Below are 140137 nucleotides of genomic sequence, written 5' to 3'. Positions count from 1 at the left end.
GGGTTGAGAATATCCCCTGGAGGAGGGCAGGGCAACCTGCTTAAGTATTCTTGCCTGGAATCCCCGTGGAGGAGCCTGGAGGGCTACAGTCCATGGGATCACAGAGTTGGACACAACTAAGCGACTAAGCACAGCACAGCACATCAGTCCTTCCAATGAATATTAAAGATTGATTTCCTTTAGGATTTACTGGTTTGGATCTCCGTGTAGTCCAGGGGACTCTCAAGAGTCTTCTCCAGCACCACAATTCAAAAGCACCTATTCTTTGATGCTCGGGCTTTTTTATGGTCCAATTCTCACATCCATAGATGATTACTGGAAAAATCATAACTTTGAATATATAAACCTTGCCATACCCAAAATATGTCCTACATCTTCTCTCTTCATGCCTTTGCCCTCCTCCGTTCCCTCTGCCTGTGATAATGTTCTTACATTGACCATTTTACCAAATTCTGGCCATCTGATCAGTTTCATCTGTTCACTCAGCAAGCATTTGCTTAGTGCCTATTATATGTCAGTAGGAATACAAAGGTGAGTGTGTCATGGATTATTCCATCACGATCCTCTACTGGGGTCCAGCCCCGGTAGGATACAGGGATTCCCTGGGGAGGACGACATTGGCGATTAAAAGAATAGATAAAGAGATAAGGAAAGAATTTTGCAGTTAAGAAAATAGAGGAGAGAAAAGAGGCTGATATTCCTTGGTTTACACAGGATTCAAATTGGAGAATCTGCGTCCTGTAGAAAAATACAAATATACCCTCTCCCACCAGTTAGCAACACATCTGGCTGGGATATGAAATTTATACCTTAAACCAGCTGCATTTTGATGGTGAATTTTGTGAGAATTTTTGGCCTTATCAATCTTTTTATGTAAGTTTAAAGCAATTACTTTAGTCAGTGCATCTGCCAAAGCATTCGGGCAAGCCAGAATGGGCTCTAATATGTCCCACAAAATATTTTTTATCTCTGTGTTTAATCTCTTTTTTGTAAATCAGATAACAAGAAGATAGTAATTTTATTTTCTGGAATATTAGCAGTCTCTATAAGAGGAAACAACCCTATAGTATATTGGGAGTCAGTCAAAAGATTGAAGGTGTGGTCTTTTAAATGTTGAAAAGCCTAAATAACTGCTCGTAACCCAGTCCTGACATTTTATTCTCTTGAATTAAAAGATCTTTTAAAGGCCTTGGAGCTGTAATTTCCTGCACCCAAAAGGCTAGATCACTAGATCCAAATGCTCTGTGGCCCCTAGCTTGAGAAGTCGTTTTTTTTTGTCTGATAATAAGGTAAAAGCAAAAGCTGTATTACTCTTTGACCTTTATTAATTTGCACAGTTTTTGGTAGGCGGAGAGATCAAACACTTTAATTTTTCAATATAATCAGAATCTACTACACCAGGCACCACCGAATTTTTTTTTTTTTTTTTTGGGAAAAGAAAGCGGGCTACGCCCCAGCACAAATCCTACAATGCCCTCAGGTAGGGGGCCAGCCACTCCCATTGGAATAGGAGTAACCCGGCACGTCAGGGGTTAATATTGTTGCTAAATGCCCTTACCGGTTCCGCTTGATTTTCTCCTAGCCTGGGTGAGACCCCCCCTGAGGGGGTTTTTTCCAAGGAGCATGCTCTGCATCTTGTGTAAGCGTCTGCTTTAAAAGCTCCTTTGTTCAAAAAACTTTTTATCTTCCTCAGGCTTAGGCTACGCTTTGGAAGGCTTTGGGGGCAAAGTGGGGAATTCCTGGGCCCTGGGAGGCGCAAACGGAGGCAGCGATCGCCTTAAATCAGAAAGTGGTGGTAAGTTTTTAAAGGTTTGCGCAGAGCGGGAGGGGGCTTGCCAGGGCGCCCGGCGGCAGCGTCCTGTAAGTCCTCTCCTGTCTACTCTGTTTATTTTTTTCTTCCTTCTCTTTCAATCTTTCTCAAATTTTCTTTCCCTCACTCTATCTTCTTTCCTTCCTCTTCTCTTTCACTTTCTATCATTTCCTTCCTGTTTCCCTCTTTCATTCTCCCTTCTTACTGTCTCTCTCTCTCCCTGCCTTTCTCACTTTTCTCTCCCCCTTCTTTCTCGCTACCCTTCTCTTTCTTTCGTTTCTTTCCCTTTACCCTCTTTCTCTTTCCCTAACTTTTTCTTCCCTCTTCCCTATCTTTCTCTCTGTATCTTTTTCTAACTTCCTTTCTTCTTTTCTCTATCTTGCTGCATTCCCTGATTTCTTTCTCCTCCATTCCTCGCTCCTTTTCACTCTTTAGCTCTTTTTCTATCTTTAGATCTTTCTCTATCCTCTGGAGGTAGAGCACAGTCTCCCTCCTTTTTTTTTTTTTTTTTTTGAGAATATTTTTATTTATTTTGTACCCTCTTTAACAGTTTCAAGATTACTTGTATAAAGAGTTGCCGTTCTTTAGTTTCAGTGTTACCCATGTCAGAAAATCTACTATCTTTTCTACTTTTCTCTTCGAAAAGATTTCACTACTTCACACCCTTCTTTACCCTACCTATCTTATAGGGGTCCTGGGCACTCTTGAGTGGGGTCCTAGCTGTCCGAAAACTGCACAATTGAGGGCTGACCTTACTGGGAGCCTGGTTCAGGCACCACTTACCGGGGTCCAGCCCCGGTAGGACCCAGGGATTCCCTCTGGAGGACGGCGTCAGCGATTAAAAGAATAGATAAAGAGACAAGGAAAGAATTTTGCAGTTAAGAAAATAGAGGAGAGAAAAGAGGCTGATATTCCTTGGTTTATGCAGAAAGCCAATAAAGCCCCAGCACGGGACTTGCTCTGTTCACGTAGGCCACAGGCGCCCTCTTGAATCACGGAATGTGCCCCACCTTAGGCACCTTCTCGAGTGGGTCTTAGAAGCCCAGGCAGGAAAGTGAACGCAGAGAGCCCCTGCGCTCCAGGGAGACCAGCCTGAAAAGGAAAAGGAAAGAGAACAACACGGGAAGACCGAGCTTTGGTGAGCAAGGCCCGCACTTTATTTTCCAAAGTAGTTTTTATACATTAAGTTGTGCATAAAGGATAATGGGGGAAGTGGGTAGAGTCATGCAAGGTCAGCAGTCCTTGATCCTTATCGAAGCCAGGCTTTCTTTCTGCAAACTTATCATATGCCAAAGTTTAGATGATTTACATCATCTTCTGGCCAGGAGGCCTGTTAACATTTTATGACCCTTTCTTCAGAAAACTTATTTTTCTCTAAAGGTGATTATTCTAAAATCAGGCGTCACCCTCCAAAAGCATTAGATAAAGTTGCCTTCCTAGAGGGCAAAAGTGTGGTGGGCTATAACAAGAAAAGAATTAACTCAAGGGTCCAAGGTTACAAACATTAAAGCTATTACTTACATTTCTATATACCAACTATATTAAACAATACACTCCCAGGGACACAGTAGGTAAGGGATATGGAAACTTGGCAGCAAGCATTAGCTCAACAAAGAAATCCTCTACTAGTTCTATTCTCTGAGAAGCTCTGCATTGTTAGAATATCTTAAGCTTCTCGTGCCTCTTGTGGTTGGGAGGCTGTGAATCTAAATAAACCTGTCAGGCAAGCTAGAAAGTCATCAGAGGGGTTTGAATTGAAACACTCCTATTACATCCAGGAGACTTATTAACTAGAGTTTTAAGTTGATTTTCTTACAGAGAAAGTTGGTCGGGGATAGCCCCCCGTTAATGTCAGAAGAGTTGGTCAAAGTCGTAAAATAGTAAAACAGATTCTGGTTTTGGGGTAGACGTTCAGGCAGGCCCAGAGGGGCACCCCTCGAGTTCTGGCTCGCCTTGCCCACCAGAACCCTCCCACATGACCTTGTCATGGGTAGGGACGCCCGTGCTGGCTCCCGGCAATCAATCCTCAAAGTCTAGTACGACAGTTTTTGTACACTTTGCCTGTGTAATTCACATGATGTTCATCATGGATGCACCAATATGCCTGCCCACTCTTGGGTATTTTCTGCTTTTCTGCAGACTCTGATGTAGAGCTTATGACTTAAGTTCATTGCAATTCTTATTTTACAGGCTGTGGTTCCCTTTTTCTCATGCAGTTTATTGATTTCAAATTCCACTTTTTGTTTGAAGTATTTCCTAATCTCTTCATATCCAGTGAATCAGTTTCTCCTTCATTCTCCTACGAGGGTCTCTTGTTTCTCTACTGGATTCTTTACGTTGCTCTGTCTTGCGTTACAGCTGGGATGTGACCACTGTACACCCAGTTCCTTCCTGTGTTTCCTAGCGCACCACACACAACTCTTCCTTCTCCAGTTAATACTGAATTGCAATTAAGTGGTTCTTTGACCAAATCAGGAAGTAAATATGGGTGTGGAAGCTGAGCTCTGCGTAACTGGTAACCAAGTCTGTATCTGGGAGGACAGCAAAGTGGACTTTGGATCTTTTTAAACACATCCCCAAACCCAACCCAGTGTGTTCACTCTCTAAGGAAAAACAAGCTACCTACAGCAAAGAACTGGGAATAGACAGAAGGAAGTGAGAGAGACTTCGCCGCTGGCAGAGCAAAGTGAGTACCCTTGATCTAATAGTTTCTATGGATAACTGAGGGGCAGTGATAAGGTTTGCTGCCAAATGAGATTTGAATGAACCTGGGTGTGGGGTGGAGCATGTGGCAGGGTTTATTGACCAGCTTTGGGGGGTCTGCTCCAAAAAAAGTAGAAAAAGAAAAGAAAATTTTAAACCAGACCAGAATTCACCAGTAACCTGTGTGTGTGTATACTTTTTCAGATTCTTTTTCATTATAGGTTATTACAAGACTCTGAGTACAGTTCCCTGTGCTATACAGTAGGCCCTTGTTACTTATTTTATTGTGCTTGTTTCTCAGCAGCATGAATCCAACAACTTCAGCAGGCCCCATGGCCAACTCTGTGCTTGTGGTGACTCCCCCAAATGGGTATACAGTGTTCCCTGGGGGTGTGTCTCAGGTGCCCATATATCCAAACCAGTCCCAAGTCCATGTAATTCACGGGAACCCACCATCTGTGAGTCAGCAACCCATCGAGAGAACCCTAAAAGAAGGCAAAGCCTTAGGGGTAAGTGAAACTTCACTCTGCAGGAAGGGGGTCACATGCCTGGAGCTGGAGGAGGGGGGAGTTTTGGAAATACAGACACTCCAAATCTAGTAAGTGGGGTTGGAGCCGACCCGGCCTCACCAAACTCAGATCTATAAGAAAGCTCAGCTGTGCAGCATCACTAGGGCCTCTGTGCAGGGCCTTGTATTTTTTGACTCAGACATTTTAAGAAAGAGGAAGAAAAGCAAGGGGGAAAAAAGGCAGTAAGTTGACACCTGTGTTGATCCATGTAGTCTCTGGAAGAAAGTGGGTTCAGCAGACCATGAGGTGAAATCTAAAAGAGCTTGAATGGAATATCTGCCCAAGAAGAAAAAAATCACATTAGAGAACTAACAAAATAAGAGATCCCAACAACTTTCCCCCTAAGAGGTTGTCCTGGGTAGTTCAAGGAGAGGCCCATTTCACTGCAGCATCTGGATTCTGATCCAGACTGTCTGGAGCTCAAATCCTAGCCCCACCCCCCATTCACATTCATGGGAATGTCAATAAACACAATCTGTAGGCCAATTTGTATCTGCCACATTTACAAAATACCCAATCATTCCATTTCTGAGACTTTGTCCTGCAGCTATACCTGCACATGCAAGAAATGTGACAGGTATGAGCTTACCCATGGCAGCACAGCCGGTGATCACAAAAGAATGGAAACAACCAAAATATCCATCAACAAAATCCTGGTTAAAGCCATGTATCATACCTCCAAAGAATGAAATGTAGTGAAGCTTTAAAAAGAACAGGTAAGCTCTCTGGGCAACAATGTGGATATAACCCCAAGATGTGACATTAATGGAAAAAAAAACAAAAACAAAACAGAGACAGACATTGCATATAATTTGTTATTGTGCAAATTTAAGAAAATAATATATTCATATCTGCTGCCATGTTTGTCATCTATATACCATTAGTATGTATAGTATTTGTGTGAGAACATACCTGCATGAGTTTCCAAGGGCTGCCATCACAAAGTGCCATAAACTGGGTGGCTTCAAACAACAGAATTTTATTCTCACAGTTTGGAGGCCAAACACAATCAAATTGTCCACAGGGCCATGCTTTCTCTGAAGGTTAGGTCCTTCAGAGGAGGAGCCACTAGGGAAGGGTCTGTTCCAGGCCTCTCTCCTAGTAATAGTTCCTTGGCTTGTGGCAGCATAACTTCAATCCTGACACCCATGGCGTTTTCTTGTGTTCATGAATGTGTCTCTCCACATGGCGTTCTCTTTCAAAGGACAGCAGTCAGGAACGTCCCTGGTGATCCAGTGGTTAGTGCTCAGCACTTCCACTGCAAGGGGTATGGGTTTGATAGCCGAGGAACTAAGATCCTGCGCGTCATGTGGCATGGCCAAAAAATTTAAAAAGGACAGCAGTCATATAAGATTAAGGGTTTCCTAGGTGGCGCCATGGTAAAGAATCTGCCTGCCAATGCAGAAAATGCAGGAGATGCAACTTTGATCCATGGATCAGGAAGATCCCCTGGAGAAGTAAATGTAAACCCATTCCAGTATTCTTGCCTGGAGAAGCCCATGGGCAGAGGAGCCTGGTGGGCTACAGGCTACAGGGTCATAAAGAGTCAGACACGACTAAGCTCGCAGGCACATACAGGATTAGGGGTTCAGCCTATTCCAGTACACCTTATATGACCTAGTTTTATCTGCAGTGACAGTATTTCCAAACAAAGCTATAATATGAGGTGCTGGGGATCAGAATGTCAGCACACAAATTTGATGAGGGAGAGGTAGTCACAATTCAATCTATAACAATATCCTAAAGACATAAGTGATGAGCATGAAGATTTATCTACAAAGATGTTCATCACAGTGTTATTTATGAAAAAAATAGAAACAGTCTTACCTGTACAAGCTCTCTGCTCCAATGACTCCAAGGAACATCCACATGACAGAATCTGGGCAGCCCTTAAAAAAATACAAGTTTGAAGGATATTTAATTCTACAGGGACATGTTCATGATGAAATGTTAAATCTATACAGACATTGTGAATTATCCATGTATATATCTGAAAAGAATAATGGAAGTTTATCCAACAAAATGTAAACCATTGTTTTCTCTGAGTGAGGGGGAATGGTGGGCAGTTTTTATTTCAATTTTATATTTTTCCATATCATGTTTTAGACCAGGGAAACAAAAGATTTATTAAAATAAAAAGGGGGCAGAATCCAGACTCAGAAACAAAGGCTTCCATTTGTGGCTCTCCTGACAGGCCATCCAGATCCTGATCGGCCTGATTCACCTCGGCCTCGGTTCCGTCATGGGGACTGTCCTCGTGGGGAACTATACTGCTCTTTCATTCTACGGAGGCTTTCCCTTCTGGGGAGGCATCTGGGTGAGTAATACGAGTCACCTCGCAACCAAGTTCTCAGAAAGTGCCAGCACACTCTGGGCCACCTTGTCAAGTTGTGCCCTGCAGGTTCCCGGCCAAAGGGGCAGGCTGGATGGAAACCCAGCTCAGGTCTTGTTCACCAAACGAACTACTTTGCTTGGGCTGCCCTGACGAGTACCACTGACTGGGTAACTTACACAACAGAAATGTGGTATCTCACAGTTCTAGAGGGCAGAGATCTGAGATCAAAGTGCCAGCAGGTTTGGTTTCTGCTGAGGCCTCTCACCTTGGCTAGTAAACATCTATCTCTTCCCCTGAGTCTTTGCATGGGGGTGTGTGTGTGTGTGTGTGTGCGTACCCTAATGAAAATGTGTGTTTGTGTGTGTGTGTGGATATGCTAATGAAAGGTTGCTGCTACAAGCCGAGCTGTGAACAATGCTGGGATTTTTGGCCTCCGAAGAACAGGAATTTGATATGGGGTGAGTGACAAGGCTTGATCGCTCAGAGCTTTTTGTGTAATAAAGTTTTATTAAAGTATAAAAGAGATAGAGAAAGCTTCTGACATAGACATCAGAAGGGGACAGAAAGAGTGCCCCCTTGTTAGTTTTTAGCAAGGAATTATATACCTATTAGCAAGCTACTAATTAGAGAAAGGGAACACCTCAAAACTGAGAGTTGCACCAGGCCCCTCACCCACAACATGTATATTGAGATAGCATTAGCACAAGGTGAGTCATCCCCAGCCATAAAACAATTGACATGAATCGTGAAGAAAGGCAGACTTCTAAGCAAATACATAGTTCATTAGCATAGCTTAAGGAAGAGATTTCCATGAGAAAAACACATTGGTTAGCCCAAGGTTTGAGATAAAGTTAAGTTCAGACAGAACCAGATATCACCATGACAACACACGATTAGAAGAGAAAAGAATAAAAATGTCTGCCACTTGTAATTTTATTTCCTCCTGCTCCTTGGGGACCTCTGGCCTCCCTACCAAGGCCATTAACACTCTCACTAACCTCCTCGTTTCATAAGAACATAAGTCATATTGGTTTAGGTCCAAGTCCAACCCTGATGATCCCCTTTAACCTTAGTCAGCTCTTTTTTAAGTCAAATTTTTTGGTTGTTGTTTGGTTGATTTTTCATTTATTTATTTGGCTGTGCTGCAACTTAGTGTCAGTATGCAGGCTCAGTAGTTGTGTGCATGGGCTTAGTTGCCCTGTGGCAGATGGGATCTTAGTTCCCTGACCACGTATTGAACCCACATCCTTTGCATTGCAAGGCAGATTCCTAACCACTGGGGACCATGAAAATCCCCCTTAATCATCTATTTAAAGGCCCTGTCTCCAAAGACAGTCACATTCAGAGGTACTGTACGTTAGGGCTTCAAAAGATATATTTTGAGGGGACATAATTCATCCATAACACCAAGGGTTACAAGATAATGCAAGACAGCATTCACCCAGAAAGGCCACTTTCCTAATCCACCCACCCCAGAGGGCAGGGAATATTTTTCTAGTTTATCAACCCAGAGGAGCTACCATTTTCTAATACCCACAAAAGCACCATGTATAAAAAAATATATTGGGAACAGCCCTCAAGTGTTATTCAATGTAGACCCACAGCCTGAACTCCAGGAGAAAAGTATTCCCACCCATGCTTAAGGGTCAATAAGCCATTAAAAAAATGGGGACTCAGCTTAGAGTCCACTGAAGGGTTTCTGAGTCCCCATTCTGGTAAAATACTTGGGGGGTGTTTTCTGTCAAAGTCCATAGCTTTCATCAGATTCTCAGAATGATTTGTGACTCCCTTGAAGGTTATTTTGGAGAAGGAAATGGCAACCCACTCCAGTGTTCTTGCCTGGAGAATCCCAGGGACAGGGGAGCCTGGTGGGCTGCCATCTTTGGGGTCGCACAGAGTCGGACACGACTGAAGCGACTTAGCAGCAGTAGCAGAAGGTTATTTAACTTATATGCAGAGTATATCAGTTTTGTAGACATGTGACACTTTTCTGAGTCGCTAAAAGTTACTCACCTAGGTGTGCAGACAGGCAAGGACTGAGGTTGGGTTAAAACATCTCAAAGCAGTACAGCTGGTAGCCTTTCCTTCTCCCCATCCCAAGCCCCCGTGCCCAAATGAATCCTGAGATATGGGTAGGAAACCAACAAGATATTGCATGTGGAAAGGTAAAAGAAAAAGAAATAAACAACATTGACTCTGTATAGGATCTACTATGTGCAAGATACACTAAATGCCAGATGAGGGGCATAAATTTTCTAGTGACAATGATACTTAGGAAGACATGTCCTTTTCCCCCTTTTCAAATGAAGAAATAAATATTTGAGAAATGAGTAACTTACCCAAGATCACATGAGTTTCAAGCCAGAATTTACAACTAATCTGCTGGATCCCACTTCACTGCCCTGTGATGTGGTGCAAAACAGGCACTCATTCATCCATTCATTCATTCTTTCCCCTCATGTTGAGCTAGGGTCTCAGCAGAGGAACATAGTGTGTATGAGAGAATATGTGTGTAAACAGAATAATGGAATCCTGAAGACAGGGACCCTAACCCCTGACCTCTTTCTAAACCACCTCTCTTCTGTGCCAGTTCATCATTTCAGGATCCCTCTCAGTGTTGGCAGAAAAGCACTCACGATCTTGTCTGGTAAGTCACATCCTGGGACTGACTCTCCCAGCTGGGGACCTATAGGAAAGACACACCAGGGGGAAAAGATTACTCCTTCCCTCATCCACGCACCTACTCATAACCAGACATGGGGCTCTGACACGTTGTTGTTCAGTCACTCAGTTGTGTCCAACTCTTTGTGATCCCCATGGACTGCAGCATGCCAGGCTTCCCTATCCTTCACTATCTCCCGGAGTTTGCTCAGACTCATGTCCCTTGAGTTGATGATGCCATCCAACCATCTCATCCTCTGCTGCCCCTTCTCCTGCCCTCAGTCTTTCTCAGCATCAGGGTTTTTTTTCCAATTAGTTGGCTTTTTGGCCAAAGTATTGGAGTTTCAGCTTCAGTATCAGTCCTTCCAATGACTATTCAGAGTTGATTTTCTTTAGGATTGATGGGTTTGATCTCCTTGCAGTCCAAGGGACTCTCAAGAGTCTTCTCCAGCACCACAGTTCAAAAGCATCAATTCTTCTGACACTTGCTCACACATAATCACAGGGCCACATGAACCTGGCCAGAATTCCAAAAAGGAAAATGTCTAGAGGACTTAGGGGAGGGGAGGGCAACACAGCCACATTAGTTAGGGCATCAGAGAGTGGAGAGAAAGAATAGCTTCCCAAGGACGTTCTTACAGGAGGAGGCACAGAGCTCTCAGGAGCTCAGGGCTCCCCCACAGCTGAGCAGCATACAGAGCGGGCCCCCGTTTCTTCAGGACAGCCAAGGAGGATCAGGCACCTGCCTCTCTAAGGAATCCAGCCAAAGGAGCTCTGTAAATCAGCATGGACAAGGCTTCATGGTCCCCTAGCAGTATGCCCAGAAAGTACCGTGGTTCCTCGTACAAGCAGGTTATCTAGCCTAAGAGGCTTCACAATAGCCAGGTCCCTACATGAGAGGAAATCTATTTGAAAATCTCCAAAGGAAAGCTCAAAATTATGGGCATGTCTATTTGCACCTGGGCTTCCCTAAGTGGCTCAACAGTAAAGAATTTGCCTATCAAAGCAGAAGACATGGGTTCGATTCCTGGGTCAGAAAGATTCCCTGGAGAAGGAAAGGGCAACTCACTCCAGTATTCTTGCCTGGGAATTCCCATGGACAGAGGACCCTGGGGGGCTACAGTCCATGGAGTCACAAAGAGTCAGACATGACTGAAGCGACTAGACAACAACAACTTTCTGCATGTGGCCCAGAATCATGGGCCACCAGAGCCTGTCACATTCCAAGACACCAGAGGTTGATCTTCCTGCCCATCTCCTATGGGATAAAAGGATGAGTGTTTCCCAAAGATTATTCTTGGGGACACTTGTCCAATGACATACTCTGTGAAGATGGGTAGGTAAACTTGGAGAGACTTCCATGTATTCGCACCACCAGCCCCTCGCCCCTGCCCCGGAAGATCCATAATCCTTGTTAAAGGCTCTGCAGCAAAGACCTGTTTAATTTTGTTTGACTTAACTTTGTTTCAAAGTTAATTTAGCCCCAGAACTTTCTGTTAAAAACATTAAATTAAAAAACTTTTAAAATATTTATTTACTTTCGGTTTCCCTGGGTCTTTGTTACCTGACAAGGGCTTTTCCCCTAGTTGCAGCGGGAGGGCTTCTCACTGCAGTGGGTTCTCTTGTTGCAGAGCACCAGGCTCGAGGCTCACAGGCTTCAGTAGTTGTGGTGCATGGGCTTAGTTGCTCTGTGACATGTGGGATCTTCCCAGACCAGGGATGGAACCCATATCTCTTGCATTGGCAGGTGGACTCTTTTACCACTGAGCCACCAGGGAAACCCCAGCCACACTCCTTTCTGCACAAAACACTGCCTTGTTTGCGGCAGAACTAAGATTCTGGGAAATCCTGTTAGGAAATATTTGTTGAGTTGCTGCTCCTCTCAGTTACAATGGTTTTCCTCTCCCACTCTGACCTTTTGTATCTTTTTCAGCTGAATAGCAGCGTGGGCTTTAACATCGTCAGTGCAGTCTTCTCCTTGGTTGGAATCACACTCTTCATCGTAGAGTTAATTATCAACACTCCCTACATCTACCCTGTGTATGATCCTCACTTTCCCACCTGGGGCAAGGTGAGTATCCCTCCTGACCATTGCCCCCCTCGGTTCCACCTTAGTTCGGTTTAGAAATTGTTGGAAAGGGCCTGACATGTATGTTTTTGAAATATGGTTTTCCCAGGATATATGCCCAATGGTGGGATTGCTGGGTCATATGGTTGTTCTATTTTTAGTTTTTTAAGGACCTTCCGTACCTATTTATATTCCTACCAACAGTGCAAAAGGATTCCCTTTTCTCCATACCCTCTCTAGCATTTATTTGTAGATTTTTTGATGATGGTCATTCTGAATGGTGGGAGGTGATACCTGATGGTAGTTTCGATTTGCATTTCTCTAATAATTAATGATGTTGAACATCTTTTCAAGTGCCTCTTGACCATCTGTGAGTCTTCTTTGGAGAAATATCTATTTAGGTCTTCTACCATTTTTTGATTGGGTTGTTCATTTTTTTTTTTCATTAAGCTGCATGAGCTGTTTGTATATTTTTGAGATTAATCCTTTGACCATTACTTCACTTGCAAATATTTTCTCCCATTCTGAAGGTTGTCTTTTTGGCTTATTTACAGTTTCCTTTGCGATGCAAACTTTTAAAGTTTAATTAGGTCCCATTTGCTTATTTTTGTTTTTATTTTCATTCCTCTAGGAGGTGTGTCAAAAAAGATCTTGCTGTAATTTACGTCAAAGAGTGTTTTTCCTATGCTTTCCTCTAAAAGCTTTATAGTGTCCAGCCTTACGTTTAGGCCTTTAATCCATTTTGAGTTGATTTTTGTGTATGGTGTTAGGTAGTGTTCTAATTTCATTCTTTTATATACTGCTATCCGGTTTTCCAAGCACCACTTATTGAAGAGACTCTCTTGTCTCCATTGTATGTTCTTGCTTCTTTTGTAATAGAATAGGTGACCATAGGTATGTAGGTTTATCTCTGGGCTTTCTGTCCTATACCATTGATCTATATTTCTGTTTTTTGTGCCAGTGCCATACTGTCTTGATTACTGTAGCTTTGCAGTATAGTCTGAAGTCAAGAAGCCTGATTCCTCCAGCTCTGTTTAAAAAGACACATGTATCCCAATGTTCATTGTAGCACTGTTTACAATAACCAGGACATGAAAACAACCTAAGCGTCCACTGACAGATGGATGAATAAAGAAGACACGGTGCGTTTACACAGAATATTACTCAGCGGTGAAAAAGAATGAAATTGAGTCATTTGTAGAGATATGGATGGACCTAGAGTCTGTCTTACAGAGTAAAGTAAATCAGAAAGAGAAAAATGCATATCATATATTAACACATATATGTGGAATCTAGAAAAATGGTACATATCAATCTAGTTCCCAGGGCAGGCATACAGAAGCAGATGTAGAGAATGGATGTGTGGGCACTGGGCAGGAAAGGGAGGGTGAAATGAATTAGGAGACCAGTTTGCTATAAATACACTGGACTTCCCGATAGCAATACACTACCGTGTATAAAATAGTTAGCTAGTGGAAACCTGTGGTATAGCAGAGAGCTCAGTTCAGTGCTCTGTGATGAGCTAGAAGGCTGAGGTGTCGGGGGAGGGATGCCCAAGAAGGAGGGGATATGTGTATGTTTACAGCTGATTCACTTTGTTGTACAGCAGAAACTAACATAGCATTGTAAAGCAATTATATTCCAATAACAAAAAGAAGAAAGGGCCCAGCAATCAACCCTCTCCTCCAAGTGCAGTAAGAATTGAAACAGAGTTTAAAGTCTCTGATCATTCTTAGTTTCTACTTTTGTAAAACAGTATCTACCATATGACACTGTTAGGAAATTTTTTAATTTATAATTTAATTTATGTAATTATACATTTAATGCATATGTACCTGCCAACCTGCCTCTACTCACTTTTTTGCCTTCCTCCCCATCACTAGGGACAAGGAGTCAGTAAAGATTTTCTGTAAAGGGTGAGAGAGTAAATATCTAAGTCTTTGTAGGCCATCTGGTCTTTATTGCAACTACTCCACCCTATCTTGTAGTGGGAGCGCAGCCATAGAAAATACAGAAACAAATGAGCTTGATTATGTGCTGATAAAACTTTATTGACAAAAATAGGCAACAGGCAGGATGCAGCCATAATTTGCCAACCTGTGCGCTACACCAGTGCCATCCAATAGAAATAGGACATGAGCCATGAATATGATTTTGAATTTTCTAGTCATCATCCTGAAAGGGGGGAATAAATGAAATTAATTTTAATGATATGTTTTATTTAATCCAATAGATTAAAATGTCATTTCAACATGTAATTCATGTAAAAAATTATCTTTATATTTCATATTTGAGATATGAAGTGTTTGAAATCCATGGTGTATTTTGCACTTGCAGCCTAGCCACATCTGAAGTGTTCAACAGCCACACAGGGCTCATGGTTGCTGTATACAAGAAACCAGCTATAGATGAGTCTCGTGTAAATTCAACCTCTCCATCTGTACCTCAGAGTTCATCTCCTCCCCCTCCTCATGGCCTGTCTTCTATATCAGCCATTCTCCCCTTTGACTGGAGCTTTCCCATCAGCATATGAAGATGCTTTTGTTCCCTCCATTGTAAAAAACCAACCAACCTTCTCTCGGGCCAGATACCACTCTATCTCTCCGGTCCTCGTTGCAGAAAAATCCTAAAAAGATTTGTTTGCCCTCACTGTCTCCAACTCTCTCTCCACTTACATTTGCTCTGGAGCCGATTCTAATCAGACTTTCTGCTTCACTTCTCCAAAAACTTCCTATGCTCTAAGTCCCCAGTCAGGACTCCTCTGTGATGGATGTCTCACGGTGTCCAGGCTGCACCCTGCAGCTGGTCCTCCTCTACTCTCTCCTCCCTCTCCTTTGCTGGTTCTGCTTTTTCCCAGTCTCCTAGGCTGTCCTTGGTCCTCTTTTTTCCTCCTGCTTGCACTACCTTGGCAATCTCATCTGATGTTAACCACAAATACCTTCTACAGAGTAAAGAGCACCAACCCAAATCTCTCTCCCATACTCCAGTCTCTTGTGATCAACTGTCCACACAACATTTTGAAATGAATGTATCCAACTCTCTTCTCCAGATTTTACTTCCCAGGCCTTCCCTTGGATTTCCTTATCCCGGTTGATGACAACTGCATCTTTCCAGTCACTCAGGATAAACCTTGGAGTAATCATTGACCCTCTCTTTCTCTCACGCCTCCCTGCCAGTTCCTCAGGGAATCCTGTTGGCTCTACCTTTAAAATGCATCCAGCATCCAACCATTTTCACCAGTTCCTCCAGTTCCTCTCTGGCCAGAGTCACCATCACCTCTCAGCTTCCTAATGATAACACCTCGGGCTCTTGGCCTTCCCAAATCAATCGAAATTGACTAGAGGTCAGACAAGAAATTCAAGCAAGGCTTTATAGGGGCCCCTGTTGCAGCAGAGGGTGAGCGAGGACAAACAACAGGTTACCCTGCTTGCTCACTACCTGGGAGGGCGGGATGGTTGGGGTGGGGGGGGTGGTGGGCAGGGTGAGCTTGTTCTTGCATAAGGTGAGCATAGGACTTCCCAAGTGGCTCAGGGGTAAAGAACCCACCTGCCAGTGCAGGAGATATGGGTTCCATCCCTGGTTTGGGAAAATGCCCTGGAGAAGGAAATGCAACCCACTCCAGTACTTTTGGCTGGAAAATCTCATGAACAGAGAAGCTTAGTGGGCTACAGTCCATGGGATCGCAAAAGAGTCAGACATGACTTAGCGACTAAACAACAACAGGAGTGTGTCCAGGGGTTGGGCCAGAGGGGTGGCTTTGGTGTTTTGCCCACCCCCCAGGTGATGTGTGTGCCTTGAACATGCGCAGTATGCTGCTTTTGCTCCTAACACCCTGGTTTTGCTCCAGGCTCTCCAGAAGTGGCAGTTGGGATTTTTGGTTTGTATCTTTTGTCCATAATTTTGCCCCAACTGAATATGCACACAGTTATTTTTAGTCCCATGTAGTTTCTTTGTTGGAGAAGGCAATGGCAACCCATTCCAGTACTCTTGCCAGGAAAATCCCATGGACAGAGGAGCCTGATAGGCTGCAGTCCATGGGGTCGCTAAGAGTCAGGCACAACTGAGTGACTTCACTTTCACTTTTCACTTTCATGCATTGGAGAAGAAAATGGTAACCCACTCCAGTATTCTTGCCTGGAGAATCCCAGGGACAGAGGAGCCTAGCAGGCTGCTGTCTATGGGGTCGCACAGAGTCGGACACGACTGAAGCGACTTAGCAGCAGCAGCAGTTTCTTTGTATTTTGTTGTTCAAGAAGAGGTGCGTCCAGGTACAAGCATTGCAGCATTGCTTCAGAGGGTCCCAGATCTCAGCCTGTTTCACTAACTGCTCTCCCTGCTCCTCCCTTGTCTCCTTACAGCTGTAAGGACAGCAACTAGAGTGAGAGTGAGCCTTTCTGAGATGTATACTTCTCTGCTCAAAACCTGCCACTGCTCCCATTTTACTCACACACACCAAAAAAAAGGCCAACGTCCTTATAGGAGCCTAAAGATGCTGGCCTCTGTGGCCCCTGACCGCACCCTCTGGCTCTCCCCACTTGAACCACACTGACCTCCTTGATGTTTCCACAAACACACCAGGCATGTTTCCATCTTCAAGCTTGGAGAGTTCCCTCGGCTATTCCCCCAGCCCCCTTGGTCCTTCAGGCTGTTTCTTAGTAACCACTTTCTCAAAGAGACCCACCTGAATGACAGAACCACTGCACTTAAAAGCATCACCTACACTATCCCAGGATCCTTCTCCCCCACATCCCCAATTTACTTCCCAGTAGCCCTAACCATCATCTGACGAACTCTGCAATTTACTTGTCTGTTATATTTCATGCTTTGGAGAAGGCAATGGCACCCCACTCCAGTACTCTTGCCTGGAAAATCCCATGGACGGAGGAGCCTGGTAGGCTGCAGTCCATGGGGTCGCTAAGAGTCGGACAGGACTGAGCAACTTCACTTTCACTTTTCACTTTCATGCATTGGAGAAGGAAATGGCAACCCACTCCAGTGTTCTTGCCTGGAGAATCCCAGAGATGGGGTAGCCTGGTGGGCTGCCGTCTATGGGGTCGCACAGAGTCAGACACGACTGAAGCGACTTAGCAGCAGTAGCAGCAGCATATTTCATGCTTACTGTCTCCTCCCACTAGAATATAAGCTTCATAAGGGCAGGGACATTTTTCTGTTTCATTCACTGTCCTGTCTCAAATACCCAGGCCCATGTCTGGAACATGATTGACAGTTCATAACCATTTGTCAAATGAAGTAAATGTGCCTGGCATGGCCTATACTCGGTAAATAGAAACCATTGTTATTTGTTTTGATCAGAAGTCCTTCCCAAGACTTTTGTCTCCAAGATTTGTGAGAAAAGCCTCTCCCCAGATAACCTATCGACCATGCCCATGTCTTTTATCAAAAGTATCCTGAGTTTCTCCCCTTCTGGAAACACTTTATGGCTCCCAGTTGCTTTAGGATTAAAGTCTAAATTCCTCGGCCAGGTATTTATTGCTGCCCAGAGACCTGGTTCCAACTCTGTGTGCCCTGCTGCTCACTTCCCTTCCAATCCCTTGCTCCCCCGGACCTCTTGCTCCTCCCCCCCGCCACCCCCCACCCATCACCCTGAGAGGCAGGCACTGAAGAATGCTTGTGTCTTTTCTTCTGGGAAATAGGAGGCATGGAGTGCTCATTGTAAGAAATGAGGCAGGTGCAGGTAGAAGAGCTAAGGGAGTGGGGATGGGTGGGAGGGGAAGAGTCTCAGGAAAGACTAAACCACGCAGCACTGCCAATGCCCTGGAGTGGAGGCTGCAGGAACTTCAAGTCAGAAAACTTGGCTTCTAATCTTGGTTCTGCCCATGTCTGATCTCAGAAGGAGAACTCCTCCCACCCCAGTTGCCCATCCTACCCTCAGACCTCAGGCCTGGCATCTGAACAAGAAGAGCTGGACTTCATCTTATCTTTGGAAATGATGACCCAAGGGATGGGGTGCTCCAGGAGCTCGACAAGCATTAATTAATGCCCATCAAATGATACATGTCTAAACTCTCTGTGTGTGTGCTCAGTAGTTCAGTCCTGTCCGACTCTTTGTGACTCCATGAACTATAGCCCACCAGGCTCCTGTCTCCATGGGATTTCCCAGGCAAGAATACTGGAGTGGATTGCCATTTCCTTCCCCTGGAGAATCTTCCCAACCCAGGGATCAAACTCATGTCTCTTGCGTCTCCTTCATTGGCAGGCTCTGGCAGATTCTTTACCACTGAACCACCACCTGGGAAATCCATCTAAGCTGCTTGAAGGACCCCTTTTCCATGAAGGGTTTTCTTTGTAAAAGAATTGTTTTTAAAACAACTTTAGAAAGGACCAGAAACATTTGAAAACACTTCCTTCCTGAAACTGTGATTCTTTGACTAAGATCTCATCATCCCATCTTTCCAGTTGCTTGGACCACCCTTTTCTGCCCCCACCCTCTCTAACTCACATAGGGTGAATTCCATCTCTCACTCTCCTCAGTACCCTCGAGGCACCTTTTCCCCCACTCTTTCATAGCTCTTACTCTGTCTGATGTGGATTGTAATTATCCACATCCGTATCTGTCTCCCTTATTCAACTGTGCCTCTTGGGATGCTTCTCTGAGCCCTTTGTACCAAACAGATGTTTAGTAAATACTTGCTCAATTGAGAGGGAGGCAAAGGAAAGAAGGAAAGACGGGGCCTCTACAAAAGGGAGAATTCTCTGAGCAGCTGACTCTCACCTGTGTCATTTTAAAATTATAATCAATAACATATATTTGATACCTACTACCATGTACTGTGCACTTATTTTCATATTTAGTATTTCGTGTGATTGGAATCCATATGGCAGTTGGGGTCATTCAGCCCTGTTCTTTGAGATGAAAATAGATTCTACTCAAACTCTCTCCCCAGGCACAGTGGGAGACCCCATTCTCCTGGGTAATCTTGGAGAATAGCAAGGAGGGGGCTTGGATTTCCCCAGGTCCTTAGGTGAAATCTATTTTTGCTGAACTAGTTCAAATTTGGGGGCCTTTCACTCACTCTTTTTTCCCAAGCCTAAGACAGCCCCAATTACTTCCCTCTACAAAATGGCACTATCACAGCCAAGAGAATGACCTCAGTAGCTGACTTTCTCTAAAAGTTCAGAGAAATGGTAGAGGTTTACATCAGAACCTAGGAAACCTGAGGTTTCCATCAGAACCTACTGATTCCTGAAGATTAGATATTCCTGTTTTGTGAAGTGTCATCTTTTCATGAGATGCCTTTTTCTGCAGCTGCCACCTTCCCACCACCTTGCTCAGTCCCATCTTTCTCCTCTACCCATATTGCTTCTCTCTGTGGCTTGTCCATACTCCCAAATTTCTATTCACTTCCTACACAGAACAGTTCCACTGTTTCACTGTCTGACTCCAGACCATACCCTCAGGTCCCTGACAGCTGAAGCAAGGTGTCAAGGGGTTTCCCTAGACAGTGACTATCCTCTCTTTTAGGGCAGCATTGCTAGTAAGTGTTAAGATAAAATTTGTTTCACAAACACACTTGGCCTTCACAAAAACCCAGTGAGGTATTTTCCCCATGAAGCTGAGATGAGGTTAGGGGACTTCATCAAAGCCATAGAGATGGCCACTGCAGAGTCAGAGCTCAGACTCCCAGATGTGCACTCAGGTCCCCTGGTCCATTCTGGTTCCAGGTCCCTGGAATGGCCATTTCTGGTTTGCTGCTCATCTTCTGCCTCCTGGAGGTGTTCATTGCAAGTCTATCTGCCCACTTTGGCTGCCAGCTGAACTGCTACCAAACCAACAATGTAAGTCCCAGAGGCTCCTCGGAGGATGGGAAGAGATCCCAAAGAGGGTGGAGACTAGAGGGTTCATCCTACTCCCCTTCCTGCCCAGGAACAGGAGGGCTCCCTTGGTACCTAAAGGCATGCCCAGTCCTTCTTGCTTCATCACTGGTACACTTCCTGTTTGCCTGTGTTTTCCAGGTGGGCGTGGTCATCCCAAATGTCTATGTGACAAACCCAGCGATCATCCCAGAACCAGAGAACTCGCCACCAAATTATTCTGAGGTCCCGGGTGACAAATAAGCAAACCCAAATGTTCTAGAAGCATTTTTCACTGGAACCAAAAAGAATACCTCCCCTGTTTGGGCTTCTGAAACCAGATTCTTCCTTCCCTGACAATCTAAAGGAAATATCTCTCCAATGGTGTGCATTCCTGGACTTCATTCCATTCAGCCTGGTAGTTGTTCTGTTCTTTCAAAGAGTAGACAGGAATTTAAAATGGATTTTAACAAGAAAAGGTCCTCCCTAGGGCATGCATGCATGGGTGCCTTTGTGCCACACCTGTCTAGACAACCCTACCTTCATTCTTTCAATTATTCATTCATTTAATAAAAATGCACTGAGGATTTGATATGTTTAAGGCTCTAGTCAAAGCAAAAGGAGGGTGAACACTGCGGAACACAACTGCCCTTGACCTCAAGGAAATTCTGGCCTCAGGAGAGAGGACAATATACAAGCAATTTTCTCTGACTTGGAGAAGAAATGTGGGGATAAGAAGCAAGAGAACAGACAGGGATCTGATTTAGTCTGGCAGTGAATCAAAAAGGAATGTGGAAAGCATTGATTGCAGCAACATGTATGGACCTAAAAATGATCATACTAAGTGAAGAAGTCAGAGAAATTGATACAAATGAATTTATTTACAAAACAGAAACAGACTTACAGATATGAAAAACAAACTTTTGGTAGCCAAAGGAGAAAGGTGGCAGGGAGAGATAAATCAGGAGCTTGGGATGAATATTCACACATTGCTACATATAAATAGATAGATAACCAGCAAGGACCTGCTGTATAGCACAGGGAGCTCTACTCAATACTCTCAATAACCTATCTGAGAAAAGAATCTGTAAAAAGAATGAATATGTGTGTATGTATAACTGATTTACTTTGCTGTATACCTGAAACTAACACAACATTGTACATCAACTATACTCCAATTTTTTTTTAATTAAAAATAATAAAAGGAATGAGGAAAGCAGAGAACAAGGCAAGTTGAGGAAGCAAAATTTTTAGTGCAATAAGAAAGCCTACTGTGTGGGGAAGATCTTTGGAAAGAGTGAGTTATCCACTAAAATGATCAATCCCTTTTCTTTGCTGTTATAACCGATGCAATAGAGCTCAATAATCAACCTTGTCTTATGATAGCTTAAAAAGTTATGAGGCTAGTACATCTTTATGTATAAAAGGACAGGGACAAATTCCTGTATGAAATGGCTGTACATTCATAACTTCTAGATGCACACATTAATTTAAATACTGTTATCCACAATGGCCACTGGCTTCCAAAAGTTTCCATGCCAATGGGTTAGAACAGTTGTTCCTAAAGATCAGGTGTTCTCAAACATCTCCCTGCTGTCAGGGAGCAGAGGAAGAAGGGGAAATTAAGGACAATACCAAGGTTTCTGCCTCAAGTAACTGGGTGAACAGCCATTTACTCAAATGGAAAAGGCTAGAGTAATAAAAGGTTTCAGGAGAAAAACTAAGATTTCAGTAATATGACACTCAAGAATTTATAGGAACATCGCATTTCAGGAAGTGAAAGTGTTAGTCGTTGAATCATGTCTTGACTCTTTTCGACCCCATAGACTAACCCACCAGGCTCCTCTGTCCATGAAATTCTCCAGGGAAGAATACTGGGGTGGGTAGCCATTCCCTTCTCCCAGGGATCTTCCCAACCCAGCATTTCAGAAGCGGCCCCAAATTTAAAGATAACTTTTATCTGATGCTTGAATAGCCCCTATAATTACCCCCATATTTACAGCATCACCCAGGAGCCTGTTAGACATGCAAATTCTTTGGCCCCACCCCAGACTTACTTAATTAGAAATACAGCAATCTGTGTTTTAACAAGCCTGCCAGGCAATTCTGATGCCCACTCAAAATTTGAGAACCTCTTTTCAACAATATCTTCAAATATTCCTTCTAATCTTGAGCACCTTGTATAGTGGTATATATTATGATGGTGTCTCCAAAGGCAGCCAGCACCATTCTGAGACACCTCTTCTGAGAAGCTCTTCTAAAGAGTGAACTATGTCTAAGTGGAAACCCAGATAAGACATTCCCCAAGCACTTACCTGGGAGACAAAATGATGACCCTTCCCCTTTAGGGCTGAACAATCAGAGACTAAATGAGATTCAGTCCCACCTATCTATTTCCCATCTAAGCTGTTGAAAAGCCCAGGTCCCTTACCTTCCCCTCGATACTTCTGCTCTCTTTCTAGCCAGGCTACACATAAGTACATTTTCACATGTTGTAAAGTTAACTCAGGAAACAGGAGTCATCAGAAAGAGGCTGGACAGATGCAGAGGACAATTAAGGCAGGAACAGCAAGATCAGACTTTGCCCAGGAAAAAGGCTAATAAAACCCTGTAAAGGACTAATCCCTGGGCCAGTCCAATGGCTGCCAGAAGTCATTTTGCCGTCAGAGAATACCCCCCAACTTCCACTGTTGAATAGCACACAGGGATATAGATACTCACTAATATCCATTGAATGGACTCAATCTTCTGGAAAAAAAATGTTTATTGAGTCAATATCTACTAAGTTATTCTCAATACCTTTTCACCTTTATTATTTCATTTCCTAATCAAACGATACAGAGTGGCATTATCTACATTTTAAGAAAAAGAAATATGAAAATCTGGGGCTCAGAAAGTATAATTTGCTCAAGTCTATTGCTCAAAATTCTCTAAGCCAGGCTTCAGCAATACATGAACTGTGAACTTCCAGATGTTCAAGCTGATTTTAGAAAAGGCAGAGGAACCAGAGATCAAATTGCCAGCATCCACTGGATCATAAAAAAAGCTAGAAAGTTCCAGCAAAACATCTATTTTGCTTTATTGACTATGCCAAAGCTTTTGACTGTGTGGATCACAATAAATTGGAAAATTCTGAAAGAGATGGGAATACCAAACCACCTGATCTGCCTCTTGAGAAATCTGTATGCAGGTCAGGAAGCAACAGTTAGAACTGGACATGGAACAACAGACTGGGTCCAAATAGGAAAAGGAGTACGTCAAGGCTGTATATTGTCACCCTGCTTATTTAACTTATATGCAGAGTACATCATGAGAAACGTTGGGCTGGAAGAAGCACGTGCTGGAATCAAGATTGCTGGGAGAAATATCAATAACCTCAGATATGGCAGAAAGTGAAGAGGAACTAAAAAGCCTCTAGATGAAAGTGAAAGAGGAGAGTGAAAAAGTTGGCTTAAAGCTCAACATTCAGAAAACGAAGATCATGGCATTGGGTCCCATCACTTCATGGGAAATAGATGGGGAAACAGTGGAAACAGAGTCAGACTTTATTTTTTGGGGCTTCAAAATCACTGCAGATGGTGATTGCAGCCATGAAATTAAAAGACGCTTACTCCTTGGAAGGAAAGTTATGACCAACCTAGATAGCATATTCAAAAGCAGAGACATTACTTTGCCAACAAAGGTCTGTCTAGTCAAGGCTATGGTTTTTCCTGTGGTCATGTATGGATGTGAGAGTTGGACTGTGAAGAAGGCTGAGCGCCGAAGAAGTGATGCTTTTGAATTGTGGTGTTGGAGAAGACTCTTGAGAGTCCCTTGGACTGCAAGGAGATCCAACCAGTCCATCCTAAAGGCAATCAGTCCTGGGTGTTCTTTGGAAGGAATGATGCTAAAGCTGAAACTCCAGTACTTTGGCCACCTCATGCAAAGAGTTGACTCATTGAAAAAGACTCTGATGCTGAGAGGGATTGGGGGCAGGAGGAGAAGGGGACGACAGAAAATGAGATGACTGGATGGCATCACTGACTCAAAGGACGTGAGTGAACTCCGGGAGTTGATGATGGATGGGGAAGCCTGGCATGCTGCAATTCATGGGGTCACAAAGAGTCGGACAGGACTGAGCAGCTGAACTCTACTGAACTAAACCAGGAAATAAACCAGATTGGTAAACAAATGGCAAGACAATAAAGGGAGTTTCCTCCACCAACCATCAGCCCCACACAAAGAAGGGCAAAATATCAGTAGGGCAGAGAAAGGTGCAGGAAAGCAGAACAGAAATATGCCTATGAGAGTCACTTCTTTCTGCCTCTTTTTTCACCAAATATAAAGAAACTAGTCCTTTCCCTCAGTAATCCCTGCTTCCACCCCACTTCAATCACTCACTGTCAAGGTCACAACTCAACCTTGGCATTTCCATAGCTGCACCTCCTCCATAACCTGGGTTTCCCCAGCCTCCACATATCCTACTTCTCCTCCTAAGTCCTACAGTTCTCAACTCCAACTGGACCTACAATCCATCAATCTCCCATCTCTTCACTGCCCCCCGACTCCCTGCCTCCATGACTCTTACACTCCACGGTAAAATCACCAAATTCACTATCAACAAAATCACTATCAACTCCCTGGTTCGGCTCTCACCTCAGTGTGCTATCTTACAAAATCTCAACCCTGATTTAACCCAACCAGCTGTCTATTTCCTTCCTAAATAGCCATCTAGCAGTTCTGTTTCATTTCACTAATCTATACTGTTTCTCAATTTCTATGTAACTATATCATGTTTTTTTCTTTTTGACCACACAGTCTGGCGTGTGGGATCTTAGTTCCCTGACCAGGGATCAGACCTGTGGCCCCTGCATTGGAAGCATGGAGTCTTAACTACTGGACCACCAGGGAAGTCCCAACTATGTTTTATCTTTTCTTCTCTCTGCAAACCCACGTACCTCCCTCCCCAATTCTCACCTAAGGAGCTTGCTTCCTGTTTTCCTGAGAAATCAAATGTAGTCAGAAGAGAATTACAAGCTCTGACCAAACACTAGACCTTTCTGTCACCATAGACTGCCTTCTGTCCAGTTACTATAGAGGAAATATCCAGGCTCCTTCTACCTGGCACCTGATTCCACCCCCTCATCTACACTTTCCCATTTCCTAGTTTTTCACAATCTACTGAATTATCCCCAAGAGCACCCAAACATATTATACTTTCTTCCCACTGCAAAATGAAACCCTCTTCTGACCCCAGAACCACCTGGAGATGCTGCCCTGTTCCTCTACTCCTCTTTACAGAGATGATCTCCTCAAACTAATTTCTGCTTGTTGTCTCAAATTACTCTCCCATTGCCTTTTTTTTTTTTTTTTTTTTTTTTTGCTACCCCTCAAGGCATGCAGGATCTTAGTTCCCTGACCAGGGATCAAACTCATGCCTCTTGCAATGGAAGTACAGTCTTGACCACTGGACCATCAGGGAAGTCCCTCCCATCGATTCTGAACTCATTGTAATCATGTTTTTACACCTCACTAGAATCATTCTTATCAAAGTCCCAATGACTCCACATGGCTAAATCTGAAACCAAAAGCTTGGCCTCTGTGCACTGATGCCAAATTGAATCTTGGAGACAGAGTTTTGGTTGAAGTAAAAAAGAATAGCTTTATTGCTTTGCCAGGCAAAACGGGACACAGTGGGCTCATGTCCCTCAAACACTATGTGTTCCCACCAGGGAGGTTTTATAGCAATAGTTCAAGGGTGGGGTTGCTGATAAGATTAGCGTGTGTTCAGGGCTTGCACTTCCTTGGTCTCAGGTAATCTCTCAAGTCCTGCTCAGTTTCAATAGCTCCAAAAGTCTTAACACATTCCACCATCAATTTAAAAGTCTAAGTCCAAAGTCTCATCTAAATCAGCCATGGATGAGATTCCAGATGTGAGCCTGTAAAATCACCTGTGTTATTTGCTTCCAAATTGCAATGGTAACACCGGCTTAGGATAAGCCTTTAAAATTGTCCTGCCGTATTGCACTCAGGGCCTTTGCAGTTGGGGCAGAGGGGGAGGCAGCAGATCTCCAAAATGCCTTCCGGATCATTCTTCCATTGATGTTTTGTCATGGACAACAGATCTTGGCTCTTCTGTTTGGACATCTGACTATTGTCTTGATGAATAGCACCTAATTTCCATTGAGATTGTCCATCTAAACTAATCTCCTTACAATTGGTTTGGAAATTTCCTCAACCAAACCAAATCTAGTTTCATTGCTTTCAAGTTCTGCCTTCCACAAAACACCAGGTCAGGAACATAATTCAGCCAAGTTCTTTGCCAGCACCTCCAGGATAAGATTAGACTTCTGACAGCGGCATTCAAGGCCCTGATCAAAGGCTTGCTTTTTAAGATGTTCGATCTCAATCCTCCAGCATGTCTGGACTCCTGCCTTTGATTTGCCACCTTCAGGCATATATGCACTCATTCATCAGACACCAAGCCGCAGCCTCTGCAGATAAGAATCAGATCCAACCCCTTAGGAACTCGGAGCCTCATCAGGAAGGGTAGACCTATATAGAGATAACAGTAACACAGGGATAACTAAGACCAAGGCCACTGCTGCTGCTAAGTCGCGTCAGTCGTGTCCGACTCTGTGTGACCCCATAGACGGAAGCCCACCTGGCTCCTCTGTCCCTGGGATTCTCCAGGCAAGAACACTGGAATGGGTTGCCATTTCCTTCTCCAATGCATGAAAGTGAAAAGTGAAAGTGAAGTCGCTCAGTCGTGTCCGACTCTTAGCGACCCCATGGGCTGTAGCCTACCAGGCTCCTCCATCCATGGGATTTCCCAGGCAACAGTACTGGAGTGGGTTGCCATTGCCTTCTCCGAAGACCAAGGCCACAGAGAGGTTCAAATAAAATGATGCTGTGGAATTATGATGTTACGGGAGTTTGGTACAGAACAGTGTCGAGAAAGCAAACATTTCTTTTTGTTCAGTGACAGCAAATTTTCTTAAGGAGCAACTCAACTATCTTTGGATCTTCAGAGGTATGAGAAGTGAGTCCCTCCTTCCACTCAAGGGCCTGGCCAAGCTGGGGAGGCTGAAACAGGCTGCCTCATCATGTGGGAAGAATCTATTCTGGGGGCAACACAAAGGGGCCATGAGGAAGCCCAGGAACAGACAGAAAAGAAAAGTGAGAGAAGAAGGGAGGGGGTCCTGGAAATGTGGAGCATGTCCAGGGTGCTAGAGAAAACCTGCTTTGAATTCTCTGTGCTGGGAAAGGGTTAGGGACTAAGATCAGAGACACCTACTACCCAAGGTTAAATTAGTTGCTCTGCTTTGCTGCACTGCCCCTGCTACCAAGCTCTATTCCCTACCCCCAATTTTGGTACATTTCTGCCACATGGAACTTTTTCCTGCAACTAAAGATTAAAGAAAATCACGGTCCATTTGTTTTCCAAACTGCTTGTAACAAAGTATCACAAACTGGGTGGCTTAAACAGAAGTGTATCACCTGCAATTAGGTTAGTTCTTTCTGAGGATATGATAGATGGCCAGGTCCATGCTTCTTGCCTAGCTTCTGGTGGTTTGCTGGCAATCTATAGGATTCCTGGCTTGTAGATGTATCACCCTAGTCTCTGCTTTCATGTTCCCATCATGTTCTCCCTGTGTGTACATATGCCTCTGTCCAAATTTGCTCTTTTTATGAGGATACCAGTCCTACTGGATTAAAGACCATCTCAAAGACCTAATTCTAACTTGATTACTTTCGTAATGAAAGTGAAAATGAAGTCACTCAGTTGTGTCTGACTCTTTGCGACCCCATGGACTGCAGCCCACCAGGCTCCTCCATCCATGAGATTTTCCAGGCAAGAATACTGGAGTGGGTTGCCATTTTCTTTTCCAGGAGATCTTCCCCACCCAGGGATCGAACCCGGGTCTCCCGCATTGTAGACAGACACTTTATCATCTGAGCCACCAGGAAAGTCAAAGTGAAAGTGAAAGTCACCAAGTCGTGTCTGACTCTTTGAGACCCCATGGACTATACAGTCCATGGAATTCTTCAGCCAGAATACTGGAGTGGGTAGCCTTTCCCTTCTCCAAGGGATCTTCCCGACCCAGGGATCGAACCCAGGTCTCCCGCATTGCAGGCGGATTCTTTACCAGCTGAGCCACAAGGGAAGCCCATCTGTAATGAACCTGCCTCCAAATAAGGTTGCATTATGAGGTACTGAGCGATTGAACTGACTGGTGAGGTATTGGAGGTTGTTGTCGTTGTTCAGTTGCTAAGTTGTGTCCAACTCTTTGTGGCCCCGTGGACTGCAGCATGCGAGGTTCCCTTGTCCTTCACTATCTCCTGGAGTTGGTTCAAAGTCATGTCCATTGAGTCAATGATGCCATCTAACCATCTCATCTGCTGTCACCCCCTTCTCCTTTTGCCTTCAATCTTTTCCAGCCTCAGGGGCTTTTCCAAAGAGTCGGCTCTTTGTGTCAGGTGGCTGACGTATTGGCGCTTCAGTATCAGTGCTTCCAATGAGTATTCAGGATTGATTTCCTTATGGATTGACTGGTTTGATCTTCTTCATGTCCAAGTGACTCTAACATATTTGGGCAGGGGGATGTTGCAGAAAGAGATCTAGTTCAACCTATAACAAAGAGCTGTGTTTCATGACTGAATTCTTTCAGGTTGGAGAAACAGCTGGAAAAGGGATGTATGACCTAGATCAGAAATGTATAAAGCATGAAGTTGAGGCAAGAGGTGACTAAGAAAAGCATAATCCACAACCCAAATCCTCCAAGTTTTTGGGAGTGAGACCACAATATGTATAATGGGGCTTTAGCTAGTCCGTAGTCTTGTAGAATCCAGAATCACAAAACACACCTCAGAGGACACTCAAGACAGTGGAGCACAGTTTATTACACCAGTGGGTCCAAGGGGAATTGGTTCCCAACAAGGACCCCGATGATTTCGGAGGACTCGGTTTTATACCCTCTGCTACATTACTCGGAGAAGGCAATGGCACCCCACTCCAGTACTCTTGCCTGGAAAATCCCATGGATGGAGGAGCCTGGTGGGCTGCAGTCCATGGGGTCGCTACGAGTTGGACACGACTGAGCAGCTTCACTTTCACTTTTCACTTTCCTGCATTGGAGAAGGAAATGGCAACCCACTCCAGTGTTCTTGCCTGGAGAATCTCAGGGATGGGGGCACCTGGTGGGCTGCCATCTGTGGGGTTGCACAGAGTTGGACATGACTGAAGCAACGTAGCAGCAGCAGGAGCAGCTACATGACTGGTTACAGGTTAGTAATTAGTTTTACAATGTACAGAGGTGGAAGAATTAACAATTACAACACACAGGTGCAGGCACTGTTGTTAATCTAACTGAGATAACCTGACTTTTACTTCCACTCTTTGTTTGCCATCTGTTAGGAGGGGGTTTCCTGTTTTTTCTTTAATGATGGTTAACAGGGTTCAGGCCCAGTTCTCATCCTGCCTTAAGATGGGTGACAGTCTTTAAGATGGAATTCCTCTTACCCTCCTCCCAGCAGCCCCAACGATAGGAACCTAAAGGAAAAGTTGATCCTACAAGGCTGCAATAATCAGAACCCATCCCCAGGCAGTTGACATTTGAGACATTTGAGTCTCAAGGAGATTTATTTTCACTGGAAAGTGTAAGGAAGTCTTCATGGAAGACAGGTTTCAGGATGGGTCTTGAAGAGTTTGCTGTTGTTCAGTTGTTCAGTTATGTCTGACTCTTTAGGACCCCATGGACTGCAGCATGCCACGCTTCCCTGTCTTTCATCATCTCCCAGTCCTTCACCACCTCCCATCTCCCATCTTCACCATGTCCATTGATTCGGTGATGCCATCCAACCATCTCATCCTCTGTCATCCCCTTCTCCTCCTGCCTTCAATCTTTCCCAGCATCAGGGTCTCTTCCAGTGAGTCAGCTCTTCACATCAGGTGGCCTAAGTATTGGACCTTCAGCATCAGTCTTCCAATGAATCACCAGGGTGGATATTTTAGAGGAGAAAAAAAATAATTTTCCTTTTCTACTCTTCTAAATTCTCAGCTGGGGCCCCTGAAATAAAAGACAGATTAACAAGAGAAAAACAGAAGTTTATCACATAAACTGGCTCATCACTTCATGGCAAATAGATGGGGAAACAATGGAAACAGTGGCTGACTTTATTTTTTGGGGCTCCAAAATCACTGCAGATGGTGATTGAAGCCATGAAATTAAAAGATGCTTACTCCTTGGAAGGAAAGTTATGACCAACCTAGACAGCATATTAAAAGGCAGAGACATTACTTTGCCAACAAAGGTCCGTCTAGTCAAGGCTATGTTTTTTCCAGTGGTCATGTATGGATGTGAGAGTTGGACTATAAAGAAAGCTGAACGCCGAAGAATTGATGCTTCTGAACTGTGGTGTTGGAGAAGACTCTTGAGAGTCCCTTGGACTGCAAGGAGATCCAACCAGTCCACTCTAAAGGAGATCAGTCCTGGGTGTTCATTGGAAGGACTCATGTTGAAGCTGAAACTCCAATACTTTGGCCACCTCATGCGAAGAGCTGACTCATTTGAAAAGACCCTGATGCTGGGAAAGATTGAGGGCAGGAGGAGAAGGGGACGACAGAGGACTAGATGGTTGGATGGCATCAGCAACTCAATGGGCATGAGTTTGGGTAAACTCCGGGAGTTGGTGATGGACAGGGAGGCCTGGCGTGCTGCGGTTCATGGGGTCACAAAGAGTCGGACACAACTGAGCAACTGAACTGAACTAAACTGTGTACATAGAAGATATGTAGTGGAAAATGAGTAACACTCAGAGTTGACTCAAAATTCAGGCTTAAATCCCATCTTCTGCTCCAGAGAAAAGAGAGGAAGATGTGAGGAGGCTGATTATGGGAGGTAAACAAGAGGATGCTTTGTCACACAGATTTAAGGCATGCCTTCTCTGCAGGAAAGAGTTTCTTGTGATTTTGTCATCCTTTCCTTCCTGGGACAGTGAGGAAGGCATCCTTACAAATGAAGTCTTCCTTTATAAAGGTATGTTTCTCTTACAAAAAGGTAACTTCTGTTTTCAGAGATTTTCCTATGTCTGCTCTTCCTCAAAATAATCAGTCCAAAACACAGTTGACCCTTGAACAACATGGGTTTGAACTGCACAGGTCCACTTATCTGCTGACCTATTTCATTGTAGTACTGCACAACCCAAGGTTGGTTAAATCCACAGATGTGGAACCTCAGATACAGAGGGTTTACTCTAAATTATATCCAATTTTCAATTACGTGGAGTGTTGGTTCTTCTAGGCCCTGTGTTGTTCAAGGTTCAACCAACTGTAATTATTATGCCAAAGAGGCATATTTTGGAGTAGAATTTTCTGCTACAGTGAGTGGGTTGCTCACATCAGGTGGCCAAAGTATTGGAGCTTCAGCTTCAACATCAGTCCTTCCAATGAATGTTCAGGACTGATTTCCTTTAGGATTGACTTGTTTGATCTCCATAGGATCAAAGGTATATATGTATCAATCCCAGTCTCCCAATTCCTCCCATCCCTCCCCCTTCCCCTTGGTGTCCATACATTTGTTCTCTACATCTATGTCTCTATTTCTGCTTTGCAAATGAGATCACCTATACCACTTTTCTAAATTTTACATATATGTGTTAATACCGGATATTTGCTTTACTCTTTCTGATTTACTTCACTCTGTATGACTCTTCACTCTGTGTGGATTCTCCAGGTCCATCTATGTCTCTACAAATGACTTCATTTCATGCTTTTTTATGGCTGAGTAATATTCCATTGTGTATATGTACTGCATCTTCTTTATCCATTCTTCTGTTGGTGGATGTTTAGGTTGCTTTCCTGGCTAATTATATAGTGCTGCTATGAACACTGGGGTATGCCCAGCAGTGGGATTGCTGGGTCACAAGGTAGTTCTGTTTTTAGAACTGCCATGCTGTTTTAAGGAGCCTCCATACTGTTCTTCATAGTGGTTATATCAATCTGCATTCCCACCAACTGTGAATGAGGGTTTCCTTTTCTCTACACCCACTCCAGCATTTATTGTTTGTAGATTTTTTGATGATGGCCATTATGACCAGTGTGAGGTGGTACCTCACTGTAGTTTTGATTTTCCTGACACCTTTTAATATGCACCTGTGCCTCTGGTTCACACTCTTCTGGAATAGACTGTGCCTTTTGTGCAGCTTTAACCTGACCCTCCTTTCAAAGTCCACTCTTGGTTGGATGTCCTATTCAATGTCCAGCCACTCACAAACCTCCAGAGACCAGCCCAAATCTTTGACATGTCTTCCACCTACTTTATCACTGATGGCCTGGTTCTTTGTTTGTTTCCAGCCATAACTTGTACAGGCACAACTCAGAGATGTTGTGGGTTCAGTTCCAGACCCCTTCCAAAAAGTAAATATCCTACTGAATTTTTTGATTTCCCAGTGCAACTAAAAGTTGTGTTTATGCTGCACCATAGTCTATTAAGTGTGCAATACCATTATGTCTAAAGGAATATACCATAATTTTAAAATAATGCTGCTGAGAAAATAGTGCTACAGACTTGCTCAATGTAGGGTTACCACAAACCTTCAATTGATTAAAAAAAAAAAGCAACATCTGGCAATCACAATGAAACAAGGTATGCCTGTACTATGATTATCTGACAATGGTTAGATTCTATCTTGCCAAGTCATAAACTTCTAGAAATCTATGTACCTCAGCATGTAACATGCCATCTGACACACAGAAGACACTCAGTAAATACTTGTTAATTACTTCCTCAATTGCTTATAAATCTATTGGCTTATGAGATCTTAGCGGCCCACTTCTCAAAGGCCCATGGAACCCCATTCCTACACAATCAAGGCCATAAATATTCTGAAGGTCAAATGAGCTGAACTTGGAAGCCAGAGAATGGATTCATTGTTTGACTCAAAGTGAAATTGCAAACAAGACTTTGGAGCTTCAAAGAGAAACCAAATGTTCTTTTATCAGAAATTTCTAGGCCAGGTTTCAGAGGCCCACAGGATCAGAAGAAGGAATATTGAAAGGCTCGCCGGGTCGACCAGGTAAGACATCTATGACTTCCTCTCCTTGGTCCTCACAGAAACTGGACCATACTAGGGGAGACATGGGGCCTAGACGGGCCCTGAGTAGGGTCTCTGGGGAAACGCCATAAGTCAGGGATCTGTATATAATGCATATACCTTTTTATAAAAGCATTTAAGATAAGCCAGCACAGTCCATAGAGACAGAATTTGCAACCACCTAACCTTGGAGATGCAGAGTCTGGCCAGCTAAGGAGGTAAGTGAAGAAACAGAACAGGTTTCAGAGATAGTTCATATCTCTGTGTGAACCCAGATATCTTAAGATAGAAGGTGGGAAATCCCACAGGACATCTCCATTTCTCCCCTCCCTGAGTCCAGCTGTAATTAAAGTGTGATCAGGTATAGGACGGATCTAGAACTGATGGAAAGGCTCCTAGAGAACCCCCTCCTTTGTTCCTGACAGCAGGGGGAATAAAGGGGTCTCAGGAGAGTCTATCACAGGATCCAGCTGCCTCTGCCAGTCGCCAGGTTTGTAGTTGTATTATTTATCATGCATGTAAGAAGAAAGTCTGTTCTGAAAAAGGGAGAGAAATATAATCCATTCTCTCATATCATGTAGCAGACTGTAGCATTCTGTATGGTATCCATTATGAAAATTGAAGGCAGACAGACCAGAGTTTAAATCTCAGCTTTGGCATTTCCTAGCTGTGTGTTCATGACCTGAGTTACTTAACCTCAGTTACTTTGTCTGCAAAATGCTCACAGCAGTGATATATAGCTAGAGGAATTGCCTGATGCCTACAGGGCTGTGGAGTCTAAACACTGATGCTTGTTGGAGTTGTTATTATAAACCACCCTTACGGGAAACCTGAAGTTCCTCCGAGAAAGCAAGGGGTAAATCAAGGTCAAGGCAGAAGTTGCACATGCTGCATATGTCCATCTCAGTTGACACTGCCAAATATTCTGCCACTCCTATGTCACCTGGCAGAGAGAGCATTCTTTTTGAAAAATTTAAAAATAAATAGTGAAAAGAAGATAGCAGTCAGAAAGAATAAATTCAAGTCTCAAATTCATTTATCCACAAGCAAATTATTTCACTTTCAAAGACTCCATCTCCCTGTTTGCAGGGATGCAGGTAGGATCAAGAATAGTGGGAGAAAAAAGAAAAAGAACAAATACTTTTTAAAAGGAAAAAAAAAAATGAGGAGACACAGCGAGTAACTGAACTGTCAGTTGACAGACCAGTGAAAGCTGTTGCTTTTATGGGAGAACTGGAGAGACCAGCTAGATTTTTTAAATTAGTTATTATTATTTTTTTAATATTAACTTGGCTGCATCAGACAGCCCACTGTCTTAGCTGCTCGAGGACATATGAGATCTTAGTTCCCCAACCAGGACTCAAACCCTCGTCCTTGCATTGCAAGGTGGATTCTTAACCACTGGACCACCAGGGAAGTCCCTAGATTTTAAAATAAGAAAAATTTGGGGAATTTCTTGGAGTTCTATATAGTTTATATTTTTACCTGTTAGGGTCCAAGAGAAAGGAATTAAACCAAGAACCATGATGCATATACCACCATGGTTCTCAAACTTCACCAGCCTCAGAGTCACCTGGAGAGTAAGTTAAAACAGATGGCTGCAAATGGCACAATTTCATTCTTTTTATGGCTGAGTAATATTCAATTGTATATATGTACTACATCTGCTTTATCCATTCAGCTGTTGATGGACATTTAGGTTGCTTCCATGTCCTGGCTACTGTAATAAGTGCTGCAATGAATATTGGGGTGTATGTACACCCCAATGTGAATGTACTTAGTGCCACTGAACTGTACAATTAAATATGCTTAAAATGGTTAAAATAGTATGTTTTATATTATATATCTTTTACCACAATTAAAAAAAAAATTTTTTTAAACAGACAGCTGGTCCCCACACTTGGGGGGTTCTTATTTAGTGAAAGTGAAATTGCTCAGTCGTGTCTGACTCTTTGCGAACCCATAAACTGTAGCCTACCAGGCTCCTCCATCCATGGAATTTTCCAGGCAAGAGTACTGGAGTGGGTTGCCATTTTCTTCTCCAGAGGATCTTCCTGACCCAGGGATTCAACCCGGGTCTCCCAAATTGCAGGCAGACGCTTTACCATCTGAGTCACCAGGGAAGCCCTTCTTATTTAGTAGGTCTAGGCAGAGGATCAGTAGTCATGTATGGATGTGAGAGTTGGACCATAAAGAAAGCTGAGCACCGAAGAACTGATGCTTTTTGAACTGTGGTGTTGAAGAAGACTCTTGAGAGTCCCTTGGACTGCAAGATCAAACCAGTCAATCCTAAAGGAAATCAGTCTTGAATATTCATTGGAAGGACTGATGCTGAAGCTGAAGCTCCAATGCTTTGGCCACCTGATGTGAGGAGCTGACTCACTGGAAAAGACCCTGATGCTGGGAAAGATTGAAGGCAGGAAGAGAAGGGGATGACAGAAAATGAGATGGTTGGATGGCTTCAATAACTCAATGGACATGAGTTTGAGCAGGCTCTGGGAGTTGGTGATGGACAGGGAAGCCTAGAGTGCTGCAGTCCATGGGAGTCACAAAGAGTTGGACATGACTGAGTGACTGAACTGACTGAACTGAACTGAGGCAGAGGACCGAGAATCTACATTTCTAATAAGTTCCCAAGTGAAACAGTCTCACCTGTCCAGAGACCACACTTTAGATCCATGGCTGTAGGTACTGGAAATGAGTTTGAGATCAATTAAGAAAAATGTTCAAAACAAAGGCCCTTCTCCAAGAATGGTCTCTGGTGGTGGTATGGTGGTTTAAATCACTAAGTCATGTCTGACTCTTACAAGCCCTGTCAGGCTCCTCTGTCTATGGGATTTTCCAGACAAGAATGGAGTGGGTTGCCATTTCCTCCTCCAGGGGATCTTCCCAACCCAAGAATCAAATCTGAGTCTCCTGCATTGTAGGTGTATTCTTTATTGCTGAACCATCAGGGAAGACCGAGGATGGTGTCTACTCATAACACACAGATGCTAAGTATGTCCTCTGTGCCAGGCTCTGTGCGGGAAAGTTTCTCACTTAACCCTGACAACACCCTCTGAGAAAGATGTTATTATGATCTACCTGTCAGAGATAAGGAAACTGAAGCCTAAAGAACTCATGCAACTTGATCAAGGTCATGTAACTAGTAAATGAAGGGACTGGGAAAAGGACCCAAGGATGTCTGAATTCTTAGCCCTGATGCTGTCTTGCCTTTGAGTTTATTTTTTAGCTTATTAATATTAAATAGTGCCAATTAATTAGCCAGCCAAACCCAGGTTGGTCATTGATAGTTTGGAGTGTTTCTCTCCCTCTGGAAGCAATTAGGATCATGGTGGGGTGGGATGTGATGGAATTCATTTTGTAAGTGCGACTTAGAGGCACTTTCTATTGGGCAGAAAACTCCCTGATAGCAGACTTCTGGAATCTGTTGTTTTTGTTCAGTCGTGTGTGACTCATTGCAATCCTAGTACGCTAGGCTCCTCTGTCCTCCCCTGTCTCCCAGTTTGCTCAATTTATGCCCATTGAGTCGGTGATGCTATCTGGAATCTAGGAACTGTAGAATTCAGTTTCCTGCCAGCAGGGAGTGTATCATTTAGGGGGAGAGACAAAATCAGCAGCTGCAGCACTTAACAGTTAATATCAACATTAATGATACAAGGGACCTTTTCTCTCACCTGAATGGGAAACCTTTCCAGCTGTGTCTTCAGAGTCTGAAGCTACTTATCCGCCGCCACCCATGGCGTACTTGCTCATGAGCACAGATAATGAAGAAATTCTCCAAGCCTCTCAGCTTATCGGGGCTTCCCAGGTGGCGCTAGTGGTAAAGAACCTGCCTCCCAATGCAGGAGACATAAGAGACATGGGTTTGATCCTTGGGTCAGGAAGATTCCCTTGGAGGAGAGCATGGCAACCCACTCCAGTATTCTTGCCTAGAGAATCCTATGGACAGAGGAGCCTGACAGGCTACAGTCCATAGAGTCGCAAAGAGTCAGAAATGACTGAAGAGACTCAGCACGCACTCAGCTTATCAGGGGTCAAATCATGATGAGATCCAAGTTTCACTTCAAGCCCTTCCCTTCACAACTGTTGCTAATGCTCAGGACTCAGTTGTAACTACATGCTGTTAAGGGTGTGGCCACTATCATAATACCCAGTACCTTGGCCCATAATGGTTTAAACCCAGATAAATAAAAATAAGCAAAACTCCTACATGGTCCTAACCACAACACCAACTGGGACATGACTCATGAGATGTAAAGGATGACTGTCCATGGTCCCTCCTGGGAAGACAGGTAGCAAGAGATAGTCCGGTTTTCCGCTCCAAAACCAATTAATGTTGAAAAATGAAGTGAAAGTGTTAGTTGCTCAGTCATATCTGACTCTTTGCAACCCCAAGGACTATAGCCCACCAGGCTCCTCTGTCTATGGAATTCTCCAGATAAGAATACTGGAGTGGGTAAGCCATTCCCTTCCTCAGGGGATCTTCCCAACCCAGGAACTGAACCGGGTCTCCTGCATTGCAGGCAGATTCTTTACTGTCTAAGCCACTAGGGAAAAGTCATACACAAATTAGCTTCATTAGATTAAACCCATAACTAGTTATAAATTAGCTACAGATTTTAAAGGGCTGAGAGTACAGCTGGGGATAATGAGAACCTGGATAAAAAGTAAAAAATCATCAGGATCCAAGGTATTTCCTTCTCTTTGTCTCTCTATTTCTGTCCCTCTCCCACCACCTGCTTCTTCATCTATTTCTCCCCACCCCTCAGCCCTGCTATATCAGCTTCATTCTTTTCATTCTAACTGACTTTCTCTACTACCCCTACACATGACACAATTGTGACCCTCTCCAGCTCTGTATAACCCCCTCAATCCGAAATGGTTCTTGGGTCCAATTCCACATTCCCAAGATTGGAAAGTTCTAGGCCCAGCTGGGGTCCCTTGTCCACCCCTAGGCCGTCAGCTGTGGCCAGGGCAGGGGAGAGGATGGCAATCCAATCACTCAGATACTTAAGGCAGGCAGATTGAAACATTGACCTCAGGATTCTAAACAAAGCCACTGCCTCAGCTGAAAACAAGAGTCTACAGGGATAAGGGGGCCCCAGGTAACCTAGTCTTGCAAATCCAAACCCCCCCAAAAAACAAAAACCAACATGTCCCAAAGAACACAGACTACAAGGAAGGGAAGAAGATCATTCTGTATAATATCATGCTAGATGATTTCGATGTTTTTATTTTTGGTGATTTTTATTTTAATGAAGATGAAGCTAAAGATAAGGATGGGGTCAGATGCAGCACACATTAATTTTCTCAGAGGAGGGAAAATGCACCTTCTTACCTGTTTTGCAGCACTTGAGCATCATGATGGAGCAGGGAGTTGGAGCCAACACTGTGTCTGGTGTTATGGCACCAGGTAATGTGTACATGATCCAAGCCAGGAATCCTGTGGCTCCTGGGAGCAAGGGGCAGCCTGTGGGCATGGCCACTTACTTAACATCCAGAGCGACCGAGAGTGATGCAGGAAGAGCAAACTTACAGACGCCACGCGTGGTGATCCAGAATCCAGCGGAAGTGAACGCCACACAGGATCCGCCCACTGTGCTTCAGCATCGGACAGCAGTGGCCGGTTTGCAGACCCCACCTGGGGAGATCCAGTACTCACTGGGAACCACAGACCTCCAAACCCAGCCTGGAGGCCCTCAGAATCCCCCCACATGTGCCCCTGGGCCGATGTATACCTCCAACCAGTTCCAATGGAACATGCCATTTGGATCATTTTTTACGTTCGATCCCAAGAAATTCATAAAGGACGAGGTCAGGACACTGGGGGTGAGTGTGATCTCTCTTTCTCTCCAGTGTGGGTCCCTTCATGAGCCCGGCTGTAGTGAGTGCACTTGGATAAGGAAGGGAATGGATTTAGAGGGCAGAGGACACAAAGGTAGGCGGCAGCTTCTGGAGGTTGGGTCAGGACGACTCCACAGAGGCCAGTCTCTCCCTTGTTTTTGTCCAGAAACCATCCTTGATGACCTAAGAGGGGCTGTTGTAACGACAGTACCTTCTGGTAATTGCCACAGGACATGCATAAATTGCCCTGGTTCTCGAAGAGTACAAACTGGCCGGATCTCCTGAGAGGACCCAACCACCTGCTGGGGGCAGAATAGGACAGGCTCACACACACCCCAGCCTACCTCTGTCTGTCGATCCTTCAGGGACAGACAAACCAGTGTACTGTACCAAGAGCAAGGGATTGTTTGCCTCCAAAACTTATCCAAATCAAATCTTGGATTAACTTCTATAAAACACTGCCAGTAAAAACAAGCAATCTATAATAGGAATAGAAAAAGGTTTTATTTGAGCCAAACTGAAGTGTGTAGCCCAGAAGACAGCCTCTCAGATAACTCTGAGAAACTGCTCTGGAGAAGTAGGGTGGTCAGCACAGTTTTATATCTCATTGGATCAAGTGTAAAATTCTTTAAGGTTTCAAAAAACAAAAAACAGATCAACATGTACACAGGGAGTCAGTGTGGCCTTCGCACCTGGGGGTAAGTGTTAGCTTCTCAGTCGTGTCTGACTCTTTACAACCTTATGGACTGTAGCCTGCCAGGCTCCTCTGTCCATGGAATTCTCCAGGCAAGAATACTGGCATGGGTTGCCATTCCTTTTTCTAGCAGATCTTCTGGACCCAGGGATCTAACCCACATGTCCTGCATTGGCAGGCAGATTCTTTACCATCTGAGCCAATGCACCTGGGAAGGGAGGCTTATCATTGAAGGAGCACCAGCGTTGGCATCCCAGGAAGGGAGGCATTTCATGTCTCTTTGTCTTTTTTTTTGGGCTGTGCCAGGTCTTAGTTGCAGCTTGTTAGATCTTTTTTTAGTTGTGGCATGTGGTATCTAGTTCCCTGACGAGGGATCAGATGGCTCCTTGCATTGGGAGCACAGAGTCTTAGCTACTAGACCACCACAGAAGTCCCAAAATTTCCCAGGTGAATTTTTTTTAGGGGGGATCAAGGTGCATAGCTTTCAGGGTCTTAGTCCCTGACCAGGGATTGAACTCACCCTCATCAATGAAAGCGTAGAGCCGTAACCACTGGACCAGCAGAGAAATTCCTAATATTTATTTAACATAGACATTCTTTACTTCTGGTCAATGTGCCCTTTTCTTTAATAATTAAAGCAAATGTACAGTGGAGGTTTGATAGGCCACAAATAGGCTGTTTTAGTTAGCATAATGTGTATAAACCAGAATGACTTCCCCAAACCTCAGTATGGGAAGTTTTCTTTGAACAACAGTATCAGGAATAGAAATCCTGGTCACAGGCAGGAAGTGAGATTATAAATGTGTGCGCAAAACCTTCAATAGGTGAAGATATTATATGATATTACATAGTAGTTATAAGTTCATGTTATGATTATTTTCATTATTAATTAATACTGGACAAATGCTTGTTAACTTTGGGTTCCAATTACTTTAAAGTCTTTTGAAAGAATTATTTTAAGTTAGAGCAAATGCCTGGGGAACCTGATCAAACATAGAGAAAGGTCAAAAACATGGACTCCCTTTAGTGAACTACAGTTCATTTGGGAGAAGCTATGCCTTTATCTTAAGATAAAGTGGGCACACAGATGAGATCAAGCATGTTATTTGATGAAGCAGTTGACATGAAACCCAGATCTGTACACTAAGCTCTAGATTCATTGAGCATGAGAGCTGACGCATCTGTTCAACACTGATCACTTGACCCCTGAGCAACCTGAGGCCTGAAGAAGTCAAATGTCACACTAAATCTTCAGGTATAGCAAGTGCTGCAGGATCCCCAAACAGGAGGTATTTTGTCCTGAATGTGGGGATGTCAGTAAAAGGATGTATTTGGTCGTTGAAAGAAAGATGGGATTTCAGTAGGATGAGGGTGAAGCCAGTACCTTTCAGACAGAAGTGGAAGAAAAGCAGGTGGGAAGGAGGAACAGCACAGGCTTGCAGGCACTGAGGATCCCACAGCAGGGAATACACAGGGGTGGGGCCTAGGAAAGGTGTGGGTGGAGGGCTTGCAAACACCTCCCAAGTGTCAGGACCTATCTATAAGCTTTATGGGCACTTAAAAAAAAAAAAAAGAAAAAAATGTGGCCATGCCTTGTGACACATGGGATCTTAGTTCCCTAACTAGGGATTGAACCCGTGCCTCCTGCATTGAAAGGCAGAGTCTTAACCACTCTATTGCCAGAGAAGTCTCCATAGGGCCCTCTTTCTAATCTCTGCAACCAGTGGTTCCTAACCTTTTTTGGCACCAGGGACCGGTTTCCTGAAAGACAATTTTTCCACAGGCGGGGTGGGGGGAATGTAGAAAGCAATGGCAGCCCACTCCAGTACTCTTACCTGGAAAATCCCATGGACAGAGGAACCTGGTGGGCTGCCCTCTATGGGGTCGCACAGAGTCGGACACGACTGAAGCGACTTAGCAGCAGCAGCAGCAGCAGGGTAGGGGGAATGGTTTCAGGATGAGCATTATATTTCAAGAGCATTATGTTTATTGTACTCTTGATTTCTGTTATTGTTACATCAGCTCCACCTCAGATCATTAGGCATTAGATTCTGGAGGTTGGGGACCCCTGTCTACAGCAACCCCGCAAGCCAGATACGTCTTAGGGAGAGACACAGGGAGAGTGCTTGCCTGAGGCCATGCCAGAGCCAGGATTCAAGCCCGTCTGGTATGCTGCCAAAGCCCCCGCCCAGGCAACTTCTCGGCAAGCCTGCAGGTGCAGAGTCCAAAGGGAAAGCCATCCTGATCTGTTCTATCCCCTACCCCTCCATCTTCCGTTTATGTCCATGGCTCGCAATTCTGAGTGTACATTGCCATCATCTGTGGAGCTTCAAAACACCACCTTGACATGGACCCCACCCCGAGAGATTTTGGCCCCAACAGCAGTCATGCTCAGGGATTCTGGGGTACAGTCTGGGCTACTGAGGGAGCTACAGTCCCCCAGGCCCCCAGCTCTGCTCTTTCTCACGATGCCTTGTCCTCCCTGCAGGCCATCCAGATTCTCATCGGCCTGACTCACATCTTCACTGCCATCAATCCTTCACTGTATGATGAAAAATCTTATTCCGCAATATCAGGGTACCTGGTCTGGGGAGGAATATTCGTGAGTACAAGGCCCTGTGGCTTCCATCTGGGTTCTGAGTTACCAGACCGGGATGGGGGAGTGAAGGAAGAAAGAGCCTGGAATGCACTCCCAATATTAGGGCTCTGGGAGCCCAGAGTCAGCCACCTAAGACTGTAGGTGCAGGACAGGATTAAGGACCCGGCCCGGACCCCGTGCTCCAGCAACTCGCCCCCTGCCTCTAAGGAACTTTCAGCTACTCACAAACTAATCACGTGCTTTAATTATTCCACCCTCTTGGGGTTCTCATTTGGTGTAAATGTAAATATGTAAATCATTTATAACTCCACCCTTATTCTCCCATGCCCTGTTGCTGGGAAAGATTGAAGGCAAATGGAGAAGGGGGCAGCAGAGGATGAGATGGTTAGACAGCATCATCGACTCAATGGATATGGAACTTGAGCAAACTCCAGGAGAGAGTGAAGGACAGGGGAGTCACGCTGCAGTCTATGGGGTCGCAAAGAATCAGACACTACTTAGCAACCAAACAACTACAGAATCACATGACCCTCTTGTAGATAGAAGGAGCAGGGTTTGTTTGTTCATGTCCATTTGCCAGATGAGAAGACGGGGGCTCAGAGAGGTTAGGCAAGATGACTACAGGCTCACAGCCAGGAAAGGTTGGAAGAAAGTCCTGATGGAGCCCAGGCCCCCTCAGTTCAGGGCTCTCATAACTGGACCAAATTCTTCCTGCCTCTGGGTTCACACATCCGTCACCTGCCTCGCAGCATCTAGGGCCAGTTAGGACCCCCGGGCTGGAGCAGCAACTTGCCTAGGGTCACAGCAAGGTGAGTTAGGAGCAAGAGTGGAGCAGAAGCCTAGGTCTCCCGTCTCCCAGCCCCAAGGCTCTGCTCACCCTACTACCCTGTCCCTGCTTTTCCAAGATCACAGTCGAGAATAGGGTGGCGGGAGGCCAGATGATCCATGAGTTTGGGCGATGCCTGTGCCCAGGCAGTGGGCCCAATGGGGACCAGACACAAAAATAAGATGTCTAGTATCCTGAAACAAAATTTAGGCTTTTAGGGGAAAAGATTTTAACCTAGACACAGAGAGTTCGGGTATTGTGGCATCTAACCATTGGGATAGTGAAAATGTTGAGAGGAGGTAAACAGACATGCCCATCTTAAGAAACAAGGCATGTAGGCCTTAAAGACTCAGAGCTACACCTCTGAATGGACTGTGGTCTTTTCAACACACTGTACAACTGCTCTTACTCCTTTTTGTCTGCGTAGTTTATCATCTCTGGATCGCTCTCAGTGGAGGCTGAAAAGGACCACAGTTCTTGCATGGTGAGTTGTAATTCCATCTTTCATCATCCTTCAATGTTAGAATGTTAGAATGTGACTCTCCAGGGGCCTCCAAGTAGCCTCCCAGAGTGGCCTGGTCCTGGCCCCAGGGTTCAGCGCTCTTACATACCTTACTTCATTCAGTCCCCACAGGCCTACAAAGTTCTGTGATCCTCATTCTGTAGAAGAGGAAACCGAGTCACAGAAAGGTCGGGTGACTGGACTTAAGATCACACAGCGGGAATGTGGCCAAGCTGGGGTTTAAACCCAGAGCCCTCTGATCCCACCGCTGTGCCTTCACCTATTGCATTTAACTACTCAAACACTTGGCATTTTGGCAAATGGCCAAGTAGTCACAGCACCACGACCTTGGGGTGCTCTGAATTAAGCAGAAGGTCAGGTAGAGGCCAAGTGGAAATGTGTGCACATTTCAGCCACCTCTGTAAGGCACCCCCTGCCCTCCCCTTTGGCTAGACCTAGAAAAATGAGGGGAGTGTGTGCCTTGAACAGGTCAGAGTTCAAACCATAGGACACAGGACCCCTTGCACCATCAGAATGTCATCCTTTGTCTCAACAGCCAGAGATACACCTATGAATGTTTTGTTTTTGTTGCGGCCTCTAAGAAGCTTAGGGATAAATGTAGAGCTTCTAAGGGCCCTCCTCTCATCCCTGGCTCCAGGTCCTTCCTGCCCCTCTCCATGTACTCCACAGGGCTTCTTGTCTCTTCTGCCTTTTCAATGGGAAAGCCATGGGTTAGCTAGGGGGCTGGGTTGTCCCGTGGAGGGTTTCCAATGGTCAGTCCTTTGTCTGCAAGGTGAATGTCTGCTGCCCCTCAGTCTGCCTTACTCCATCCCCTTCAATGGGATTAAGAGCCCCTTCCCCAGGGCCCCCAACTTCAGCCAAGCTCACAGTGCTCCTTAATCGATGAACAAAAGTGGATTGAACTCTTGTCCTACATCTTCTGGGAAATCTAATGACCTCTCCAAGATGCCTACCAATTCCTCTGGGGCTCCCAGTCCCCCCTGGTTCTGATGATTGACTTCCAGATGAAGTGTCTACTTCCATCTCTACTCTGCTTGCCAGCCTTCCCAGCCTCCGCCCACAGGTGGACACAGTCTTTCCCTCCCCATCTCCATCCCCATGAGCCATCCTCCAGGGGAGGCAGTTGAGCAGGGGGCATCATGAGTGATTGGAGGATTTCAGCATCCTGACACTGGGCAGAAGATCCCTTAAAATGGAGTACTAGACTTTCTGGTTCTGAAAACCCTCCCTAGCCAATCCTGCCAGCCCAGACTCCAGCTCCCTCCAGCAGGACTGGAACTTTCCTCTCCCTTCTCTCAAGGCAATCCTCTAATCCCAATTCATGGCCCCTGCCACCATCACCCCCATCCCTGCTCATTTCTTCCACAGAGCAGCTCCGCACTCCGCATCCTTGCCACCTCTCCTCCCAATCTGGCTTTTGAATCTCATTTCCTGCACCAGCAGCTACTTATGGAGGTATTTCCCCAAACAAATACAGCCCCTGGCCCAGATGGACTCTGCCTATTGAATAAAGAATAATCTCACCTCAGTGAGCTTAGGATAAGCTGGTTTCTCCACAACCTACCTCTTTCCTGCCCAGGATCCCCTTTCATCCTGCTCCCTGAGAGTCCCCACAAGCCCGGCTTCAGACTCAACTCACCGGTGCCTCTCCCCCTGCTCCTTCCAGGTGCATGGCAGCATTGGCATGAACGTGGTCAGCGCTATCGTTTCCCTGGCTGGGGTCTTGCTTCTCATCATGGATCTGTGCTTTAGCCTGACGGTGAGGATCCAGACTATCAGCATCCCAGGCTTCCGAAAGATCGGGGAGGCTTGTTTACGAGGCTGTTCCAGAGCAGGAAGGAATCACAGCCAAATTCCACCCTAGTATGACAGCCCTACCTAGGTCCTAAAATGTGTTATTTGTTGTTGTTCAGTCGCTCAGACATATCCTACTCTTTGCAACCCCATGGACTGCAGCACGCCAGGCTTTCCCATCCTTCACTATCTCCTGGAGCTTGTTCAGACTCATGTCCATTGAGTTGGTGATGCCATCCAACCAGCTCACCCTCTGTCGTCCCCTTCTCCTCCTGCCCTCAATCCTTCGCAGGATCATGGTCTTTTCCAATGAGTCAGCTCTTTGCATCGGGTCGCTAAAGTATTGGAGCTTCAGCTTCAGCATCAGTCCTTCCAATGAATATTCAGGGTTGACTTCCTTTAGGATTAATGGGTTTGATCTCCTTGCTACCCAAGGGACCCTCAAGAGTCTTCTCCAGCACACAGTTTGAAAGCATCCCAAAATGTGTAACCCTCACCAAAACCCCTGACTTCTGAGGCAGGTGAGATAGATCCCATTTTATCTGAGACTCAGATAGCTGGAGCCAGGTGGCCCCTCCTTGAACCTGTTCTGTTCCTGCTTGGAGGCAGCAAACGCCAAGGCAAGCAGGTGGGGCAGTAGCCACAGTCAGACCTCAAGGCCACCTGCCCCCAGGAAGCTGTTGAGGGAGGGACAGCTGGTGGCAAGAACAGAAGGTGCTGTCCCCAGGTTCTCCTCTTATCTGGGGCCCCCAGAAGCAGATGCTGAATCAGGGATTCAGGAGCAAGTCATTTATTTCAGAAGTTCCCTTAGGAAATACTGGTAGGGGAGAGAATAAGATGAACAAGGAAAGGAAGGCACAGATAAAGGGTGTCACCAAGCAAGTCACTGCCGGAGCTTAATCCTGCTGGGACTCTAGCAGACAGAGAGGACACTGCCTCAGAGTTACATCCTGTCCTGGGTGAGGGGCCTGGGGTACTCGCCCACCAATTCCCACCATCACTGATTGAAAACTACTCCTGGGGGCATCAAATGCCACACATGTGCCAGGGTGCTTGTGAGGTGGGTCTCACTTTGGGTTCCTCCCATAGCTGACTTTTTTTTTTTTTAATTGGCTGCACTGGGTCTCATTGCTCTGTGCAGGTTTTCTCTAATTGCAGTCAGCAGGGGCTACTCTCTAGTTGCAGAGCGTGGACTTCTCATTGCAGTGACTTCTCTTGCTGCAGAACACAGGTTCTAGGGCTCAAGGGCTTTGATAGTTGTGGCATGTGGGCTCCAGAGGGCAAGCTCGGTAGTTGTGGCACACGGGCTTAGTTACCCCAAAGCATGTGGAATCTTCCCAGACCTGGGATCAAACCCATGTCCCCTGCATTGGCAGGCAGATTCTTTACCACTGGAACACCAGGGAAGTCCCAGAACTGACTCTGAGACAAGTAGCTTATTTGGGGGAGGAAGCAAGTGCCAGCAGGGTGATGAGAAATGGGGTGGGGAAGAGAAGGGACCAGTAAAGATATGATGTAATCAAGCCACTTACCCTGAGTGTTGGTTCCTAAACCAGTCCCCACCCCTGGAGGGCAGGGGGAGACTGACCAAAGAGGCAGCCATGCCAGACTGGCAGGTGGCAGGTCTAATAAGACAAGGAACTGATGTATGAGGCTTGTCTTGGGCCACTGCAAGATGAGTTGACCTCTGCACTGCCCATCAGAATCCTACAAACGCAATTGCATCCAGTCCAGATGGTCTTAACACCACCTACTCTCAAGGCTGCATCCTCAAAAATGACTCCCACTGCAGAAGTGCATTCCAAGGGGAGGGGTGAAGACCTCCAATTGCCTGGGTCCACCTGTCAGAGGACTTCCCCCAGGTGACCTCATCCAACACTGAGAACTCACCTGGGAAAGCAGTGCAGACACATGCTTCAGTCACGCCCTCCCAGCCCAGGGGTGAGAATCTAGTGTATTTATCCACTAGCCCCTGTCAGTCATTGATAGACCGCTGATCTGAAATCCTCCCGGAATTTTAAACTTGTTGTATGAAGAGCAAAGTGGGCACCAAGGGCCAGAGAAAGCCCCAAGGCAAAGAAACGCAGGTGCCAGTAGTTGGAAGTCTGGCTGTCATGCCCTCAAAGGTACCATGGGGGCATGTGAGAGGGGCACCCATAGCAACTGCTCATGGAGTACATGCCAGAGGGTCTGGGCCTCTCCAGCTGAGGCATGTGGTGCTTGCCTAAGATGAGCCCTACAGGCATGGATGGTCACAGGACAGTCACCTCTGTGACAAAACCCTTCCCATTCCTCTCTGCCCCTAGATTAACGTGAAGACAATTTCCGGTGGTCTCCTCCCCTTCGTCCTGCTGGAGTTCTGCCTCACTTGTGTGGTCTCGCATTTTGGGTGCCAGGCTACATGTTGGAACCAGTTTGTGGTGAGTGTTGGGCCCTGCTCCAGGAATTAGAGAGTGTTCTGGGGGTAGCAGAGGTGACCGGACATTGGGAGAAGTGGGGCCTGAGAGGACATCTTAGTTGGTTGAGAATGTTATAACAAATATACCACAGGCTGCATGGCTTATAATTATTTCTCACAGTCTAGGAGTCTCAGATCGGGGTACCTGGATGGTCAGGTTGTGGTGAGAACTCTCTTCCTAGCTTTCGGATGGCTGTCTTCTTATTATAGCTTCCCTATTTTACAGAAAGACAGGGAGAGCTCTCTGGCATCTGTCTCTCTAAGGGCACTAAACCCATTCATGACCGCTCCCCTCTCATGACCTGCGAGCATGCTAAGTTGCTTCAGTTGTGTCTGACTCTTTGCAACTCCATTGATAGTAGCTCGCCAAGCTCCTCTGTCCGTGGGATTCTCCAGGCAGGAAAACTGGAGTGGGTTGCCATGCCCTCCTCCAGGGGATCTTCCAGACCCAGGGATTGAACCCACGTCTCCTGTGTCTCCTGCATTGGCTGGTGGGCTCTTTACCACCAGTGCCACCTGGGAAGCCCCCTTATGACCTAATTACCTCCCAAAGGCCCCACCTTTGGATACCATCAGATTGAGGGTTAAGATTCCAACGTACAAATATTCAGTCCATCACAAAGAGGGTGTATCTGTGGAGTTTTGCTGCAAAAGAAACTGCTGGAAAACTCAGCAGCTTAAAACAGCAACCATTTCTTTAGCTCATAATTCTGAGTCTCTGTGTGACCAGTGGGTCTTCTGCTGGCCTCAGATGGACCCACTTGATACCAAAAGCTCAGCTTCTCTATACACTGGTGCTGAATTGAATCTCAGAGACAGAGTTGTGGGTGAAGTAGAAAAGAATAGCTTTATTATTGTGCCAGGCAAAGGGTTGGCGGGGGGTGATGGTCACATTGGCCTAATGCCCTCATCAAAACTGTTGTGTCCCAACTTGGGGAAGATAGTGGGAAGTTTTATCATAATTGATGAAAGAGGATGTGATCGGCTTGTGGACGTTCTTCTGATGGGTTGGTGGTCAGGTAAGTAGAAGCCAGCACCATCAACCTTCAGGTCCAACTGGTCTGGGGTCTACATGCTTGTGGACGGTACATTACTGTTAATCATTAACTTCTCTCACCTGGTGGGGGTTTCAGTATCTGTAAAATAGCTCAAAGATATTGTGCGTATCCACTGATGGGGAAATAGGACCCTGCCCAAGGCTGCTCTTGACTGTTTTATTTCTCCCTGGTCTTGCATCTCCTCCTGTCCCCTCCCTAATTAACAACTGTTTGAATCTGCCCATTGGAACTCAGGAAAGGTCAGGGGACCTGAATGAAGGCTGTTTCCTATAATCAAAGAGATGAGGGACACAGAAAGGCCTTGTGCCCAGGAGCCCCATAGAGCCCTGCATGGTATCACATTCAGACAGGTGTAGCAGCTGCCAGGTTGGCACCAGCTGACCAACCAGAATCTTCGAGGAAAAGTCCATCTCTGCTCCAAGTGGTGTCACTTCCTCTAGGAGGTTAGCCTGAGCTTCTTAGGGTAGCTGGATTCCAAGAGCAGTGAGACGCAGCCAGCCCCACAGGCACAGACTTTTAAGTGCCTGCCCATGTCATATTCTTTAATGTCTCTTTGGCCAAAGTAAGTCACCTGGCCAACCCCAGATTCAGGGATTCAATGTGCCCTCCCGTTTGATAAGAGGAAGACAGGGCAGTCACGGCTCCATAACAATCCTGACACCCTAGGGCCAGCTGGCTATTAGCCCATCCCAGGGCCGGGGAGTGTGCCTTGATGAGAGGCCAATTCTACTCCCCGGGAGAGTCTGCCCAGATCACGGTTCTCTAGTGCTTCCATCTAGGCTCTCTGCAACCTTGACTCCATCCTCTGAACTCTTGGCTCCACGCTTGAAAACATTTTTTCTTTTCCATAAGAAGTGACCCATTTTCCATATGAAATGGTCCACCTTTTTCATCTTGAGGAAGAAGAATAGCTCTCTCAGACTGCCTCCTGTATGAAGAAAGTAGGACCCAAAGGCCCTTTTGCAGTTTGAGCAGCTCCAAGTTAATCCAAGACGATGGTCTGTTTGCTGACACAGTTTCCTTTAAAACAGTGAGAATGTTTTATCAGATTATGGTTCTTACTGTTTGACAAAAATCACACCTGAGATTATGTTCCAGACATTCCTCTCTCTTTTAGAGTATCTATTTTGGGATTAAGTTTCTGTGGGACCATGCCCTTAAAATTCTTAGAAGCTTCTCTGTCTAGCTGAAAGGGTCTGCTAGTCACTGCCTTAAACCTTTTGTAGATCTTAACAAAGAGTTGTATAGAGACATCTTGGTTTGATCTTTGTTCTCAGGCCTACTTTTACTTCAAATGTCATTTATCTGTGAGGAACCTGGAAATAAGACACAATTTTATTTTCTAATTTTTCAGGTCCCAGGCCCTCTTTTTTTCCCCTCTAAATATTACTTGTGAAATGAATCAGTCTTTATATGATCTCTTCCTTATGGTACTTTACCATATGCAGCTAGGAGCAAGCAACTGACATTCCCATATAATGCCCGGTGATCTCCTTTATCAGGGCTTCCCTAGTGGCTCAGAAGGTAAAGAATCTGCCTGCAATGCAGGAAACCCTGGTCTCCGTAGCAAGAGGCAAAAGTTTTCAGGTGCATTTTCTGTCTTCCAAAATGCGACAGTCCTTCACCACTACATACCGTGGGTAATTATACATCTAGCCTGTTATGCCAGTTTCCTGGCTACTTCTCCAGCCTCACTGGCCATCCAGTCCCAAATCCAAGGCACATGTTAGATTTTGTTATCCTGCTTCTAGCTACCGATTTCTCTGTACATCAGCTTTTGCTACATATCAAACAATCCCATAGACTTAGCCCCTTAAACATAGCTGCTTCTGTAGTTGATGATTCTCTGGGTCTGCTGGGTAGTTCTTCTGGTTTGGGCCAGCTCAGCTGACCTCTGCTGGACTCACTGTGAGTCTACAGTCGGTTGGTGAGTTGCCTGCTAACTGGATTGTCTTGAATGCTCTCGATTGTATGTCTGGCAGTTGGCACGTCACCTACCAACAGGGCCAACTGGCCTACTTTTCTCTCATCACCCAGGGGGCCAGCCCAGTCTTCTTTACATGGCAGCCTCAGCATTTAGAAGAGCAGTGAGAGAGCAAGCCTGGATTTGCAAACATTTCTCAGATCTCTGATGCTTCACATTTTCACTGTTGGTCCATTGACCCAGGGAAGTTCCATGACTAAGACCAGCATCAGTGAGGGAGGGTCTACCCAAGGGCATGGCAACAGGAAGGGGAAGAATTTGTGGCCATTTTTGCAACTGACCACAGGGGAAGTTGATGGCCTCATATCCTTTTGTCTTTCAGAACAGGACAGAGGTTCCGACCATAGTCATTGCCAACCCAGCCAACACTCCCACCGGCCCCTTCAACGCTACTAACGGTACCACTGGCTATGTCAACGTCATCACCAGCTCTGCCAACCCCACCTCCCCCACCAACACCACAGTGATGGTGCCCCCTGTACCCTCGTAGGAAGATGTAGCTGATTTTGCCCAGAAACAGACAGTCTGTTTCAGTGACGAGGAGGAGCCATTTCAGTTGACGCTTTCCTTCTCCCAGAAACTTACAGAAGCCCATGCCCAGCACTGTTGCTGGTCCAGAATGAACAGTCACCTTCTCCCTTCTTTACTCCTCACTTTCATTTATTGATGTCTTTTTTTTTAATTCATAAATCATTTCCTGGGACACGGCATCCTTCAACCTTGGTGCAGTGCAGGGTGCACTTTTACTGTGACTCCTGGTGGAGGTGCACTGTTCAGTGTTAGCCACTCAGTCGTGTCCGACTCTGTGACGCCATGGACTGGAGCCACCAGGCTCCTCTGTCCATGGGATTCTCCAGGCAGGAATATTGCAGTGGGTTGCTATTTCTTCTCCAGGGGATCTTCCCGACCCAGGGATTGATCCCGGGTCTGCTGTTCTAAATTGGTGCCTCAGTCACAGAACCCTTGGAGGTCCAACTTTGGCCCCTTCCCCAAAGCTCTGACTCTGACACAGTTGCCCCAAGGAGCAAGGGGAGCAGTGGAGAGTGTGGATGCTGCAGCTGAAGTGTAGACGCCTCAGCACTCATGGGTGAATGAATAGAAGAGTGTATGGACCCACGTGCTGCTGTCTGGGGCTCTGGAAACGTGACTCACCTGTACCCGAGAGAGAGAGCTAGTCAGGTGGCTCAGTGGTATATACACACTAACTTAAAACACCTTATCTTAATGAAGAGGTACCTTCCCCATTTGCACAAAGTGCCCTATGGACTAGTAGTGTCCTGGCGCGTGCTTTCAGCCCGTGGAGAGTCAGCTGCTGGGGAGTCCCCTCATCTCACTTCCCCCTCCAGAGTCCTGACTCCAGCCTGACAGCAGACCCCAAAGTGGGACTTCCCTGAGGGTCCAATGGCTAAGACTCTGAGCTCCTGATGCACGGGGCCCAGGTTCAACCCTTAGTCAGAATCCCATACGCCGCAGCTAAAAGACCCGGGATGCTGCAATGAAAAGATCCTGCATGCTGTGACACAGACCCAGCATGGCCATATCAATACATAAAACATTTAATTAATTAAGTTTTTAAAAATGATGGAAGGTGGCAGTGGCTCCTTACAGACCTCCAGAGTTACTTCCAATCGATGTGTCAACAAGGGACCAACCAACCTCTTTCTTGCTAATGTGACAACTGCTCCTAGCATAACTGCAATAAGTGATTCTGCTCAAGCATCTCTCTTTCTACTAGGAGTAAGGAAGAGGGAGCAAAAGAAAGAGTGAGGAGTGCGAAACTCCCATCCCATCATACCTAATGGCCTTAAGCGTCCCAGCCACAAGCCCTGGATGACACATTTGTGTCACTGATCATCAGAAGGCCCTGTGACCACTGTGTAGCCCTTATGGTGTGGCTCCAGAGGTCATTCTAATATAAAAAGTGAGGGTGGGAGGGAGAGCTGGGAGGGTAAGGGGCAGGACCATCAGTAACATGTATACAGCAGCTGTATTTCATGAAACAAATATTTCATCTCCCAACAATAATACAGGTAGATATTTGAAGCCTGTGAGGAAACTGAGACTCAGAAACTGTTCCACAAGGGACATCTCAGAAGGACACAAAGCCAGTTTGAAGGGGATCCCACTGGCTTAAAAAGGAACAATTTGAACTTCAAGAATAATAGCAATAGCAAAAATAGTAATAGCAACAACAATGCCTGTGATGTGTTGGAACATGAGCCTTCATAGAGATACTAAAAAAATATCTTTTATCACCTGTGGAGGCAGTTAGGGCACTCCCATTATTCTGAAAATGGTAAATGACAGGAAAGAATCAAGCATTCCCAGAAGGAAAAACAAGGAGTCAATCAGCTAGAGACGGTGGCTGCACACAGTGCCCAAATAATGAAGGAAAACGGGTCACCAGCTGTAGGAAAGGACTGGGTAGGGCTTAATGCTGGGCTTAGAGTCTGGATGCTTCCATTTTTCTGGCTGCTCCTGGTTCTTAAAGGGTCAGCACAGCTTCTTTGGTCCCTGGCCTACGGAGTTGTTGATGTGAGAGATAAGGGGGCCGCCACAGGAGAACACGTCTTCATTCACCTATCGCCAGAGAAGGACCACAAGACAATCAACCATGGAATCTCTGTGGCATTCCTCCATAAGTGTTTATTTTTGCTCACCGGTCACTGGGTTGTCTGGGCAGGACTCCTGCTCTGATCTAGGCTCACCCATGTGTTTGTGTTCAGCTCAGGGTCAGCTGATGGCCCTGCTGACCTTGGCCGTGCTCTCTCACACTCTGGGGCCTCTGCGGGCACAGCTGGGCTGGCTTGGCTCTGCTCCTGGGCTGGCTTGGCTCTCGTCCTCCTCTAGGCTGGCCAGGACATGCTGCGGGGCAGGTGCTATTTTCCTGAAGAGAACAGAAGCAGGTGGCACCTCCTGAGGCCTCAGGTCAGCGCTGGCACCGGCCACTTCTGCTGCACCCAAGGCAGCCCGGGTCCAAGGGTTTGGGGAACTAGACTCCTGTTGTAGCTGAAGGAGGTGTGGATACACAGAGGGAAAGAGAACCAGGCCCATTTCTGCAATCAGACTGTCCTATCCCTGGTTGAGCTGAGAGCCGGCCAGGGCCATGCCCTTCCAGTCCACCCTGACACCATCTCCCTGACTGTGCCCAGAGGTCACAGGGGCTATTTTGATGAGAACTTGAATCTAGAAACTGGTGCACAAATCCTCTGCACCCACACCACTCGAATACCACTCTGTGGACATGCACACTCACAACCACTCTGTGGACATGCACACTCACGGTCACACATGCTAACACATTCAAGCACCCTCACACAAGTTCACAGCCCCATATACTCACACACCACAGCCACAGCTGCACACATGGTCACATGCTCACAGACACTCTCATATACCCACACTCACACACTGGCACGTATGCATGCCTACACATGTTCACATGCATGCACTCATACACACACACGCTTTCACAAGCTCAGGTACACTCACACAAATTCTCTGTGCCCATGCCCTCACACACATGTACTCATACCTGCTCACACTCACTCCTACAATCACACACTCTGCGCTCTGCCATGGGTAAGGGGGGGACTGACTACCTGGCCCCTCTCCGCCGACATCAGACAAGTTCAGCTGGAAGAAGTCAGGCCACCTCCTCCGGGTAACTCTCAGTCTTCCCCCATCCTGAGCAGCAAGAGGGTGGAGGCTGATGGGGACCCCTGTGGACCAGGTCCTGGTTCTGACACTCACAGTGTCAGACCCCAGCAGGCCATTGGCCCCTCTGGGCCTAGTCGCCCTCTGAACATCCAGGGAAAGAGCCGATGCCCGCAGGGGCCCTGCTCCCGGGAGCCCATGCTCCCAGCAGCAGCTTCCTGGGCCCCTGGGTGGGTCAGGCCGGATGGGTGAGGCCACAGAGCCGGGAGGGACTTGAGAACTTCCCAGAGGCGGCAGCTCACAGCAGAGGATTTCCAAGCCCCACACGAATAGCAAGGCTTTCACACAAGCATGTGTGAACTCAGGAGGGGCAGCCGGAGAGAAGAGGCAGTGGGGAGCAGGCAGCAGCGGGCAAGGCGGCGGTGACAGCTGGGTGAGTACGCCTGCCTTTCCAGGAGCAAGGCCCAGGCTGGTCCCTGGGGCAAGACAGGGGACATGGGGTGTGACAGGGGACCTGGGGCGAGTCAGGGGACCTGAGGTGAGTCAGGGGACCTGGGGCGAGATGGGGACCTGGGGCGAGACACAGGAGGTGGGGTGAGACAGGGGACCTGGGGCGAGACAGGGACCTGGGGCAAGATAGGGGCCTGGGATGAGACAGGGGAGGTGGGGTGTGACAGGGGACCTGGGGTGAGACAGGGGACCTGGGACGAGACAGGGACCTGGGATGAGACAGGGGAGGTGGGGTGTGACAGGTGACCTGGGGCGAGACAGGGGACCTGGGACGAGACAGGGAACCTGGGGTGAGACAGGGGACCTGGGACGAGACAGGGGACTTGGGACGAGACAGGGACCTGGGGCAAGGTCCTCAGATGCACACATCTCCTCCAACATGTGTGTGCATCTGACAGCATCATCTCTGGGACAGCAGAGCAGGCCTGACCCGTCCTGAATGGGCTGGGATTGGAGAAGCCCAGTAGCTGGGATGAGACAGGGACCTGGGGCAAGATAGGGGACCTGGGGCGAGACAGGGGACCTGGGACGAGACAGGGACCTGGGGCAAGATAGGGGACCTGGGGCGAGACAGGGGACATGGGATGAGACAGGGACCTGGGGCAAGATAGGGGCCCTGGGGTGAGACGGGAGACCTGGGGTGAGACGGGGGACCTGGGACGAGACAGGGAACGTGGGGTGAGACAGGGGACCTGGGGTGAGACAGGGGACCTGGGACGAGACAGGGGACGTGGGGTGAGACAGGGGACCTGGGGTGAGACAGGGGACCTGGGACGAGACAGGGAACGTGGGGTGAGACAGGAACCTGGGGGAGACAGGAGACATGAGGTGTGACAGAGGACCTGGGGCAGTGGCATGCCAGACGCCAGGCAAGTAGAGAGAAGGAGACCACTGGGCAGAGACGGTGGTGACCCCGGTCCTTCCCCACCCGGCACTAAGTGGGCAGGACAGCTCCCAGGCCTCTGAATTCCTGGCCTCCCTCTGATGGGGACCCTCAGCTCGGGACCATGGCCAGGTGTTGGGCTAAAGAAAGGGCGTGGGTCTTCTCTCCTCAAAAACACTGAGAAGACTCGGGTATCCCGAGACCCTGGGCCCCCAACCGTCATCTCAGGGAACCAGAATCCTCCTCTCAGCTTTCCCCACCCTCCCCCACCTTCCCCTTCCTTACTCTACCCTCCCCTCCTTACCCCAACCCCCACCCTTCCCCTCAGGCAAGCTGAAAGGTGATTCCAACCCTGTCCCTCCCTTCTCCAAGGAAAGAGAAGGACCTGGCAGATTCTGAGCTGGCAAGGGGTTTAGGGGCAAATATTATCTCGCCTCTCTTTTATAGATAAGGAAACACAGGCCCAGCAAGGGGAAGGGGCTGTCCTCCAGGCTCTTGATGCAGAGCAGGCAGCAGAGCATAGTGGAAACCTTCAGAAGGGCCAGGCAGTAGGGGTGGGGGGAGGCCCGCCCTCCTCCAACATGTGTGTGCATCTGACAGCATCATCTCTGGGACAGCAGAGCAGGCCTGACCCGTCCTGAATGGGCTGGGATTGGAGAAGCCCAGTAGCTTCCTGCCAGCCTGACACCACAGGCTCAGACTTAGAGAGAAGGGACCAATTTCTACCTGTGGATACAGAGGTGGGGCCCAGGGGGTGGGGGTGGGGGGGAATGGGAGTAGATGGGGCATCCTTGGAAGACTCGAGCATCTCCCACCAACATCACAGTTACCCACTTGACAGATGGGGACACTGAGACCCAAAGAGGTTAGGCAACTTGCCCCAGGGCCTGCAGCTGATAGAGCCGGCAGAGGAGTAGACTGGATTCTTCCCCCTGGGGCCTGAGATCTCAGCCACTCGGGAAAGCTACCCCCTCCCAGATGTGCAGTGCCTCCCCTTCCAGAAGTGCTCTTTGCCTTTCATCATGAGCCTCTCTCCTCCAGCTGGTAACACCTCCCCTTCCCAGCTGCTGTCACTGTGAATGAACAAAACTGCTTCTGGCGCCTCGTGAGTAAAGTCGATGCTCAGAGACACTCACAAGTCCAGGCAGCTGAGAGGTGGAGTTGGCCCAGTCAGAGGCTGTGGGTCCATGAACCAGTGTAGGACCAGGGCACCTTGGCTCCGGGGAGGGAAGCCAGTGGGGTCAGTGTCCTGGGGCTCTCTGTGCAGCTCTGTGTCCCAACAGTGTGGCCCCCACATCAGAGGGGCCTCAGGGAACTGGGAAAGGGCAGGAGGTGGAGTGAGAAGACCTAGGTTTACATCCCAGCTCCATCCCTTATCCTGACCATGTGACCCTGGGCAGGTCACCTTGCTTATGTTCAAAACAACAGGTAATAAGCCCTCTCTCCTGAGCTATCCATGTCTTTGCCTGCCCATGAAGGTCCTGGAGAGAAGCCCGCAGGGAGAAGACAGTTCACCTTACCCCAGCTTCCACAGGAGCAGGGCTTGAGCACCAAAAGGGATTTTTAGGGACCCATTTTACAGATGGAGAAACTGAGGCTCACAAAGAATAATTCACTGGATGGCGATTATTATCACTTAATATCTCTGAGCTCAATTTCTTCATTGGCAAAATGGTAATAGTACCTACTTCATAAGGATGTTACTAGCAACAGAGACTAGAAGCACTGGTTGCCCCCTACATGCCAGGCACTGTGCTGGGCGCAAGGCAGGCACTGCTTCTTTTAAAACTCACAGCAACTATGTGAGATTGAAACTGGGATGGTCACTGTGCTCTTCTGGCTGCTCTCACATGAGGCAAACAGCCCCGATTTGGTCACTGGAGGGTCTGATCTCCTGTTGGGTCACAAGGAGGTTTAGCGCACCAGGATTCTCAGCCCAGCACACGGCAGGTAAGAAGAGGACCTGGAGGACCGCCCTCCCCCTCGCTTTCCCACCAGCTTCCCCTACCCCCAGCTGGTTGCTGGTTGACTGCAGTTTCTCCAGGGCCAGATGACAGAGGGAGGATATGAAGGGACAGGGGAACTAGCTGCTGCTCTTGCAAGCACCCACGGCCCTCCTTTGAGGCTGGCAGTGTTTGAGCTGGTTTCTCTGCAGAGGTGTTTTACCGGATCTCTGGATGTGCCCCCTCATCACTGGGGGGGCGTGGTTCTCTCTCCTGTGTATCTCCCGTCAAAACCTCTCCCTCAACTCAGAATCACAGGAGGTCCAAAATGCAGGAGTGCATATCAATTTCTCCAAGCGTCCATAAAGCCAGCCCCTCCCTTTTGTCTCAAGGTGAACAGAAAAACTTCCCTTCCTCTGTATTTAGACTCAGATCACTCTAAATAATCTCTCCAAAATCCACTGTCAGTCTCCATTCCCAGCCATATAGGCAAAGGTGGCAAAGTCACCCAGGAGGTTCACGACCACCTGCTTTTTGACAAGTTCTACCGGGTCGTCTGTGGCACAGCTCACTCCAGTATCTGAACTCAGCTGAAACTTTTGTTTTAACATCTCTGACAATTATGTCCAATTTCAAGGCCCATGGCCTGAGCCACTTGCACAATTTCTGACCCTCAGTTTGGTGATGGCTTAGTCACTAAGTTGTGTCTGACTCTTGCAACACCATGGACTGTAGCTCGCCGGGCTCCCCTGTCCATGGGATTCTCCAGGCAAGAATACTGAAGTGGGTTGCCATGCCCTCCTCCAGGGGATCTTCTGGACAAAGGGATTGAACCTGGGCCTCCTGCATTGCAGGTGGATTCTTTACTGACTGAGCCACCAGGGAAGCTCTGACCCTCAGTTTACTGGTCTGCAAAATGGGCTGATTAACACTGACCTCAGGGGCTGTTATAAGGGTCCTTGGTTCCCATACACATGAGGACTCCACAAACTGCAGAAGGCTGTGACGCCACTCATATCATGCCTTGTTGATGTCTGGGTATTTCCTGTGTCCCAGGCAGCCGTTCCCCTGGTGGGTATCTGGCTCTTGGATACAGGGGATCATGACTTTGCCTCTTTTCCACCTGCCTGTCCCTGACACATGTGCATCAGGGTTTATGGAAAGGTGACTGATTCATTCACATTCATTCACAAGGAAAATAGAGTCTCTTTTTGGGTGGCACATAGCTAGGGGCATGGGCCAGGTGGCCTCTGGAACCCAACAGGACGGTGGTCCCTGGCCTGATGGTGCGGCTGTGCTGATGGCAGCTTCAGAGGGGTGAGTAGAGAGAGATTTCAAGTCTCAGCAGCTCTGTGACACTTTCATTGCCTCTTAACCCGCGACATCAGCTGAGAGCCTATTTTTGTAGGTGTTTTCTTTTCATCTAAGGGGGAGTGAGGTCTCAGTTTAAGCAAGTTTCTCACCACCCACCTTGGGAGAGATGTCGTTAATTACGCTTGTGCTCCCTTCTGAGGCCGCTCTGGCCCCCCTCGGAGAGCCCAGGAAGGGTGTAGGTCATGGTGCTACTTCTTGGGACCCGAGAGAGTGTTCAGATACGCTCCAAATTGCCATGGGCCCCAGGCACGGTTTTCACCTATGTTGAAAGTGTTAGTCACTCAGTTGTGTCCGACTCTTTGCGACCCCATGGACTGTAGCCTGCCAGGCTCCTCTGTCCATGGAATTCTCCAGGCGAAAATACTGGAATGGGTTGCCATTCCCTTCTCCAGGGGATCTTGCCGAATCAGGGGTCAAACCCGTGTCTCCCGTGTTGCAGGAGGGTTCTTTGCCATCTGAGCCACCAGTGAGCCTTGTCCCTGATGAAATGACGACTCTACAGGCAAAGCAGCACCGAGTTAAATGTGTTCCACCTAAAGGTTTTGTTCTTTTATTCTAAAATTATGCCCTTCCTCCCTCTCTGGTGCTAAATATCCTTTCCAGGTGATGGTGAGAACGTGAGTGATTTCTTTAAATGAACTTGCATGAGGAAGTAGAAAGTTGGCAGACTCAGGCCCCATTGATTGGTAATTCACTCCTCTGTGGACTCCAAGTATTTTATTTATTTTTTTATTAATTTATATTGGAGTATAGTTGTATATTTTAAATTAACTTTTATTCCAAGCATTTTAGAACTAGTATTCCAAAGAGTGGAGTGCAGGATTGATCCCTTCACTCTGACAAAGGGGGCTCAGTCAATGCTGTCATCATCTGTTGGGCTGAATTACAAGCTTCTCTTGCTCCTCCCACCAGACACAAGGCTCCTTGAGGGCATGGACCCTGTGCCTGATCCCTAGTCACGGTTAGACTCTGAAGGATGGCTTTTCTCAAGGTTGTGTGTTATTTTAGTTCACACCAAACCCTATGAGATTCTCTCTCAGTGTTATTATCCCCACTTTACAGATAAGGAAACTGAGACTGGGGCAGGTGGCCATCTTGCCTCCAGGTTTCCCGATACCCAGAGGGGCCAGGATTCAAGTCCCAGCTTCTATCTGCAAAGTCATGTGCTGAACCAATTAATGCCAATGAGAAGGATGCCTGTTCTTCATTTCATTGTATAATCTTGTAGGTTCATCCCTCTGCTGGTCCCTCTCCTGACAGTTGGGTGGGTTTCCCCAAAGCATTTGCTCAGGCCAGCTATGCATAAAGTTTCCATAATCCATGCGTGGTTTGTCTAGGATAATGGTGATTGCTTAGGTGGCCAAGAAGAAGGCTCCCACAGCAGGAAATCACCCAGGGGGATTATTTACACAAGCTCATTAGCCCTGCGCTAAGGGACAGGAAGTGGTGGGTGAGCTCCAGTCCCCTGTGCAGAGATGCTCAGCTCCAGCTTGCACTAGCTGTGTGTCCTTGAGTAAGTCACTTGCCCTCTCTGGGCAAAGAAGGCAATTTAAATGCATGTTCCTCCTAAAGGTCCTTTCCATGTAATAATAGCAGAGATGGAGAATGTGGTTTCTAGGGTCAAAAAGACTGGATTCAAGCCTTGGCCTTGCTTCACCTTGACCTCTGACGTCCCTTTTCTTCCCTGAGGGAAGCTTCCCTTCTTCACTGAGCAGAGATTTTGGTGCCAGCCTCTGGGGACTGCAGTGAACAGGGGTAGGAAGGCAGGTTGTTAATAAACTGATAATCTCTTATGCAAATGTGTAACCATCATCACTATCATTATTATTCCTGGAGCCTCTGTCTCCCAGGCTCTCTGAGCACGATGTCCACGGCTCCCTCCAGCAATGGGGTGTTTGTCGTCATCCCACCCAGCAACGCCAGCGGCCTCCGCTCGCCCCCAGCCATCCTGCCCACCTCCCTGTGCCAGCCTCCAGGGATCATGCAGTACGAGGAGCCGCCGCTGGGGGCGCAGACACCACGGGTCACCCAACCACCGGACCTGCGGCCCGGGGAGACATTCCTGACCGGAGAGCCCAAGGCTCTGGGGGTAAGAACAGCCTCTCTGACCACGTGGGGGATAGGTGCTGGGCAAGGACGGAGCACTCATGCACCTTGGAGATAATGTGCTGCTCTTAGTCGCTCAGTCGTGTCTGACTGTTTGCGACCCTATGGACTGCAGGCTCCTCTGTCCATGGGGATTCTCCAGTCAAGAATACTGGAGTGGGCTGCCATGCCCTCCTCCAGGGGATCTTCCCAATCCAGGGATCAAACCCAGGTCTCCTGCATTGCAGGTGGATTCTTTACTGTCTGAGCCACCAGGGCAGCAATTGGTAGATGCTTAGTGAGGACTTCAGGACACAGCCATGCACCAGGCGGACAAGGACCATTCTGCAGAGCTGACAGAGAGTAAACCAGTGAACAAATGACTGAGATAACTCCAAATAAGGCAGTGAGGTCAAAAATGACCATGGAGGAGGGGCAACACTAGCAAAGATGGACAGAGAGGTCTGTCTGGGGAGATGACATTGTAGCTAATAATCTAGATGCTGGGCTGAAGCCAGCCAAGTGAGGGGACAGAGACTGGCTCATCAGGTAGAGGAAACAGCAAGTGCAGAGGCCCTGAGATGGCTTGTTCAAAGACAAAATAGAAGGTGGGCATGGCTGGAAGGTAATAAGCAGAGGAAGGAGGGAGATGAAATGAAGCTGAAGTGGTAGCCAGGGCCAGCTCTTGGCTCCTGCAGGGCTGACAGTCCAAACTCAGCCCTTGGCCTTGAGATATTGATCTCTTGGAGGGACAGTAAATAGACAGATAGATAGATATACATATTTATCTATATATTATATGCGGAGTGTCTGCAGCTTGTCCCTTGGCCTCAGTTTGTCCTAGTGGAAGATGAAAACATAGTTTAATTGATGATGATGCTGGTGATGACCACAAAGATGACAACTCTCATTTACTGAGTGCCCCCGAGAGGTGCACACACTGGGCCAAGGAATTTGCGCTCATTGTCTCCTTAGGGTCTCATCACCACTTGTGAGACAGGGATCATAGTTCCCATTGGACAGATTAGGGAGCTTAGGCTCATCAACACTAAGTCGCTGGCCCAAGGCTCGGGTTTGAATACGCTGGAACTTAGAAGCCTAAAGGCTGCACCAGCTGGGGCAGGAATGGACTAGAAGCAGTGGACAAAGATGGTGGATCCATTGCTAGAGACTGGAAATCTCAGACCAGACTCTGAGAAACAATGACCCGCAAAGGGCTTTGCTGAGACAAATGCAAATTGCTGAAAAATATAAAAAGGAGAAACTATATATAGGTTCTAGGGAGTGTCAGCCAGGAAGAATACTGGCTTTAGAGTTAGTTGGCCTGCCACATCCTAGCTGGGAGACCTCGCACAAATTACTGAATATCTCTGAACCTCATTTTCCTCAACTTCCTCATTTCTGAAATCAGGATAATAATTTTAGGATACCTACCTCATCACATTAGGGTTAAAAGAGATAATGTCTGTAAAACACCCAGCACATCGCTTAGTGCAGACCAGCATTTGGTAAGTGGCAGCCGGTGTCTTATGAGGAGTAACTGAAGTAGCAGTGTTGATCAGTAGCAGGGGAAGGACCAGAGGAGGAGAGCAGCCTTGGCAGCTGGAACGTGATCCCATAAAGGGCACAAAAAAGATGGAAGACATGTGACCAAAGAGAGAAGGAAAGAGAGGATTCAAGGGGTCACACCTTTATAAATGTACAAATGCTTGGCTCTCGTATTAGGAAGACATACATATATATAGCACGTGATCCTAAGATAGATTCTACAGCCTGAACTGCCCATAAATGGACCACAGTGAGCACCTCATCACTAAGGGAGTCCATTTAGAAGTCAGGAGATGGATAGGTTTCCTGGATTAGGATCTTCCCTTGTAGCTCCATCGGTAAAGAATATGCCTGCAATGCAGGAGACCCAGGTTTGATTCCTGGGTTGGGAAGATCCCCTGGAGAAGGAAATGGCAACCCACTCCAGTATTCTTGCCTGGAGAATTCCATGGACAGAGGAGCCTTGCAGGCTTTAGTATATGGGGTGGCAAGAGTTGGATACGACTTAGTGACTGAACCACCATCACCACCTGGATTAGACAGAGGCTGAGTTCAGCAGCTGTCAATGTCCCTTTCCACTCAGATTCAGTTGTTACCAAAACCATTCGGAAAACAGGGACTTCCCTGGTGATCCAGTGGTTAAGAATCTGCCTTGCAAGGCAAGTGGACGAGGGATCAATTCCTGGTCAGGGAAGTAAGATCCCACAGCCTGCCTGCCACAACGACTGAGGCTTGTGCACTTTGCAGCCTGCATGCTCCAACTAGAGAATCCATGCTGCGTGATGAAGGATCCTGCATGCCTCAACCAAGACCCAAAACAGCCAAATAAATAAATACTTTAAAACAAACGAACAAAACAGAAAACAAAAACAAAAACAAAAACCACTTAGAAAGAAACGTGGCAGCATGAACCAGAAGCCCACATTGCTCTCATCCTTGGGAAAACCATCCCTCTTCTGAGAATGAATCAGTGGGGTGCTGGGAAACCACTCCTTTAATTAATTGATTAATCAATATAAAACCTAAGTCCAGAGTCCAGCTGGTAGGCAGGAGCTCCAGCACGTGACTGGCATGCACCGATGACACTCCGGTGAGAAAAACACCCAAGGAGATATCTGTGCAGGCTGCAGGGGCACAAGGAAGGAAGCGGTGAGGCAGACAGCGCAGGGAATGCTGAGCCATTGACACGAGGGCTAAGAAACCAAGTAGCAACAGAGTATGCTTGAGACCTGGTCAGAACAAAAGGCAAACCCGTGGAGACATGGAAACAGAAGGGTGGGTCCTGAAAGCTGTGGGGAACTGGCTTTCCATCTTAAAATACCGTGTCTTTCACAGTTGTTATAATGATGTCTCCTTAAAAGAAGGGAATATGAGTTGATTTACGAGTTGCTGAGGGTTCAAAGCGGGATTGCAGGGCCCTGCACGCTCTCCTCTGCGGCCGGCAGGAGGCAGTGTGGAGCCCGCCGCGCCCTCCTGGCTGAGCCGCCGTCCGCTCCCCGCAGACCGTCCAGATTCTCATCGGCCTTATCCACCTGGGCTTTGGCGGCGTGCTGCTCATGGTCCGCCGCGGCCACGTGGGGATGCTCTTCATCGAAGGCGGCGTCCCCTTCTGGGGTGGAGCCTGCGTGAGTGCCTGGGCCATCTGGGCGGGGGGCTGTGCCCAGGCTCACCCTCCACCACATTCTCCTGGGCACAGCTGCTCCTGGGTGGGGGCCTGAGCCTAAATCTAACTCTCACCACAAACCCTAATCATGACCTGACCGAGACCCCACTCCCGTGTGTGGAAAGCTCCCAGAATAGAGCTTAGCCTGCTCCCCCCAAAAGAGGATGGAATGAAGGAGATGAAGGCAGGGGCTAAGGACACCAAACACCTGTAGTTACCCGGCTTCCTTCCTTCAAACTTCTAAGCGTTCTTGATTGTTTATTTGCTAAGTGTCCATCTTCCCAAATTAGAATAGAAGCCTCATGAGGGCAGAGATCTTGTCTGTCTTATTCAACTCTGCTAGGATCTTGCCACATGCCTGCTGCTCAGGAAATGTCTGATGAGTGAATGTCTGAAGGAGCAATGCCTTCCCTATCGATGACACAATGTCAATGAAAACATTCATCTTGCAAGCCATGGCCCTAGTTCCCTGGACAGGGGCCCCTAGTAACCATGGGACACCCTCACAGAGCGATCCCAAGTGCCTGGCCAGGAGGCCAAGAAGGTGGCATCCAGGAGGCTGCTGGCCTCTCCCTGATACCCATGGCCTTGACAGTGCCAGGCATGGTGTGCCCTGCCCAGTGTCCTGGCTGAAGCCTCACTAGGATACCCACTTCCCCACACAGTTCATCATCTCGGGGTCCCTCTCAGTGGCAGCCGAGAAGAACCACACCAGTTGCCTGGTAAGTCTGAATGGGAGACCCGGGGTGAGGGTGGAACCACAGCCAGGCTCCACTCTGCTCTGCCTCCAAAGATGCTCCTTCAGCAAGCACTCCATAGGGGGCTGCTGGAGGCCAGGCATGGGACAACACCCAGACAGCCAGACACAGTCCCTGCCCTACCTACAGGAGAGACGAAACCAAGACACACTTTCAGAATACCCTAAGAGGCAGAAAGTGAGGGTCCACAGATGAAGTGCTCATGGCCCAGAGAAAGGGATGAGGCAAAAAGCCCTCCTGAATAGGAGATGGCTGAGCTGGGCCTTGGTGGGCATGTAGGATTGAGAAATCCTGAAGGAACAGCGTGAGGATGCAAGGAGGGACTGTGGGCAGGGTCACCATGGAAACTATGTGTGACTCCACTTGACCAGGGCAAAAGTCTTGGAAGGGAAGTGCAGAGAAGTTAGAGATGCACTGGGTCGACATCTCAGACAGCTCCATGCCTTCTGCGGGTGATTGGGGGCGGGGGGCGGGCAGGGAGCGATGGAGGCTTTGGATAGGAGAGTGTTGAGCATCGCACCAGAGTCAAGTCCCTGCCCTCATGGAGCTTACATTCTAATGTCTGGTAAGAAACCCCCCACCCCCACCTAAAACAAAACAAAAAACACAGATAAGGTCTTTACAGAGTGAAAAGTGCTGAACAAAGCCCAGGGATAATATGAGGGATTCTGCTCAGCTGGGAGAGTCTGCAGACCCTGAGCAGGTGTCGCTGAGCCATTGTTCAGAGGGCAGCAGCCACACAGGAGCCTGGAGACCAGTATCCAGACCAGAGGATGAGAAGGGGCCAGGACTTCAGATTACAGCAAACCAGGGGCTGAATGGGAGGAACTAAGCCAAGAGGGAAAGGTGGGGAGACACTCGTGGTTGGGTCAAGTTTAAGGGCAGTGGGAGGGCACCCTGGTTGGAGCCCAGGGTGTGGGCAGGAGAAGTGAAAATGCTTGTTGCTCAGTTGCACCCTACTCTTGGTAACCCCATGGACTGCAGCCCACAAGGCTCCTCCGTTCATTGAATTCTCCAGGCAAGAATACTGGAGTGGGTTGCCATTCCCTTCTCCATGGGATCTACCCCACCTAGGAATTAAAGCTGGGTCTCCTGCATTACAGGCAGATCTTTTACTGTCTGAGCCACCAGGGAGCAGGAGAATCAGTGCTCTATTTACACTCCTGAGAGCTGCTGGGTGGAGAATGGATTGTAATAGGACAGGACAGGACACAGGGAACCCTCAGATCAAACCTATACCCCCCACCCCCAGGCTATAAAGTCTGGATGGGGGCGGGGAGAGAGGGCTGATCCACTCTGTCCCGTGCTCACAGCACCTTGGACAGCATCTGGCAGGCACCAGGTGCTCAACAGAAGTTTGCAGGATTATCATCAGTTAATTGATTATGTGTAAGGCTGCTCTGATCTCAACGACCTCCTCCCTGTCATCCAAAAAAAGAGGAGTTGGGGTCTTTGAACCTGAGCAAATCCTGCAGTCCCCAGCCCACCCATGAGTGGTCCCCACTTTAAGGCTAGGGCTGTTTAACTGGAAGGCTTCAGCTAGTGGGTCAAAAGAGCATCAGATTCCAGCAGCATGGAGAGGGTGACCCCTGAGCCATCACTTGGACCACCCAGGGGTCCACTTGTCCCAAGTCCAGAGCCTCCGGATGAGGACGAGGCCTGGACCTTCGCTCCCCAGACCTCAGGCTCACAGCCCCTGCATCTCCCCTAACTGGTGCCCCGCAGGCGTCTGCAGTGCTTGCTCTGCCAGCCACTGCCTGGGCCCACGTGGAACTGACCCCAACACCTCTCCCAACCTCAGTGTCCATAGCAGAGGGCCTCCCCCGATCCCTGCCCATGGGGTAGCTTCACCTTCAAGATGCTCGGCCTGAGGGGTGGAGCATAGTAATGGGTGGGCAAGGAGCCTCTGCAGGCCCCACTTAGGGAGGCCATGAAGGAGGTCGGGCCCCTTTTCCAGCAGCTTCTAAGAAGAGGATGCAAGGTAAGGGGGGGAGGGGGTGGTCAACAGGGCCATTCGCCTGAGGTCCCTGGGGAAGGACAGGAGGAAAGGAGGTCAGGGAGGACGCAGGTATGGGCATGGGTGTGAGGACCTGCTGTGGGAGGCTCCAGGGGCAGAGCTGTGGCCTCCTGTCCCTCCTCCCCCTCCCACCTCCACCTTTCCCCTCCTCCCGCCTCCCCTCCATCTCTTCCCCTGCAGGTGAGGAGCAGTCTGGGGACCAACATTCTCAGCACCATGGCGGCCTTTGCAGGGACGGCCATTCTGCTCATGGATTTTGGTGTCACTAACTGGGTGTGTTGTCTGACGTCCCCAGGAGTGGGAAAACTTGAAGAAGAGCAACAGCCCATCCAGGAGGCAGCACGGGTGGGGGGAAGGGAGGTTGTAGGGCCCTGGGCATCAGCAGAGCCTGCCAATCCCAAGAGACCCCCAGGTGTATATGGACCCCAGGACCCTACGTCAAGGGTGGGCATAGTTTGGGGGAGGGGGCGGGTCGCAGAGAAGCAATCTTGAGTTCAAGGGAGAGTACATGTCACACAGCAGGGGGACCCGCTCCAGCTCTGTCATCAACTGACTGTATGATCTGGGGCACATTATTCTCACTGCTCTGGGCCCCCTTTCCTCCTCTGTTCTAGAATTCTTGGCTGGCCTTGACTGTGGGTTTTGGTCCCCAGGATGTGGGCAGGGGCTATTTGGCCGTGCTTACCATCTTCACCATACTGGAGTTCTTCATTGCAGTCATTGCCACCCACTTTGGGTGCCAAGCCACTCGCGCCCAAGCTCACGCGGTGAGTGCCTCACACCGCGCCCCCCCCCCCCCCCCCGCCCTGCAAAGAGCGCCCCACTCATACATCCGGGAACTCAGAGGAGTTTCCGCGGGAAGGTTTTCCTCGTGGGTGGCCACGGGGGCGCGCCAGCATCAAGGGACCTGCTGCTCTTTGCGCCTGGACGCGGAGCCCTGGAAGGCGGGCTCTGGGGACGAGGGAGATCGTTCTCGGGGATGAGTGGGACCCTCCAGAAGTTCACGGGTCAAGAGACGTGGGCATCAGGAAGGGCAGCATGACTCGGGTGGGCATTGACCTCCGTCTCCCCCAAACTGAAGGACAGTGTAGACAGAGAGGGGATGGAGGAAGGGCCTCCATGGCAAGGGAACCAGTTGGATGTCAGCCTCCGCGGAAACAAACATGCAGGCCATAGTGCGGGCGGGGGCGGGGTCGGGGTCCCCCTTGGGAAGTGGGTGTGTGCAAAACGAGGTGTGGAGCTGTTGAAAGTCTGAGCAGAGGCCTGTACGCTCAGAGGGGAGGGTGAGTAGAGTGGGGCTCAGGGAAATGAATCTAGAGGGTTTGCCCACTGTGGGGGCAGGGAGCGGGGTGGAGAGGTAGGGGTTGGAGGCAGGGAAGCTGCCACAAAGAGGCTGCAGGGATGCCGGCGCTGTGGTATCCAAGCCTTGAACCAGTGTAGGGCTGTCCAGAGACAAAGAAATCCAGAACCTTAGTTCCTAGAGAAATGAGACTCCTGTCGGTTTCGCTGCTGTACCTCCAATGCCCAGATGATAGTTGACCTCAGCAAATACTTTTTGGAAATTTAGTTGAACTGATGAGTGGGGCCAATTCATCCTTGGAGCGTTCACTACTAGGGCGCTGTTCTCACAATACCCACAAGAGAGCACTATTGCAACAGCTCCCTGGAGGTGCCGGAGCCACCAGGATTGCCGGGGTTTGTTCTCTTTTGCTTTGCAGCCTGTGATTTTCCTGCCGAATGCCTTCAGCACAGACTTCAACATCCCCAGCCCCGCAGCCTCTCCTCCCCCCGCCTACGATAATGTGGCATATATACCCAAGGAATCTTCAGAGTAGACGATCGCTCTGGGGGTTGGAGCCCAGCCTCCCTCACTTTCCCCCGTCCCCCTTTCCCCCCTCCCCACATTCCTCCACCCGCCCGACCCCGCCATCCCCGGCCGAGCCTCTCCCCACCCTCGCCTTGTTTATCTGGTGGCAGCCCGCCACCCCAGTCCTCTCATGTTGTGGTACCGAGTGGAGTCCCCGGGGATGTCTGTCCCACACATTTCCCTCAGTGGTTTATTTCCTAAAAAAGCTAGTTGATGTCAAGGGTATGTGTCCCTCTGCTCCCTGGGCCCCGCCCTTCATCAGAAAATGCCTCCTGATGCCGCCCTGGATTTCTCTCTACGCATTTTGGAAACCCTGGCTTCGCTGGGACATGGGTTCAAGGGCCGCCCTGGCCCTCAGGCCTTGGGACAGTCATTAAGCTCAGAGAGCCCAGAATCCTCCAGAAGGGAGAACTGAGTCCAGCTGCAGAGGTCACAGAGCCAAACGGCAGTGGCTTGGCCTCTGGTCACCAGGCCCCAGGACCAGCTCTATAATCTGCTGCCATGTCTTCAGGCCTCAGTTTTCCCGCCCGGAAAAGAAAGTGTTGAACCAGATGACATTTAAGACACTTACAGCTCCCCATGGGCTCCCAGAAGTCTAAAGTCTAAGTCAGGCATGTCCCCTGACCCCAACTGCCTGCAGAACTGTTTGGAGGCCCTATTGCCTCAGCCCTGCACACCCTCCAGGGCTGGAGGAGTTGCAAGGGAGACCTGAGACCAGCCCATGGCACCCTGGTCAGCATCCGCAGGCGGCAGCTGTGGGGGCCCCCTCCCCTGGGAGGCTCAGGACCTCCCCTGGCCTCTCAGTGCTCCCTCTCTCACCCCCCGCCCGCAGCCTGAGGAGAAAGCCACCTCTGAAGGTATGATGAGTTGGGCTGGGTCTCCAGGCCAGGGGACAGTTCCACCTGGTATTTAGAGGCCCTGGCAGGTGGCTTGTCTCTCATACCACAGAGGGAAATAAACTGTGCTTACAACTTGATCTGGTCTCATAGCAATGACTGTTTTGTTTTGTTTTTAACTTTAGGGGCTTTAAAGGGTTGTCCCATATTGATCAGGAGACTTGGGGAACTGTCTTACCGTCACAGCAAAAGGGCATCTCTGGATGCTGGGCTCTGTGTGGTGTGATTCTTACCCTTGTTCTCTCCCCACCTGAGCCTAACTAAGCAGGCATTCATGTCCCCACTCTACCACTGAAGACAGGAAAACTGAAGAGGTTAAATCATGTGCACGGGGCCACCAAGCTAGTAAAAGTCAGTGCCAGAATCTGAACCCAGCTTCATCTGACCTCAGGGTCTGTGCTCTTCCCATACGGCTCTGCACAGTCCAAACCCAAGTGCATTCCACCAACTCCTTCCCCTCCCTCCTCCTGTTTCTTCATCCCAGAGACTGGGGCAGGACTGCATTTCTCAGCATCCCGCTTCTTCATTTAACAAACTTCTGCTCCGTCTTCAAAACCCTATTTTAATGTTTCTTCTTCCATGAGGTCTTCCCAGAGGAAGTAGTCAGCTAGGTGGCTATGTGCTAATGAGTCACAGAGTGGCGATGAAAGTGGGGTAAGGAGGGCCCCTTTTAAGGAGTCCCTCCATCCTGGGGTCATGCATGTGCAGAGTTGGGTGGGGATCACAACAGAATTTGGCTTCAAAATCAAGAGCAGAACTTAAGGACGTAGAGCTGAGAGTTGAAGACCCCACAGTATAAAGTTGGGAGAAATGTGTTGGTATATTTAAGAATGGTTTTCCTGCCACACATAGAGGAGATTAGAGACTTTTCTGAATTGAGGGGAGACATTTGGAGAGAGGAGGGAGAAAGAGGAGGAAGAGAAGGCTTAGCCCCAGGCTGGGATTTTACCATCTCTGTGCCCTGTTGACTAAGTTCCACAGAGATGGCCAAAACCCACAGATCAATTAGAAGGAATAAAAGAACTGATGCTTCTTCACATCCCAGGCCATAACATGAGGAGACGGCAAGGCCCCTAGAGATGCCCCATGTCCAGACAGCATGGAGCCAGAATGTGGAGTTGAGATGGCCAAGGGCGTGCCTGGTGACATGACATGGAGCCCTACACTCCCATGTGGGTATGAATAAAAGCATCAGAAAGCTTCCCGTGTCCCCCAGGGGAAAACACAAAAGGCTAAGAGGGCTGACGTGCAATGTGGGTTGTATGAGACTGAAGCATAACAGTAAATGAGGGTGGAGACAGTGGCCACCATGCAAAACCAGCAAGGAAGATCATGCTTCTGGACTGGAAGTCAGGAGAAGTGACTGAGTTACCTTAACTGGCAATATTAAGTCCTGCCACTGAGAGGAAATGGGAGCTGGAGACATAATTACCAATGAAGCAGAAGAATTCTGAAAACTACTATGCTATGCTGAGTCACTTCAGTTGTGTCTGACTCTGTGGGACCCATAGACAGCAGCCCACCAGGCTCCCCCATCCCTGGGATTCTCCAGGCAATAACACTGGAGTGGGGTGCCATTTCTTTCTCCAATGCATGAAAGTGAAAAGTGAAAGTGAAGTCGCTCAGTTGTGTCCGACTCTTAGCGACCCCATGGATTGCAGCCTAACAGGCTCCTCCATCCATGGGATTTTCCAAGCAAGAGTGCTGGAGTGGGGTGCCATTGCCTTCTCCCTGAAAACTACTAAAGAGACATTAATGATGATCTAAATAAATGAAGAGCCATACTATGTTCACGGATTGGAAAGCTCAAAATTTTGTTAGAATGCCATTTATCTCCAAATTTTCCTGTAGACCTCATACATTCCCATTCAAAATTCCAACAGTTTTATTTGGGGAGAAATTGACAAGCTAATTCTAAAGTTCATAAGGAAATTCTAAAATATTCATAAGGATCTAAAATATTCAAGAAAACCATAAAGAAAAACAAAGTTGGAGGACTTATAACCAAGACAGTATAGTTTTTAGTGACTAGACAATTAGATCAGTGGAGTTCAGAAACAGACCCTCACCTAGATAGTTCACTTGATTTATGACAAAGGCGCCACTGCAACTCAGTGACAAAGATATTCTTTTCAATAAATTATGCTGAAGCAATTGGATTTGGTTATAGGGAAAAAATGAAACACAATTCCTACATCGCATACCATACATAAAAATTAAGTCAAGATGGGTCACAGACCTAAATTTTACAATGTAAAAGGAGTTTCTTTTAAAAAAAAAAGGAAGAAGAAACTATCTTCAGTACTTTGGGATAGGCAAGGATTTTTCAAATTGGACACACACACACACACACACACACAAACTAATCATAAAAGAAAAGATTTAGAGATTAGTGTATAATAAAATTAAGAACTTCTATTTATTAAAAAATAAGTATGAAAGTGCTCTAAAGCATGAAAAGAGATTTTAAAACACATAATATCTGACAGAGGACTTGAATACAAAATATATAAATAGCTCCTAAAATTAAATAAGAAAAAAGGAGGCAACTTAATTTAAAATGGACAAGGAACCTGCACAGGCAATCTGCAGAAAAAGATCTCAAAATGACCAATAAGTGTGTTCAACATCTTTAGCCACTGGAAAAATACAAAGCAAAAACCACAAAGAGCTAGCCCAACATGCCAAAATGGCTGAAATTTTAAAAGACTGACTACTGAGATGTTGATGAATTTGGGGAGCTCATCTTATAGATTGCTGGTGGGAGTATGTGTTGATACCACCACTTTGGGGGAAAAAAGTGTTTCACAGGATATGTTAAAGTATACAGTATAACCTAACAATTCTGTTGTCGGATGTACACCCAACAGAAGTGAGTGAATATATCTATCAAACCAGACATGTACACGAGTTTCTTATGACAGCTCTACTCATAAAAGGCAAAACCTTGAAACATCTCAAATGTTCACCCACAACAGAATAGGTAAGCAAATCGTGATATGTCCATTAAAAATCTTCCCGGATCGAGAAGATCCCCTGGAGAAGGGAATAGCTATCCACTCCAGTATTCTTGCCTGGAGAATTCCATGGATAGAGGGCCCTGGCTGGCTGTAGTCCATGGGGTCACTCCTGTATGCATTGGACTCATTTCTATGAACTCTACACATCCCCTGGGTGATCTTATTCACTGCTCTCACTTCATTTCATGGTTTATTCAGTAGGTGCTTATTGGCTGTGTATCCAGGCTCTGAGGATGACAGACATCAGCAAGATCCCTGATCTCATCTATCCCCATCCTGACCATTCCTAAATCCCTGTCTTCTACCCAGAGCTCTCCTCTGAGAGCTTCAGCATCTATTTTCACTTTCCACTACAGTGAAACTCACACCATTTGTTAATCAATGTTGCTACAGACTTGGAGGCTTCCCAAAACAAAATTTGAGAATCATTCTTAGTTTCTCCTCTGCCTCAGCCCCAGGTGTAATCCTGTCCCACTGATTCTCGTTGTTCTAGCTTTCTCAACTCAGTCCCCATCCATCTTCCTTCCCAGCACCTGTGAACCACCATCATCTTTCACCTGCATCATGGCATCAGAACCCTAACCTCTGTCCTCAGACCCAAGCTAGGTCAGCCCATATCTGAACTAGATACAGCCCGAGAGATTTTAAGTACAAAAGCGTTATTGCTCTGCCTAAAACTCCAGTACTCTGGCCACCTCATGCGAAGAGTTGACTCATTGGAAAAGACTCTGATCCTGGGAGGGATTGGGGGCAGGAGGAGAAGGGGACGACAGAGGATGAGATGGCTGAATGGCATCACTGACTCGATGGACGTAAGTCTGGGTGAACTCCGGGAGTTGGTGATGGACAGGGAGGCCTGGCGTGCTGCGATTCATGGGGTCGCAAAGAGTCGGACACGACTGAGCGACTGAGCTGAACTGAACTGAAAGTCAGTAGGAGCTCTCCTCACCCTCAGGCTAAAGTCTAAGATGCTCTTGGAAGTTTTATAGAACCAGCCCACTCACTTCTGCAGCCTTGACTCTGCCTGCCTCTTACACTTCACCCAGCAGCCATACTGAACCTCTGTGACACCCCTCTGTTTCCTGCCTGCCCCCCACTCTCCTATTTGTCCCACTTAGCTTCAACCCTCCTTAAGAAATTGGTGTAGACACCACTTCCTCCAGGAAGCCTTACTGGCTCATCCTGGGCTCTCACCTGCATATCTAGGGTCCCATCCCCACCCTCCAGACTATCACCTGTCTCCCTGGTCATCATCGCCACTGCATCCCATCAGGTTCCTACTACTGTAGGGACCAATCACTATAGTGGACAGGAAACTGATAGAATGCAATGGTGAAGACGATCAGGGAGACAGATGATAGTCCGGAGGGGCAAGGACAGGACCCGAAATATGCAGGTGTGCTGAGAGCCCAGCACAGGGCCTGTAATGCAGGAGACTCAGGTTCAAATCCTGGGTCCGGAAGATCCTCTAGAGAAGGGAATGGCAACCCACTCCAGTATTCTTGCCTGGAGAATGCCATGGACAGAGTAACCTGATGGGCTACAGTCCATGAGGTCACAAAGAGTCGGACACAACTGAGCAACTAATACTTTCCCACTTCCTGGAGGTCAGGAAGTCTGCAAGTTTACTGGCAGGGCTGAATTTCTTGGGGAGGCTCTGGAGAGGAATTCATTTCCTCTCATTTTCTAGCCTTGAGGGGCTGATGCATTCCTTGGCTTCTGACCCCCTCCTCCATCTTTAAAGCCAGCAGCATAGCCCTGCCAATCTTTCTCACTGACCCTGATTCTCTTGCATCCCTCTTATAAGGACCCTTGGGATTACAAGGGCTTCCCAGATAGTGTTATTGGTAAAGAACCTGCCTCCAGGGCAGGAGACATAATAAGAGATGCAGGTTCGATCCCTGGGTTGGGGAAGATCCGCTGGAGGAGGAAATGGCAACCTACTCCAGTATTCTTGCCTGGATAATCCCCAAGGACAGAGGAGCGTGCTGGGCTACCGTCCAAAGGATTGCAAAGACTGACAATCAGACACCACTGAAGCGACTTAGCACACACACCTGTGATTACATGGGACCCACCAGACAAGCCAGGATAACCACCCCTTCTCAAAGGCCCTTAACTTAATTCCTCTGCAAATCCCTTTTACTGTGGAAGGTGATATATTCACAGCTTCCAGCAACTGAGGCGTGGACATCTTCGGGGCCATTATTCTATGGACCACAACCTCCCAGCTCCTCAAAGACGGCAGTGTCTTGTTCAGCCCTGTCCCCCTAGCATGTGGCACAGTGCCTGGCCGGTGGCAAGTGCTTGTTAAATGGTTTATAAATGAGTGGATCAGTTAATGAATAAGGGTGTGAGGTGGTTTGTGTGTGTGTGTGTGTGTGTTATATGTTGTACATAAGTAAAAGTGGTGAAACAGAAGCCTCTAGCCCAGTGAAAAGCCACAGGTTCTGGAAAAACTTCATCCCATGAACTAAAGTTGTGCATGTTGAGTGGGTGCATCTGATCTATAAAAGAACCTGGCATCCAAACCCCAATAAGATGGTTATTTTGAGTCTACCTGCCATCTAGCTAGGTGAGCTAGCCTACCATCTTCTCAGACAGTTGGCTTTCCAAATAAAGTTTCTTCCTTGCCTCAACCCCTCATTTCTCAGATATATTGGCCTGTCACAGTGAGCAGAGAGATCTTGGACTCGGTAACAGAAGAGAGATTTGAACTCAGGCAGTCTGGGGCCCAGAGTCAGCTCTGAAGTCAGCAAGTGTAGTGTAGGTGACTATCCAGGGTGCCACTTGGCTCTGCATCACTCTCTGCCCCCACCCCCTCTCCCACCTGGCATTAACAGCACAGAGAGAGAAGCCAGAGGGCAAAAGAGGAGCCTAGGGTGGGAGCTGAGAGTTGTCAAACAAGGCTTCCCTGGTGGTTCAGACAGTAAAGAACCTGCCTGCAATACAGAAGACCCAGGTTCTATCCTTCGGTTGGGAAGATCCCCTGGAGAAGGAAGTGGCAACCCACTCCAGTATCAGTATTCTTGCCTGGGAAATCCCACGGACAGAGAAGCCCAGCGGGCTACAGTCTATGGGGTCACAAAGAGTCAGACATGACTGAAGCAACTGACACTAAAAGTTGGGAGCTGAGGATGGTCAAAGCCTGCCCATACCTCCTTCACCAGAACCACCTGGTCAAGGGTCTGCTCACCTCCCAGAATGCGGCCACCAAGCTGGGGGCAGCATGGGGGCAGCATGGGGACGGGGTGCCAGGCAGAGTGAGGCAGCTCCACCCTCCAGCCTAATGCAACTTATGGGTCTGGATCCTGAGTCAAGCAAATCAAAGGTCACAAGATGTTGACGAGACAGTCAGAGAACTTTGAACACTGAGTAGATATTCGATATGCAGTAAGTAGCAAGAACTGGGGGAAAAAGAGGTTTTCCTGCCTCCCACTGTTGAACTTTTCCTCCAAGAGGGCTGCCATCTAACCTAGCACAGAGCTCTGCACGGCTGCAGGGCAAGCGCATCACCCAGAAACAGGCCCCTTGCAGCTGCAGGTCTTCACCGGTTTTAACTTTTCAGTTGTGACATGTGGTCATACTTATTTTTAGAGTCCTTATCTTTTAAATGGGCTTCCCCAGTGGCTCAGCTGGTAAAGAATCCGCCAGTAATGTGGGAGACATGGATTCAATCCCTGGATTGGGAAGATCCCCTGAAGAAGGTAACAGGTACCCGCTCCAGTATTCTGTCCTGGAGAAGTCCATGGACTATACAGTCCATGGGATCGCAGAGTTGGACACAACTGAGTGACTTTCACTATATTTTAAATACTAAAATGTTTGAGGCTTCCCAGTGGCTCAGTGGTAAAGAATCTGCCTGCAATGCAAGAGATGGAGATTCAATCCCTGGGTCAGGGAGAACCCCTGGTGGAGGAAATGGCAACCCATTCCAGTATTCTTCCCTGGAGAATTCTCATGGACAGAGAAGCCTGAGGGGCAACTGTCCTTGGGGTCACAAAGAGTCAGACATGACTGAAGTGACTCAATGATCCAGGGTGGCCACTTGGCTCTGCATCACTTCTCTGTGTGATTTAGCACGCACACATGCCAAAAATATTTCCAAATAAAACGGTAGGATATCTGAGCTTTGTTTACCACTGGGAAGGAGTGGGAATAGAGAAAGAAGATTCAGAGAGCTGACAATTGTCATGGGAATTGACAGGGCCATTCTCTCTACTTTTGTGAATTATTGAAATTTTCCAGAATTAAAAAGTCTTTTAGGGATGTCTCTGGTTGTCCAGTGACTAAGACTCCACACTCCCAATGCAGGGTCCCTGGGTTCCATCCCTGGTCAGAGAACTAGATCCCACATGCTGCAACTAGATTCCCCATATTGCAACTAAGACCCAGGGCAGCCAAATTAATCAATAAATACTTTTTAAAAAGACTTTTAAAAAAGTCTTCTGACCTGCACAATCGTCAACATTTTACTTTCCAAAGGAAATTTACAACTATAAGGAAAGACATGTGAAGTTGCTGAGAGATTCACTTGCCTGGGTCTGGGGGATGGGAAGGACTTGACAGCTCATCTGGGCCATGAAGCAGGAGGTGGGGCCAGGACAGAAAATATCCAAAGTCTAACGTTGTAAAGATGTTCCGATCTTCTGGCGCTGTCTCCGTGGGACTGAGGCAGATCCAGAGGGCACAACCTGGCTGGAGCTCAGAGCAGAGGTCCCGGGCTAGGTAAGTGGACCCCACAGTGTAAAGAAGGAAAGAGGGTCTCCCATCAGGTTATCTAGAAGTGGAGCCTGAGACGAGGATTTGGCATAACTGGCTTATGAGGGAGTAGTCTCAGGAGTTCAAGAAAACTCCAGGGGTTGGTGATGGACAGGGAGGCCTGGCGTGCTGCAGTCCATGGGGCACAAAGAGTTGGACACTACTAAGTGACTGAACTAAACTGAACTGAGTCTCAGGAGAAGAGTAGGGGAAGCAGGACAGGGCAGGGGAAATAAGCCAAGGACAGAGGTGGTTTCTGCGGATCCCGCTGGTGTCGATTCAGAAGCACAGACTGGGTCTCACCATCAGGCCAGGGAGTAAGCCTTTTCTACCCCATGCCAGCCAGTCTGGCTGCAGGGTGGGGGGAGGGAATGTCTTTGTGTGTGTGATTAAGAATATTTTATATATATATATAAAGATTATATATAAAAGATTCTTAATATTATATATATATTGTCTACTGGCTCAGTTGTGTCTGACTGTTTGCGACCCCATGTACTAAAGCTCTGTCCATGGGATTCTCCAGGCAAGAACACTGGAGAGGAGGTTGCCATTTCTTCCTCCAGGGGATTTTCCTGACCCAGGAATCAAACCCGAGTCTCTTCTGTCTCCTGCATTGGCAGGCAGGTTCTTTACCACTGAGCCACTTGGGAAGCCCCTATACATGTATATGTGTGTGTGTGTGTGTGTGTGTGTGTGTATGCATATGTATATCTGTATTTACTTATTTGACTGTGTTGGGTGTTCATACGGGATTGTTCACTGTGGTGCGTGGACTTTATAGTTGTGGTAAGTGAGCTCAGTAGTTAGGGCACATGGACTCCAGACATGCAGCCTTAGTTGCTCCAAAATATGTGGGAACCTAGTTCCCCAACCAAGGACCGAACCTGCATCCCCTGCATTACAAGGTGGATTCTAAACTACTGGACCACCAGTGAAGTCCCTGGAGTGTCATTTAAACTTAAAATTTAAAGGGGGCAGCTGTGAGCCCTTCAGTTCAGTTCAGTCGCTCAGTCGTGTCCGACTCTTTGCGACCCCATGAATCACAGCACGCCAGGCCTCCCTGTCCATCACCAACTCCCAGAGTTCACTCAGACTCATGTCCATCGAGTCGGTGATGCCATCCAGCCATCTCATCCTCTATTGTCCCCTTCTCCTTCTGCCCCCAATCCTTCCCAGCCTCAGGGTCTTTTCCAATGAGTCAACTCTTCACATGAGGTGCCCAAAATATTGGAGTTTCAGCTTCAGCATCAGTCCTTCCAATGAACACCCAGGACTGATCTCCTTTAGGATGGACTGGTTGGATCTCCTTGCAGTCCAAGGGACTCTCAAGAGTCTTCTCCAACACCACAGTTCAAAAGCATCAATTCTTTGACACTCAGCTTTCTTCACAGTCCAACTCTCACATCCATACATGACCACTGGAAAAACCATAGCCTTGACTAGATGGACCTTTGTTGGCAAAGTAATATCTCTGCTTTTCAATATGCTATTAGCAGTCAACAATTATGGAAGCTGGAAATGGGCATCCCCACCCCAGTAAAGAGCATCTGGGAAGGAGGGAGAACCAACAGGATCTCTCCCTGGGGAGGAATTTACCACCCGAAGCCCCATCCTGCTGCCAGTCACAGACCACAGGAACTGAGAGGAGCCTTGGTCGTTTCCATTCCAATCCCAGAAACTCACACACGGAGACAATGCTGAGGACACAGAGCCCCAGAGAGGGAAGGGAGGTGCCCAGGACCCCTCAGGGCCAGAGCTGGAATCCAGGTGTGACTCCATCTCAGAGCAGAGGCTTCTGAGGGATCCTAGCTCCTGACAGTGAACCCCTTTGCACCAGCACCTTGTTCTGACGCCCTGCAGGGAGGCTGGCTTTGGTGAGTTTGTGGCCAATTTCTAACTGGCATCCGCTGAACCCTGATCCTCTGCAAGTGTCCCTGGCCCTCTCATCATCCCCTTGGTCACATGGTGTGTCTCTGTGCTGTGTCTCTCAACCCTGCTTGTCTCTGCTTGGCATGCATGCAAACACACACACACACACACACACACACACACACACACACACACAGCCTGAGAAGCTTGCTTTGTCTTCTAGGCCTCCACAATACAGGTTTTCACTGCCTGCTTGATCATAGACACCCATGGCCAGATCTTACTCACTGCTGCCTGGGTCCCTGTGGTGTTAAGCTCAGGACTCTGGAGATAAATCTTCGAGCACTAGCTCTATATTCGTGGTGCTCTCCTTCCCTCCCCATATCCCTCTCCCCGACCCCCAGAGCCCAGAGCTCTCATGCTGTCTCCCCCCACGATCACCCCTCCTGATAATGAGACCAGGGTGTCTCAGATCTTAACAGAGAACCAGTCAGGACAAAGTGGAGCCCAATGGCAGTATTCTAGGCACGCAGTAGGCAGAGGTGATGCCGGCCAGCATCAGGCCCTGCATGTTACACATGTTACCTTGCTTAGCCCTCACAGCCCCACCCCACCCCCACCCCCAGGATAGGCACCAGCTCTCCTTACATAACAATGAGGAGACTAAGATGCTGAAATGTTATCATCTCATTTGACTTGCCCAAGGTCAAAGTTCATGGGAACAGAGCCAGGTTTGTCTAGCGCTCATGATCTGGACCTGGAGAAGGCAATGGCAACCCACTCCAGTACTCTTGCCTGGAAAATCCCATGGACGGAGGAGCCTGGTAGGTTGCAGTCCATGGGGTCGCTAAGAGTCCGACACAACTGAGTGACTTCACTTTCACTTTTCACTTTCATGCATTGGATAAGGAAATGGCAACCCACTCCAGTATTCTTGCCTGGAGAATCCCAGGGACAGGGGGGCCTGGTGGGCTCCTGTTTTTGGGGTCTCACAGAGTCAGACATGACTGAAGTGACTTAGCAGCAGCAGCAGCAGCATGATCTGGACCATTCTTTGGGAAGAGGGTGGTGCTGGAGGGTCCTGCCTCCCACTGTCCTTGCCTGCCCTGCCCCTGGGAGCTGAAGGTACAAAGGAGATACATTTGGGCCCTGGTTGGTTCCCTGGGGTGTCAGGCTGGCTGGACCTGGGAGTCCTAAGCCGGCTGAGGGGACTGGAGAGGGGTCAAGGCTAAATATGTCCCTCCCACTTCCCACGACAGTCTCCAGCCATCTCCCCTCCCAGCCACCCCACCCCGGAGCAGCCTATGCCAGGTTCTGGTGGTGCAGTGGACAGGACAACAGGGCACCTGCCTCCTGAGGCCCAGAGTCCACATCCTTCTTAGAGAGCAGGATCTCAGCTTCACAAACAAGAGACTTTGGTTATCTACACCTGCCCTTTGTACCTCTCTCCCCTCCTGCTGTTTAAAGTTCCTTCTGCCTCATGAGAAAATTACTGAGTTGGAAGTGACCCTAGAGACCACAGTCCAGTCCCTGCCTCCACCATGATATGCACATGAGAAAATCGAAAAGAGGGCGGAAGTGTAAGTGTTAGTCGCTCAGCCACGTCCAACTCTTTGCAACCCTGTGGACTATAACCTACCAGGCTCCTCTGTCCATGGAATTCTCCAGACAAAAATAGTGGATTGGGTGGCTATTTCCTTCTCCAGGGTTCGAACCTGGTTCTCCCACATTGCATGTAGATTCTTTACCATCTGAGCCACAAAGAAGACCAGAATTTAAAGTTTATAAGTTTAGGGCCACTTGCCCATAAATATTCCCCACAGAGTACCAAGTGTGTAAAATCATTGGACTATGAGAAAAAAAATGTTCATTTATCATGGCCTTTTAAGTTTGGGAAATGCCGTAAATATTACAGTAAAGTTATTCCATTGCAGGAATTCTCAGAGCCTTTAACATGCTAAAGAGTGGAATGAAGATAGATATCCAGGGTTTCCCAAACTTATTTCATCATGGAACCCTTTTGCTACTGATCCATTAGGACCAGTGTTCCATGGAATGTACTTTGAGAAAGGTTACTCTGGATTCCCGAAAAATGAAAGCCAAGTAGAAGCACCCTTCCAGTGATGGGACACTCACTATCTCCCTGAACAACCTGTCTCATCCAAGATGCCTCCTCCAAAAAGTCTTCCTTCTTTTGTGCTTCCCAGTGGCACCGAGGCTCAGGTCTAGGTTCTGCGTGTCCAGGTGCAGGGGAGAAATCTGGTTACAGTCAGTGGATGATGATACTGGCCTCTGCCACCAACCATACCCCTGGGTCCAGCTCTCTGTGCCAGAGGGGCTCTGGAGACTGACATAGGGGTGGATTCCCTTGCAGAGCTGGCCCAGGTCCCAGAACAGAGTCATGCCACCACATGTCTCTGGGCTCTGCTTCTGGAGCCCAGCCAGGAGGGGGGCCCAGCCTCCTCAACCATCCCCACTAAACCAGGGGTTGTCACCACAGGCCGGTGGAGATACTGCTCACACATCCCAGCAGCCTGGGCACAGAGTGCTGGAGTCGGACCAATACACACAGTCCTAATCCCAGGCACTTCCTTGCTTGTGTGACTTTGGCCAAAGCACTTGACCTCTCTAAACCTCCTTCCTTTTCTATGGAATAGAGTTAATCAGCTTCCTGAGAATCGAGGGAGGTCAGCATGCAAAAATGCCTTCCCACATGGTGCCTCCATGGAGCTGGTGCTCATCAACCCTGGGGCCCCATCCAGCCCTTTGGCTCTGAAGGACTCGCAGTCCAGGATCTAGTCACCTGGGCTACTTGAGCCTCCCAGCTTCTTTCCCTCTTCCTGCATCCCTAACTCCTTGATACAAAAACAGCAAAATATGGATGCCCAAGCAGGATCTCCTGAATTCACACAGAATTAATATCAAGAGGAATGTGACCTCCCCCACCTTATTTTTTAACTAGAAAGAATGGAAACAACCCAAACCCAGCTCCCCCCACCAACTTGTTTCTCACCGAGTCACCAGGAAGCCCCCAGGCCCTCTATTGCCCCACAATAGAGTCATCCAGCCCCTCAGCAAGTGGCACTTTCAGCCTCCTGCAAAGTTTTCCCCCAACCCCTTTCTCATGCCTGTTAAAACATCCAGAGCATTCATTTTTATTTATTAAGGCAACTGTGCATAAAAGATGGAGGCCCCCAAACTCTGGAGCCAGTCTGCCGAGCTCTGAGTCCCAGTCCAGTCATTCACTGGCTGTGTGACCTTCGTCAGGCAGCTTAACCTGAGTCCTATCTGCAAAATGGAAGGAAGGACAACCCATAGGGTTGAGATGAGGATACAATCAGGTAATGCATATAAAATGCTCATCCTGGTGCTTGCAACAGAGAAAACTCTAGTAAATGTTGATTTATTGTCATTGCTAAATGGCTTCCTGGCTCCCTGCTGGCTCCTTGTAAGCCCTCAGCAGAAGTTTCCTTCCCTTCCATTCCCTAATGCCCCACACCCAAGAGCCACCACCATCACCTCAGGTGGTAGGACAATTATTTGGTTCCCATCTGCCTTGTTTTGGCTCATCCTAATCCAGTGGAAATTAAAAGACGCTTGCTCCTTGGAAGAAAAGTTATGACCAATCTAGATAGCATATTAAAAAGCAAAGGCATTACTTTGCTAACAAAGGTCCATCTAGTCAAAGCTATGGTTTTTCCAGTAGTCATATATGGATGTGAGAGTTGGACTATAAAGAAAGCTGAGCACCGAAGAACTTATGCTTAAGATTCTCGAGAGTCCCTTGGACTGCAAGGAGATCAAAACAGTCCATCCTAAAGGAAATCAGTCCTGAATATTCATTGGAAGGATTGATGCTGAAGCTGAAACTCCAATACTCGGGCCACCTGATGCAAAGAGCCAACTCATTGGGAAAGACCCAGATGCTGGGAAAGATTGAAGGCAGGAGGAAAAGGGGACGACAGAAGATGAGATGGTTGGATGGCATCACCAACTCGATGGACATGAGTTTGAGTAAGCTCCAGGAGTTGGTGAAGGACAGGGAAGCCTGGCGTGCTGCAGTCCATGGGGTCACAAAGAGTTGGACATGACTGAGCAACTGAACTGAACTGAACTGAAGCCAATGGATGGGGGGTCTGGTTACAAAGATATCCCCACTTGCCCAAGCCTCCTGCACCCTGGGCTCTTGACCAAACTGCAGTCATCCAGTTTGGGTGGGGGTCCATCTGTCTTGCAATGATGGGGAAGTGTGTCTGGTCCTCGTCTTTCTGCCCTAGAAGGGGCAGAGGCTGTGAGTCAGCTTCTCCCCATTCCTGGACCCAGTGGATTCCAGGTCAAAGCAAGTTCACGCCAGCTGCTGTTCTGGAAAGTCCTGATCCAGAGGGCAGACGGGACAGGCACCCAGGCACAAGCCCAGGAAATGAGACAGTTTTGACCTAGCCTTTCTCCTTGGCCAGCAGCCAGGTCCTCAGCTGGAGTCATGGCAGCAGCAGTCGATGGAGCATCCACAGTTACTCCCAGGTCGGAAGCTGAAGGACACCCATCAGAGAAGGCCCTCAGCCCTACCCCACCTGACCTGACAGATCTACCTCAGAAGGTGACCCAGCCTGACCTCCCACCTCCAAACTGGCACCAGGAGAAGCCCAGGAAGAGTAGCCACGTTCTCAAGGAGCTGGGCGTGAGTGTCCATTTCCTGCAGTGCGGTGCTGTGGTCCGGGGAGGGAATGGAGTAGAGGGGGCACATGGTGCCGGGGTGGGGGTGGTAATGCAAGGAGACCTGAGGATGGAGGGGGATTGAGACAGTGCTTAACACTCATTCTAAGATTTAAAATTCCATGGAGGGATGGGAGAGGCAGTCTACATCCACATGACACTGGCTCAGTGTGGCTCATAGAAGCCTCAGTAGAAGAAGCTTCTTCTCCTTCCCCCTCTTTCCCATCCCCTCCACCTCAGCCCCCAGAGACACTGCCATGGCCACAAGTGGTAGGACAGGTATGTGACTCCCACCTGCCTTCCCGAGAAGTGGTCCTTCCTTGCAGGCCCACCAGGATCCTTAGAAGGCAGGAAGTGAGCTCTGTGCAGCTCGCTGGTCCAGGAGCTCAACCAACTCCATTAGGGCCAGTTCCCTGACAGCGGCTCTCTGTCCCCTGCCCCTGTCTCGCCCAGGCTGTCCATGTGGTCATCGCTCTGGTGTACTTGTTCATTGGAGGTTACCTGGTGGCTGCTGTCCAGAACCTTCACCTGGTGGTCCAGAAGTGTTGGTATCCATTCTGGGGGGCTGCCTCTGTGAGTAGATGTCAAAATATGGGCCGGCTTTGGGGATGCACAGGCAGGCCCAGAGGACCTGGCTTTTGGGAGGGGGTGCAAGGTTGGGGGCAGTGAATGAATAGCAGCGAGGCAGCCTCGGCCCCTGCACAGCCTCCACGCTCCACATCTACTCTCTCAGTCACACCGGAAGCAGCTTCTTCCCAGGGGCTCCTGCGGGCCTGCAGCCCAAGAGAGCAGCCCCCGGGCTCTCAGTGTGCATGCTTGCTGAGTTGCTTCAGTCATGTCCGACTCTTTGCTACCCTGTGGACTGTAGTCTGCCAGGCTCCTCTGTCCATGGGATTCTCCAGGCAAGAATACTGGAGTGGGTTGCCATTTCCTCCTCCAAGGGGTCTTCCTGACCCAGGGATTGAACCCAGGTCTCCTGCATTGCAGGTGGATGCTTTAATGCTGAGCCACCAGGGAAGATCTTGGCACCCTCCTCTAATTACCAAGTTTATCCAGCACAGAGGAGGGTGAATGTGAGCTGGGGCAGCTGCACCTTCCCCAGGCTTCCTCGGAGGCCTTTGGATCTGGCCACACATCCCTGGTGCCCAGAATCTCTGTCAGGGCCAGTCTGCAGGGCACAAGGCTGTTGGCCAGGGTGGGAGGAGAGAGGAGACCACTGCCCACACCTTCCCTGGAGGCTCCCCAGGGCATCCTCTTCCATCCCGGGTCACAGTGGAGTCCTACTTCCACACCTAGTACCAGCTCCCAGACACCCTCCTAGACACGTGTCCTGGCCCCTCGCCTGCTGCCGCTTCAGTTCTCTGACCCCACAGCTCCCACCTGAGCTTTCTGTGCACAGCATAGAAACTACTGTCCCTACATGAGTGCCTACCCATCCCTGTGCTCCCAGTGATGGGTGCATAGAAGGCACTCAGCACACATATGAAAGAATAATCTCAGAAAAATACCAGAGACCCTGGAACCAAGAGCTAATATCCTCCAAACTGTAGGATCCAGGAAGGGAGCGAGGCTTGGAGTGGAAGCCATAGTTCAGTTGCTTGCAGAGGGGTGGTCTGGGCTGCTACACTAGGAAAGCAGGAGAGAAGAGTAGCCTGGCTGGAGTGGGGCCTGGGATGGACCACGTGGGGGCAGGTGAGCTCCCTTTGTTGGAGAAATGATGTTCCCTATCCCACCAGCCCCCACAGGTTGTCTTTTTTTAAGATCATAGTGGGAAGGGAATTTGTGGGTTTCAAGGAACCCCAGCCTCTCCCTTAAGACTGTTTCAAATCTGTTCCGCAGTTCCTCATTTCCGGGATCTTGGCAATAACAATGGAGTCGTTTCAGAAAAATTATCTGGTAAGTTGGAGGGTTAAGACTGTTCTCTCCCATCCCAAGGCTGGGCTAATGTCACAAAGGGCATCATGTGTAGTAGGGATTCCAGAGGCAGTTTGCCAGGATTTGCCAGAAGCGGGTACAGAGGGTCCAAGCAGAAAAGCCCCTGTCGTGGGGGTCTGTCTCTCACCCCGACTCCCTGCCGTTCTCTCCACCTGCTGCCCTTCCTCCACCCCAGGTCTGGCCATCGTCCCATCAGGCCAGGCCTGGAGGTGTCAGCCAGCCTGTTCACCCAGCAGCCTGGGTGACTATTCTGGCAATCACCCCTTGGCTCCCCTGTGCCCTCGGCTTACCTCCCATGTCAGCAAGTCTGTGAGTCCCGAAGGCCAGGTCACAGCTGGGAGTCCACCAACCTCTCACCTCTAGGGCCCAGCCAGACACAACTGTTTCTTGCCTGCTCTGTGCTATTTTCTGCCAGAGTACCTTACCCTCTCCCCACTGGGCATTCTCTCCTGGCTTTGACTTTCCTTCTGATCATTCTTCAAGGGTCAGCTTACATGTCTCCTCTTCCAGATAGTCTTCCCTGATCTGCCATGGCTGGCTTCTGTGTCCCCACAGCTCCTTAGACCTCCTGTCTCCCTCTCCCATGCACTAAGCTTGGGCAGCAGGTGTCTGAGCATCTTTCTAGCCTGGGGTGGCCGAGGGAGGCAGAGTGGGCACCCTCACAAGCCTGGGTGGATGGAGGTGGATAGGGGATGGAAGGACCATCCCACCAATCCTGTGTCATGGCCTCAGCCCACCCTCCACCCCCAAGCCCTGGCTGGGTCCACACTCATGGCCCCCCAGCCTGGGCTTGGCGGTAGCTGCCCTCTGCCCTTTCAGGGATCACATCAGAAGGGTATAGTGCCATTTACCCAGAGCAGAGGCAGGAGATGCTCGGCAAAGCCCTGGCTCTTCCTCCTGGGCTGGGCCCCTTGCAGAACCAAAAGCCTCCCCACTTCCTACACCTGAGCCTAGGGAAATACCTACTGCAGAGAAATCCATTCTAGCACAAGGGCTTGGAAGAGCCTTATGTTCATACTCTTTCCCTGTTACAGGAGTTTGCACTTGGCAAGAGGCTCATGGAATAATGCACAAATAACCCAAGATAAGGATGAGCAGAGTCATTTCAGGAGCCATGGTGGGTGGGGGAGGAGGCAGACTTGAGTGAGAGAGGTTAGGGGACCTTCGGGGTTCGTCCTGTCCTTTCCTGTGGAGGAGGGGGGCATTTGGATGCCTGAGAAAATGAAAGTGAAAGTCGCTCATTGGACATGTCATGTCCAATTCTTGGCAACCCTGTGGACTATCCAGTCCAAGGAATTCTCTGGGCCAGAATACTGGAGAAGGTAGCCGTTCCCTTTTCTAGGGGATCTTCCCAGCCCAGGGATAGAACCCAGGTCTCCGGCATTGCAAGCATCATCAGTTGGCATATCTGATGCCAAGATGACTGGAGACAGCTTTGAGAGGGAGATGGAACATACTTCTTTGTTACAAAACCTAGGGACCCAGCGGCAGTCCTTTGCTTCTCGTGATCCCATGGGAACAGTGGTCCCCAATCTTTTTTTCCACAGACTGGGGGCTGGGCAGGGAGTTTTTGCAATGATTTAAAAAACATTACATTTATCGCACCATTTATTGCCTGGAAAAATCCCATGGACTGAGGAGCCTGGTGGGCTGCAGTCCATGGGGTTGCTAAGAGTCAGACACGACTGAACGACTTCACTTTCACTTTTCACTTTATTGCTATGACTACGTCAGCTCTACCTCAGATCATCAGGCATTAGAACCCAGAGCTTGGGGACCCCACCATATAAGATGAGGGCTGGTGGGGGCCTCCTTGGTGGTCGGCTGGCTCAGAAAGCCATGTTGGCGTGAGGAGCCTCGGGCCCAGAGATGGGCAGTGTTTTCCTGAATGTCCCAGAGTGAGCTACTGGCTGGCCAGGGAAGAGGACTTAGACCCCGTCTGTAGCCTTTGGACAATGATTGTTGTTTCTTCTTTGCTTATAGAAGGCGTGCCTGGTAGCAAACTCCATCAGCTTCCTCTGTGTGCTGGCTGGGCTCTTTGTTATTGCCAAGGACCTCTTTCTGGAGACTCCATTTGAGTTCCCCATCTGGAAACCGTACCCCACTGATACTGTGAGTGCCCGACCCCCAAGGGTCCTCTGACTCCCAGGAAAGCCTGCCTTGGGCTTGGCTCAGAGGAAGTTTCTAGCTCTCAGAGAACCTCATCTGGAGCCCAGCATGGGTGGCCAGCCCATCCCCCCACCCCAAGGTACAGAGATGATATTGGCCTTCTTGCTGGTTGGCATCAAGGAGCTGAACAGGGCCTGAACTCACGGCTCCCACTTTAATCATTGAGGAAACGGAAGCCCAGAGAGGGGGAGGGGCCTGCCTGAGGTCAAGTAGCAAGTTGGCAGCAAATTCAGGACCATAATCTAGGACTGCTGATTTCTTGTTCAAGGCTCTATAAATAGCATAGCCCCAGTGACCCCAATAACTGAACCTCACAGCAGCCTTGTGGAGCTGGCCGAGCTCACTTTGTTACCCCCATTTTATGGAAGTGAACACTGAAGTCCAGAGAAGCTAAACTAGTGGATCAAGATCACATAGCAAGGCAGGGGTGCAGTGAGGACTCAGTGGGGTCTAGACTTCAAGCTCAGTGCTTTTTTAGCCACAGCCTCCCCTGAACCAGGAGGAGGGCATGAGGATGCATTGCAGTATTCTTGCCTGGAGAATCCCACGGACAGAGGAGCCTGGTGGGCTACAGTCCACGGGGTTGCAAAGAGTCAGACACGATTGAAGCAACTTAGCACGCACACACGCACTCCTGAAGCAGAAGGTGGGCCAGCTGTTCCATGTGGGTGGCTGCTGGCCTCAAGGTCAGTTTCCAAGTGTTCTGACCACGATGGTTCACTATTCCTTATCGCCCTCCACCATGCTCACACAGGTTGAGCACACACGTGGACACGCATGCACAGACACACACATGCACACATTCCCTACTGGATGCTTGTGGTCCCAAGAGATATCCCAGCTGTATGGTGATCCTCAACCCAGTTCTTCCCCTCCCCTGCTATAAGCGATGCTGCTTCTCCCTGAGCTTAGATATCCCCATCTAAGTGGGATTGGATGAGATGATGCTGAAGTCCACTTGCCATTCTACCAGGGGCCCACGAGAAAACCTCAGTCCTCAAACACTGTGCACCAAGGACCCATGGGTGCCTGGTACTGGGCATAGAGCAGAGCCACGTCCTGCCTACTGGGCACACCTGGGAGCTGAAATCCCACTGTCCTTGCTGGCAGGTCTGACCGCTGCCCGTGCCCAGGTGATGGGTGCAGACACCCAGCGGAGGCTCACCTGCCTCTCCCTCCCCTCTCTCCCTCACAGGTCCACATCCAGAGGCTAGTGCTGGCCCTGCTCTGTGTCACCTGTGTGGAGGTCTTCCTGCCGGGGCTCATGGCTATCGTGGCATACAGGGATGCCCGCCTGTCTGCAGAGGTGAGGGCCTCCAGGAGATGGGGAACGAGGCTACAGAGGGCAAAGAGAGGGGAGCATCAGGCAGTAAGGGGAGCTTACCATCAGTAAGCTGGGCCACACACAGAGGCAACCCACAGTCTAGTAGGGGAGATAAGGCACGGGACGGGGGAGGGCACCAATTCAAGGTGAAAAATGGGGGCCACCGGGGAGGAAAGGCCACGGATGCTCAGACCAGCAGGCCACAGTGCTCCCAGCTCTCAAGCCCTTGGAGAGCTTATGAGGGAGATCCGTGGAGACAGGCAGGATCTGGCCCTGCAGGTGGGATGGGAGAGGGACCCATAGTAGAGGGAACAGCAGGGGCAATGGCTCAGAGACCTGCCAGGGAAGGCTGGTGGAGCCATAGTATGTTGTGGGGTGTGGCTGTAGTGGGAGCCAGCAAAGGGGGGATCACAGGGACTGAGCACTTCGGAGATACCAAGTACCCTCTCTGTTAAGCATGTGAGAGAAACACGACTTGTTTAACATAATCTTGTCAACTGCCCTTTGAAGTGGGCACTAACCTTCCCCCCATTCTACAGATAAGTAAACCGAAACTTAGAGAGGCCATGTCACTTTCCAAGGTCAAACACCTGTAAGGAAATCCAGGACTCAGTCCGAGGCATGTTTCACCCAGATCCAAGACCTAGAGTACTTGTGAAGCTGGCAGAATGGCAGGCTGGGACCAAAAAGATCTAGAAATAAAAAACTAGTCTCTCCCCACCCCAGAAGTGATATCCCAGACTCATTTCTTTGAAGGGAAAAAGAAGTTCACATTATAATCTTAACTGTGGAACACTGTAAAAAAAAAAAAAAAAAAGGAAATATATGGTCTAAATTCCCTGTAATTCTGCAAGGTTAACACTTCAATTGTTTTCATGTTAGGGTCATGATGTTCTGAGTTTTTACATAGCACTGACATGACTTTACATTTGAGTTTTACTCACACCAAGTAAATAAGTTGTCTCAGTCATCGCCTGGCTGTCTGGCAGAAAGTCTTCTTGTTAAGTCATCAGAGAGCTAGAAGGGCCTTGTTTGTGTCAGTTTCCCCACCTTCATGGGAACTTGAGGCTCCAACAAGTGAGCCATCAGGAAGGGCTTTGTTGATCACCACATGCTCCTCATATTGGAGCATCAGGGACAGCGGCTTCTCTCTTTGGCAGGAGGATGACTCGCCTCTTGTCCCTGACTCACCATTGGAGCTCAAGGAGCAGTCGATGATGCCTCCACCGTCCTATGAGGACGTCACTCAAGGTGACCTGCAGGACGAGCAGGAGAGGAGGTGAAGAGGCCCTGGGATCCCCGCACTGTCCAAATTCACCCCATCTCCCTGACTAATATGAACTGGTTCCAAGGGGCAGTTACCAGGAAGGGGCAAACACTGTCATTGCTAGAAATGTCTGCCCCATGCTGGTAGCCAAGTCAAGGACCCAGTCCAGCCCCTCAGCCCAGAAGGAATCTCCAGGCCCCCACCTGCTGTAACATTTCTGCTGGACCAGAGCACAGTAGGCAACTGCCCACCCACCTGGTAAGCCCCAAGAGTGGACTTCTGGGCCAGCAGCCCCCGGCACGCTCTTCATCAGTCTCTTCACCCAGTCAGTGATGGGTGCACCAGGAACCTGTCCACATGGGCTGAGGGTGGAGCCAGAGAAGGTCCCTGAGAACCCAGGGAGGCACCATTTTCCCTCAACTCATCCTACCGAGAGGTCTCTGCAAGAACTTGGGCATCTGAATCCCTGGATTCCGGGGGGGTGGGGGAGGGGTGGGCGGCAGCAGAGGCATTGAGTCAGACAGAAACTGGCCAGTTCTTCCCACCAAACGGTCAATGTGTCTCCCTGCCCCTCCCTCTCCCCATCCCAGCTTCAGTGTCTCCATCTGTACAGTAAGGTGGCGGGCGGGTGAGATGATCAGCTGGAAAGCTCTGAGATCAGAGACAAGTTCAGAATCCCAGTTGTGACATCTGAGGTTGTCGTGAAGTTTCAGCCTCAAAATTCTGCACCTACTTGGGCTGAGTGAATGAGGTAGGGGGTGGGAAGAGACTGACCTTTCTCATTTCCCAAATTTCAGTCATCCAGGAACAGTCTTCATGAGTTTGCTTTATTGTACTGTATTCTGTTTGTTTCCTTAAATTGCCCTTTTTCTCACATACAATAAAGTTGGCCAGGTAATTTGTATCTGCAACAAACAGGAAGTCAGTATCTTTCCATAAAAAGAAGCCAACCACAAAAATCACATAAACAGGGTGAGAAAAAAAAAAACAAAAACGCAACAACAGCCACTTGCTGCTCCACCTCTGTGACCTCACCTGCTTCCCTCTGCCTCTTGCCTACTCTGTACCACCACCTGGCTTCCTGGTGGTCTCACGCACATCCCTGTACACCCCTGCCTCTGAGCCATCCCCTTGCTCTTCCTCCACCTGGACACTCTCCACATGGATATGCAGAGCTCACTCTTTGAATCCTTACTGGGCTATGACTCTGGGCCATTGATGATGTCATCTAATCCTCCCATCAATCTATGATGTAGGTTCTGTTGCCATCTCCATTTCATGCAGGATCGGAGAAGTTAAGCAGGTTGTCCAAAGGCAACCAGCTATACATTTGCAGCAACACGGATGGACCTAGAGATTATCCTATTAAGTGAAATAAGTCAAAAAGAGAAAGACGAATACCATATGCTATCGCTTATATGTGAAATCTAAAATACTACACAAGTGAACCTATCTACGAACCAGAAACAGACTCAAAGACATAGAGTCTGTGGTTGGACTGTGGTTTCTAAGGGAGAGGTGAGTGGGGGAAGGATGGAGTGAGAGTTTGTGATTAGAGACGTAAACTATTACACAGAGGATAGATAAACAACAATACTCTATAGCATAGGGACTGTATTCAATATCCTGTGAAAAACCACAATGGAAAAGCATATCAGTTCAGTTCAGTTCAGCTGCTCAGTTGTGTCCGACTCTTTGCGACCCCATGAATCGCAGCACACCAGGCCTCCCTGTCCATCACCAACTCCCGGAGTTCACTCAGACTCATGTCTATCGAGTCAGTGATGCGATCCAGCCATCTCGTCCTCTGTCGTCCCCTTCTCCTCCTGCCCCCAATCCCTCCCAGCATCAGAGTCTTTTCCAATGAGTCAACTCTTCACATGAGGTGGCCAAAGTACTGGAGTTTCAGCTTCAGCATCATTCCCTCCAAAGAAATCCCAGGGCTGATCTCCTTCAGAATGGACTGGTTGGATCTCCTTGCAGTCCAAGGGACTCTCAAGAGTCTTCTCCAACACCACAGTTCAAAAGCATGAATTCTGTGGTGCTCAGCTTTCTTCACAGTCCAACTCTCACATCCATACATGACCACAGGAAAAACCATAGCCTTGACTAGACGCACCTTTGTTGGCAAAGTAATGTCTCTGCTTTTGAATATGCTATCTAGGTTGGTCATAACTTTCCTTCCAAGGAGTAAGCGTCTTTTAATTTCATGGCTGCAGTCACCATCTGCAGTGATTTTGGAGCCCAAAAAAATAAAGTCTGACATTGTTTCCACTGTTTCCCATCTATTTCCAATGAAGTGATGGGACCCAATGCCATGATCTTCATTTTCTGCATGTTGAGCTTTAATCAACTTTTTCACTCTCCACTTTCACTTTCATCAAGAGGCTTTTTAGTTCCTCTTCACTTTCTGCCATAAGGGTGGTGTCATCTGCATATCTGAGGTTATTGATATTTCTCCTGGCAATCTTGATTCCAGCGTGTGTTTCTTCCAGTCCAGCGTTTCTCACGATGTACTTTGCATATAAGTTAAATAAGCAGGGTGACAATATACAGCCTTGACGTACTCCTTTTCCTATTTGGAACCAGTCTGTTGTTCCATATCCAGTTCTAACTGTTGCTTCCTGACCTGCATACAGATTTCTCAAGAGGCAGGTCAGGTGGTCTGGTATTCCCATCTCTTTCAGAATTTTCCACAGTTGATAGAATACATATGTGTATAACTGAGTCACTTTGCCGTACAGCAGAAATTAGCACTGCATTGTAAATCATCTATACTTCAATTAAATTTTTTAAAAAATAAACCAAGTGGCAGAGATGGGATTTGGACACAGACAATCTGGCTCCAGACTGAAGGGCTGCCTCCTGACATTGCCCTAACACAGCTCTAGCACGGCCCCTGCCCCCGGGGACCTGCACTTTCAGTGGTCAGATGAGACCTGCAGGTGTGGGCAGCTACAATTCCTGGCTACGTAGCAAAGTCAGCCTTTGCAGCTCATGGGAGCTCTGTCCTCCCACACAGACCATTTCCCAAGTGGTTGTAGCCCAGGTTTTCAGTTGCCTGGAATAGGATCCTCTGTGCAGTCTTATTAAACTCCTAAGTACATGGATGCCCTAAAGAATACTTGCCCTTGCACCAAATATTCCCAGGATTTGAAGTTCTTCAAATTCTCCTATCTGCTTTGTCACCTCCCCTGTTGCTGCTTCTGGTTGTCACCTCTGGTTTCAGTCACCGACTTACCTTTTTCCTCCTCTTCTGACCTGCAGTTTCTGCAGGTTGCAGTTCGCTTTAGGACAGAAAGTGAAGTATTGATAAAAGTCACTGGACTCCATGGAAGTACCACAGACAGCCAAGAGCCATGCAAATGTTTGAGACAAACATGGTCTTTGAGAAGCCAAAAAGGCCCTGGTGGCTCAGACAGTAAAGAATCTTTCTACAATGAGGGAGACTTGGGGTTTGATCCCTGGATCGGGAAGATCCCCTGGAGAAAAGAATGGCTGGCTACCCACTGCAGTATTCTTGCCTGAAGAATTCCATGGACAGAGGAGCCTGGCAGGCTATAGTCCACAGGGTTGCAAAGAGTTGGACATGACTGAGCAACTAACAATGAAAAGATGAAAGAAAAGGTGTGACGGGCAGCGTGGCTGTCGATATGTGGGAGCAAATTCCAGCCCTGCTCACCACGTGGTGCTCCACAGCCTTGTTCACCCTCTTTCCTGGGAGCCTAAGAGCAGGAACAAGGCCGATCACTAACTGCAGACACCCCACCCTAATCTTTCCCCAAATCTATGTCTCCTGTCTGTAGGGTAATTGCGAATGCTAACCCCACCCCTACTGGAGAACTGGAGAAACCACCAAGTCATGCCCCTCCTCCTTCCCCACACTCCCACTTTGCACCCCTGTCCTCAAGGCAGGTGATGGAGGCAGGGCAGCCTCGCATTCATTCACTCCCTCTTTCCACAGGTAAAGACTACACTTCACCTGCTCCACCTCTAGAGAGGGGAGAGGACCACCCCCAGCAAACCTTTACACAGTCCTCAAGATCTTTGAGATTAGATTCTGGTGGGGGAGACAGGTAGTAATCAAACAATCACACCAATAGACACCTAACTGCTGGAAGGGAAACCAAGAGGGGTTAGGAAGAATGTAACAGGGACCTGATGTGAAACACGGGGTGGGCAGAGACAGGGACGGGGTGCGGCTCAGCCTTTTCTCTGGAGGTTGTGTTAATGGAGGACTGAAGACTGCCCAGTGCTGAACAGAGGAAGGGCATTCCCGGGCATAGGGTTTGTGCTGCCTCAGCCTTCATCCCTTGCCTTTGCCTCCCCACCACCTCCAGAGGGCTGCCATCACTTCCTAGGAAGGGAGCCTCCCCGCTCCCTTCCTAGCATCCTGCTGCCCTGAATTCATCCAGTAGCAAACTGCCTGCTCAGTGCCAGGCCCCTGCCAGGAGAAACAGAGCCGGTGGGAGATACACATTGAGATTTGTTGCAGAGAATTGGCTCCTAGGATTGTGGGGCTGGGCGGACAGTCAGGAAGGACATGCTGGATCTTCCAGGCTTGGATCTGCCATGCACGGGGGAGTTTCTTCTTCACCAGGGAATCCTTTCAACTGATTGGATCAGATCCCACCCAGGTTATCCAGGAAAATCTCCCTTACCTAACAGTCAACTGACTGTGGATTCAATCACAGCCACACAATACCTTCACAGCCACACCCAGATTAGTGTTTGATTGAATAACCAGCAACAGTAGCCTCACCAAACTGACACCTTCTAAGTTATCCCAGACATACAGACACAAAGAAGTTGCAGAGAGGGGTAGACATAGAATTATCTTTGGCTGGTGCGAAGAGGAATCACCTGCAAACAACCACACGTTAAGGAATTTTATTCTGCTCCAGCAACTAACCTTGATTGAGTGTTTTCACTGCACCAGCCACCATCCTAGTTCTTTTATAAGAAATCCTCACAAAAACGAGTTTACAGTTGAGGAAACTCAAACACAGAGAGGTTACTTAATTTACTGAAGTCACACAGCAAGGGGGTGGTAGAACCAGAAATTATCCTCAGTCAGATGCCAGACCCTGAACTGATGACCACTCTGCAGTGCTCCCTCTGTTTGTCGGTTTATTTATGTCAGAGGTGACTGACCAATTTGTTAGCACCATCTCTTAGCCTTCCAGGATCTTATAAGGAAAGGTCTGGGGTTGCCCCAATTTTACAGATCACTGCAGCCTCAAGAGGTTGTGTAATGCAACTCCTAGGTGGCAGAAGTGGGACTCAAGCCTTTGTTTGATTGACTGCCAAGTCCAGCCCCTTCACCTCCTTGAAACAGATGGAAAAGCCGCTCTTGAATGGCTGTGGGGAGTGAGAAATAAACACAGGACAACATATGAAATTAGGACACACAGGGCAGGGTGTGGTGGAAACACAGAGGGGACAGGGCAGTCAGGGCCATGCTGCAGAAGGACTGGAGAACTTGCTGAGCCTCACACGGGGCAATTGTGTCCTGACAGAGGGAAATGGTGTGGGCAAAAGCACTGTAGGGAGGGGAGAGGGAATTACGGCCTCCACATGTAGGAAGTCCCCTTTACAAAGATGTTAATGCCCAAAGTCAGTGAAGGTCAGATAAAATCTTCCTGGGTGTTTCAAATGGTAAAGAATATGCCTGCAATGCAGGAGACCTGGGTTCAATCCCTGGGTCAGGAAGATCCCCTGGAGAAGGGCACGGCAACCCACTCCAGTATTCTTGCCTGAAGAATTCCATGGACAAAGGAAGCCTGGTGGGCTACAGTCCATGGGGTCAAAAAGAGTCAGACATGATTGAGCAACTAATACGCACAGGGACTGAATGTTTGTGTCTCCACCCAAATTCACATTTGAAACTCTAATCCCCCATGTGATGGTATTGGAGATGGGGTTTCTGGGGGGTCCTTAGGTCATGAGGGTGGTGTCCTCACGATGGGATTAGTGCCCTTAGAAGAGACAGGAAAGACCTTGCAACTCCCTCTGTTCTTTTTTGGGCAGTCTGCACTGAGTCTTTGTTGGCACATGCAGGTTCTTTAGTTGTGGCAAGCAGGCTTATTTTCCCTGAGGCACGTTGAATCTTAATTTCCAGACTAGAGACTGAACTTGCATCCCCTGCATTGGAAGGCAGATTCTTAACCATCAGGGAAGTCCCATTCTTTATCTATTCTTGACTATGTGAAGATACATTGAGAAGGCAGCCAGCTGCAGACCAGTAAGGGGGCCCTCACCAGAACCTAACATGTTAACACCCTGAAGTCAGATTTCCAGGCTGCAGTAGCTGGAGAAATAAATATATGCTGATTGAGTTACCCAGTCTATGGTCCTCTATTACAGCAGCCTGAGCAGGCTAAGACAATCATGTAGGGTCCAAGTCGAGTAGGGACTTGTCCTCAAATGCCATCAATTACCTGAAGTCCAGGTAAGTCAAACCAGACCAACCAGGGAGCAGCACATCCACTTCCATCAGGGCTCACTCTGGGGCATCAGCTTGTGGACAAGGTGATGGGGAAACAGAGCAGGACCCTGTGGTCCTTGTCCCACGTGTTCTCAGGCTGCTTTTTGTCTGCAGACAGCCTTTGTTGTTGGTGTTCAGTTGCTACGTCATGTCCGACTCTTGGCGACCCCACAGACTGCAGCATGCCAGCCTTCCCTGTCCTTCACTGTCTCCTGGAGTTTGCTCAAATTCATGTCCATTATGGATCACTACCTTGTCATTGCGAAGGGGCTTGTGTAAGTCAATGAAGCTACAAGCCGTGCTGTGCAGGGCCACCCAGGATGAACTGGTCATAGTGAAGCATTCTGACAAAACATGGTCCACTGGAGGTGGGAATGGCAAACCACTCCAGTGTCCTTGCCTTGAGAGCCCCCATGAACAGTATGAAGAGGAAAACCTTTAGCCAAAGAATAAGTTTAATCTGAGAGGCAAGAATATGCAGAAACAAAGGAAAACAGTCCAACAAGACTAAATAATAATAGTTGAGTCATTAAGCATAGTCAAGGACATTTAGTTCCTTCTTAAGGGCTATAGATAATACTCTGAGCAATATCCTGTGAGCTGTCTTGTAAATACTGAAACCCGCACCAGGTGGAAGACGTTAACTACATGATAACCAGGCTGTAGCCATGACATAAGCTGCCACAATTCCAAGAGCTGGGTTCAAGGAAAAGGGAACAAACAGACCCTGGAAGTGAAGATTAACTGTACCTCTACCCCAAATCCCTGAGAAATCCCTCTGGAGGAGTTCCCAGGAGCTGGACCTTCCCTCTTGTCTGGGAGAACTTGGCTTAGGAGTCTCTGAGGAAGGGGAAGGAAGGAAGGAAGATGGGAGCAGGGGGTCCCCTGGCAGCCTGACTCATTGGGGGCCCACTCACCTGTGATTCCAGAGAGCACGCCCCTGGCCTTAGGGGAGCAGCTGGTTTCTGGGGCCCAGAAGGAAGCCTGGGAAATTAGTCTGTTACACACACATACCTCCAGAGTGGTCTTTGCAGCTGCTAGAGGACCCCACCATTCTTCTCCTCTCCTTTCCAGAATTGCCACACTGCAACCACAGGACATCTGTGTCCCCCTCCCCTGACACACAGAGTCCTGTGTCTCCACTCCACTGTCTGTCTGGTTCTTCTGCCTGGAAAGCCCCCAGCCCCAGAGTGCACCCGCCTCATACACCTCTGTGGAACCCCCTTACCCACACTCCTCTCCCTCATAACACACTGGCTCTCAGAGTGTGACCCCTCTTTTTTAAATTAACTGATATGAATACATGTTTTTTTTTTCTGTTATTTTATTTTTATTTATTTTTTTCCTCACTTTGCAGGATCTTATTTCCCCAACCAGGGATCAAACCTGTGCCCTCTGCAGCTGAAGCATGGATTCTTAACCTCTGGAGCACCAGGGAAATTCCTGCTGTTCATTTTAAGGGTCTAAAACTCAGAGCCTTTCAGGGGTCAGGTACACTGTATAAATGAGTGAAGAAAGTGGGTATAAGTCAACATAAATGGCTGCAACTGGAGAGGGCTTCCGCCTTCCAAAGTCATGTAACTTCCAAAAAGTTGAAATGAGTACCCTGCTGGTCAGACAAAGCCTGTGAAACAGGAAGGTGCTTCTGAGGGTCACAGATGCCCGTCCTCTCATCTATGTGCATCTTCCCCACCAGACCACATGCTCCTTCAGCATGGAGACATCTTTAATTGCTCTGTTTGTAAAATAAACCAGACAGTAAGGACAATAGGGTTCAACCAGCAATGGCAACACAACTCTCACCAAATCTCTGCCTTAGTTTGGATATAAATCGGGCACCCCAGAGGGGAAATTTCCTGGCTGTCCAGTGGCTAAGACTCCATGTTCCCAATGCAGGGGGCCCAGGTGTGATCCCTAGTCAGGGAACTAGATTCCACATGCCACAACTAACCGTTCACACGCCTCAAGGAAGATCAATGATCCCAGTAAATAAGTAAGTACACCTGATGCGAAGAGTCAACTCATTGGAAAAGACCCTAATGTTTGGGAAAGATCGAAGGCAAAAGGAGAAGAGGGTGGCAGAGGATGAGATAGATAGTATCACAACTCAATAGACATGAATCTGAGCCAACTCCGGGAGATGGTCAGGGACAGGGAAGCCTGGAGTGCTGCAGTCCATGGGGTCTCAAGGAGTTGTCGTACATGACTTAGTGACTGAACAACAACTTTTAAAATTCTGTATTAAAAAATAAAAAAAAGTGTGTCTTAGAGGGTGCAAGGTATAGTTGGGAGCATTACTGAATTTGTAGATTGATGTCTTCACTCTCCTGGAAATTGTCTTCCCTGGTCATCCTCTGTACTAGTCCCTTCAGAACATTCCAGTCATCTTGCTGGCATCTCTGTTTGCTGGGAAACTCCATCTGAATGTGCATGAGGCACTCAAATTGGACATGGAGTAGAATTTTTATTCTTCTCTGTTCCACTGTAGCGTGAGCCAGAGGGGTGCCCACTCTATAGCAATGTGTACAGAATTTACAGAAATTAAGAGAGCAGGGGACACAGTAAAATAGATACATAAATTCAATAAAAGTAAGCTTTGGAGAGCAATGAATGAGGCTGGGAGAGAGGAAATCCCAAAAGTGAGGCTGCTGGACAGCCTGCATCAATGGGTCCCAACAGCAACAGAAGACACACTCAACATGGGAAATGGGAATAGGGTTTAAAGAAAAGAGTGTTACAAAGACAAGGGCAGGGTTTAGGAAAAGGGATAAAGGTGATATCCTAGGCCATTAATGCTAGGGGGCTGTTGTCCTTAACAGAGGATGTAGCCAATCCTTGGTGACCTGGGAGGGAAGGTGGGAAGGAGGGAATAAATACCCCAGCTTCACTCTCCCTTCTCCCTGAGATTTTCTTCCAGCATCTCTCGTTGGCTGAAACCAACAGGAAGCTGGCCCATAGGGGGCCTGCTGTTAGAGTCATCCTCCTGGGATCCTGGGTGTAGAACAGGAGGGAGACGATGGGAAAGTGATCCCAGAGCGGCACACGTGGAGACTCTAAGACAGCACTGGGATGTTAGCACACTGGTTGCCCCAAATCATCTGCAAATTCTTCCCTTTGCCTCTACGAAGACAGCCTCCCAACTCCTGCTCTGTTTGGTTCTCTCTTGTCATCAGGTGCCTGAACAGATCTAACATCAGCCCCTGCCTTAATCCTCCAGCTCCTGCTCAACGAATCTCAATGTCCACACTAGAAAGGACCTCAGACATCAACTGGTCTACTTCCCCCCTCCCCTTTAAGCAGAAGAGGAAACTGAGGCTGAAGGAAATGACCAGTCCGAGGATTAGAAGGCAAATAGAGGAAGAACAGGGCCTAGCCTTCAGGCTGCACACACGCCACTACAGACCTCTGTGTGTGCACACTGAATGAGAAGCATGTCAGTGCATCTGCAGCCACGTCAGTGCCTGGGGAGGCAGGAAAACATAGGTAAGAATCTTAAATGTGTCAGCCACGGAACTTTCTGAAAGTCTTCTGTAGATGAGAAAGATAAAGGACAAAACAAATAAAGGTACGTTTATGGTAATAAACTTAAGACTTCTCTGGTGGCTCAGATGGTAAAGCATCTGCCTACAATGCGAGAGATCTGGGTTTGATCCCTGGGAAGATCCTCTGGAGAAGGAAATGGCAACCCACTCCAGTACTCTTGCCTGGAAAATCCCCTGGATGGAAGAGCCTGGTAGGCTACAGTCCGTGGGGTCGCAAGGAGTGACTTCGCCTTACTTCACCTTAGCTTATGGTAATAAAATGTCATCTTTATCTGTTTTGTCCTTTATGTGTCTTGTCTACAGAAGACTTTGCTTTTAAAAAGTTCTGCTGCTAAAACACTGAAGATTCTTGCCTATGTATTCCTGCCTCCCCAGGCACTGACGTGGCTACTGTGCTTTTCAGTTACTGCGCACCCACAGATGTCTCTGGTGACGTGTGTGCAGCCTGAGGGCTAGTCCCAGTTCTTTCACAGGGGCTTCTGTGGTAGCTTAGAGGGTAGAGTCTGCCTGAATGCAGGAGACCTGGGTTTGACCCCTGGGTTGGGAAGATCTCCTGGAGAAGGGAATGGCTACCCACTCCAGTATTCTGGCCTGGAGAATTTCATGGACAGAGGAGCCCAGCAGGCTACAGTCCACAGGATCACAAAGAGTCAGACACAACCGAGTGACTAACAGGGTGAAAAGAGCCGGCTTAAAACTAAATATTGAAAAAAACAAACAAACAAACTAAGATCAGGGCATCCAGTCCCATTCAGTTCAGTTCAGTCGCTCAGTCGTGTCTGACTCTTTGCAACCCCATGAATTGCAGCACTCCAGGCCTCCCTGTCCATCACCAACTCCCAGAGTTCACTCAAACTCACGTCCATCGAGTCGGTGATGCCATCCAGCCATCTCATCTTCCGTTGTCCCCTTTTCCTCCTGCCCCCAATCCCTCCCAGCCTCAGGGTCTTTTCCAATGAGTCAACTTTTCACATGAGGTGGCCAAAGTACTGGAGTTTCAGCTTTAGCATCATTCCTTCCAAAGAACTCCCAGGACTGATCTCCTTTAGAATGGACTGGTTGGATCTCCTTGCAGTCCAAGGGACTCTCAAAAGTCTTCTCCAACACCACAGTTCAAAAGCATCAATTCTTCGGTCCCATTACCTCATGGCAAATAGAGGAGGGAAACGTGGAAGTAGTGATAGATTTCCTCTTCTTGGGCTGCCTAATTGTGAAGCCAAGTCTGCCTAATTCCAAAGGCAAGGCTCCTGGCCACTTAGAGAAGACACATTGGGAGGCCCTTGCACATCCAGGGATGATGTAGGAGGCATCCAGGACACAGGGTACCCCTACCTCTTAGCAGACCTCCCAAGGGAAGCTGCAGGCTCCCCTGAAGCCCTATTTATGCCAAAGAGGTGGAGGCTAGTTCTTGTTTTAAATATTCACACCACAAATCATCCAACAAAACAGACCCAAAATTATTTCACTGTCTCCGGGAGATGGTGAGGGACAGGGAGGCCTGGTATGCTGCAGTCCATAGGGTCACAGAGTCAGACACGACTTGGTGGCTGAACAACAACAACAATGAAAGTTCCTCCAGTTCTCCTGTTTTGTGTCTAAAAAGCACACCTGCATGTGTGAATGAGTGTGTTTGATGTCAGGAACTTCTGATGGGTCCAAGGATTTGATGACGTCATTGATAAAGTCAAGGATACCATGTGCCAGCACCGACTGTGTGCCTGGCCCCATCACAGGTCTTTCCCCCCTATCTTAGGCCATCCTGTAAATACAGAGGTTGCTGACATAGGTGCTGGTCTTTTCCCCACTTCACACGAGAAGGAACTAAGGCTTGGAGAGGTAAATGACAGCCCGCACCCCCTACCCGGCACACACAGCTGAGTGATGGACCACCAGACTCCAGAGCCAGCTCATCTAACGCTCAGGTGTATACCAGCTCTGGTACTTGCAAGCTGTGTGGCCTTCAGTGATTCACTTCTCCTCTCTGTTTCTCTAAACTTGAGAAGTAGTTCATTTCACAGGATTGTCAAGAAGACTACATAAAAACTGCAGAAAGAGTGAATGCATCCATGATTGAAAGAATAAACTGGGGGAAAATATAAGCTATAATTATTTCATAGTCTACAAGGAGCTATGTGAATGTTAGCTATGAGCAGACAGCTGGACATATTGCTGGGTACATACAGTGGTGCCTGGTGTGATGAACTTGGCAGACATCATTCACTCCACACACTCAGTAAGCATCCATCTAGCCCTTCACTAGTTCACTGATGACCCATTGATAATCTCCTCTGTGCCCAATACTATGATAAACTGAGAAGAGAAACAGATATGTCTTTAAGTCAGTGGTTTTCAAGCTTGAATGGGCATCAGAATCACCTAGAGGGGTTGTTAAAACACAGATTGTCTGGCTCCATTTCCAAAATGTCTAATTTAGCAGGGTGGGGGTGGGACCTCATAATTTACAATTCTAACAAATTCCCAGGTGATGCTGCTGTGGTCTCCAGGGACCACACTTGGAGAAATATTGCTTTAAATCAGCAAATATTAACTGAGTGTCTATTAGTGTGTCTACTAGTGTTTAAGAACTGGGCTTTATGTATGTTATATCCTTTGATACAGTGGCTCTGTACAATTGTATCTGTGCAAACTAGCTAATGGAGGATTGATACTGAACCTCCCTACAACTCCCAGAATGGCCAGGAATGCAAGCCTCCTGGTGAACATTCTCCTGCCACTCTTGGGATCTTTTTATACCTGATCCTGCAGAATGAAATCCACAAGAGAAAGCACTCCATGGGAGCCCTCCATCCCACCATGACTGCCAGGTGTGAATGCACAGGTTGTACACTGTACAACTCAGATGTCATCATGCCCATAGACAAATAATGTAAACAGCACCCCTTGGAATCACCATTCCACCCCAACTCCTGAGAGTCCTACAAACAAATATGAACCACTGGTGACTGCTGCAGGAAACTCCGGAAAGCATGAGTGGGATGGAGTGGGAGGGTGGAAACTTGGAGAGAGGGTGGAGGAAGTGGTTTGGTGATGGTGGAGAGTGGGGGTTTCAGGGCCTTAATTCCTCAGGAGGTCATCCTCATGTCACCGCTGAGTCCCAGTAGTCCCCTGGGGTGAGGCTCACCTCTTTTCCCTGCAAAGCCAAACATCATCTTCCTGGGAAGGATAATAACATCAACAGCCCTGCCTCCCTGAGCTTTTGCTGTGCCTGGCACAGTGCTAAGTACATTTCAACATTTAACCTTCTCAGTAACCCTAGGATGTAAATATTGTTTCTCCCATTTGACCCTTTTGGAAACTTAACTAAGGTTAAGTGATTTGCCCAAGGACTCCCAATTAGTAAACAGGGAGGTTTGAATTTACACCTAGCTGTTCCAGAGGCTTCCAGAGCCCTTCCCCAGCCTTGCTTCCTCCTGGGTGACTGTTTCCTTTCTGATTTATCTGTGTGAACATACGATGGCCCAGGGCACTCAGGTATCGGTTGCAGCGATAGTGATGGCGATCATCATAACCTCCATTTACCAAGCCATTCTGGTGTGCCAGGCACCCTGCAAGGCCCAGGATGAACATTACCTCAAATCTTTACCACGTCCCCACAAGTTCCTTTATTATTACATCAACAGCACAGATAAAGAAATTGACACCCAGGAGATAATGTACTGATAATATGGTGGTTCAGAGCACACACCCAGGGACCAAACTTTTCAGGTTTGACTCCAGCTCTTCCTTCCTCTAGCTGTGTGACCTTCGGCAAGTTATTTAAGTCACTTAACCTCTCTGGCCCCCCATTTCGTCATCTACTAACTGGGATAATGATAGTTCCCAACTTATAGGGTGTGTTAAGGAATAAATAAGTCATATATGTGTATATATATATATACATATATATAATGATATATGATAATGATAGTTCTAAACAACAATGCTGTTGTTTAGTCACTAAGTTAAGCAAATAGTCACAGCTAAATAAATAACTGTGAAAAGAAGAGAAATGAAAAGCAAAGGAGAAAAAGAAAGATATAAGCATCTGAATGCAGAGTTGCAAATAATAGCAAGCAAAGATAAGAAAGCCTTCCTCAGTGATCAATGCAAAGAAATAGAGGAAAACAACAGAATGGGAAAGACTAGCAATCTCTTCAAGAAAATTAGAGATACCAAGGGAACATTTCATGCAAAGATGGGCTCGATAAAGGACAAAAATGATATGGACCTAACAGAAGCAGAATATATTAAGAAGAGGTGGCAAGAATACACAGAAGAACTGTACAAAAAAGATCTTCACGACCCAGATAATCACGATGGTGTGATCACTCACCTAGAGACAGACATCTTGGAATGTGAAGTCAAGTGGGCCTTAGAAAGCATCACTACGAACAAAGCTAGTGGAGGTGATGGAATTCCAGTTGAGCGCTTTCAAATCCTGGAAGACGATGCTGTGAAAGTGCTGCACTCAATATGCCAGCAAATTTGGAAAACAGCAGTGGCCACAGGACTGGAAAAGGTCAGTTTTCATTCCAATCCCAAAGAAAGGCAATGCCAAAGAATGCTCAAGCTACCGCACAATTGCACTCATCTCACACGCTAGTAAAGTAATGCTCAAAATTCTTCAAGCCAGGCTTCAGCAATACGTGAACTGTGAACTTCCAGATGTTCAAGCTGGTTTTAGAAAAGGCAGAGGAACCAGAGATCAAATTGCCAACATCTGCTGGATCATGGAAAAAGTAAGAGAGTTCCAGAAAAACATCTATTTCTGCTTTATTGACTATGCTAAAGCCTTTGACTATGCCAAAGCCTTTGACTGTGTGGATCACAATAAACTGTAGAAAATTCTGAAAGAGATGGGAATACCAGACCAACTGACCTGCCTCTTGAGAAACCTATATACAGGCCAGGAAGCAACAGTTAGAACTGGACATGGAACAACAGACTGGTTCCAAATAGGAAAAGGAGTACGTCAAGGCTGTATATTGTCACCCTGCTTATTTAACTTATATGCAGAGTACATCATGAGAAACACTGGGCTGGGTGAACCACAAGCTGGAATCAAGATTGCTGGGAGAAATATCAATCACCTCAGATATGCAGATGACACCACCCTTACAGCAGAAAGTGAAGAGAAACTAAAGAGCCTCTTGTTGAAAGTGAAAGAGGAGAGTGAAAAAGTTGGCTTAAAGTTCAACATTCAGAAAACTAAGGTCATGGCATCTGGTCCCACCACTTCATGGGAAATAGATGGGGAAACAGTGGAAACAGTGTCAGACTTTATTTTGGGGGGCTCCAAAATCACTGCAGATGGTGATTTCAGCCATGGAATTAAAAGACGCTTACTCCTTGGAAGGAAAGTTATGACCAACCTAGATAGCATATTCAAAAGCAGAGACATTGCTTTGCCAACAAAGGTCCGTCTAGTCAAGGCTATGGTTTTTCCTGTGGTCATGTATGGATGTGAGAGTTGGACTGTGAAGAAAGCTCAGCGCCAGAGAATTGATGCTTTTGAAATGTAGTGTTTGAGAAGACTCTTGAGAGACTGTTGGACTGCAAGGAGATCCAACCAGTCCATCCTAAAGGAGATCAGTCCTGGGTGCTCTTTGGAAGGACTGATGGTAAGGCTGAAACTCCAATACTTTGGCCACCTCCTGCGAAGAGTTGACTCATTGGAAAAGACCCTGATGCTGGGAGGGATTGGGGGCAGGAGGAGAAGGGGATGACAGAGGATGAGATGGCTGGATGGCATCACCAACTCGATGGACATGAGTTTGAGTGAACTCTGGGATTTGGTGATGGACAGGGAGGCCTGGAGTGCTGCGATTCATGGGGTCACAAAGAGTCAGACATGACTGAGTGACTGAACTGAACTGAGTCACTAAGTTGTGTTTGACTCTAGCGACCCTGTGCACTGTAGACCACCAGGCTCCTCTGTCTATGGGATTTCCCAAGCAATAATACTGGAGTGGTTTGCCATTTCCTTCTCCAGGGGATCTTCTGACCCAGGGATCGAACCTATGTCTCATGCTTAGCAGGAGAGTTCTTTACCACTGCACCACCTGGGAAGCCCTAATATATATGTTTGTAGCAGTACCTTAGCATAGTAACAGCTTCTGGAAAACCCAAGATCTCTCACTGGTAAATGGGCTTCCCAGATGGCTCAGCAGTAAAGAATCTGCTTGAAATGCAGGAGACATGGGTTAATCCCTGGGTTAGGAAGAACAGACCCAGGGTAGGTTAAAAGGTTGGTACCCTTTGAACTAATAAGCTTCCAATATTTGTTTACGATGAAGAAATCATTTTTCCATTAGTAACTAACCCAACTGTAACCCTTCTTTCTTTATGTTCAAAATACAGTTGTATTATGTGCACCAAATAGAACTCTAGTTATTTGGAGTTGTCTTTCTTTTGGTTCTTCCACCACTCTAACTGGAGAGCATTCCTCACTCAATTCCAGACTGCAGAGGTGACTTGCTGGGGGATAGTAACAAATCTTTTTCCAAATATAGCAGCCAGGTGTTTTCAGGTGTCCATGGTTTACTGTTCTGAAACTGTTATTCTCCCTGGAGTTTTCTTTTGCAACCAAACAGCTTTTTAGGAGTCGTTTTAAAGGCTTGTAGATATGTTCTTGGTAAAAAGCCTATTGCTGTGCACTATTTAGTTTCAGAATCTGGGCTTCCCAGTAATGCCCACTCCAGGGGCTGTCAGCTGACGGGTCTCAGGCTCTAACAGGCCAATGGATACAGCATCTTGCTATGCGCATCATAAAAATACCCCCACGAAGGTGGGCTGGTGCTAGGGAGGAGAAGTTTTTCTTCTTATTTAAGGTATTACCTACTTAAGTATTTAATTATCTACCTAAGGATATTAGGGCAAAAGGGACAGTAATTTCCTTTCCACCAACTGTGTAAGGATTTACAGGTGGAAATCCGAGTTAACTAGAAGCAGATCTCTGATGAATCCCTGTAATGTTTCAGTGTTCCTCAGAGTCAGCTGGGGAAGCTGCCCACCTGGACAGTCTCTCAATCCCCCTGGACCTGCCTGCCTCAGGAAGTCCTCCTAGATATCCCCTCACCCTCAGGAGCCTCAGTGGGTGAAACCCTACAGGTTTGTGACTGGGCCTCACATGCCTCTCTGGGCTGTTTGTCTTACCTCTCCAGCTGGACTCAACATAGCTTGACAACAGCATCCCCATCTCACATTTATCTGTGGTTTCCATGATGCCCAGCACACAGAAGGCACAAAGAGATTGCCTAAATTGATTCTTTTTCTTTTCTTTGGCTATACCATGCGACTTTCAGGATCTTAGTTCTTCAATCAGGGATTGAACCTGTCCCCTTGGCAGTGAAAATACAGAGTCCTAACTGGACCTCCAGGGAACCCCCTGAATCAATTCTTATTAAGATTGATTCTAAATTGATTCTAGATTGATCCTTTAGAGAGTGTCCAGGAAAAAATTAATCACACAAACTTCTTAGCATAGACCTGAAATCCCTCAACTGCTCATCATACAATTAATGATTCTCTTTTCCTAAGAAAAGCTTGGGACTCTCAACTATGAACTATTAGCCCTTAACTCTTTTGAGTGTGTTAGTCACTCAGTTGTGTCTGACTCTTTGCAACTGGATGGGCTATATAAACCCACCAAGTTCCTCTGTCCATGGGATTCTCCAGGCAAGAATACTGGAATGGGTTGCCATTCCCTTCTCCAGGGGATTTTCCAGACCCAGGTATCAAATCTGGGCCTCCCACATTGCAGGCAGATTCTTTACCATCTGAGCTAGCAGGCAAATTTCCCTATTATTCTTACTTCTTATCTAGTCTGTTCTCTACTATGATTCTCAGGAAATTTCCACTTCAGTATGAGCTTGCCATTAGCTAAAAAATAATTTCCTAGTTATAATAACTAGAACCTGGTAATGTTAATGAAATTGCCTTGAGAAATCATTTTCAGAATGATTGTGTCCATCAATGTGTCCACTTGATGTTTCATATGCATTCACTCATTTGTTCAACGACTATTTATTGAGCAACTGCTAACTGCCAAGCATTTACTAGTCTGGGCTCTAAGAATACAGTAACATACAAGATAGAAAAAAAAATCCTGTCCAAGGGAAACTGACATTCTAGTCAGTGGGAAATAAAAAATAAACAAGTAGGCAAGTCAAATATATTAATATATTGTGACTAGAGAACAAGGAAAGGCTTGCTCTTCAATCTGCCTCTAATGAAGTCATGAGGCTTCAACTGGGTGTCATCCTTGCCAATCATACATACCCTGGGAGAAGGTGCAAAAAAGGCCACAAGACATTCTCTCTTGAGACAGACTCCTGTTTATGAGAAAATACCTCCTGTTCCAGTTAGTACTGCTGTGTAACAAAAGCAACCATTTTATCATGCTCACAGATTCTGTGGCACAGAACTTGGACATGGCATAGTGGGGAGAGGTTGTCTCTGCTCCACGATTCCTGGGACTTCTGCTGGGAAGACTCAAAGTGGGCAGTGACCTGACAGGTGGTGGCTAGAATCCTCTGGAAGCACTTTTGCTCATGCCTGTCAGACAATGTGGGTTGTCAGCTGGGACCTCAGCTGGGCTGTCAGCTGGGTCACCTTCACCGGACTCTCCATGTGGCCTCTTCATGTGGGGTGATTTTGGCTTCGTCACTGTGTGGTGACTAAGTTCCAAGAGCAAGCACCCCATAAAAGTCAGGCAGAAGCACATGGGATTCTTATGATCGAAGCTCAGAAGTCACAAAGCAACAGTTCTGCCATAATCTTTTTGCCAAGGCAATCACAAAGGTCTATCCAGGTTCAGGGATTGGGGGAGAGGGGGCAGGGCACAGACCCTACCCCTCAAGGGAAAAGGTGTCAAGGTCACATCGGAAGAAGAGCCCATGGATGGGAGATACCATTGCAGCCAACTTCTAAAACTGCAGCCTTCTAAAACACCTTCTGTGACTAATTTCAACAACCAAAAAACTGGGGGGTATGTAGATCTACCCAGAGTCATCCCACAGGCAGAGAACTGAAACTACTCAAGCAGAAAGTGATAACATCTGAGGGTTATATAATATTTTATTTTGAACAGAAAACAAAAGAGCGGTGAAATAACCCTTTAGTCGTCCAGCCCTGCTCTGTGTGGAAGGCTTACAATTTCTTAATGACCTGAAATTTCTGTCTTGGGACTTATTTTTAAAGAATGAAAAATTAGGCCCAGGCTAAAGAAAGAGTTAATTTTTAAATTTAGGTCAAGTGCTCAAAACATAAGAGGCAAAGAGGTGTGGGCAAAGGCACCTTGGGAGGCAGAGTCATGGATTCCAATCCATTCTCTGCCTTTTCCCAACTGCCTGTCCCTGGACACGGTCCTTCACCTCTAAAAACCAGGGTGGTGGGGTTAATTTCCTCATGAGGTTTCCTGAGATTAAATGAGATAATACCTGCAAACGCCCTCCATGCTGGGCAGCCACTCTGGACAGAATCTTTATCTTTTAAACTGCTAATGGAACAGGTGTATTTTTGTATTTTTTAATCTATAGCAATAAAATGTCTTCTGATCAACGTTGCTATAATTTTTACATCCTTAAAATCTGGCATAGGGACTTCCCTAGTGGTCCAGAGGCTAAGACTCGGAGCTCCCAGTGCAGGGGGCTCCAGATTCAATCCCTGATCAGGGAACTAGATTCCACATGCCACAACTAAGAGTTCACATGCCGCAACTAAAGATCCCGAGTGTAGGAACTAAGGACCACACAGCTAAGTAAATAAATAAAATTTTGAAAGAAAAAAATTTATCATAAACACTGTGCTTTTAAATCTGTAAGCATAGGAATGGGCCTTTAGGGTGAAATGATCTACATGTTTCTACAACAATCCTTCAGTAGAGCAAGCCTTGGGGGTGTGAGGTCTGAAAGGATGAGCCTGGCTGGTCCACTGAGCTCTGGGAGCATGAACTTCTGGATGCAGAGTGAGAGGAACAGAGAAGCAAGATTAGTGACTAAGGGAAAACCTCAGTGCTGCTCAGTCTGATACAGGGCTGATTTTTGTTCACCGCTAGAGTGTGCAGAGGTGGAGAGAGAGTGAAGATTCTCCTACCAAAGGGCCAGCAGATGCCCATCCTCAAGTTGGGACCTCATTGGCCAGTGCTTCAGAAAAGGGGCCTCATGATTTGTTCCTTGGTCACCAAGGCAAGTTCTCTAGGGGTTGCCTTGGAGACGAGACTGCCATATTGGATGGGGGAGATAACTCTCCCCGGAGAAGATATGGCATCGAGGAGGGACCAGAGCTGTAGAGAAACCAAATATTAGAGGAAATGAGAGGAGAGGGATAAGTTAACAGTGAGGAAGGGAGGGGAAGTGACTCACTGTGAAACTCTGTAGTTATCCTGGTCTCAGGAACTGAGTTGGGTGTGAGCGTGGGGGAGGGGTGCCTGCCTGTCTGTCAAGCTTGCCTTCCATTCATAAGGATGAAGCCCCCAGCTGTTATGTGTTCAGGGTCTGTAGCTCAGCCATCTAAACTCAGCCCCATGAAGCTGAGATGGCTCACAGCCAGGGGATGGCAGTCAGATTTTGAGTTGAGAAGTTCTGAGCTTAGGTCCTGCCACTTAACATCCACATGACTTTCAGCAAGACATATAACCTCTCTGTGATGCTATTTCCTCACCTGTGATGGGGCATGAGCTTCTGTGTCTCGCTTCTTGGGGTATCTTCCTCCCAGCTGGCATGGGTGTGAAACAGGAATGACAATTCCTGCTCAGCCTTTTTCAAAGGGCAGTTCTGAGACTCAAGTGTTTAATATCTGTGCTGCCAAGACACTCTAAGTGCCACTGAAGCAGGGACCATGACTGCCCTGCTCCCTGCTGTACTCTTAGTTCCTCTCAGAGTAAACATTCAATCAATATTTGGTGAGTGAGTAAATAGGAGGATGATGGGAACTCAGGCTGTGAGCCATCCAACCAGGTAAAGCAGGAAAGCTTTCACTCCTCCTGCAGGACACAGCTCCTCCAAGTGTGGCCCACAAACCAACAGCCGAATCGCCTGGGATTTGTAGAAATGCAGAATCCCAGGCCTACTCCAGACCTACTGAATCATCATGTCTGGAGTCAGGGCCCAGAAACCTGGGTTTCAGCAAGTCCTCTGTGTGATTCTGAAGCTCACCCGAGTTTGAGAAGCATTGCTATTGGACACCGTGGAGTGAGGGTGAGATGGGGCATGAGCTTCCATGCCCCTCTTCTTGGAGTGCCTTCCTCCCACCAGGCACAGGTATTCATTCCCCAGCCCACCCCCACCCTTGCTTGGTCTGCCCAGAGCAGGGGAATAGGCTGTGGAAGCTGTCCTGGGGGGTGGAGGGGGGCCAGCAGGAGGAGGTCTTGCTACCACACACGTGGTAGCATGTCCACACCTTCCTGTTTCAGCAAAACCTGCAGATGCTGAGAGGGGATCAGGAGATAAGCTTTGCCGGTACACGAGAGCTTTGCAAAGGAGTCCTTTACCAATCCAGCCAGCTTCTCTGTACCCCAGCAATACCCAAGGGTCCCAGGTGCCACTCCTGCCCTTCTTTCCCCCTGGTCCCTCTGCTGAAGTCTCTGCCCCCTCCTGTTGAGGACTGGAAACTCCCTACAAGCTGCTGGGAACACACAAAAAAGATAAACCTCCAAGATAAGAGCCTGTGATAAGAACTGATGTGATAACCCCACTCTCGTTGCAGGTTCTCAGTAGAGCCCGATTCACAGTGCCCAGAGCAGCTGTTCACACACGCAAAGGAGGAGGGGTGGCAAACACTGAAGGAGAGATGGGTCTCCCAAAAGGTCAAAGCAAAATACAACAAGGCCAAACGACAAGTCCTGCACTTGTCCAGAAAGGCCAGCAGCTCACGTCCAGCATCCTGGGATCGGCAGCTGGAACCAGATGGAGGGGTTCAATTGGCAGATGCCTGTTGAGAAAGGGGATGGCTGCCTGGCTGTAGTGACAGGAACCATGGAGCAGGGAGGGGACAAGTTCACTCAGCTCTCTGTGGGGCGGTCAACCCTGGGTACCTGCGGGAGCCCTGGACATCACATTCTGGAAGGTTGTAGACAACCAGTGTCTTCTCCAAGGACTGACTGTGTTGTGGGAGAGTCAACTAGAAGAGCAGATGTCTGGTCAGGACAAAAGGCAAGTCTAAGGAAGCTACAGGATAAATGTCTTCGAATACTTGAGAACTCTTGAGTAGAAGAGAAAGCATCCTGGACCCATGTGACCCAGTGAAGGTCAAGCAGGGGCAGCCCAAGTCTGGAGATGCCTCCTCCTCATCCAGGTCCTGTCCTCACTCCCGCAATGCTCAGCCATGTCCCAGTCGCCAGATGCACCCTCCGAGACCAAGAAATTCCTTACAAGTCCTCAGCCGGTTTCCTGATCCTGAGCACAGTGGATGTGAGAGTGGGGGCTTGGATTTAGAATCAGGAAACCCCAAGTTCCAGCCCTGACCCCACACCTTGCAGTGAATCTTTGGGTCACCTTGTACCAAATCACAGCCTCTCCCAGCCTTGGATTTCCTTGTGGGTAAGCTGGGGAGGTTCCTCCCTGCCCCTTCCCTCATCCAGCCAGTGCTGCAACCCCTCTCCTGCACCAGGGCCCCAGGGGATTAAATGAGCACCCAGGGGAGACGGACACTAAGTTCTCTGGGAGTGCATTAGGTGATGTGACTGCCAGGATCCATTCCCCCACCATCTCCGATCTTGGTGCTGAGCAGTGGGTAGAGGTCCCTGCCATTTCAAACCCTCCCAACAACAGTGCCCATGGCTGGGTGGAGGATTGATGGCTCCCAGACGAACACTTGACCCGTATCTTCCATCATCTGTGGGTACACAGTTTCCTTCAGTCAGCAGATCTTAGGTTACATAAAAAGCCAGGGTATTGCCAATTCAGCACACTCCGCCCTGCCCATGTATGCACAGGGCCTCAGCTGTGGTGGGGCTACCTGACACCCAGCATCTCCCAGTAAGCCAACCAGGATCAGTGTGAGGAACCAGTGAGGGAGGCCCACGGGAAGGGCAGTTGCAAGGCAACTAAGCTCGCCAGTTCTGGAATTGTAGTCCTTGCTCCTTGACGTAGAGTTATGTGTCTTTAGGCAAACACCGTAGCTTTTCTGTGCCTTGGTTCCCTTACCTGGATAACAGGGAGAGTCACTCTTAAGAGTTGTGGCTCTGCAGTCAGAAGCCCACATGTAGATCCCACCTCCACATTTCTCTGCTGTGTGACCTTTACAAGTGTTCCAGCCTCTCTGTGCCTCAGCTTCTTTATCTGTGAAATGGGAGTAATAATAACAGCACCTGCCTCACAGGGTGGTTATAAGGACTAAATGGGTTTGTACATACAGTGTGCTTGAAAGAATGCCTGACTCAATAATTGCTTGCCCCAGAGTTTTTGGTTGAGTTTCTCCATAGCCAACTCAGGGACAAGGATTTAAATGCAAATAGTCTATTCAGAAAATGACCCCAGCAAGCACCTACAAGGGAGTGGGAAACTGAGGTGGGGACACAGAAGAAACCAAAAGACGGTGGATAAATGACCAGGTTTCTTCGTAAGAAATGGGGCTCAATCCTGCTTGGGCCTCTGGGAGTCTGTAGAAGACCCACCCTTGTCAGCATCCTTTCCCCCAAGATCAAGAGGTTGGTCTATCTGCAGCAGAAAGACAGGGAGCACAAGAGAAGAGTCTCAACAGTGACTGCCATATGAAGCTTTTCTGAAAAAATTCAGGAGTGTCCCCGGGACCCCTGCACACCACTTATGCTGACAACGACAAACTGAGCCCAGGTGGAAGAGAGGGTTCTGGGCCCTTAGTTCACTTGATGCCTCCACTGGTTAGGGGCCTCCTTACCTGATCTGAAAGATGTCTGTAAAGCATTGCCTGCTCTTAAACCCCCTGGCAGGGATCTGAGATCACTCTCTGAAGTAAGTTTAAGCAGAACCAGGATAGGTTCCAACTGGCATTTGAGAGTGGGCTCTGCAGGATGGGAACTCAGGAAGCAGGGAGAATGGAAGGGCCCCTGGGGTAGGGTGGGGTGGTATGCAGTCTCCTACACAGCCCTGGTGTGGATCCCAGTGGCAGACCATTAAGGCCTCCAGGCTGGGGCAGGGAATTTAAGGAACTGAGAATTGGGGGTTGGAAGAGCTGGGCAAAGAAGGGACTGAGCTGTTTCTGCAGTGGGGAGCTGCACTGCTGGCCTGGGGAAAAGCCTTGCTGCACGGCCTTCCTCAGTCCAGCAGCAAGGGGACGGGGGATGCTGAGCCTGTGGGTGGAGCCTCTGAGAGTGGCCAGGAAGGCAGGGACTGACACAGGATTTCAGTGCAAGGGTGCAACTATTTCTGACAACTTGGAAGAATACTGGTGAAGCCATGCCATCATACTACCCTTATGGGAGGTAATTTCAACAAGCTAACCTCACTGGGAGGCACTTTGAAAGCTGTGTGGCACCAGCTAAGGGGTGAGGTGTCTTAAGGGATCCTCACTCCTCTTTTTGATCATCCAGGAACCTTGTTGGGTTTTAATCCTCCTTACCTCCTCTCCATCAGCCGTCAAGACACCCGGGGCCCGATCTGACACTCTCACTCCTGCTCCAGTGTCGTGTCCACAGTGACTCAGCAGGTGCGGGCTGTGCCCAGCACTGAAGCCCTTGGATGTCTACCTGGCCTCTGAGCAGGCAGAGCCCTACTCTGGACAACTTCCCAGGCCTGTTCATAACTCCTTAGGTTAAATACTAACGGTTTCTAAAAGAAGTCGCTGGGACAGCAGGGCAGGGTAGACGTCTGGATGCCCGAAGGGATCCCCAGGCAATTCCAAAAATACACTGGAAAAGAGCTGGAAGGCATGTGGTTGGGCAATTTCCAAGATGCTCTTCCTAAGAAAGGCAAGTGCTATGAGTAACTCAAAGTCCCCATCTGGGTCTCACACAAAGGAGGGAATGAGGCAGCCTCACACGTTGGGGCAGGGACAACCATGTTGGCTGAAAGAAAGCTCAGAGATGATCCAACTTCTGTTTCTAGAATGGAGAGGATACGCAGCATGGCTGAGCACCCGGGGGTGCCACAGGACAAACAAAGGTGGTACATCTCTCACTGGTCCCTTAACACTATGTGTAAAGCTGAAAATGTTGCAAAGGGAGAGCTGCAGATTTTATGCTTGAGCACAGAATGGGAGAAGAGAAAGCAAGGATTACACTTTCTTTTTGGGGGGCAGCACCACTCAGCATGAGGGATCTTAGTTTCCCCTTCAGGGATGAGGGACGGAATTCGTGCCCGCTGCAGTGGAAACTCTGAGTCTTAACCACTGGACCCAGGGAAGTCAAGTATTACATTTAACACACAATTCAGGACTTAAGAAATTTCCCACTTCCAGGATCCGCCAGCTACCACGCACTCTGGCTGTCAGGAGTACCCCGACAGGACCAAACTAGTGCAAAAGCATCCACATTTTGTACAAATGAGAAAATCGAGGACCCCTGTCCAATTGCACAGGAGTGAGTTAGCGGTAAAGTTTCCATCCAGCCTTGCCTTCAGATTCCCTGGATGTTTTCCCAATCCTCTTGTCTTCCAAAAATGGGTCCCTCGCTTCCTTTTTCCGCCTGCACATTCTCTTACCCAGGAGACCGGGTTCTTAGGAAAAGCAACTGCGGGTCTTTATCTGGGACTCGTCAATCTCAAGTAAATGCGCCAATGCGCTTTGCGCATGCACCTAGTGAGCCCAGGCCCCACCCCAGCCCAACCCCGGACTCCACCCACTCCTCTTCGCCCATCACCAACATGGCCTTTGCGGCAATAGCCTCTCTTGCCAGGCACAGACGTGGCGACTTCTGACGTCATAGGACGGCGCCGGTAGTCCCGGAGGCTGCACGTGGGCTCGGAGTTGGTCCTGGAGCCATGGATACGCCGCTGAGACGCAGCCGGCGGCTGGAAGGCCTAAAGCCTGAATCCCCGGAGAACCCCACCTCAGTTTTGCGGGTGAGACGGGCCCTTGTGGAGTTCGAGTCGAACCCAAAAGAAACGGGGGAGCCTAGGTCTCCACCAGGCCTGGGATCTCCTAGTCGTCAGCCGGAGACAAGCCCAGGATCACCCAGTCTGCGGAACGGGCCAGCCTTGGGGTCCCCTCGAAAGCAGCCAGAGCTGGACTCAGGGTCCCCCCAAGGTCACCGAGATCCAGGCCTGAATTTTCCCCAAAATCAGCCGGAATCGAGTCCTGAATCCCACCTACTTCAGCCAAAGCCAAGTGAGGAGTCACCAAAGTTCTCCCAGAACCAAGGAGAAGCGGACTCGGAGTTGCCCAAGAGTAAGGAGGAGCCGACCCCGGGATGCCCTCGACATCAGTTGCAGCAGGACTCAGGTTCACTAGAGCCTTTCCCTGGTCAGAAAGCACCCGGTCCCGAGCCCTCGAAACCACTGCAGGAGCTGACACCGCGGTCGCCCGGCTCCCCACGGGATCAGCATGAACCGAACGAGCCACCTGCAGCTGGGGACCCGGCGAGAGAAGGCCCCGCGCCAAAGAAGCGAGAAGGTTCTTCGGCCCAGGCCCCAGCGTCCAAGAAGCCGAAGGAGGAGGTTCCTGTAATCCCGAAGGGGAAGCCCAAGTCTGGGCGGGTGTGGAAGGACCGCTCAAAGAAGAGGTGAAGTGGGGGACAACAGGGCAGCATTGGGGTTTTGTGTGGTGCTGGGGCCTGGGTGCAGTCTGGAGATAGGCCATGGGTAAAAGAGAGCTCACATCAGTGGGAAGTCACACAAACAGGTCATTATAACCCGAATGTGGTAAAATGCACTGAGATCTCAGGCAGGGGTGCCCTCAAAGGACCCCTGGATAGCACTCTCCTGTCTGTGTTCATTCAACACAATTTTATCCTTGTCTCCGCCTTCTCTAATAATGGGACAGAAGCAAGTAACCAGCAAGGGAGGTCTTCATTGACCAACATCCATTACAGTTATTTGCCGTTTTAATAAAGGCGTTAACAGGCACCTAGTATAAAGGATGCTCGGAGAAGGCGATGGCATCCTACTCCAGTACTCTTGCCTGGAAAACCCCATGGACGGAGGAGCCTGATGGGCTGCAGTCCATGGGGTCGCTGAGGGTCGGACACGACTGAGCGACTTCACTTTCACTTTTCAGTTTCATGCATTGGAGAAGGAAATGGCAACCCACTCCAGTGATCTTGCCTAGAGAATTCCAGGGACGGCGGAGCCTGGTGGGCTGCCGTCTATGGGGTCGCACAGAGTCAGACATGACTGAAGCGACTTAGCAGCAGCAGCAGCAGCATAAAGGATGCTACTAAGCATTCTAGTACCTATTGTCCAGGGGACGGGCCTTTCAAACAGGGACCAGCATGCATCTTGGCATTTAGTCTGCCCATCAGCTCTCTGAAAACAGCAGGCATTAGGATTATCCTCATTTTACATGTGAGGACCTCTTGGCTCAGGGAGGCTAAATGAGTGGTAGAGGCACTGACTCTGAAGTCTGCATGAAGTCTGACTCTGAAATCTGCATGAAAGCCTTTTACCTATGCTCTGTAGATCCCCCTTGCACTGGATTGCAACCTTCTTTTTTCTTTTAATTTTTTATTGGAGTATAGTTGATTAACAATGTTGTGTTAGTCTGAGGTGTACAGCAAAGTGATTGAGTTATACATATACCTGTATCCATTCTTTTTCAAATTCTTTCCCCATTTAGGTTGTGACATAATATTGAGCAGAGTTCCCTGTGCTATACAATAGGTCCTTGGGGCTATCCATTTTAAATACAGCAGTGTGTGCATGTCAATCCTTAACTTCCCTAACTATCCCTTCTAAAGTGTAGGCATGAGGTCATGTCTTTCTGTGCTGCAGGCAGTGAGTACTCAGTTAAATGCTTGTTGAATGAAGGAACAAAGAGGCTCAGCTGATTAAGGAAGTGTTTAGGTTGCCAGTAAGGAGAGGTCCTGGGAAATCCTATGGACAAAGGAGCCTGGCGGGCTACAGTCCATGGAGTCACACAAGAGTCAGACAAGACTTAAAATCACTTGGCAGGCAGGAACTTGTGACAGTGAGGGACCACGGGGAAGGCAGTGATTTTAAGGAAGAAGCAGAAATTTACTAAGAATTGACTGTATATCATGCTTTGTGTGCTAGGCCTTTTGCAGATGTCATATTGCTGAATCCCCTGAAGCCCAAGGCAGTGGGAATTATTCCCCTCCCGCATTAAATGGAGAAGAATCTAAAACAGGGAGTAATTTCCTACAAGTCACCAATCAGAGACTTTGGACTGTTGGACTTGGAGAAGTGGGTGGTGGCATTGCCCCTCCACATTGATGCCAGCAGGTCCCAGAGAATGCTGGGGCCACTGATGGTCAGGCAGGACCAGATGAAGAGGCTGGTTCTGGTGGGAAGAGGGTGATGAGCAAGTTGAGTGTAGGATCCTGGTACTTGGGAGGTGGAGGGGGGAGATGAGCTCGCTGAGCAAGAGGGGGCTGCCTGCACCCACGAACAGGCTCAGCAGAGGATACCAAGAAGCGAGAGAAACGGTATTTTGTCCCAGTTCACTGCATGAAATCCTTCCTGACTTCCTGTTGTTTGCCTGGAGACATGCTCCAGACTTCTTCCTCTCCTCCGCCATCACTGAGCATCTCTCACACTGACCTCCCCTCCGTGTGCCCCTGTGGGTGATGCTGTCTCCCAGCTCAGGACCTTTGCACATACTGTTCTTCTATTGAAAGGCTGTCCCCCTGGCCAATCCCTGCTCATCTCTCAGGGCTCAGCTTAAACATCGCTCCCTGGGAAAAGCCCTCTTTTTCCAACCCAACAAGGGTCAAGTCCTCAAGCTATGTGTTGTCATTGTACTTCTCTTTTGTTAACACCACAACTTGCACAAATGCTTGTTTAGTTGTGTGATTCTTGTGGGCTGCCAGCTTCCCCTCTAGACCAGAGGCTTCAAGAAAGTGGGGATTTACCTCTAATGGCTGAGCCCAGCACATGCTAGACACTGAGATGAACAAGTAGATGAATGAAAACAAAAGGTAGTTCATTCATTTAACCAATTTACATTGCATCGAGCTAGGGTCTAGGGGTAAGCGTGGCTGTAAACAAAACATTCTGGTTGTGAGAAACGGGTAACCAACACATAGTATGTCAGTAACAAGTAAAAGAGCAGAGAGTGTGGGCCGTTGTCACAGTGATTGGAGATAACTTCACTGCCCCGGGGATGTGAGCAGAGGCTTGAATGAACATATCGGAAGAGTATCCATGCAAGGGGAACAGGAAGTCCAGAAGCAAGCCTGTGCTCCCATGTTTGAGAAACAGTCCAGAGGCCTCATCAGTGGGCAGTAGGGGTGCCGTAGGAGGAGAGTGGTCAGAGGGGTCACGGGGCCAGGTCATGCGGGTCCTTGTAGGGACCCAAGTGCGCAATGGAGCCATGGGAAGTATTGAGCAAAAGAGTGATGCAATCTGACCTCTGGGAGGACCGGTGTGGCCTGTGGAGGACAGACTGTTCTGAGGGCAGGGGCGAGAGCAGGGAGACCAGAAAGGAAGCTGCTGTGGTAGAATTAAAGCACCTTCAGAAACTGCACCAGACCTGTGGATAAGGGCCAGAAGGGCGGTGGAATGGGTGTTTGGGATCTTTGAGGAAGCAGCTCTGGCGGTTGGTGAGTGAGCCCCAAGACCATAAGGTGGGTGGGGGGGTGGTGGGGAGGCCAGCACCTGCTACAGTTGCGGAGGGGTGGGGGTGGGGGGGTTTGAGGGAGGCAGCCAAGGCTGGGAAGGCCCACCTCCCGTGTCCAGGCCCAATGCCCCCTTCTGCCCAGTCTTCCCTGAGTGAGCCAGCTCCCATCTCTAAAGGGTGGATTCACCGAGCACCTACTGTGTGCAAAGCACTGGGCTAAGTGCTTCTCCGGCCGAGAGCCACTAACCCTCCTACCACCCTTTGCAATGGCAATGGCCCTCGTCTCCAGGTACAACAGACTCAGAGAGGCTGCCTGGCCCACTGTCACACAGGTAGTAAGTGGTGGATCCACGCCTGCCTTCCTTCAACCTCCAGGTAAAAGCAGTCCTCTGAGACTGCACTGCCTCAGTGTCTTAGCCATCAGTCACCTATGGCTGTTTAAATTTAAATAGCGTACAATTCAAGTTCAAAATTCAGTTTCCTGGTCACCAGCCACCTTTCAAATGCTCAGCAGCCAGTGTGACTCAACGCTCCCTGATTGACCAGCGTAGATAAAGGGCGTCTCCACCGCTACAGAAGGGTCTGCCTGACCGCCGCCCCAGGGGGATGCAGCACAAGTCCTGCCTGAGGCTCCGTGTGTCCGGCTCCCTTCTGCCTTGTCCCTTCGGGGGCCTGGTGCCCCAGTCTGAGATGCCCAGCTGTAAGGGCAGGGAGGGAGTCCATGCAGCAGGCCCTTGGGGAGGGCGACAGGGAGCATTTGGGGGTGGGCTGGGGTGGGGCAGGCAGAACTGGGGAGGGAGGAAGCAGGCTGAGGATGGACAGGCCTGGGGTCAGGGTCCAGGCTGTATGTGCCAGACTCCTAGGGAGCAGGCAGGGGGAGAGATGAACTGGAAGAGCAGTATTGAGCCTTCCCTGGGGGTGGGAGTGGGGCCTGTGCGCAGTGCCCACTGCAGCCTTCAGAGCCCTGCTTACTGTGACCACTTGGGCTGTGATATAGTGGATGCGGATAAACAGGAGCTCTGGAAAGTCAAGAAATTATTGAGGGAGGTGGAAAGGCCACTACGAAAGGATCTGCTGAGAAGGAAAGAAGGCCCGTGGGACACCCGCACCCAAGGTTTCAAATCCTTCAGGAAAAAAGAAAGGAGAGGGGCATGGTTGCAGAAACCCCCAGGCCCACATCACCAGTCTAGGCAGCCCTCAGCATTTTCCTGGTCTTGTTACTCGTTCCTTCTTACTCCTCAAAGTGTTTTTCCTTTTTCCTGGGAGATTTTACAGCATATCCTACATAGGTCATCCAACCCCTAGATCCTGGTGGTGTTCTTACAGAAGTGATCTCACTCCTCCTGTGACCTTGTCACTGTCACTCTCTAGAATATCCATTCTTCCCTGATGTTGCCTAGCTCCCACTCTGTGTTCACATTGCCCCTGCTGGGAAGAGAGACTCTGAATCACTGCAAGGGACCGTGACCATTCACATGTTCTGAGATGAAACGGGCACCCTGGTAGGGAGTGAACCCTGCTCCAGAGGTGTCCACACTCAGGCCCCCTGGGCTTGGCCAGAGCAGTGGAGCTTGGTAGCAGAGGCCATTTGGCCTGGACTCTTGATCACAGACTGCTCCTCAGGAGCAGGATGACCCGGAGCAATTATTTAACCTCTCTGAGCCTTGGTCAGCACCTCTGTAAAGTGGAGAGAATGAGAGTACCCACCTCAGGCACATAACAAGGGCTTCAGAAATAGCCTTGGGTGTGACTGGGGGCCCTTTCCTGCCCCAGGCCCGGACGGTCAACTGCCTGGGAAGCTGGCAGGTGGGGAGGTGATTCTGACTGGGTTCTGGGGAAGAAGGCCCAGAGCCGAGAGGAGGGAGGGAAGCAGGCATTGCACCGGCTCCTTGAACGCCCGCTCCCCCGTCCAGGTTTTCCCAGATGGTTCAGGACAAGCCCCTGCACACATCCTGGCAGCGGAAGATGAAGGACCGGCAGGAGAGGAAGCTGGCCAAGGACTTTGCCCGGCACCTGGAGGAGGAGAAGGAGCGGCGCCGGCAGGTAAGGGGCGGGCCGGGCGGGGGCTGAGCGGGTGTTGGCTATAACAGGATCAGGTGGGGAGAGGAACTGTCCTCTAACCCAGAGACCTTGGGAAGACAGGGAGCTGGACCAGAAGCAGGAGCACGGTCCAGGACCCCAGGGTAGGGAAGCCCAGGGGAACATCACATTTAGCCAGAGGCTTATGTGAGCCCCAGGGATGGGAGGAGGCCCAGGATGAAGCCCCCTGGGCCCTCACTGGTGATCAGAGCATTCAGTGAGATGGGCTTGGGGGTCCCTGCCCTGGACCTGCTCTGATGGGAAGGGCTGACGAATCGGAGGCTTTATCCTGGGTGTTGTTGCCAGTGTCCTCTGAGACATAGCTCCCACACATCAGCAGAGAAGGCTGCCTGCAGAATCCTCCAGCTCCTCCCTGATGCCCAACCCAAGGCCACAAATATCCCGTTAGAGGTTCACGCCCAACCTCTTTAGTCTCCAGGAAGCACCAGCAGGCAGCACCCAGAGAGAGCAGGGTGCTAGTGTTGGTTTACCAGCAGCAGAGTGATCAAGGGGACCTCACTCACCCAGGGGTCTCAGGGTCCCCCAGAGAGTCAGACACCTCGTCCCCAGCTTGTGGTCCCTGCCCGCCCTCTAAGGGAGAGGTGGGCCAGTCACTCAGTCATCTGTCCCCCGCCTTGAGTCGCCCCAGCTCAGCTCCTGTGGCAGAGACCCTGCAGATGGTGTGGCTGCCGCCGTGTACTGGGGCCTTATCTCACTTCCTGTGCGGCCTTGGCTCCCTCTTGGGCAAGACAGAACCTTGTCACTGTCCTCTTCAGAGGTGCCCCTGCCCAGCCCCCAGCCAGACTTTCCCCAGCCTCTGGGGAGCTCAGGTGTCACTTCTCTTTTCTCCCCACGGGCCCAGGCCACCCCTTCTACCTTGAGTTGCCAAAGCCTAAAGAGGCCCCTGACCACACACAGCCTTGAGGCTGCCATCCCTGCCCCTGACTACCAGGGACAGTAGTCAGCGTAGCCATTCCGGAGGAAGACTCCATCTAGATTCACCTTCTAAGTGTCCCCAGTGGGCCGGTACTGTTCCAAGCCCTGTGTATGTATTCGTTCATTTAGTCCTCAAAGCAATCTTATGTAATCACATCTTCACCTTAAAGATAGGAGGTAGAGACCCAGAGCTTAAACCACTTAGCCAAAGTCACCCATTTAGGAAGTAGCAGAGTCAGGATTCAGACTGACCCAGATTGCTCTGGGGTCTCTTCTCTGTAGCCTTCGCCCTTCCTAGCCCTGCACCGGGGTGACCCTTGGGAAGCCAGCCCTCGCCCTTGCCCTTGCATTCTAGGGGCTCGTGGACTTCAAGGAGGAGGCGGACGCTGAAAGGATAGAAATGAGGGGAAGGGCCAGTGATCCCTTCTCCCTGGGGGGCAGTTGATGAGAGGCATGGTGCAAAGGACCACTGTCCATGTGAGCCCGAGTTTTCAGGTGGGGTACCACCCATGTCTTAGACCTGATCGGGTACCCACTTCTCAGGTATAGTCAGGAACTTCCTGCTACAGCAGGCCTCTGGGTGGTGGTCCCACGGGCACAGGGACAGTTCCTCGCTGGCTCTCCACCCCCACAGCACCAGGAGCAACTGGGAGCTGGGATAAGTGGCCCTTTGGCCCTCCTCCCTGGGAATTCTCTCAGCTCTCATTGCCTCTGAGACCAGGGCCACCTCAGCACCCAGACCCATACATACTTCCATCCCCTTTGTGTCCAGGAGAAGAAGGAACGCCGTGCCGAGAACCTGAGACGCCGCCTGGAGAACGAGCGGAAGGCGGAGATCGTCCAAGTGGTGAGTGTCGTCCTGCCTGGGGGATAGGCTGGATGTTGGGTTCCAGACACCCTGGCGCCCCTCCCCCATGGCCCCCGTTCATGCCATGATCCCAGGCCCCCGCAGTGACCTCCCTTTCCTCGGGGAATGGGGTGGAGAGCCCAGCCACACTGATGCCCTCCCCTCAACCATTCCCAGATCCGAAACCCTGCCAAGCTCAAGCGGGCGAAGAAGAAGCAGCTGCGATCCATCGAGAAGCGGGACACTCTGGCCCATCTGCAGAAGCAGCCGCCACAGCGGCCGGCCACCAAGGTCTGAGCTCAGGACAGCCAAGGCCTTAGGTGGCTAACCACCGTGTCACACACAGCAGCCCCCAGGCCACTGGCCACATGCCTCCGCTGACCCAGCACTCTGGCTCCGTGGCTCCCAAACAGGGGCTCCACCCAAGCCGGGGCTCTGAGCCTTCGAGGGCCATCGAGCAGGTCTCTGTGGGGAGGACGGAGCCTGGAACAGAGATTGGAAGACTTTTAGAAAAGGGTCAGCCCTCTCCTCCCCCCTACTCCCGACCACTGCCCTCTTCTCTCCAAGTGCCTTCAAACTGAGTAATTTCTGCTTCCTCAGGGAGCTGAAGACTGGAGGGCGACTCCCCAGTATGTGTGGGCTCTGTCTCAGGGTCTTGGGTCCAACCCAGGCCAGGAGACTGGAAGTCAGGAATCTAGCTCCCTGCTGAACCTTTCCAAAGGCTGTTTTGAATCCCTCTGCAGCCCACTGACCCTGTCACCCAGGAGACTAAATCGAACTCCACCACACTTTGCAACAGTTAAGGTTGTTGTAAGGGAGGTGTTTTGCCGGGGGCGGGGGAGGGGGGCAGTGTCTCTCTATCTCCCCCTTTCCTGTCTCAGACTCTGCAGAAGCCCCCAGAAATCTGATTAATTCATGCCATCCAGTCTCTAGCAAAAAATCTTTATTGAACACCTGCTGTGTGCCAGCACAATTCCAGGTGGCAGGGAATACGGACAAAAGTCCCTGCCTTCAAGGAGCTTTCATTCTGATGGATAAAACATAATAAACAACTAAAGTGTATCGTGTGTCAGATGGTGCCAAGTGCTGAGTGAAGCAAGGGAGCAGGAAGGAGGGAACATGGGTGAGGCATCAGGATGGGATGTCTGTTTAGTCAGCTGTCCATCAACTGTTCAGTTTGCCTAGCATGGGAACAAATGAATCAACACTGGGAGCCCAGCTGCAGGTGGTAGTACAGGGAGCCCTGAACCATGTCCCAGAAGTTTCTCACCCGGCTCTTCCACGGGTATTCCATCAGCCAGACGTGTACTGCACCAAATGCACCAGGCCTGGGATGCTGAGCCAAACAGACAGGATAGTGGAGGTGCTGCAGTAAGTTACCCCTCGCACCTGCCAACTGAGGGTCAGAGGTGCAGCCCCTGTGAGGTCAGGAGGAGAGGGATGCACAGATCTGGGGGTTACCAGCATTGCCCGGAGGGCATTCCACGGAACTGAAGGCCGACACATACATCAGGTGAGCTCAGAAAAAGGCTGTGGTCTCAGAGGTTGCCAGGCACATTCAAACACTACAAACCTCAGTACAGATACTCACTGTACTTTAGCCCAGGTTTCCCGAACATTTGACCATAGCACCCCTTGCTTTTGCTATTTTGGGCAGTGCTGGGGCAGACAGAGATGGGGGCTCCCACGCAGCTACTATCTTAAGGACCTTGGGTATGGGGTGGGGGTTAGGGGGACTCTTTCACATACTAATAGTAATTGAACAGGTAAATGCCAATGGTTAGTATGCAGATCCTCTATGTTGGGCAGGTTATTTAACCTTCCTGCACTGCAATTTGCACATGGTATCAATAAAAAGTGTGGCTAATAGAACTTGACCCTCTTCCTCAGACTGAGATAAAGCCTATATAGGTCAGTAAATGACACCTAAACGACCACAGTGAAAAGGTTAGCCCCAAACAGCACTTACCAAACCTTTACTCTCACTTTCTGCTCCAAAACTACATGACTGGTTTAATGTAAAACTCGACCTCACCCATCACCTGCTAAAATAGCTCCAGGGAGATGCGTCCCGTGTATCCACTACTCTAGCTTGAGACGTCTTAGGGTTTTAGCCTCGCATTACTCTTGGGAACTTGTTGGAAACACGGAATTTCAGTCGCACCCCCCTCCCCAGCCCCGCCGCACGCCCTCGGCCGGGCCAGGTCAATCAGACAGAATCCCTGGATAACTCCCGCGCAATAATTGAGATTGAGATAATAATTGAGAAGCACTGCTTTAACTCACTTCTTTTCTGAAAAGAATTCGCTGAGTCACATGGGGGGCTTTAACACGCAGATAGATTCCTTAGCCTCCCTTAGACTAAGAGCCGGGGTATCTACATTTGGACGTCCGGGCCCTGGGGAAGCTACTACGCGCGATCGTTCCCAGCCCCTGCCTCCCCGAAGAGAATGGAATGGTTCTGAAGCCGGGCGATTCGGGTCCGCGCCTCCTACCCCGAGGTGGTGCTCAGCGCCCGGTTCAGGGGGCCCCGCTCGTCCTGGGATGGGGTGCGGTCCCTCTGCGGGGGCGCCGCGCGGTCGCCCCGCAGCCAGTCGAGCAGGCGCGCGGGCCAGAGCGCATGCAGGCGGTGGCCGCTGCTCTCAGAGAAGGAGGAAGCCGAGGCGTTGGTGGAGGAGGCGCGGCGGCGGCGGCGGTTACTGCCCCCGGCGGCCAGGTCGCTGTCGTCCACCAGCACGCTCTCCAGCACGCTCCGCAGCGAGCGCCGCAGCTTGCGCAGCACGTCGGGGCAGGTGAGCACGTAGAGCAGCGGGTTGATCACGCTGTTGATGAAGGCCAGGCTGGTGACGAAGGGCAGCCCGCGCCACACGAGCGGCCGCAGCGAAGGGTTAGCGTGTGCCCGAGCCTCCATCACGCTGAACACGTGGTAGGGGCCCCAGCAGAGCGCGAAGGCAGCCACCACGGCCGCCACCAAGCGCACGAAGCGGCTGGACCGCCGGCGGCCGCGGTGGCGCAACTGTGCGCTCACAGCCAAGTGGCTCGAGGCGATGATGGCCAGCGGCACGGCGAAGGCCAGCAGGAACTTGCTGACGGCCAGGGCCGTCTGGCGCGAGTCGCACGTGGCATTGCGGTCCGGCCCAGGGCTCAGGAGCAGCACGTTGTAGTAACACATGATGCGCCCGTCCAGCCGCGGGATGGTGTCCCGGAACACGAAGTAGGGCACAGTGTTGATCACGGCCAGGACCCAGAGCGCCAGGCAGACCTTGTGGGCCGCGGCCACCGTGCGGTGGTTCTGCGCCCACACGGGCCGTACCACCTGCAGGCAGCGGTCCAGGCTGATGGCGCTGAGCAGGAAGCCGCTGGCAAACATGTTGAGGAAGAAGATGGAGGAGTGTAGCTTGCAGAAGGTGGTGCCCAGCTTCCAGGAGTGGCCCACGGCCAGGAAGTAGGTGAAGAAGGGCAGGGAGGCTGTAGCCAGCAGGTCGGACAGGGCCAGGTGCAGCACCCAGGTGGTGACCACGGTCTGGCGCATGCGGCAGCCCACCACGAAGAGAATGAGTCCGTTCTCCACCAGGCCCAGCAGCGAGGCCAGCCCATGCAGCAGCACCGACACGTGGTCCATGTAGCGGATGCTGGAGTTGCTGTGGCTTTGGAGGTGGCTCATCTGCTCCAGGAGGGGACAGAGCGGCTTCGTCGTGACATTGGCCAACATGGTGGGCTCTGCGGCAGAGAGGAAGAGGCGCTGTGGTGGGGGGCAGTTCTGGGCAACGGGGGAGCCTGGCCAGGATATGGGACTGTGTCTAGGTTATAGGGTTGTTGGGAGAATTAAATAAATTAATAAGTATACAAGCATTTCAGGGGCTGCCCTGGTGGCTCAGTGGTAAAGAACCCACCTACCAATGGGAGACATGGCTTCAATCCCTGGGCTGGGAAGATTCCCTGGAGAAGGAAATGGCAACCCGCTCCAGTATTCTTGCCTGGGAAATCCCATGGACAGAGGAGCCTGGTTGGCTACAGTCCGTGGGGTTGCAAAAGAGTTGGACACGACTTAGCGACTAAACAACAACAACAACCATTATAGGCATTTCAAGCAAGAGTAAGCACAAGTAAGCACTATATCAATGGCGTGATTAAGTAGATAATCTAAGATCAATTGGAGAAATAGGTACCAAGGTCAGGCCAGGTGGGACTCACTTTTCCCAATCCCCAGAGCACTGGGGCATGAGTTAGGCTCCCATAAAGGGCAGGAGGATTCAACTGGGCTGGGGGCTGGGAAGGGAAGGAGTCTGTGCCTTTAAGGGGTGCCTTCCCTCCACCCACCCCTAGCACCCCCCAGACCTTGCCTCCCTGCAGATCTTCCTGCCCTTCACTCCTACAGTGGTGGTTGATTGGGTGTGTGGCTGCAAACAGTGGAAGCAACCCCCCCTTTGATAGTTGAAGAGGAAATAAGATAAGAGCAGGGAGAGAGCTGGGCAGGAGGAACTACCAGATTTGGGCTCTGGAGGCCCAGTAGGGCCAAAAGACCTCTCCCCTGCCCAGGGGCGGCCACAAGCACTCTGCCAGTTCCAGGAAACCCAGCCTGATTCATTCATTTATTCACTCACTTACATACTCATTCAACAGCTCTTTATTGAGCAACTACTTAGGTAAGTGCTGGAGAAGCCAGCCTCTGGCCAGATGTGCAGACATCCCAGAAGTGCAGATCCACAGCCTCATCAAGAATCCAGGACCACCCAAAGTGGAGCCAGTGGAGATCAGTGAGGGCAGAGAGGTTGGGGTGGGAGGCTGCCTGCAGGAGGTCAGCAGGGTAGCAGGGGGCAGGAAGTTGGATTGTCCTGGGCCCCCACAACATGCTAGGAGCCGTGGTAGGTCCTTTATGTAAGTGTTCTCCTGCTCATGGCTCTAGAAGAAAGAGGCTGGTACTTCTCTCCATCCCATTTTTGCAGATGAGGAAACTGAGACCCAAGTGTTTGCATCACTTGCCCAAAATTTCCCAAATAACACAGGCAGGTGGAGAAACAAGAGTTTAGCACTCAGTCTGTTCTCTTTCCTCTGCCTCTGAGCTCTAAGCATGAGGTGATGGAGGGAAAGAAGGAAAAGCAAAGCGGGGTCGGGGGGGTGGTCTTCACTATCCATCTTTCCACAGGAGACACTTTTGGCCAGGATGAGAAAATCCACACACTTCTCTGGGGACCACGGTCCTTCATAGGATGAGGGCCCAGGATATCAAACTAGAATTTCCTTGACAGGTGAGGCACTTGGAGCTGGGGACCTGCAGGTATGAGGAGGGGAGCTGTTGCTCCCTAGAACCCTAGAATTTCCCAAGTTCTAGAGTCTGCAGAGCAATTACACTCACAATGACCCGGTGAGACCCCATTTTTCAGAAGAGGAAACAGAGGTTCAGAGGAGCAAATATCTTACCCAGTGTCCCTCAGCTGCCAGGAAAGGGGGGCTGCAGGAACTCCACTCCTAGCAAACACACACATGCTAGACCCTCCCTGTGCTGAAACGTTCCCTTTAGCCCCGTCTAAGTCCCCCGAGGATGCTGTGAAAACATGTCCTGCTGTTCCCTGGGGTCTGAGCCAGAATGGACCTTCTGGCTGACAGAGCCTGGCCCCCAGCCTCCCAGGATTCTCAGGAAGCCTAGCAGCAAGGATCCTGTTTTGACAGAGGTCTGGGGGCAGAGAACACTAGGTTTTTGGTGTCAGAGACCTGGCTTTGAATCCCAGCTCCTTGACTTCCTCGCTGGGTGAATTTGGGGTCCGTTACCTTAGGACCCGCTCTTGGAACCCTTCCACCCAGATGACTCCTGAGTCTTGAAAAAGAAGCTTTAATGGTCTATCACTATGACTGCTGTCTAGTAATTACCTAAGGAACTGTGGTCCTTCCCTCCTCAGAGCAGTAAGTCCCCTCCAGTCTTCGGTAAACACTACTCTCTGCCATCCTAGCTGGTAACAGTCCTCTCCCCTGATGAAACTATGCCCTCTCTCCTGGGTCCAGAGAAGGCACTGAGGCTGCCCAGCCCCAGAGCCACCATCTCCTTACCTGGCATAGAGGGCACACAGGATTCCAGCCCCGGAGGCAGTCAGCTCCTCGAGGCAGACAGGAGGCAGTGGGCAGGCAGACAGAGGGGAGGGAGGCTGAGGGAGGAAATAGCTGTTAGCCCCAGAGTCAGTGCGTGTATATTTAGGGGAGGGGTGCGGGGGGAGGCGGAGACAGCTAGAGAGTGAGCTATTACACTGGTGTTCAAGTAACATCCATCTCCATTGATGGGGACTGGATGTAACTGCCAGCAGCCCAGCTCTTCCTGTCTCTCTTTACAAAGGCGATTTTGCAAAAGCCCAGGGTCAAATGTAAGTGCACATGGAGAAATAGGTGCAGGGCAGAAAGTGTGAGCCTGTGTTCATTTTGAGAGTGGCAGGTGTTTAGGAGAAGTGCTTGAGGAGAAGGGTGTCCTGTCCATCTGTCCTATCCTGGACTTCCCTCCCTGATGGGGTCCCCTGACCCCATCACCCTCAGGAAAGAAACTCATGTGGCTCCTGCCATGTGCGCAGGCAGCTCAGGGGCCAGGGGTAGGGGCACTCTGTGAAGTGGCCCCGAGGGCTCTATGGCCAGGAAGGCAGGGTGGGGCTGTGGTAAGAGCATGGGTCTGGCTGTCCAGGCTGCCCACAGTCCTAGCCAGGAGGTAAGCCACTTCCCCTTGCCTGTCCCTGCTTGGCCATCTGTGACCAATAGTGACAGTGTCTCCTCCCAGGCTGACCAGGTGCCCTCATTCACAACAGAGCCAGCACACAGTAGGTGCTCATAAAAATCAGGTTTCTTCCCTTTGGGAGAAAAATGGGTATAGACTGTTGGGCAAGGGCAATACAGCTTTTATTTCAAATGGACTGGGAATTCCCTAATGGTCCAGTTCTCACTGCCAAGGGCCCAGATTCAATCCCTGGTCAGGAAACTAAAAACCCCACAAACCATGCGGGGGAGGCCAAAATAATAATAAAAAGGTCTGGGCTCAGACCCCACAGATGAAATGATTGACCTCCTTTTGCTGACCAAGCTTCCTGAGGTCAGGACTCTTTCTCCAACCTCAGCATCTGCTGCTGCTGCTGCTACTAAGTTGCTTCAGTTGTGTCCAACCCTCAGCGACCCCATGGACTGCAGCCTTCCAGGCTCCTCCATCCATGGGATTTTCCGGGCAAGAGTATTGGAGTGGGGTGACCTCAGCATCTAGCACCCAGGAAATACCCAAAACACATTAAGAACTCGGAAACCCACCCCCTGCCACAGGATTGACTCTAAAACGCTTCCATTTTTGGTACAGGCTTAATGTAGGGCCTGGCACTTGATAAATTTGCTGAGAGACTGCAGTTCCTGAGTGAGGAATGTGATGGGGAAACTTGCTCACTCTCATCCAAGATAGAGATTAGTAAGAGCCTTGATTAAACAAATGACTAGCAAAATGACTAGGGCGATGTCCCCTCTCCTCTCAGTGACAGAGGAGCCCTGTCCTCTGAAGACAAGTGCCTACAGCCCTCGGCAGGTGCTTCCATTCCACTTTGGGGAAAGTACCTTCATCTTCATCCCACCACCACCCGACCTGCTGAGCACGGACGTCCTCTAAGGCCACGCAGGCAGCGGAGTGTGGCCAGTGACCTTGGGCAAGTAACATCGCAGCAGTAAAATAGGAATTAAAAAAAAAAAAATGCTCCTGCACAGTTCCTGCCCCAAAGTGGTGCACAAACTGCTCTTTGGGCTTAGAAAGAATTCCCTCTTGGGGCTTCCCTGGCGATCCAATAGTTAAGACTGCATGCTCGCAATGCAGGGGTCCTGGGTTCGGTCCCTGGTCAGGAAACTAAGATCCCCCCTGGTCAGGAAACTAAGATCCTACATGCCATGAAGCACACACAAAAAAGATTCCCCCCTTTCCTCCTAAAGGCACATCTTAGCTCCAGGGCATCAAGCTTGGGACAGGACCCTGCCCTCCTCCTGGCTCTCAGCTCTTCCTCACCCCCTCGACCAGCACATACCCTTGTGCAGTGAACACCCTGTACAACCTCTCCTGGCGGCCCTGCCAAGGTGCTTCTCACCTGAAACCCTCACTTCTCTGATCCTTCCCCCATCTCTCCAGTTGAAGACTTTTCCAGACCGAAACCCTCACTACTCTGATCCTCCCTCCCCCAACCCTCGTTTCCAATCCCGTAATCACTGTGGTGACTTGTTTCCCAACCATCCGGGGATGGATATTTTATGAAAAGTTACTAAAACAAACAAGACAGTGCTCCAGATGAGCAGAGCCTTGAGGCATTTTCTAAACAAGGAGGCAGGGCTATTTGTTCCTGAGGGGCCTGCGGCTACGCTCCCATGGTGGAAACCGGCCTCCCGCGTGAGTCCCACAGGCTCCATCTGGAGGTTGCCTGGGCAGGATGGAGTCGGGGCAGGGAGCATGGGGAGAATGTGCCTCCTCTCCAGATTTCAGGAGTCTCGAGCGCTGGGTTTCAGCACCAGGCACTGACCAGAAGGAGTCTCACGAGTGGTGGGGGCTTAGAGAGGGGCTCCCTGGCTGAGAGCAGAGGACAGGTACTCCTGGGAGAAGACATAATCAGAAAACCCTGTGGAGGCCTCCACAGTGTCAGGCCACTGCTGCAGGCAGGGGGACACCCAGACTGGCAAAGGGGCCCTCGTGGAGCCCAGAGTCCAGAGGAGAGTGACATGACCGGGGCTTTCACCTGGTAAAGAATCCTCCTGCAATGCAGGAGACCCCGGTTTGATTCCTAGGTCGAGAAGATCCCCTGGAGAAGGGATAGGCTACCCACTCCAGTATTCTTGGGCTTCCCTTGTGGCTCAGGTAAAGAATCCGAATGTGGGAGACATGGGTTCGATCCCTGGGTTGGGAAGATGCCCTGGAGAAGGGATAGGCTACCCACTCCTGTGGGTATTGTGGCCTGGAGAATTCCATGGACTGTATAGTCCATGGGGTCTCAAAGAGTCAGACACGACTGAACGACTTTCACTTCACTTGGCAGATACACCAGCCCACCGCGTGTTCAATGTGCATCAGAACCTCCTAGGGGGCTTGTGAAGCCCGGATTGCTGGGTCCTCCCAGAGTGTCGGATCCAGCCTGTCTGTGGGGGCTGCCTTGGTGTTTCCATTCGTGTTAAGTTCCCTGGGAGATGCTGACGCTGCTGGTTCTGCTAGGATGGAGAGCTCTGGGTCCTTGGATCTGGTACCCCCAAAGCCGGGAGCAGCAGGGTCCTGATAGCACTGGGAGGGAGGGGGCTGTCCACTGACACCCCCCACCCCAGGACCTAGAGACAGATGCAGCCACCTGCAGACCACAGACCCTAGTCCCTGAAGCACAACCTTCTCCATGGCTTACAACCTGATGTCAGAGCCAGATAGAGCCAAAGTCAGGTCTGTCTCCACATGAAACACATGTACCGCCCTGGAAGAGACAAACTGGAGCCTAACAGAGCTCTGCGGGGGCTCTGCCAACTGTGGAAACGGTCCAGACTCCCAGCGCCACCCTCAAGTCCTCTTGGGATCCAGTGCAGCACCCACCCATCCCCGGCCCCTTCCCAGTGTCCCCAGCTACCCCATCCCCTCTGCTCACCTCTGTGCCTTTGCATAGTCTGTTCCTGCTGCCTGGAATACCTTTCCCCCTCCCCCACTTATCCTACAGGGCCCCTTTCTGAGACCATCAGTGTCTCTGGGCTCCCAAGAGGATGCTCTCGGCATCAAGTGTATTTAATGTACAGTCAAGGGAATGGGCCAACTGCCCCCCAGCCGTGGGGCCCAGCCCAGAAAGACTTTCTCCCTCTGGCCCTGCCTTAGGAAGCAGGTTTTCATGTTCCTTTATGATCTCTTTAAAGAAGTAATCAAACAGGAAGTGAGATGCATGACAGGAAGCAGGTGAGGCCTACCCTAGAACCCTCCAGCCCACTATACTCAGAAAGCCGTGGAGTTGACCACACACAGCAGAGTAGGACCCTCCCCCCACCGCCGACATCTTGCGGGAGGCCTGGGTGGGGCTCCCTAACGCCATCATCATACACAGTGGAGGCTTAGCTCCTCACATGGTCAGTAAGCCCCTGGGTGACCTAGCCCTGCCTGTACCTCCACCTTCATTTCTGCTTCTCCCTAATCACTTCCTAACATCAGTCAGCATTTAGCACCACCTCGCCACACCCTATGCATATCAGACTATTAATGTGCCCTCGCTTACACTGTTTGCTACCTGCTGTATAATACCATTTTCTCCCTTGGCCTCTTTGTGAACTCCTATTCATCCTTCAAAACCCTGGTCAGAGGTTACCTCCTCTGGGAAGCCCTGGCTGAGCCTCTCAGACCTTACCTCCTACATCCTTGCCTCACTTCATATACTGTAGCTTTGCCCTCCATAGTAACTTTCACAGGCCTGCTCCCTATGCTCATCACCTTCATCAGCAACTGAAGAACCAGAGATGGTTTGTATTTTATCTCATCACGAAAACCAAGCAGAGGACCTGACACATGGGAGGGGTCTCAATGAATGTGTGCAAAAAAAAGAATCTCTAGTATCGGAGATTAGACCTGAAAAAGCCCCCCAGCTCCTCATGGCAACTCGTCTGGACCCACTGTTACTCATGGGTACAACCTTGGGGACTAGTCACTTCCTGTTATTATTGTTGCAGAGAAGAAGCCAATTCTGACTCCATGTTGGAACTGTTTCTTTGATTTGCTTTTAGTTGCTTTTGTTATTATAATCATACAGAATGGCCTGCCTCAGAGCATCCTGCCCCTCTTCCTGACTGTCTCAGTGCATTTGTTCAAAACCCTGTCCATCTGGAGATGGCAGAAAGAAAGAAATGAACACATCCCCTGCCTGAGGCTTGCCATTTTAGAAGATGTCTGCAAGATTCATGGCCTTTTTACTTTGCTTCCTTACCTACGCCCCCAATCTCTAATCTATAAAAGAACCTGGCATACAGACCCCAATAAGATGATTACCTTGAAAAAAAAAAAAGATGATTACCTTGAGATGCTAGCCTGCCATCTTCTCAGTTTGGCAGCTCTCAATTTGTCTCTTCCTTGCCTCAACCCTTCATTTCTCAGATTCATTGGTTCATCATGCAGTGAGCAGAGCGAGCTTGGACTTGGCAGCATTATTAACTAATAACTTTCTCAGACCCATGTGTATGCCAGTTACTCCTCACCAAAAAATGTATATGTATATGTTTTATGTGTGTATATATGTATGTATGTGTATATATATATATATGAATTTAGGCCCCACCCAGATAATCCAGAATGGTGTGGTTTTGAGATCCTTAACTCAACTACCACCCTTAAGGCAGAAAGTGAAGAGGAACTAAAAAGCCTCTTGATGAAAGTGAAAGAGGAGAGTGAAAAAGTTGGCTTAAAGCTCAACATTCAGAAAACTAAAATTATGGCATTGGGTCCCATCACTTCATGGGAAATAGATGGGGAAACAGTGGAAACAGTGTCAGACTTTATTTTTGGGGGTTCCAAAATCACTGCAGATGGTGATTGCAGCCATGAAATTAAAAGACGCTTACTCCTTGGAAGGAAAGTTATGACCAACCTAGATAGCATATTCAAAAGCAGAGACATTACTTTGCCAACAAAGGTCAGTCTAGTCAAGGCTATGGTTTTTCCTGTGGTCATGTATGGATGTGAGAGTTGGACTGTGAAGAAGGCTGAGCGCCGAAGAATTGATGCTTTTGAACTGTGGTGTTGGAGAAGACTGTGGTGTTGAGAGTCCCTTGGACTGCAAGGAGATCCAACCAGTCCATCCTAAAGGAGATCAGTCCTGGGTGTTCTTTGGAAGGAATGATGCTAAAGCTGAAACTCCAGTACTTTGGCCACCTCATGCGAAGAGTTGACTCATTGGAAAATACCCTGATGCTGGGAGGGATTGGGGGCAGGAGGAGAAGGGGATGACAGAGGATGAGATGGCTGGATGGCATCACCGACTCGATGGACATGAGTTTGTGTGAACTCCGGGATTTGGTGATGGACAGGGAGGCCTGGCGTTCTGCAATTCATGGGGTCGCAAAGAGTCGGACAGGACTAAGTGACTGAACTGAACTCAGTTACATCTGCAAAGCCCTGTTTTCCAAACAAGCTTTACATTCACAGTTTCAGGGGGTTAGGATGTGGATATATTTGTTGAGGAGCAACTACGCAACCTCCTTCAGGTAGTATCTATCAGCTACATCTACCAGGTGCTTCCTATGTGCCATTCAGCAGGCTAGGCACTTTACATGTGTTAGCTGGTTTAATTCTCACAAGCACCCTCTGAACCTGAGGTAGGGACCATTATCTTCCTCACTCCCAGAGGAGAAAACAGAGGGAAAGAGAGGTTGAGTGGCCCAGCCAAGGCTGCTCAACCAGTGAGCAGAAGAGCTGGAACTCAGAAGCAGATGCTCCAGGGAATTCCCTGGTGGTCCAGTCATTAGGACTCTGTGCTTCCACTGCAGGAGTCACAGGTTCGATCCATGGTGGGGGAACTAAGATCCCACATACCATGCAGTGCAGCCTAAAGAAATAAATAAAACAAGAAGAAAAAAAAGAAGCAGATGCTTGCTCCAGCACTGTGTTGGAAATGCTCTCAAATGGTGTTGCAGGAATAAAACAATAAAAAATGGCTCGGCAAGGTTAAAAAAAGTTAAAAAAAGCTCTTCACTTCTGCAGAAGGGTGTGCTACAGACAAAGGACAGAGCAAGGACACCCAGTGGGAATGTAGTAGTATGTAGTATAAACTTAGTTTTTATCCCTAAGATGCAGTTTCCCTCCCTTGCTTTCCCATAGGCTGAGGACCACAGAGTTACAAGGTTTCCCAGATACAGCCTAACTTTTTATTGGACGATTGGTAACTATTTTCTCCACGTTTTTAATTCTTTGCACATGTCCAGGATAAAGTCTGTGAACTTAGCCCGCCAAAATGTTCTTATGAGGAAAGAGAATCAGGAAGTGAAAACAACAAAGAATTAACTAGCCACCATTTTAGGAATCTTGTTCACAAGCCAGCTGTATACCTTTCTGTTCAACTATCCTGAGAACGAATCACTTCTTTATTTCTTATAACTTCTCCTTTGATAGAAAAGACCATGCCTTTCTTACAACTAGGACCCAGCTCTTCACAGATGGCTGGACTCTCGGAGGTTCATTGTTGCCTGCAGGAAAAGTAGGACTGCCTTCCAGCTGTTAAACATGCTCCATAAGCTTTGGGAAACGTCTCTGCAGTCCACAGGGTCCATAGGCGTTACAGAGTCTAAGTTCATACTACTCGCCCCAAACAGGCCAATAAATCCAGAGAGGAGTTGTTGGGGCAAGACTTTATTCAGAAAACCAGGAGACCGAGAAGATGGTAGACCTTGTGTCTCAAAGAATCAACTTGCCCAAGTCAGAATTCTGTCTTCGTTTATACTAAAAGTGTGTGTGTGTGTGTGTGTGTGTGTGTGTGTGTGTGTGTGTGGAGGCGGTAGGGGGTAAAAGTCAAACATTTCCTGGTTCCAGTCAGACTCCAGAGGGGACATGTTAATTTCTTTTCCCCTACAACCGTTCACACTCGGGCCTGGTCATGATGTTTCCTGTAAGCTAAACAAAGGTATTTTAGCTGGGCCGTTATGTATAATTTAAGCTCAGGCAATATCCCTTTAGTGATTAACTTGTAGCCAAAGAAACAGAATATAAAGGTTAAAGTAAAAAAAGCAGATCCTATATGGAGTCACATTTGTTCTTCCCTGTAAAACCGGGACCGTGGTCTGTGGGCTTCTAGGTGAAGTGACCTTCTTCCTGCTGGTTCTTACATGCTCTGGTCCCTGTGAGGATGTGTGGGTTCCCCACCAGCCCCCAACACCAGTTGAGGTGTTAGTCACTCCGTCATGTCCAACTCCTTGCAACCCCATGACTGTAACCCCCACCAGGCTCCTCTGTCCATGGGATTCTCTAGGCAAGGATACAGGAGTGGATAGCCTTTCCTTTCTCCCGAGGATCTTCCTGACCTAGGGGTTGAACCCAGGTCTTCTGCATTGCAAGCAGATTCTTTACTGTCTGAGCCACCAGGGAAGCCCCAACACCAGCTGAGTGTCCTGCAATTCAGGTCTGACACTATCTCCGTGGAGATATAACATCAGATCCCATAAGTCAAGGGCTCAGTCCTACCAGACCATCCCCTCCACCTACTTCAGACATCAATCCCAAGTCCAGGTGTCAGCTGGTTATTGATCTGAGGTTCCAACAACCCCCTTGTTGGATTCAATTAATTTGTCAGAAGGGCTCAGAGAAACAGCCAGATAGAAGAGATGGACAGGGTAAGGTGTGTGGGAGGGACTGTCTGGGTGCCTCTCACCAAATCTCTATGTGCCCACCAACCTGAAAGCTCTGAACACCATCCTTTGAGGGTTTTAGGGTGGTTTCACTGCACAGACAGGACTGATTGACTCATTGGCTCTTGGTGATGGACCTCAGTCTCCTGCCCCTCTCTCCTCGCAGCGGGTGGGGAGAAGGCATGTGTGATTGGAAGTTCCAGCTCTCTAACCATGTGGATGTCTCCCTTGGCACCAGCCTCCATCCCTAAGTTCCTTCCTAAAGGAACCTCATCAACATAACAAAAGACACCTTTGTTTTGCTCCCCTCAAAGGAAAGTCCAAGGGTTTTAGGAGCTCTGCTAGGATGGGAACAAAGACCAAACATATATTTCTCTCTCTCTCTTTTTTTTTTTTGGCCATGCTTCATAGCTTGTGGGATCTTAGTTCCCCAACCAGGTACGGAACCCACCCCCTTGGCAGTGAAGCACGGAGTCCTAACTACTGGACCACCAGCAAATTCCCCAAATGTGTATCTCTTACCATAAATCACAGTATCCCAGTGCCCCTCAGCCTTTGTCTTTCCAGCCTAGAAAGGCCCCTTCCTTCACTGGCGCCCTTCGTCTATCCCTGGCTTTAATTACCAGAACAGATGGGGTGGAGAACTACCATGCTACTCTCAGCACCCCAATGAGGTTTACCTTATTTTTAATCCCACTTTACAGAAACTGAAGCCCAATTTTTAAAAATAAAAAGATTAAGTTTAAAGGTACCTGGAGAAGACTTTTGAGAATCCCTTGGACACCAAGGAGATTGAATCAGTCAATCCTAAAGGAAATGCTGAATATCCATTGCAAGGACTGATGCTGAAACTCCAATACTTTGGCCACCTAATGCAAAGAGCCAACACATTGGAAAATATTTTGATGATGGGAAAGATTGAGGGCAAGAGGAGAAGGGGGTGACAGAGGATGAGCTGGTTGGATGGCATCACTGACTCCATGGACATGAGTTGGAGCAAATTCTGGGAGATGGTGAAGAACAGGGAAGCCTGGTATGCTGCAGTCCATGGGGTCACAAAGAGTCGGACCCAACTTAGTGACTGAACAATAACAAAGTTTAAAAAGGTAAGAAAGATGGGACTTCCCTGGTGGTGCAGTGACTAAGACTCCACACTCCCAATGCAGGGGGCTGTGTTCAATCCCTGGTCAG

General features: G+C 48.9%; 6 protein-coding genes and 1 long non-coding RNA gene across 17 annotated transcripts; 5 read left to right on the top strand and 2 right to left on the bottom strand.

The window, feature by feature from the left end:
* Positions 1 to 1645: 1645 nt before the first annotated feature.
* Positions 1646 to 20550, top strand: MS4A8 (membrane spanning 4-domains A8). Of its 7 annotated transcripts, none has more exons than XM_055581152.1 (9): positions 1693 to 1795; positions 2826 to 2948; positions 4419 to 4496; positions 4818 to 5022; positions 7277 to 7399; positions 10008 to 10064; positions 12012 to 12149; positions 19830 to 19943; positions 20121 to 20550. In XM_055581152.1, exons 4-9 carry the CDS (start codon positions 4819 to 4821, stop codon positions 20220 to 20222), a joined length of 738 nt encoding a protein of 245 aa, XP_055437127.1. In that variant the 5' UTR covers positions 1693 to 1795; positions 2826 to 2948; positions 4419 to 4496; position 4818; the 3' UTR covers positions 20223 to 20550. The 7 variants fall into 7 exon arrangements, with proteins under 7 accessions (XP_055437124.1, XP_055437123.1, XP_055437129.1 ...); XM_055581150.1 differs by having other exon boundaries at positions 1694 to 1795; positions 4815 to 5022; XM_055581149.1 differs by lacking the exon at positions 2826 to 2948 and having other exon boundaries at positions 1646 to 1795.
* A 10144-nt stretch (positions 20551 to 30694) lies between these two features.
* Positions 30695 to 52109, top strand: MS4A18 (membrane spanning 4-domains A18). 3 transcript variants are annotated; one of them, XM_055583400.1, is made up of 8 exons: positions 30696 to 30976; positions 32951 to 33014; positions 38385 to 38864; positions 42062 to 42175; positions 43426 to 43482; positions 45188 to 45280; positions 47622 to 47735; positions 51138 to 52109. In XM_055583400.1, the coding sequence occupies exons 3-8, from the start codon at positions 38397 to 38399 to the stop codon at positions 51303 to 51305; spliced, it is 1014 nt and encodes a 337-aa protein (XP_055439375.1). In that variant the 5' UTR covers positions 30696 to 30976; positions 32951 to 33014; positions 38385 to 38396; the 3' UTR covers positions 51306 to 52109. The 3 variants fall into 3 exon arrangements, with proteins under 3 accessions (XP_055439377.1, XP_055439375.1, XP_055439376.1); XM_055583401.1 differs by having other exon boundaries at positions 32941 to 33014; XM_055583402.1 differs by lacking the exon at positions 45188 to 45280 and having other exon boundaries at positions 30695 to 30976.
* A 529-nt stretch (positions 52110 to 52638) lies between these two features.
* LOC129653665 (uncharacterized) lies at positions 52639 to 54697 on the bottom strand. The gene is made up of 3 exons (XR_008715185.1): positions 54418 to 54697; positions 53476 to 53702; positions 52639 to 53395 (listed from the first exon to the last, which is right to left on the bottom strand). It is a non-coding gene; the product is annotated as an uncharacterized LOC129653665 (long non-coding RNA).
* Positions 54698 to 54815: 118 nt separating this feature from the next.
* MS4A15 (membrane spanning 4-domains A15) lies at positions 54816 to 70086 on the top strand. 3 transcript variants are annotated; one of them, XM_055583398.1, is made up of 6 exons: positions 61019 to 61271; positions 64318 to 64440; positions 65144 to 65200; positions 67434 to 67526; positions 67907 to 68020; positions 68972 to 70086. In XM_055583398.1, the coding sequence occupies exons 1-6, from the start codon at positions 61047 to 61049 to the stop codon at positions 69086 to 69088; spliced, it is 729 nt and encodes a 242-aa protein (XP_055439373.1). In that variant the 5' UTR covers positions 61019 to 61046; the 3' UTR covers positions 69089 to 70086. The 3 variants fall into 3 exon arrangements, with proteins under 3 accessions (XP_055439371.1, XP_055439372.1, XP_055439373.1); XM_055583396.1 differs by lacking the exons at positions 67907 to 68020; positions 68972 to 70086 and adding an exon at positions 54816 to 54905 and having other exon boundaries at positions 67434 to 67904; XM_055583397.1 differs by lacking the exons at positions 67907 to 68020; positions 68972 to 70086 and adding an exon at positions 59621 to 59721 and having other exon boundaries at positions 67434 to 67904.
* A 14063-nt stretch (positions 70087 to 84149) lies between these two features.
* On the top strand, positions 84150 to 91250 carry MS4A10 (membrane spanning 4-domains A10). Its single transcript, XM_055583716.1, has 7 exons — positions 84150 to 84347; positions 84836 to 84955; positions 86222 to 86278; positions 88301 to 88429; positions 89682 to 89792; positions 90350 to 90402; positions 90769 to 91250. Exons 1-7 carry the CDS (start codon positions 84150 to 84152, stop codon positions 91091 to 91093), a joined length of 993 nt encoding a protein of 330 aa, XP_055439691.1. The 3' UTR covers positions 91094 to 91250.
* Positions 91251 to 116879: 25629 nt separating this feature from the next.
* On the top strand, positions 116880 to 125678 carry CCDC86 (coiled-coil domain containing 86). The gene is made up of 4 exons (XM_055581147.1): positions 116880 to 117742; positions 122670 to 122799; positions 124544 to 124618; positions 124796 to 125678. The coding sequence occupies exons 1-4, from the start codon at positions 117003 to 117005 to the stop codon at positions 124913 to 124915; spliced, it is 1065 nt and encodes a 354-aa protein (XP_055437122.1). The 5' UTR covers positions 116880 to 117002; the 3' UTR covers positions 124916 to 125678.
* A 132-nt stretch (positions 125679 to 125810) lies between these two features.
* PTGDR2 (prostaglandin D2 receptor 2) lies at positions 125811 to 130764 on the bottom strand. Its single transcript, XM_055581146.1, has 2 exons — positions 130664 to 130764; positions 125811 to 128338 (listed from the first exon to the last, which is right to left on the bottom strand). Exons 1-2 carry the CDS (start codon positions 130668 to 130670, stop codon positions 127110 to 127112), a joined length of 1236 nt encoding a protein of 411 aa, XP_055437121.1. The 5' UTR covers positions 130671 to 130764; the 3' UTR covers positions 125811 to 127109.
* Positions 130765 to 140137: the final 9373 nt, after the last annotated feature.

Source organism: Bubalus kerabau, chromosome 5, assembly GCF_029407905.1.
Source record: "Bubalus kerabau isolate K-KA32 ecotype Philippines breed swamp buffalo chromosome 5, PCC_UOA_SB_1v2, whole genome shotgun sequence".
In the NCBI taxonomy this organism is placed as follows: domain Eukaryota; kingdom Metazoa; phylum Chordata; class Mammalia; order Artiodactyla; family Bovidae; genus Bubalus; species Bubalus kerabau.
This window is presented reverse-complemented; position numbering and strand designations above follow the sequence as displayed.

What these genes read in the sequence shown, in the direction of transcription:
- MS4A18 (XM_055583400.1), top strand. Translation starts at nt 38,397, where the DNA reads ATGATGGAGCAGGGAGTTGGAGCCAACACTGTGTCTGGTGTTATGGCA. An exon ending in ACGAGGTCAGGACACTGGGG is followed by an intron (nt 38,865 to 42,061) that starts GTGAGTGTGATC and finishes TCCTCCCTGCAG; the next exon opens with GCCATCCAGATTCTCATCGG. An exon ending in ATCTGTGCTTTAGCCTGACG is followed by an intron (nt 45,281 to 47,621) that starts GTGAGGATCCAG and finishes CTCTGCCCCTAG; the next exon opens with ATTAACGTGAAGACAATTTC.
- CCDC86 (XM_055581147.1), top strand. Translation starts at nt 117,003, where the DNA reads ATGGATACGCCGCTGAGACGCAGCCGGCGGCTGGAAGGCCTAAAGCCT. An exon ending in AAGGACCGCTCAAAGAAGAG is followed by an intron (nt 117,743 to 122,669) that starts GTGAAGTGGGGG and finishes TCCCCCGTCCAG; the next exon opens with GTTTTCCCAGATGGTTCAGG. An exon ending in AGAAGGAGCGGCGCCGGCAG is followed by an intron (nt 122,800 to 124,543) that starts GTAAGGGGCGGG and finishes CTTTGTGTCCAG; the next exon opens with GAGAAGAAGGAACGCCGTGC.
- MS4A15 (XM_055583398.1), top strand. Translation starts at nt 61,047, where the DNA reads ATGTCCACGGCTCCCTCCAGCAATGGGGTGTTTGTCGTCATCCCACCC. An exon ending in GAGAGCCCAAGGCTCTGGGG is followed by an intron (nt 61,272 to 64,317) that starts GTAAGAACAGCC and finishes CGCTCCCCGCAG; the next exon opens with ACCGTCCAGATTCTCATCGG. An exon ending in AGAACCACACCAGTTGCCTG is followed by an intron (nt 65,201 to 67,433) that starts GTAAGTCTGAAT and finishes CTTCCCCTGCAG; the next exon opens with GTGAGGAGCAGTCTGGGGAC.
- MS4A8 (XM_055581149.1), top strand. Translation starts at nt 4,819, where the DNA reads ATGAATCCAACAACTTCAGCAGGCCCCATGGCCAACTCTGTGCTTGTG. An exon ending in CCTTCTGGGGAGGCATCTGG is followed by an intron (nt 7,400 to 10,007) that starts GTGAGTAATACG and finishes CTTCTGTGCCAG; the next exon opens with TTCATCATTTCAGGATCCCT. An exon ending in ACTGCTACCAAACCAACAAT is followed by an intron (nt 19,944 to 20,120) that starts GTAAGTCCCAGA and finishes TGTGTTTTCCAG; the next exon opens with GTGGGCGTGGTCATCCCAAA.
- MS4A10 (XM_055583716.1), top strand. Translation starts at nt 84,150, where the DNA reads ATGGCAGCAGCAGTCGATGGAGCATCCACAGTTACTCCCAGGTCGGAA. An exon ending in CATTCTGGGGGGCTGCCTCT is followed by an intron (nt 84,956 to 86,221) that starts GTGAGTAGATGT and finishes TCTGTTCCGCAG; the next exon opens with TTCCTCATTTCCGGGATCTT. An exon ending in CGTTTCAGAAAAATTATCTG is followed by an intron (nt 86,279 to 88,300) that starts GTAAGTTGGAGG and finishes CTTTGCTTATAG; the next exon opens with AAGGCGTGCCTGGTAGCAAA.